We start from the raw sequence: 144,179 nt of genomic DNA, 5'->3' as shown, positions 1-144,179 counted from the left end.
CTCCTCCTCCATGCATCACGGTGGGAACCACACATGCGGAGATCATCCATTCACCTACTCTGCTTCTCACAAAGACATGACGGTTGTAAGCAAAAATCTCAAATTTGGACTCATTAGACCAAAGGATAGATTTTCACCAGTCTAATGTCCATTGCTTGTGCTTCTTGGCCCAAGCAAGTCTCTTCTTATTATTGGTGTCCTTTAGTAGTAGTTTCTTTGCAGCAATTCGACCATGAAGGCCTGATTACGCAGTCTCCTCTGAACGGTTGATGTTGAGATGTGTCTGTTACTTGAACTCTGTGAAGCATTTATTTGGGCTGCAAATGCTGAGGCTGGTAACTCTAATGAACTTATCCTCTGCAGCAGAGGAAACTCTGGGTCTTCCATTCCTGTGTCGGTCCTCATGAGAGCCAGTTTCATCATAGCGCTTGATGGTTTTTGCAATTGCACTTTTCCGTATTGACTGACCTTCATGTCTTAAAGTAATGATGGACTGTCGTTTTTCTTTGCTTATTTGATCTGTTCTTGCCATAATATGGACTTGGTCTTTTACCAAATAGAGCTATCTTCTGTATATCACCCCTACCTTGTCAAAACACAACTGACTGGCTCAAATGCATTAAGAAGGAAATAAATTCCACAAATTAACTTTTAACAAGGCACACCTGTTAATTGAAATGCATTGATGAAGCTGGTTGAGAGAATTCCAAGAGTGTGCAAAGCTGTCATCAAGGCAAAGTGTGGCTACTTTGAAGAATCTCAAATCTCAAATATATTTTGATATATTTAATACTTTTTTGGTTACTACATGATTCCATATGTGTTATTTCATAGTTTTGATGTCTTCACTATTATTCTGCAATGTAGAAAATAGTACAAATAAAGAAAAACCCTGGAATGAGTAGGTGTGTCCAAACTTTTGACTGGTACTGTATGCCTGTGTGATTATTTACAGCCATTGTGTAAAAACTACAAACCATATAACTGTTGAATGTTGTAAAAGTGTGTGTGTGTGTGTGTGTTTGTGTGTTTGTGTGTGTAAAAAGGTCTAAGGGGGGTCAATTTGAGTTTCAAAGCACCTGCTTGTTCATCCATATTTCACACCATGGTGACATCTTAAAGCCTAGACATGCCTGGTTGTTTCTCCATCTCTTTCACTTTCTGGGGTAAAAAGGGGAATAGTGAGATGGGGGGTGTTGAAATATATGCAAATAGACCCCAGAGGGGATACGAATTTTATGGGTCTAGAATTTAATTCAGCCAACCTGAATAATCAAATGTGGGAACAAAACACTACCCCCCCCCCTCTCTACCTCTAGCTCCCACCCCCACCTCAGGCCCCCACTCTCTTCCCTCCTGCCAAGTTCCTCACATATGAGGAGCTCAGTACGTCCAAACTCTCATTAGGATCTCCTTACTGGCCAGAAAGAGGGAAGGGAAGGGAGGCACGGGCGGGGAGGAGAGGAGGAGAGGAGGAGAGGAGGAGAGAGGGAAAGAGGGAGAGAGGGAGAGAAAGGGGTGGGGGCTGGCGTACCGGATCAGGCAGAACATGCGGCTCCTGATTACGACACCATTTTCTCAGCAGGCCGCCCAGCTTCATCCTAGGCCTGTGAATATGGAGTGGAGGCCCAGCCAATCGCCTCAGTGCTGCCTCTCGTTGCCGCTCGCCTAATGGCAGAATTAGGGCCGTTTAAAGTGATTTTGGCAGCCTTCGTGGTTTTTCTTTCGAAAAGAAGATATTTTTCTCCTTCTTCCAAATAGCTGTATTGTAGTGTGGGGGGTCTGGCGTGCATGGGGAGTGAGTGAAAAGTTCTACATGACTGAACATTACAACAGGTGGGGAGTAGACAGAGAGAAACGCTGCATATGATGAGCAAAGGGAATATCATGACTTGATATGATTTACATGTGTTTAAGTTGTGAGGCTGAACTCCAAACAAAGGGTTCAAGATAATACAATAATGTACAGTATATGAATAATGTGATTAATTAAACCACTGGGTTACACTGTGAAAATCTGCTAAGAAATAAGGAATGTTTCAGTACTATAACGTCCCCTGTCCTACAAACCTGTCCTACCTACAGTACATATCTGATAAAGTTACCATATTATTAGCTATAACCTAAACAGACCTGAGCTGCAACACCAGATTTGATAGAGGACAGGCATGTTTAGGGTTAATTGGTTGTTAGTATTGACACCAACCCATTAAGGTTACTTTATGGGACAGCTATGAAGACCTGCCATACAAATCCTCTAAACTCCTTCCCTCTCTGTCAAACTACATTACATATAGTCTAAACAATGTGATATTACACTGGCCCATATCAAAAGGCAGCAGTTAGAAATGTGCTGCTTTTGTCTTCCCCATGCTGTTTGATGGTGTCCCCCTCCAACCCTCAGAAGACCCCAATCCTTCAGCTCTATGGCCTGGACACAAGTGCTGCAGGTGCAGAGGGTTGAGGGAAGAGGAGAAAGGAGAAAGAGAGGGGTGAAGGGTGGGAAACAGAATGAGGGGAAGAGGGGAGATGAGAGGAGAGGGAGCCCACCCCTACACCCCTTCCCTCTTCCTTTACCCTCTCCCTTTAACCCCCCTCCCTCCATACCTCCCTACTGCCACACGTGAGAGAGTGTGAACTGTGAGTGGTGCCGCCTGCCGCTACCAACCCTTCCTGGGCGCAGGGCGGGCGGGCGGGCGGGCATGGACAGGCATGGACAGGCATGGACAGGGGGAGGGAAGCCAATGCTGCAAGGAGCCCCTTTCTTCCTAGCCACCAGAGGAGCAGTAATGACAGTGTGGCTGCAGCTGTGTTGACTAAGGTCTGCGTTGGCCTCTTCACCTCAACACACTCCCAACACTAACTCCCCTACCCCTGGTCCTGCCTCATACACACCACTCAACAATCGTGAGCTCCCCTAGCCCCAGACCACCATGATAGGATCATTGTGTCATCAGAGTTGGGGTCAATTCCATTGGAAATTGAATTTCTTCATAGGAGAGTAAGTCCATTTCTGAATTGGCAGGAATTTAGATGGACTTGACCGTAGCTATGGTATGGGAGTGAGAAACAGAAGTCCACCAGAGCCCATGTCAGAGCCTGAGTGGGCCTCTAAACCCACCTGTCAGGTAGTAGGGTACTCCAGGGTTACTGCTGACCTGGAGAGGGTTTCTCTGGGTTGGGTGGAGGATTTCCCATGATTATCTTCAAACATTCATCTCCAATGGGGTTGGCATGGCTACCTGTGAAGAGATTACACAATATCCTGTCGTTTTTGTAATAAACACAACGTTTCATTAAAAAAGGTTGTATGCACAAAGGCTAGACATCATTGCCTTGTCCACAACCTCAAAAGCATACTAGGCTGAGGTAGACAGAAACTCCGCAGTTCATATGTGACTGAAGTCTTACAGGACAGTATCTATCCTCTGCTAGCTTCCCTCATCAAAGCCTCCTCTGCAGCGCGATTTATAAACTGATATGGTGTTGTGGTTTTGATGAGTCAAATAATTAAGGAAGGCTTTTGCCTCTGGGGGAAGGAAAGCTGTGTGAGTCACAAATGCTTAGACAGTAGGGAGCCACAGAGGAGGGAGCAGTAACTAGAAAGGGTAAAAAATATATATTTAGCAGTGAGGTTTTGGTAAAGGATTCAATAATTTCATCCAAACTGATCGCGCGCGTCAATGAGCGTCTACGTAGCCAGGCGCTAAAATAGAACATGGTTCTAATTTTGACGATTGACGCGCTGTAAGTCAAATCAAATCAAATCAAATTGTATTTGCCACATGCGCCGAATACAACAGGTGTAGAACTTGCTTACAAGCCCTTAACCAACAATGCAGTTTTAAGAACAATAAGTGTTAAGTAAAAAATAGATAAGTAAAAAATAGCAGCAGTAAAATAAAATAACAGTAGGGAGGCTATATACAGGGGGTACTGGTACAGAGTCTATGTATGGGGGCACAGGCCTCTCCCATCTCCTCATTGGTTTTTAGGAGCATATACCCACGTGGGTGATTGAAAGATGAAATGAGGTCCATACTCCAGTCCAGTTGGTGGTGGTAATGCACCTTAAAGGGGTTGCCAACCGCCATATAAAGTCCACAGAAGAAGAAGAAGAAGAAGAAGAAGAAGAAGACTGAATGAGGAGAGATTACTAGAAACTAACTAGGTTTCCCCTTTTATCTGTGGATTAATTGTCGGAGTAGAGAACACACGATTTTGTGTGACTCAAAATGGGTCTAAATTCTACAAAGATCCAGAAAAAAAAGACCTTGTGCATTTCAGGTAAAAAAACAACCCAATGTTTATTGGCGGCAGGTAGCTTAGTGGGTAAGAGCATTGTGCCAGTAACCGAAAGGTCGCTGGTTCTAATCCCCGAGCCGACTAGGTGAAAAATATGTCGATGTGCCCTTAAGCAAGGCACTTAACCCTAATTGCTCTGGATAAGAGTGTCTGCTAAATGATGTAAATGTAAATGTTTATATCCCAGGACAAATTAGCTGGCAACAGCAAGCTAGCTAACTAAATGTCCATTAATGTGTTTTGACCTGTTCCCAAATTAATATAGTTGGTTCAGAGTTTGTTTTGATATTTCAACCTGCATGTCTTGATCGCGTCTGGTGTGGATGGACAAAATCAACATGCGCACGATGGCGCACGCGCGTACCCGGTGTAGTCAGCATGTTAGTTACATCTGCAACTCAGGAACTCTTTCAGAAAATGTTTTATTAGTCACCTGTATTAACCGTTACAACATAACACACACACACACACACCTGTCCTATGTCACTGGAGCTTCTCCCAGTGCAGAGGAGAGGAGAACACACCCAGGGGGACAGGAATAACAGGCCACTGCAGTTGCGACACATTGGACACGAGACACGGTGGCACCACACAGAGCAGATAAGTGTTAAAAGGCCCTAACTAACATCTTATCTCCATCTCTAATCTCCTCCCATTTCACCACCATCACCTTCTCCTCCTCCACAGCTACTGTTTACAGGCCTGACAAGTCGGGAGGGAATGGCGGCTGGACTGGCGAAAGTGGACTTTTTCTTCTAAGGAAAGTCCTCGGCTGAACACAGAGGAGTTATGCAAGCAAGGAGGAAAGCGAGGAGAGAGGGATTCTAATTTACATGACAATTTAGGAAAAATGCTTTTTTATTACTCATTCAGCCCCTAAATCACTCTGCTCCCCCACTCTTTCCATTCTTTAGCCTGGGTTATTAAATCACCATCTTGACCCCTGACCTGGGGTCTAGGTCATAAAGAGCCCCCCGCGGGTCGTAGGCCTGATTGTAGCATTTGAATATGAAATAGCTGGCCTCCGTTGGGCATGGAAACAGCCCCATGCTCTGAGACTACTGAGACATGGGCTGAACCCCCAGGAGAGAGGGGCTCGCACAGATCAGATCAGCTCAGCAGCCCCGGGGCACAGTCGCTCTCCCTCTCTCTCTGTCTCCCTCTCTCTATCTCTATCTCTCTCTCTCTCTCTCAGTAGGGGATTTACTTGGACTTGAGAGAGAGCGAGGGAGAGCGGGAGTGAAGGATGAAGAGAAGGGTGGATAGTGGGGCGAGAGTGCGGAAGAGGAGAAAGGGAGGGGGCATTTGAATAAGAAACAAGAGGCGATTGGTGTTAGCATGACAAAGGAGCCCGCCATCTCCCCTGATTGGTGTCACAGCTCAGGCACTAAAGCCATGCAGGCCCCCTGGGAGGCCCCCTGGGTGGGGTTAGATGGGGAGCACTGGCATGTTTATGCATCCGAGGGGTGATTTTGGGGAGGACAGGGGGGCAGGGTAGGACCTGTCGTCAAGTTTCACGTTAAACTTGATGAACTGTGCACAGCTCCTAAATAGAGAGAAAAGTGAGCATTTCTTGAAGAACCAAAAAGTTAAATACAGACCGCCCAAGATTTTAAAGAAAGAAAAAACATCCTCCTACTTAACAGATTTCCCCCATTACTTTTTTCCTAAAATGGAAATAAAGCAGACTACACTTCATCGCTTTGACAGGTGAGGCCTCCAGGCCAAGCCCACATTAACGCACGCATTGCAGCCTTGAAGAAAGAGGAGCCAAGGAAGGCGATAGGAAGATCTAATGCACTATAAACACTCCAGAGTGGCTGAACTGTGCTTTAGCTTTCCTTATCTTCTATCTTCTGCTCTCCATTTTCCTTCATGTCCCAAGTCTCCTGCTCCCCACCTGTGGGCCCTCGGCCCTGGCTGTCCATAACAGGCCTCCCTTCAGGCCCCTGCTGCATGCTAATGGCCTCTGAGGTGTGAAGTGCAGATTGGCCCTTGGTGGATGATGGCCTCTAGGCTCCAACCGGGCTGTCAGCTACTGCAGGTGGAACCCCGACACTACAGGGACCCTCTCCTCCAGAATGGGTCTATGATACCTTTGTCTCAGACCTCATGACCAGGGACAGGAGTTTTTCCTGATCTCAAATGACCTTGCCTGGTAGAAAAAAAACTCTGGACCCTAGTCATTGCCTAAAGCTATGGCCCAGAGTTTTTCTGGTTATGTCGCATAGTCAAGAAAAACTAATGGACCCACTAATGACCATAACAAGGACAGTACAGAGATAACTCATGGCCCCACTTATGACCATATCAAGGACAGTACAGAGATAACTCATGGCCCCACTTATGACCATATCAAGGACAGTACAGAGATAAGTGAAGAGGGATCATGCAAGATAGCAACCCTGTGGTGCAGGGGGATTTCACAGCTCAATAACTTGAGACTATTTACTTACAATCCATATTATCATCCGTCCCCATGAGACTGGCTGTATGCATATTGTAACCAAGATGGAGGAGATGGATAGGGCTCTAGTGCAGATTAACTGAACCAGCCTCGGGAGAGACACTCGCCTAATGACACGGTCCTAGAAACAAGGGAGAGAAGACAAAAGGGAGAAGGTAGAGAGAGTGAGACAGGTCACAGCCCCATCCAGACAAAGCCTGGGCAGGCTGAGGCTCATCTGGGCAGCCCTGGCGGACTCTCGAGGACACATCTCCGGCCGGTAGGGAGAGAGCACTGACTAACTCACCATGGCAACTAATCAATAGGTGACAGACTCAGTCAGAACTGAGCCGCGGCTGAGCGTGTCCCACCTCCCCCCACGTTCCCAGGGTAACCAACACTCCCCTGCTCGGCAGGACAGGGCAGGAGGAGACCCCCATAAACCCCTCACAGATCAGGGAGGGAACTTTATCCCCAACTGCACAGGAGTTAGTGTGGTGGTGGGGTGTTTGTGGAGGGGGTCTATGTGGGATGCACGTGTGTATATGTGTGTGGGGGGGGGCTTTGCATGTGTATGGGTTGTGTGTGGGGGATTTGAGTGTGTGTTTGCACACGTGTGTGTGGGAGGGTGTTGAATGGAGGGGGGGGGCATTGATATTGACTTTGAGACAGGTTACAGCCAGGAGCTTAATGAACACAGATCCTGACAATAGGAATACGATCAGGAGCCATCTGATGGGGCTAAGGCGCAGCGCGGCCATTGTGTGTCTGTCAATCTGTGTTCCTTCTCACTGTCCCCCAACCACCACTAATCAATATCTGTGGCCTAGATGAGAGGCCTAATCTGCCCCCTACGTCGCCCCCCTACCTCCATCAACCCCTGCACCCCAATCGCTGCATTGTAACTGTATCGTCCCTATAGAATCCCGTAATCAGATCGCTGTCACTGGACATATGACATATGTACCTTGGGCCTAACTCACACACACACTTGGCCCCATTTTCTAGGCTCTCAAGAAGGGTCAACTAGAGTCAGAGGAAATACTACTGCTCTTTGCGAATTAGGTGAAACCATGCTACATGCTCCAGTGTTCGTAGACAAAGTGAAATAGGACATATTAGGTCACGCACAATAGGTCTAGTCAAAAAGAGTATGACATTGTTGCCGCCCATAGCATTGAATGCAAGGGAAGCCAGGGAGCATTTGGCCTCCCTTGATAAAAAAATAATAATAATAGCCAATCAGCGTTGAGCTTAACTGAGTGAGCTCAACTGTGAATGGTCCTGGCGTACCAAAACAAAGTGTCAAGGGAAGCAGTTTGGATTTGGAATCACACAATCACATCAAAAGACAAACGTCATTGACAGAAAAAACTTGAATTGTTGCATCTCGTTGTGTTGTGGCTAGCTAACTAGCTAAAATTGGCCCTTTCCTAAATTAGCCATGGATGGACATAGGGATTTGGACTTGTGGTTTTACTTAATTCTCCTTACTGGCCACACTGTAGTGGAGCAGGTTGAGAGCTTCAAGTTCCTTGGTGTCCACATCAACAACAAACTGACATGGTCCAAGCACACCAAGAGGGCACGACAAAACCTATTCCCCCTAAGGACACTGAAAAGATTCGGCATGGGTCCTCAGATCCTCAAAAGGTTCTACAGCTGCACCATCGAGAGCATCCTGACTGGTTGCATCCCTGCCTGGTATGGCAACTGCTCGGCCTCTGACCACAAGGCACTACAGAGGGTAGTGTGTACGGCCCAGTACATCACTGGGGCCAATCTTCCTTCCATCCAGGACCTCTATACCAGGCGATGTCAGAGGAAGGCCCTAAAAATTGTCAAAGACTCCAGCCACCCTAGTCATAGACTGTTCTCTCTGCTACCACATGGCAAGCGGTACTGGAGTGTCAAGTCTAGGTCCAAGAGGCTTCTAAACAGCTTCTACCCCCAAGCCATAAGACTTCTGAACATCTAATCAAATGGCTACCCAGACTATTTGCATTGCCCCCACCCCCACTCCCCCGCCTCAATTACCTCGACTAACCGGTGCCTCCGCACATTGACTCGGTACCAGTACCCCCTGTATATAGCCTCGCTATTGTTATTTTACTGCTGCTCTTCAATTATTTGTTACTTTTATTTATTTCCTTTTTTTAGGTATTCTTTCTTAAAACTGCATTGTTGGTTAAGGGCTTGTAAGTAAGCATTTCACTGTAAGGTCTACACGTGTTGTATTCAGCGCATGTGACAAATTCAATTTTATTTTATTCGATTATAATGGAGATTCTGATCCAACCATTAAATTAATACATTGTGCCCCTGGCCTGAGAGGATGGAAGTTCAATATGTAGCTAGATGTAGTAGGCTAACGTTAACAAGCTGGCTCATCCTTGCCCAAGAAAAAAAATGCTAGCGAGCAAGCATTTTAGCCAGGTAGCCTAGGACAACAAAAACTAAAAGCGTGTACTATATGACAGAGTCATAGACCGTTTCATCAACATGGAAGAGAGGTGGATGGCATTGGTGTTTTTCTACAAGTAGGGTGAGTCAACATGTTTTTTTTCTACATTTACGCACACACAAACACACACACACAGAAATCAGTACCATGGAGAGCCAAATTATATTTAGTATACGTTGATTGGACTAAATTGTTTTTGGAATCTTTTAGTTGTCACTGTATTAGACTAAGCATTGGTGATTTGATGACGTTAAAATGTTGAAGTTGAAATGGTGCTGGAATAGTGGAGGCAGCTGCTGTTTTCTTTGCAATTTACGGTAACTCTCCAGTGTTCTAAATCAATAGTTGTTTAGTAGTCCGAAAATGTCTGAAACATTAACTTGATTGACCATGTCGTAGGTCATGTAACGGTTTGTTACATGCAATATGCTTTCTGGACTCCACCGGACAGATGTTGCTTTCCGGTTTTGTGGTGAAACAAAGGTGAGGTTGAATTTATTCTGCCAGTGTCTTCTTATTGTCTCGGCCTGAGGCCTATATATCACAGTGGCAAGGCATATGAACTAATAGGTTATAGAACAAACAACGCAATTATCACAATACATAGGTTGTAATATGACTTTTTTTTCCTGGCTTGGTTTCCCCAGTGATTTTACCCACTCACCGCTACTGTATGTTATTTGATTTCCGAATATAGGTTATGATGGAGGTACACAAAAGTATGTGGACACCTGCTCATCGATCATCTCATTCCAAAATCATGGGCATTAATATGGAGTTGGTCCCCCCTTTGCTGCTATAACAGCCTCCACTCTTCTGGGAAGGCTTTCCACTAGATGTTGGAACATTGCTGCGGGGACTCGCTTCCTTTCAGCCACAGGAGCATTAGTGAGGTCGGGCACTGATGTTGGGCGATTAGGTCTGGCTCGCAGTCGGCGTTCCAATTCATCCCAAAGGTGTTTGATGGGGTTGAGGTCAGGGCTCTGTGCAGGCCAGTCAAGTTCTTCCACACCGATCTCAACAAACCATTTCTGTATGGACTTCGCTTTGTGCACGGGGGCATTGTCATGCTGAAACAGGAAAGGGCCTTCCCCAAACTGTTGCCACAAAGTTGGAAGCGCAGAATCGTCTAGAATGTCATTGTATGCTGTAGCGTTAAGATTTCCCTTCTAAGGGGCCTAGCCCGAACCATGAAAACCAGCCCCAGACCATTATTCCTCCTCCCCCAAACTTTACAGTTGGCACTATGCATTGGGGCAGGTAGCATTCTCCTGGCATCCGCCAAACCCAGATTCATCCGTCGGACTGCCAGATAGTGAAGTGTGATTAATCGCTCTAGAGAACGTGTTTCAACAGCTCCAGAGTCCAATGGCGGTGAGCTTTACACCACTCCAGCCGACACTTGGCATTGCGCATGGTGATCTTAGGCTTGTGAGCAGCTGCTCAGTCATAAAAATCAATTTCATGAAGCTCCCGATGAACAGTTCTTGTGCTGAAGTTGCTTCCAAGGGCAGTTTGGAACTCGGTAGTGAGTGTTGCAACCAAGGACAGATGATTTTTACACACTACAGCACTTGGTGGTCCCATTCTGTGAGCTTGTGTGGCCTACCATTTTGCGGCTGAGCCGTTGTTGCTCCTAGAAGTTTCCACTTCACATTAACAGCACTTATAGTTGACAGGGGCAGCTCTAACAGGGCAGACATTGTGTGCTCGATTTTATACACCTTTCAGCAACGGATTTGGCTGAAATAGCCAAATCCACTCATTTGAAGGGGTGTCCACATATTTTTGTATATATAGTGTATGTAGGCTAACGTAGCTTCCTAACCCTGTTTCCCAATCGGCTGTTTGTGTGTGTCATCCACCAATTACATACAGTCATCCTCCCAAACAAGTTCAAGTGAATGTCAACATCAGGACTTTCTGGGACACAAACCAAAAAATCCCTGTAGGGAGAACACTTTAAAAATATGACCTCGCTATACTAACAACCACCACCACCAGCCAATTCTACCTTCCCAGCCCTGGGTGTGATTTGTGTTTGTTTTCTTTGGGGACAAAGGGACTGTCAATTCTGTCTCGTATTTGATGAGTCTCATATTCACACACACCTGCCGTGCAAAAACAAACAGGGCTGGGGATTCAGACACCTTAAAGGAGAATTTCATTATTTAGGAACCTAATCTGTATTTTTTTATGTAAATAGAATGTTATAGAAGGGTCCAAACATTTGTTTTGGCAATTTCACTTGGTTTTGAGAAACTTACCCCACCAGCGATTCACTTCCTGAGCCTCATTCTGGAGTTCCCGGGCATCAAAAAACTTGAACAAAGACTCCAAAAACACCCAAATATTTAATATATTTTAGAATAAGGCTGTAACTTAACAAAATGTGGAAAAAGTCGAGGGGTCTGAATACTTTCCGAACGCACTGTATATCCACCCAGGAAGGGTAGGACTAAAATTCTAAATGAAGGTGATAAAATAAAATCTGAGGAGAAGAGAGAGAGAGAACAGAGAAAATGTCCAATTTCATTTTCTGTCTATTGACTGAGGGCTGTCTATCAGTCAATTAGGGCCATTGTGAGTAAGTGAGTGTCAGTGGAGGAAGCTTGAGAGGATGGAAGCCTGGCTGTACAGGAGAGGAGAGGAGAGAGGGATGGATGGATGGATGGATGGATGGCTCTCAGAGGGTCAGCCCCAAAGCCCTGACCCCAGGAGGATTTGATGCCATTTTCCCACGCAGGGAGCCGACCTGAGAGGAGCTTGTTAACAACATCTGCCCCAGTTCAGGGAGATTAACCCCCACCACATCCCCCACAACCCCCGCACCTCCACACACACACATACACACACAAACACACCCCTCTACTGGCTGTCAGTCAGTCACCACTCCGGACAGGCCTGCCCCAAGCTGGACATACAGGGCGCTCCAGGCCAGGCCAGCTGAGCTCAGAGGGAAGGGCCTCCTGGAGATCCCAGCCACAGCAGATCAATACCAATACAGCCAAAGCCTGCTTCTGGACTGGAATGCAGCCTGACAGACTAAGTTTAACATCTAATCTGAGTTTCTGTCTCACTGCAACTGTCACCTACAGTATATGGCACAAATCGGTTTTAACCCATTGTCCATGTTGGATGACGCACACAATGACTGTTTGAAGAGTAAGAGCTTGATTTTTCTACGTATGTAAAAGTGTGTTTATTTTTGTAAAGAGGTGTGTCCTGATATAGACTTGCTGAGCAGGTTCCGGCCACATAGTAGGCGTGTGATGTCACCAACGTCAGTCAGTCGGTCTGTCACAGACTTTAAGAATTACTTTTCCATTTATGACGTTGATGTAGACGGAACCCTCTAAAACAACCACTCATGTTCCCTCACACCACCTAGTTCACATACTAGGACACCCATGTAAATGTGTAATGACATGTCATAACTGAATGAAAAGACACCAGGAAAAACTGATAGCAATTCAAATATGACACTGAAGCTCTGTAATACAAGAATGTAATACATGTACGGAAGTGGAAGAGAATAAACAACTGCCAGAAAGAAACTGATATCAAGCATGACAACACACACACACAGTTAGACACGCATTCACACAAACCAGCACAAGCACCACACAGCAGCATATAGAATTCTCTGGGAATCTGCTGAATCCGTGTTCTACAGGGGTGTAATTAGGTTCGTTTTTGGAGAGGGGGGTTAAACAAACAGGCCCAATGAGGTCATAAGCAGATGGAAGTGGGGATATGCCCGCACTTGCTGAGTGTGCACAGTGCTCGACATGACAGGCCCTGAGAGAGGCCCTGTGGGCGCTCAGTGAGAGGGGGGGGGCTGATGGTGGCCAACAGCACACCACCGATGTTCTCACTACCAGAACATTCACACCAATCAATAGATGAGGGTTTGGCTACATGTACTGTATATGGTTTTCCAATAACTCATTTCAGAACTAAATCAGGATTAGCCATGTTATAAGTGTCATCAGGAGAAGCAATACAGATCATAGAAAGTGTGATCTAGAAAGTTACACCTATATGGGAAAACAAAGCATTACACCCAAATGCAGCAGTAAAACATTAATAACTCTTGCATCATATTTCCTGTAGGGCCTTGCTATCCTAATGGAAAAGTACCACAGAACTGAACCCTCCCTGGTTATCAAACAAAATATGAGGGCTGGAGGCCGCTCCGCTCGGTGATCACATACCAACTGACTGATCTAGCACATTTTGACAGATGGCACAGAACCACCATTCTCTCTGACTCCGGCGCAGTGCAAACACCTCTGACATGGCCGACCGGGGAGGGAAAAGCTGCTTAATTGCAAAAAAATTACTTGGACAGGGTGATTAGCTGACGGGCGGCCGCTTGCGCGCTAGAGTGATTCAAGACCCTTTCAGTGAATGCAGGGAGGTCTGGATAATCTTTTGCTCCACAAAGGTGCGTGGTGCTAATCCAAGCCGCTGTGCTGAGCTGTGGATCAAATCCTACAGGGAGTGTGGGAAGGCCAGCGGGACAGCCAATGCTCAGGCCCTCTTGGTGGCTGGGGTGGCCTATCGCAGGGTGCTTTGCACCAGTATAGGCCTGCCTGCTTGCTCCATAGCTCTGCTGTAAGGGTGTTGGACAGAGGGAGTGTGCTGGGATGCCAAGAAGCAGGGTCTCAAACAAACTCATAATTGAACTGACTGGAATGGTTTTGTATAATAGATTGTAGTGTGTGTGTGTGTGTGTGTGTGTGTGTTATAGGGAGTAAGGAATTTCATCCAAATGGACTCAATCCCTTCTTTCTATCTCTTACCTCCTAATAGCAGCAAAAACTAAGCAGAAACCTGAAGGAAACCTTTTCTGTGTATGTGTATGAGTTGGTTTCATATCCAAGTGTTTTATTCAGTTTGTCAAGTCACATTCAAAACAAGGATATGACTAATTCAAGTATATAATATTTTTATTCTTTAATTTAATCTAATACTTTTCTGCTTTTGAATATTCTGACCCCCAAAAAAACATTATAAAGATAATTGTGTCTGGAAATGAATGATTTCAAAAAGCTTAATGAAGCTTATATTTTGTCAATAAAATGTGTAGAAGTATGAATTCCTAAATAAATTGTACCTCTTGTTTGTTAATTAATTAGTTCACAATGTATTGACTAATATATGCCTATTCACACTCATTATCCAACCAATTGAACATGTTGGCGATAAACCGTGTGCAATAAAGGACTGGATTTACAGGTATAGACCTATATTCACATTAGCATCTGATATGATTGAAGGGGAGAGTGGGTTAAGTGGAGCATTAGGGGTAAATTGAGCCACTGTTGTTTCTAGGAAACTATACACAAAGTTAATCATATGACCAAATATTTAGGAAGAAGTCATCATTTTATGGAGTCTGAAGGAAGAAACCACATGGAAAAAGCTGTAAGCAAGTTAGGTCCAACAAACGTGATTTTCACCAAGTCAAATGAATTTAGTGTTAGAGGTTTCATTATGCTTGTATATGAACCAAAGGAGATACTTTAAAGATGTTTCTATACATCAGCTGGGGTCTCTATAAGCTTTAATATGAGGTCCTAAACCAGGCATGAAAGTGCATCCTTGTAGCTGTGTGTGCTAATCAAAATGTTTGCCTTGGGGTAAATTGAGCAAATGGCCATGGGGTAAGTTGAGCCAATGGCAAATTGAGTTTTCTTCCCAGACGTAATGCAAGAAATTATCGTTGGGATATGCGGTAACAACAGGGCCTATGTTAAAAGTGTTTTAAAAAGTAAAAACTGTTTGTTAGGTGTTAAGCCTGTGTTAAAAGATGCTTAAACTTCTTAAAAGACAAAAACAGATATTATGATTGTGTTGGATTGTGTTTGGGAAATAAAGATTGACATGGTTTTAGAAAGGTAGTGGTAATATTTCATTTAGTACAGAAATTCTAAGGCGGCTTAACTTACCCCAGACCCGGGGTAAATTGTGCCAAGAGACCAGTTTTTAAAACTGTAATGTTTACATGAATTCTGATTATTTACAGGAATACACAACATATACATAACATATACATATACATAACATTAAATATATGTAGATATCTCTGCCTTGACAGAGTAATGCTGAATCTAAAAAATGGCTCAACTTACCCCACTCTCCACTATAATATGTATGAATGTAAAATGTTGATATACATTCATTCAAAGTCAATATTGGAAAGACTTCAGAATGACTTTGCTGAATTCCAAGATGTAAAAAGGAGCGGGATAAACAATTACATTATAAAAAAAAGTCTACACAACTTTTATAGTTCACCTGCTGGGCGGCTGTCACCTTAACTTATCTGACAGAACCATTCAGAGACACATTCCATAGAATCAACGACAGACCACAGTAAATATAGCTTATCAACAAACATTCCATTTCGAAATGAAAACTATATTGAGTAGCCTGCGCTATACTGCATGGTTTGGTAAGAAACTAAAGTTAGGCTATTGATTAAAGCGGCCCAATAGCCCTAGAAGCAAATCAATAACAAGTTACATTCAGGACAGAGTAAATGAAACAATTTCCCTTCTCTGATAAATGTGGAAAAATGTCAGCAATAACTTGAAATGGTTAGGCATACACTTTTTATAGGCCCATTATCTTTTACATTGAGATATTAAAAAGGTGCCGCCATGTTTTCCTATGTCCCAGCAAAATTGTACAAGTGAGTAGGCTAATCATTGATACCCCTTACTTAGTAATAGGCCTACATATTCATGGTGAAAAAATAATGTACTCTGCAACCAAAGTAAAAATTTAAATAGGCCTATATTTCGATAATTGGAAGATATTAGGCTAGTCATTACATTTAAACAGAATTATCCAAAATATTGGGCTACACGCTACTTTACATCTAGATTAATTTACATGTTGTTTACAGTAGGCCTATTTGAGGAAAACTTTAGTTATACAAGACAGTGTTCATCCAGCATGTTTGGGTTTATTAGTCACACTTCGTTACACCCATCCTCTAAAATAATCACTTTGCTTTTCAATGTTACGCTCATTTCATTCTGTGAGGAGGCATCTCCAATGATACCTGACAGATTTCACCCATCAAACTCACGTCATATCCCATATAGACAAGTACAACACAGGTGGCTCATACCCCACACAATCACCCAAAAACATAGGAGTCAGTAATCTTGTTTCGTACAAATTTATTCATCATTTAAGAATAGAGGATGGTCTTAAAATAAGTAGAAACGTCAGTTTTAAATAAAACATCTTGGCCCATGATACGGGTTAACCTGACACCGTCAAAACATCACAGAAAGGAAAATTGTCACAAAACAAAAAATGGAACATTATAACATGACGTATAAACTTGCTATAAATAAACTTGCGCTTTCGACCCGCAGTCTTGTATTTCATTAAAACCTAGGTCATGAAGAAAAATACTACAGATTTGGACACAGCCGACACAAACTGACATTCTACAAATGAAGTGTAAACATTTATGAACCAACTCTCCATCCAGCTTTTCTGAAATACAATGGCCTCTTCATGAGGCCACGTGCCTTTTTCATAGAGAAAAAATGATGGCATTAAAATATAGAAGTCCATTTCTTCTACAAAATTGGATTGCTTATACTCATGATAAAAGACTCTTTGCAATGCAATTTACTCTGGTGGGCTCAACATTCAACTTCAGTCCAGGGTATGTAGTTTTAAAAATGCTTTTAACATGGACAACTCATTGAGATAAAAAATACACTTTCATTGTTTTAAACAAAACTACTGAACGTCGACTCTTTTAGCAATCAAAATGTTCAAGTATCCGAAGTACTTAAGTTTAGTCATTTTTTCAAATGTGAGTTAGGGGTAGCGTTCCGTTCACGCCAGTCCCCGCGGTCTGATAGTGCGGATGAACACTGTGTAACCGACTGGTCTGCAGGGAAGAGTGATCCGCGCCGTCTCCACCGGGAGGCAGGTACATGCTGATCATATCCCTCAGATCCCCCAAACACGCTCTCTGGGAGTGGGAGGTAATCGCCGGTGGAGGGGAGCTCGGCTCGGACTTGCACACGGAGGCCATGGAGCCCAAGCCCATGGCATTGGAGGTCTGCTGCGTGTATGCTGGGGACATGCTGTACGTGGACGCTGCGTTCATGTAGGTCTGCGCCGAGGACATCATGGGGTACTGGAGCCCTGCCATCTCATACCGGTGCATCTGCTGGATCTGGGGGCTGTTCATGCTGTGATGCGGAGGGTAGGCCAACTGGTCCTGCATGAGAGAGTATGCACTGTTTGTCCAGCCATTCATGTGAGCATAACTGTCCATCCGCTGTCCCACCGAGACGCCGTTGTTGACAGCGTTGGCACCTGGCGCCAGAAGTCCTCCAGGTAAAGAATACTTGTCTTTCTTGAGCAGGGTCTTGGTCTTCCTGCGGGGACGGTATTTGTAATCCGGATGCTCCTTCATGTGCATGGCGCGCAGACGCTTGGCCTCGTCGATGAAGGGTCTCTTCTCCGCGTCGGTCAAAAGTTTCCAGTCTGCACCGAGCCGCTTGCTGATCTCAGAGTTGTGCATTTTAGGGTTCTCTTGTGCCATCTTTCTCCGCTGTCCACGGGACCACACCATGAAAGCGTTCATAGGCCGCTTCACCCGGTCCTGGTCGTTGGCACTGTTGTTCTTGTTGCCCGCAGCTGAGCCCGAATTGGATTGCGGGAGCGGGCTCTTGATCTCGGTTTCCATCATGTTATACATTTAAACGGCTTTGAAATGTTCAGTCTCAGGCGCGGAAAAGGTATAACAAAATACCCTCAAAGACTTAAAGAGGGGTAGAAATAGTACTGACCACCAGTCTCATGTGAGGAAAAAGTTGTCAAAAGAAGCTTAGGTGATGTTATTTTGCCAGGTGCTTCCAATTTCTCAGTGCTCGTCAGCAAGCTCTGTTCACCACCGCTCTAAAACAGAACTCTGCAAACTTGTCCCCCAACCTCAACTGTTATTAGTGCCCGGGCCATGTGATTTGGATTGACAGCGTAACAATGAGTGGCTCTCGACCAATCACAGCGCTCTGTTTTGGGTTGACGTTGTAGAAGGAAAGAGATTCAACTTTAAACAAAAAGAACACGTTATAAGGCAGTTACATTATTGTTCATCTAAGTAATTCAAACGTACTCTAAATGTATATCTGTATATTGAGATGTTCAAATGTAGGTTACATGCATGAAACTTTTTAGAATATGTATGAAACCGGACTGAAACAAACAGAATCATAGCCTGTAGCGTTTTAAAATAAAACGAATACATTTGATGGAACGGATCACGTCGACAATTCAAGTGGATCATCAAATATATTAGCCTAATAGTTAAATATATAGGTTAGAGTTTGTAAGTGCTATAGACTTGTAAGTGCTATACACTTTTACACGTAAAACTTGCGTAAAAACGTAATTATAAATTAATTCTGAAAAACCATGTCCATATATAGAGCAAGTGCGCCAGGCGTAATTTCTTAATTCGTAAACGGTCTTGGTAAAGAAAAAGGTGGAAATCAAATAATCCCATTCAAGTGGTGACATGGAGGCGGGGTTCCAAAAGGCCTAAATGAGTGCAAGGCAAATATCGAGGCAGAAAAGTGGTATTATTCTCTCCCTTCATTCATGAATTCTCTCACTTCCTTAAATATCAAGATAATACTATTGTGTTGGACTGGCATCTATAGAATTTGAGGTTAGCGTGTTCACTCAAACGGAAGGGTTTGTGTCAATATCAATTTCAATTGCAGCCAATTTCAGACGCCAATCTGTTAAAACAGGCCTATTGAAAATTAGTCTGATTATCATTTTCAAAATGGGGATTTGTCATGGATTGAATTAGAGTTTATTTATTAAATTGACATTTTATTGACAAATTCTGATTAATCAAAAAAGCATCAACATGAACATTTTGGAAATGTACATGTGGGTTACTTGGAATAAACTACACAGTAAGTGTGCGTAATTGGCACAATAGACTGGATTAAAATGTCAGTTTACCGTGTCCGTTCATATTTGCAAGTGCGACTTCACTTGCTATATCTCAACTCGTTTTGGTTTATCTCAGTAGCCTATTCTAAAAACAACCAACATTGGGACTGGCACAACGGCGAAAGACAAAACCTTGATACATCAACGACCTCTTGTGGAGAGAGGACTGCTTACAGCTCGAACAAAGTACCTTCTCGAAAAGTTTGTTTTGAAGAGTTGATGGTACTCTGAGAAAATCTATACTCCGATTTACCTCGTCGTAAAATTCGACAGCTCTTGTGCGTAAAACGGTTTCGCTCTGTAGTGCTAATGGTTATTAAAATGATCACCGCGGAGAGTCACTGATTTACATGTGTTGCTTTACAAATGACCCGAAACGCCGCTCCTGTTTAGCAGTTTAAATTCGAAGTGACATTCTCTCGCAGCCCTCGGGCAAACTTTACACCTGCTAACGACTACAAGCCTTCGCCAGTCGAAAACGTCCTCAATTAACACCTCCGCCACTCAATATTGAGCACCACAGATCTGTGAGCAATCTAGGGTTTAAAATATTCACGAAAATAAATTCTCCACACTAATAACTTCACTATTTCATCTAAAGAAGTTAAAAAATCTAAATTTTCATCTAACATATTGGAGTTATGTGTAGGCATATTTTTGCATTTGAATTGGATTTCAAAATCGAAATGTTAAATGATTCGATATCAAAACATTAAATATTGTAACCTTTTTTCAACAGAATAACAGAACAACATTTTACAACAAAATAAATATCAAGGCTTGAAAATACACAGGCCTGACGTGAAATGATGTATCCATTGTCCATATAGGCCTACCACATAATAACAATCTGATGTAATACATCTGACGATGTTGAACATTGAAAATGTGTCTATAGGGGATATTGAATGGAATCCACATTCAAAACATGTCCGTCAGAGAAAGAGTACATTTAATTTAGTTGAAGACAAAGTATTAACCCTAATGTAAATTAATAGCCATAGAAACGCAGTTCTACACTTGCTATCCAGCTCATAGAACAAAATATTGATTTACCTCGACGTTAATCAATTGAGAGGAGGCATCACCCCGCGCATTTCAGTGAAAAGCTGTGTTGATTGGTCTGCCATCAACAGAGCACAGGACTTGTCGCTAAACCTCTGTGCTTGGGTTAACCCATCTAATTCTCAGAAACCAGTCATTTGTTTATCTGGGGAGATTCAAAAACTGATCCGCTTGTAATCTTCTTATGGAAATCGACCAGACAGCGGGAAAAGGAAAACTCGCGGCTCAGTAAGGAGGACCTATGATGTGCACCTAATTTCCTAATTAAGGACAGCGGAGGGCGAGGACCACCAGCAAAGCCTGCCAGTGTTCCGCCTCAGCGTGCTCAATGCCCTTCGGGCCCCAGAGCCTGCAGCGTCACGGCTTGCAGAATCACACTGTTGAAAGTGTTTGGAAGAAATTTGTGAATGTTCAAGTATGCAGAGTAATGTGCAACGCGCATGCAAACAATAGTAGCCATATCTGATATTAGTTTATTTCTGAACAGGACCTTCATTTTAATTTGATTAACTTGTCATGCATCACCAATAGATGCAGCAATTGAGTGGCAAATTAAAAATACTATATTGAAGACATTTTTATAAAAGGCTATCATCCAAGACACACACATATATTTTATATGAAATATCCAACTAAAGCCTCGTTCGATGACCTGCACCAGCACCCAAAGAAGGCCTCTCAGCAACAATTGGCCAAGCGCGCCCATTCATTGACAAAACTGGCTTGGGCAACCCTTCAAGTATTTAAAAAAAAATAGTCCAATGTATACAAAACCATTTTTAATCAAATGTATTGGGTAAAAGCATATTTCCCAGATGTTGAATTCAGGATAAAACACTATAGCCTACACTAATACATTTGCAACCCATCATGTTGTATAATCTCTATTTCAGTCATTATCTGAATCTGGTTAATGAGCAGTAAATAAACAATATCGAAATTGCAGAAAGGCCGGCTATCGCATATCGGCACAATATGATAAGGGAATAGATATACTAAACAGTATATAATGAACAACGATATTTGCGCAGGGCTTTAGGCTAATTAAAATTCATTCTACTTCGGTCTAATTGACACAAAAACTGCATTAATTCCACCATTGAAAGGGAACGCAGTTTCCTATGCAAGCTTGGCGTATCTGACTGAATAAGGCTTTTTGTCAGAGAAATTAAACTCAGGACGGACAATGTGGTGGAGCAGTGCTGCAAGGCGCATGAAAAACATAATATTCCCGCTGAAATAAATATATTAGACGTTGCCGTTTATGCGTTTATCATTTTTAAATAAAGACTTTTGGCTGATTTAAACCCCCCAATTTGAATAGAGAGGGGTATCTGTGGTATTTACTAGCCTTATCAGTAGGCTGATTAATAAATCATTGTGGTGGTCAGTTGCTGGCTATAGGGATTTGTTGCTTGGCATACAATAAAAGATAAAATAAATGTGTTATAAATGTGAAACTGATCCGCCAGTTCTCTATTTAATCCATAAGGGAAAACTTTACTTTTGGCCAGGGAAAATATGGATATCCTCTCAAACGGACTATAAACCATTGCATTAGATGTCCATTTAAACCCCACGGCCTCTGGAATCAATAACTTTTTTGTTTCAGCTCAGTGACTGCGGACAAGGCCTTTGAGAAACAGTAATTAACAAAGAATGGGTCTTCAATTACAACCACAATAGAGACTGTCTCATTAAGATTTGCATGATTTTTGGACCAGGAATGCAAATGAAGATGCAATTTACGTACGGTCTGCTGCGCCCATTGTGCCAGTGTGAACGGTTGCGTCCTAAAATAATATGCATGGGTCACTTCAAGGAAGGGCAGTACAGTGGGATTATTACCCTCGTTTATTGTAAAAGTCATAACATTTGAACGAAGTCATGCTCCTGTAGATGTTTAATGTTATCAACCGCGTGCGTTGCTGCATATAGGCTATATTTTAATGTGTTTAATGTCTGGATGTAATGCAGGGGCATTACTGACTGTTGAATCATTTTAGCTTCTAATCACATTTCACCAGAGATGACATAATGTACTAATTGTATTGACAAAATGACCACAACTTTGAATCAGGCAAATTAAAGATTTTTGCTAAATTAAATAACCAGGATACACACTCCGTATGTCTATTAATAAAACTAAAGGGAATACATTATTGTTAATTCATTTATAAATTAATGTTCAGTTACATTTAGCCGGGTCAGTATTCTTATTTCTATATTTTTGTACAGTATATTGTCAGTCTGCTGTCTATAGACCCTTTATAACGGGCATAATGTGCCAAGCATAATAATCGATGGAACACCAAAAGTTATCACAAACTGTGTGCCAGTGTCAGACAATATCCCTCAATTGTGCGTTTTTTTTTTTTTTTACTAACGAGCAACAGCATCAATGCAGCAGACGGGAATTACTGACTGTTTATTAATCCTAACGATTTCACACCAGTTTGCATCATGTGCGCGGCAACTTTTACGTCACTGTGGTAGCCAAGCATATCAAGTAGTAGCGGACAGTGAGCGGTAAACATTACATTTACATTTAAATTAATTAATTTGTGCACGGTTCATTTAGCTGGCGTCTTTAAGCATTTATCTGTCACATTAGCACATTTCCAAAAACTATCTATGTCAAGGATTGTATGACATCTATAAATACATATTTGGGAAATATGTGTGGGTCAATTTGCAAAAGAAAACAAAAGACTGTGTGTTCTCTCATATGCTCTCTCTCTCTCTCTCTCTCTCTCTCTCTCTCTCTCTCTCTCTCTCTCTCTCTCTCTCTCTCTCTCTCTCTCAGAGAACAGACAGATCTAACAACTCCTCAACATTTGGTCATTCCATAGGCTAATGGTGCAAGAGAGGCCTGTATGTATAGCATCACTGCTCCCATAGTGGGTGTAAAGGAGGGCTGGGGGAAGTGGGTTTCATGACTAAACAAGCTGTGTGATTGTGAACCAGAGGATGAGAGGCAGTGTGTGACTGTTAGAGCATCATGTCTTTGAAAGCCATGTCCGTGACTCAGTCAGTCATTAGATGGAGGGACTGTCCTTCACAACTTCAAAAATAACCAAAACCAACACTCGGAATATAACTAATTTCCCTTTTTCACAGGCGGCCAACGACCTTTAGTGGTGTGTCATATTTCTGTTGGAGCTAATGGAGAGAGGTGCATTCTATCCACTGCTGCAGAAGAGTTACTTGTTGTGTTTTCATTGCACCGGTGAGGCTCAGCTCAGCTCAGCTCTGAGGCATTATATTATGTCCACACTCACCACCACTACCCATATGGCACGTTGTTGGGCCCTATGGAATGTAACCATCTCAATTGAGCTGGGACGCAAAGACAACATGCAACATGCTATGTCCCTCCTGTAGCTGCTTGTGAGGAATGCCTGAAACTGAGGCTTCTTTTTTTCCCAGCAGCCCAAGCATGTGGTTGCTCATTATGTTCCAGTCTGAGCAGGGCCGGGCCACGGCTACTGACACACACAGAACCTGGTGTAATCTTTTTAACCCACCACAGTCATCAGCAGACAAGGCGTGACCACCCAGCACTCTCTCTGCTCCATCTCAATTAGCCAAGGGAGTGTCCTGAGGCTAGCCACTTCTGGGTTTATGTGTCTTGCTTGGTGTCGTATTCGTGGCCGCATTCATAAACACATTTTTTCAAGCACACCCATAGACTCGCTTACTCACCTATACACATGTGACACGCACGCACACATGCACAGAGGAGACAGCATTCACCTTACAGACACAAGATACAGTCACCTTTGAGATACAACTCTCAGGCCTAAATGGACTGTAGCAATAGCTTCTTCCTCTCCGGCAAAGATTATTTCAAATGAATATCCTGAACACTAAAGCGTAATGGGTTGTTTACTTGTGTTTTAGAATAAATAACACACTTAATGTGTGACTATGTTGAATAGACTGAGTTTAGGCAATCATTTAGTGACTCCTGAAGGACTCCTTAAAGGTCCAATGCAGCTGTTTTTATCTCAATATCATTTCTGGGTGACAATTAAGTACCTTACTGTGATTATTTTAAATTAAAATGGTCAAAAATAAACTATAATGGCCTCTTAGCAAAGGGACATTTCTCAAGCAAGAATTTTGCAAGGACTGTCTGGGAGTGGTTTGAGTGGGGAGAGGAAAACTGAAAATTATCTGTTATTGGCAGAGAGGTTTGGAACTCTCCTTCTTATTGGTCTGTTAACTGATTTACCGCATGGTGATGTCACCATGGAAGGCAAAACTCCATCCCACCAAAACAGGCTGAAATTTCAGGCAGTCTTTTCATACAGCTCTTACACTAAAAGGACATTATCATAATTTTCACAATTTCACAGCATTATTCCAACCTCATAGTGTGGAATATATATAAAACACAGGAAAATCACGTTTTTGACTGCACTGGGCCTTTAAGCAAAATTTGCATTTTATATAAGGGTTATTAACCAATGAAACTATAAGCTATAATGAAAATATGTCACACAAAAAGGGCATTAGAGAATCAGTACATGAAATGAACATACCATTTCTATTTGCTACCCGGAGCACATTTTAAAATAATTATCCCTTACTTTTAGTATGGATGATTAAAAAAACATCCATAACAACCCATTTGGTATATGGTGTGTTAAATTAAGAATTACCCTGCATTATAAAATCATGACCATTGAAAGCTAATTTCGATTCAGCTTTAATTAAGCAGAACATTTCTATAAATATGCTCATTGCTTCTGAGCTAGTGAGTCAAGCTGGGTGTTCTAACAACCAATTGTTTTAGAATGAGGACATAACATGACTACTTCTATGTTTTTTCAGAGTAGATTCTGTAGCTGACAATTTCCTCAATTGAAAAAACCCTTTAGATGATAATCTGTTGTAATCTCTGTCATCTCAACTGACCCTATGGGCAAATCCCATCCATCTATCTCCTCTCTGGATGAACTGTAGACCTGTCTCTGTGGTGGTCTATTAGACTTGTGGATTCCTTCACTATATGTGTAATGTGACGAATACTATGCAGTCAACACCAAAGATGTGTGCTGAGATGGAGGGGTTAGTACAGTCAGAGCCATAGAGTGAATATGACTCTGGGTACAGTATGCTTAATGTCATTGTTCTAACCCTGGCTGCTGAGGTTATAACACAATACAGTGTCTGTCTGTTTAGTGATGTTGCCGCCTGTAAATCACATTCTATGAACCACCTCTGTCTACTCTGTATTATCATTTGAAAGCCTCTTATTGCCTGCTTCATGGTTAATTACAGCACACATTATTTCCCATGTATCTTTTGAATCATTGGCATGTTCTACAGTTCCTCCAAAACAATAGACATTTTCTCATTTTTTGTTTGGGAGAAAGTGCTGAATCGTCACTTTCTTGCTTCGTGTCATGCCCCAGCACGTGGCTGCTTTTTGTTTTAGCCATAATTGAGATCCCACTAATCTAGCCCCTTTTAAAAAATGAAACAGTCTCTTTGTCAAGCCTTCATTAGTTCAAGATAATATTGTGAGAATGCAAAATTAATTTGCAGACTGTATCTTTAATTAATTAAATACACCCAATGTTGTAATATGATTAATACCATGAAGTTGCTATCTGTATTTTCCCCCAAAATAAATGTGTAATAGGAATACCTTGTGTATTAATTGCAGAAACGGAGGCTTTTACAGTAGCCAAAGCTGTCTGAGGTAATTACAAAAGGTAATTTATTAAATCTTTAAGAGAGAAACAAACAAGTATAAATTGATATATTAATCATTAGCGTCATTATGCCTAATCTGTGCATAATTTGGGTGAAAATGACAAATCTCTGTTGCACGCCAAGCACTTGATAATGGAGATAGTGACCATACATTTTGTCTCAGTCACGGTCTCATTAAAAAAGGGCATAATTTAATTAAGAGTTAGCCATCGCCCTCCAAATACATTAATTACCTTGAGCATGACGAGATGATTTTGGGGGATTACTGATGATTTCATTACATGTTCTGAGCTGAACCCAAAGTAAGGTGGGGAAGTGGGTGTGTTGACAGGATAATGGATGGGCTGGCCTGAGAGGAGGGTGCTGCTGGTGGTCACCTTGTCTGAGGTAACGAGGGGTGAGCTGAGCTCGATTTGAGAGGTGAGACAAAGGATTGTGCTCCCAGCTGGACCTCCAGAGGTAGCAACACATCAACTTACTGCTTAACCAGGGTCTATTTAAGCAATAAGGCCAGAGTGCCTGGATACAGCCCTTAGCCGTGGTATATTGGCCATACACCACAACCCCCCGATGTGCCTTATTGCTATTATAAACTGCTTACCAACATAATTAGAACAGTAAACAAGTAATTTTGCGTCATACCCAAGGTGTATTTAAGTAATAAGGCTCAAGGGGGTGTGGTATATGGCCAATATACCACGGCTAAGGGCTGTTCTTATGCACACCATGGTATATTGGCCATATATAACAAACCCAGAGGTTTTAGCCTAATTGCCTTATTGCTATTATAAACTGTTTACCAATGTAATTAGAACAGTAAAAATATTTTTTGGTCATTCTCGTGGTATACGGTCTGATATTCCACGGCTGTCAGCCAGTTAGCATTCAGGGCTCGAACCACCCAGTTGATCATGTCTGATATACCACAGCTTTCAGCCAATAAGCATCCAGGACCCAAACTACCCAGTTTATAAAAACATATGGTAGCCTGTACAATACAAGCAATAGCACATGAACATGTGCATAGTCTACAATACAGGAGGTTGGTGCCACCTTAATTGGGGAGAATGGGATCATGGTAATGGCTGGAGTGGAATAGTGGAATGGTATCAAATACATCAAACACATGGTTTCCATGTGTTTGATGCCATTCCATTTGTGCCGTTCCAGACATTATTATGAGCTGTGCTCCACTCTGCAGCCTCCTGTGGTCTAAATATTCAGTCAAGATAATCTGGAATGAAGACAAATGTTTTGGAGGGGTTTAACATGGAACATACAGTATATTAGAAAATACAGCTAACCCTCTCAAAAAGATACTTCCCACCACACGATCATTAAATCAGAACTGACACCATTCTGGAAAATAAACAGACAGTATGACATCACACTTACAGGACATTAGGTTCTGAACATTACTGACCGAGGGTAATATGCTTTTAGCAGTCCTAACAATATAGGAATAGGGTTAATAACATATCTATGGTCCAGTCATGGAAGCTTTAATACTGATGGTTTGTCATGGTGCAGTTTGTGGCCTGTGTATACACTACGTTCAGAGAGCCAGTGTGTTCCACTAGTACAAGGGATTCAATTCATATGATCTCAGTCAGAATGACACATACTTTGTGGATACGACGGTGCTGACTTGAATCGTAACGCCCGCACGCAAGAGTCCCACAACAGGGGTGAGATGAGTGCAGCCGAAAAGGACAGCTCAATGCCCCGGAGACTGACGTGTCAATGGCAGATACAAGCTGCTGCTGCAGTGGAGAGGAGATGAGATGTCTCACAGACTCACTGCACTCCTCACTGACAGCAACACAAGGACACTAAGCTACCACCAACTGGAGCTCTCTCACTTTTATATTTTCTTCCTTTCTTTCACTCACTCACTCACTCACTCACTCACTCACTCACTCACTCACTCACTCACTTATGCAAACACGGACGCATGTGCTTGTACAACACATGATCAGCAGCATAAACACATGGAGGTATTCAGGCGTATGAAGGAAGTAGTGAATCATGCCTTGCATAACATAAACTGTTAGGAGTGTTGTCTTTGAAGTTTGATTTAGAGTCCTCTAAAAGTGGTACCGATTGAATCCATGTGCACTAGGCTAATGTCATTTGTGTATGAATACAGTGCAGTACATTACAGTCAGCAAGCTGTATTGTGTCTGTCAAACCTTTGTATTAATTTGGAATACCACCAACTTGCCATTAGTTTGAGCTCTGATCTAAAGCAACACACCTGCTCTGAAAGCCACACCTATCACATTACCTCTTCTATTGGCTGTATTAACCTTGTGACTTTAATTTTTGCCCTACAATTTTTACTAACTTTGTCGCTCAATAGACACACAGTACACAATGATGGCATCCGGACCAACAGGTGATACATTTACAGAGAATTAGATATCTGTATCATCTGATATTTTCGCCAGACAGGACATGACAATGTTTCCATGATTTTATCGTACAATAAATGCATTCCTACTCGATTCATTTGTATATAAAAACACTGTGAATCATGAAGGCCAAAAACGTGTTGCCCTTAGCTTTTCTGCTGTCTCGGAACTGCATAGAGCTATAGAGAACAGAACTCAGAGAAGAGAACGGAGCGACACACCACCCTCACACTTCCCTCCCTCACAACTCCCAACCACCACTATCTCACACACAGACACTCACCCAGCTCTGACTGGCCCCTGGGGCTCCTGCTTTCCGATCCCTGTGTGAGGTGTCACACCTTCGGGGGCTCCCAGACGACAGGGCCAGAGGCAGGGGGACGGGAACCTGGGATGAGGATGGGCTTGCGGCTTTCCCAGCCCCCATGCAGATGCCAGCGGCTGGGCTGAGACAGGGACCAGAGGGACGGCTGCTCCTGCCTCCCTGATCCCGCCTGCAGCAGAGAAAGAGAGAGGGAGAGCCAGGCGGGTGCCGGTGGTGTCGCGGTGCATGCCGCAGCCAAGCCCTCCCTGCTCTGGGACCCATCTCATTCAGACAAGATTGCTTCATACAAACGTTGACAATACACCAGTGAAAGCCATTGTTGATATTCAACATTTTTTAAATAGCTGAGCAGAATAGACAACATGGCAGGCCGTAAAACTTGGCAAGGGAAACTGACCTGGAGCTTCCTGGTTTGAAAAGGGCTGCCTTGGAGCAGGAGAAAGGAGAGGGTTTCTGTGGGAAAAGGGAGTGCTGGTGTGAAAAGAGCACAAAAACAAAACGTCTCCTATCCCAGGAGAATGGACTACAATGCTCGTTGTGTGGCCGTGAATGGACAATACCCTCACTGGGTCAAAAGGATATTAGTATTCAACTGATCATATTAAGAAAAATAGAACAATGCAATCCAGTGCTATTAGATCCACTGTAATACGGGATATTGCATTTCTGGATATCTAAGACATCCTCATGTCATCTGAGCAGGTTAACTAAGTACAAACACAGTGATAATTTGAGTTAAAACTATAAAACCATTTGGGGTCAGAAACAGTATTTACAGCAATGCCATTAGAGGCTGATCTAGCCCTAATGTCCATAGAGACAGTGACAGTGAGGGCCATCCATCCATTTCTGGGATGTTGTTCTGATGATCCTCTGTGACACGTGCTGACAGCTAATGGTGTTCTGTGTCCAGTCTTTGTCACCATGACAACCCTGCAGATTGATATAGACATTTAAAAAGCCTTTAACCTCCCATCTGTCAGAGCATGATCACCCAATGAGGCTCTAGACTAACATGCTAGCAAGGGAGGCAGCAATCGATAAGGCAATCAGTGTAATGCTCGATTGTGTGTGTGTGTGTGTGTGTGTGTGTGTGTGTGTGTGTGTGTGTGTGTGTGTGTGTGTGCGTGCGTGCGTGGAGAGAGGTAGGCTATGTGTGTGTGTTGGGGGTGAGGGAGCCAGGTCCCGGTGGTTCAGTTTCATCTTCCCTGTATCTCTAGCTTGGAGTGGAGTGCGAGAGGAGGACACTCAAAGCTCCCAGTCTACCTGTGATTAATGAAGATTACATTGACCCCAAATGAAACCACTTTACTCCCTGTGACCCCTCCCTGCCACTGTGTGCTTTATACAGCCAGCACAACACAAACCTACTACATGGCCACAATTAGGGGATTCGGCTATTTCAGCCACACCCGTTGCTGACAGGTGTATAAAATCAAGCACACAGCCATGCAATCTCCATAGACAAACATTGGCAGTAGAATGGCCTTACTGAAAAGCTCAGAAACGTTCAATGTGGCACGTCAGTTCGTCAAATTTCTGCCCTGCTAGAGCTGCCCCGGTCAGCTGGAAGGGCTGTTATTGTGCAAAGCTGTCATCAAGGCAAAGGGTGGCTACTTTGAAGAATCTCAAATATAAAATATATTTTGATTTGTTTAACACTTTTTTGTTTACTACATGATTCCATATGTGTTATTTCATAATTTTGATGTCTTCACTATTATACTACAATGTAGAAAATAGTAAAAATAAAGAAAAACCCTTGAATGAGTAGGTGTGTCCAAACTTTTTACTGGTAGTATATATATATATATATATATATATATATATATATATATGTGTGTGTGTGTGTGTGTGTGTGTGTGTGTGTGTGTGTGTGTGTACTGAGTGGGCCAGGACCAGTCGACCAGTCGTGGCCCATTGACATTAGAGAGGGTGATGTGGAGATGTGTAATTATATTGATCAGGGAGAAATTACAGCTCTTAGAGCAGAGGCTGGGCCCATATAATCTTACAGGTGTGTCAGCGCCCAGCCGGGGGAGAGAGAGAGATAGAGAGAGAGAGAGCGAGCAAGGCCAACAACCTGCGGTGTCTTTCTTGGAAGTTCCACGTCAGTGACACCATCACATACTATTAGATGCCATAAAGCGCTCATTTTACTCTAGCATTACACCCCTTCCCTGCCTCCCCGCTGCCCCCGTCCCCACTGCCCCCCTCCCTCTCCTGCTGCGCTGGATGGCGAAGCCTGGTGGGAAAAAGACATTCAATCCGCCGCCGCCTCATTCAGACCAAATTGGCAAATGACAGCTCTCCGCCTCTCGGATTTAGGGAAGTGAAAGGTACCACCGCCACCGTCCGCCTGAGCCATGGGGAACAGGGGAGCGGCCGAGGGGTGAGGGTGAGGGGGGGCTGGGGTAAAACTCTCCTCTCTCTTCCCTATGTCTGTTCCCTAGTTCTGGTGTGCAGGTAGAGAGGAACAAAAAGGGGACCAGAATGGCTGCTCATCAGATCAAAGGAGCTTCCCTGTGACCGGAGGTAAAAACCTTACACACCAAACAGCCCCACTATCTGAGCTTTAGACACTGCTGATAGCAAAGCCCTTGCCCTTACAGCAGACCAGAGCAGGGAGAGGGCAGAGAGAGTTCATCTTAAAATAAACACACGCTTACACAGTACAGACCTGTGTGGCCAGCTTTTCTTAAGGAGGGCAAAAACGACCCCCTTCATGGCTGTAGTTTGGAGGGGATATGTGTTCTTGGGTATTCAAAACTACATCTTATCCCTCAGCTCAGCTAACCATGAAGGCAAGAAGACAGGCGTATGCAAGCAGGCGTAGCATACATGCACTTTGCACACACTCACCAAACACACATGCACTAACAAAAGGAGGCCTTTTCCTTCACATTGGAGCATTTTGCCGTGACACACTGAGAGACAGAGCCAGAACATATTGTGTTGGACACTAACTGGCCCCTGTCTGAATGGTTCTCTTACTGCTAATTAAGTGCTAATGGCAGTCCCCCTGCAGAGAAGACGAATTAATGCTCCATTCTTCTCTGGAGGATGGAGTATGTACTCCACTACTCCACCACGGCTTAATGAGCAGAGCCAGGAGGCAGGTTTGTCTTCACCCTGGCCCGGGTGGGTAAAGAAGGGGGTCCATGTTGGGGTTTGGGAGTGCTGGGTAAAGAGGGGGGTGTTTCCTGTCCCCCTTGCTCCTAACAGAACCCCCCAAAGAACTGGAGAGGACTGTAGGTGTCGAGAGGACCAGCACAGTGGAGCCTCAGTCAACAACATGGATATATAATGATGACGCTGCTGCTATATTTGATGGGAAAATATAGGACAAGGCCGGTCTTTAGATAATGAACGCAACAACATACAGCTCTGTAGCTCTGGAATGACACAAACACTTCCAACTCATACAAGATACTAACATGCTTACTGGCAGTAAATCGCTACACTTCACCTATTACAATATTGCTTTTCTCAAGGACATTTGGATTTGTGAAGGTCCAAAACATTTTCCTTATGCGTTAAATAAAAGCATGCACAACCTTATCACCTCGTAAACAAATACCTTGTCGCCTTGTAAACAAACTGAAAATGTGTGCATATTTGAACAATGTTCATGCACCTTCAAAATAAATAAATATTGATATTGTGCATTGCATTTATTCTAAACCAATGAAATTGCTTCTTGGAAATGACTGAGTGTGATATAGTTTCTACCTTGCTAAGCATATGCACATCAGGGAAAAATAAATAAATACATAACGTATTTGGCAGACAGCGTGTAGGGGAATCAGATTCAAAGTGTTAAAGAATGAGTGAGTGCGCAAGTGTGTGAGTGTGTGTAAACATAGATTGGGGAAGGTATTGGAATTACCTGAGTGAGATAATGGCAGTGCATTAAATTAACTTCCATTCCTTAAATGCAACACATTTAGGTAATCTTGTCCCCCAAAAACACGCCTATGGTGTGAAAGGCCTCCCTCTCGCTATCGGGAGCCTCTGGTCCCCCACACCGATGCAGCTGGGAAGGCGCTACCGTCGACTGTCAAAACACAGCGCCAGATCTAGTTATAAAATAATTGAATTTTCATATCAGAGGGGACCAGAGTCCCAGCAGACAATAGGAGTGCTGAGTCCGCTCTGATATTGGCTCAGGCCCTTTGCCACGCACATGAAATCAGTATGTTAATGTTCCCGGGGGTTTCTTTTTTTAAGGGCACTTGTGCTCTCCGCAATGTACTACCGATGCGGTTTCAAAAAATTGCAACTATTGATAAGTAGGCTGCCAGAAACCCCTGGACGCCACCCCACGTGTACTCCCCCACCTCCTCCCAACCAAGCAAGACTCCAGACGTCCTCGTACCCCCATCCTACACCATTATGAAAATTGTAATTTATTTTTCTAAATCAGAATGACAGCTTGCTTTCTTTTCTCTGCAGCAGGCGGTGAATCATGGAGCTTTAATTACTTTCGTAACTTTGCTGACCCTGTGAGAGCGCAGCTCCAGTGGAGAAAATTGGCCCTCCAACAAAGGCCTTCCACAGCCATAGACGCCTATGTTCATTTAAAATGCAAGAATTTATCAAACTCTGGATTTTATACAATTTTGTTAACATTTCACCTCCTACCTTTCTTACAATCCTTATAACTTCCCTCCTTGTAGCTGCCCTGTGACCCCAATCTTATGACCCATCTCTTGAAGGGAATGGGTGCACACAGGAGAACTAAATAAACTCACTGCGATAGTGTGTGTGTGTGTGTGTGTGTGTGTGTGTGTGTGTGTGTGTGTGTGTGTGTGTGAGTGAGTGAGTGAGTGAGTGAGTGGTGAGTGAGTGGAGTGAGTGAGTGAGTGAGTGAGTGAGGTGGGAGTGAGTGAGTGAGTGAGTGAGTGGTGAGTGGTGAGTGAGTGAGTGAGTGAGTGAGTGAGTGAGTGAGTGAGTGAGTGAGTGAGTGAGAGTGAGTGAGTGAGAGAGAGAGAGAGAGAGAGAGAGAGAGAGAGAGAGAGAGAGAGAGAGAGAGAGAGAGAGAGAGAGAGAGAGAGAGAGAGAGAGAGAATGCACGTGTGTGCGTGCGTGTGTGTTTCCCCTCTTGTGTGTTTAAGTGCATGCCTGTGTGGGTAAAGGCAACAGAGTCCATCCAGAGGCCAGGAGCTGGCCAGAGGTCATCCTAGTGGTAGCCCCTTAGTAGCCCCCTCATATCCAGGCCACGAGCCCAACAGCAGGCAGACAGACAGAGCAGGATCCCACAGCAGGCTGACAGACAGAGCAGGATCCAGGCCCCCAAAGAGATCAACAGGGATGAATGCTGCACTTGATCTCTTCAAAAACCTTTGGTCCACAGGGACCAGTTTCAGGCTGTAGACGGAGGAAGCAATTAGGAGTCGTATCTATCAGCTTCCACTTCTGACCAGGGGTCAAGCCAGGATCTGACTTACTTTGGTAATTCTAAAGCTGACTGTAAAGCTGTCTCAAAAACAATACACTGCCCAATGCCAAAGAAGACATTGATCGTCTCTATCGCTGAGTTTCAAGATTAACACAAAAAAATACTTTGTTTTAAGCTACGGCACTTTATCATTTCATACAGGGCTCTTTGTTGATTCCAGTAGTGGTTCTTCTTGTTTGCCGACAGAGTCAGACCCCTATTGGTTCACATGCTGCCTGCCACCTGTATAATTAAAGTTGCTAATATGGTGTAATCCCTACTATCTCTCTCCCCTTCTCACTGGTGCATCTCTGTTTTGGCTCCAGCGCTGGTGAGAACCCAGGGTAGGCAGGCGGGATTGGTCTTTGGCTGATAATTGAATGAGCGATTATCCCTCCCATTAATAGACAATGATACAGATAGCGCTACCATATGTCCGAAATATTAATACGTGGCTGCAGCGGCCCAGATAAGACGAGGTGCCATAGCGTTGCTGTGACAGGGGTTAAAACTATTTGCCAGGAGTGCCACAGCCCCCTGTCGTCCACTCAGCAAGCAAGCAAGCCCGCCATCGGCTCCCCTGCCTGTCTGCCTGCCTCTTGCTATGCTAATCCCTGGTCCCCACTAACTAGGCCTCACTATCTCCCCCCGCCCAAACCATACCAAGTAAAGAACATTTAAAACCGATATCACCCTTGGTTTATAAATTTCTGCTCAAATTCAATATCCACACGAATGCATGCACTGCCACTCACTTGCCTTTTCCAGTGAGTTTAGTGTGTCTAGTCTGTGTTTTTCCCTACCAAATGACATGTTATGATCAGTGAGAGAGAGTTATCAGGGGCAGTGTAGGCCCTCAGTGCCTCACAGAGCCATCATGGATAACCTCCGAGCCACTCATGTCAAAACTCCCCATTTCCCAAAAGGCTGGAGAGCAGGTGAAACATTTAGGGTACAGCTCTACATTAATCACCATGCCAATCAATATCTAAATTCTATTAGCATTTGAAAAGCATTGTTTCCTCTTTTTACCTTGCAACATTTGTGCTTAATGCTGTGAAGTACCTTATCATAGGTCTGACAGCAAAAGAAAGGCCAGTTCCCATGGAGACTGTGAAAGCCATTGGTTTCCTTTTCAGCTGGATAATGAACTTCTCTCCTCTTTATGTCACTCTTCCCCTCAGCTCTCAGCTTCTGCAGTTAAATTCAAATCTGTGCATCCTTGAAATCTTGAATTTCTTCCAAATAATTATTCCAAACAAGAACACAGACAGAGAGAGAGAAAGAGAGAGAGAGAGAGAAAGAGAGACAGCGAGAGAGAGAGACAGAGAGATAGAGAGACAGAGAGAGAGAGAGAGCGAGACAGAGAGAGACAGAGAGACAGAGAGACAGAGACAGAGAGAGAGAGAGAGAGAGAGAGAGAGAGAGAGAGAGAGAGAGAGAGAGAGACGAGAGAGAGACATTAGAAGCTCCACAAATGATTATATAGGATATTGATCAAAACTTTAGAAAGCTAAACATAAGCTCAAGTTAATTTATTTAATACTAATACTCAAAACTATTTTTGGTTAGAAAATACATTAAATAAAGCTAAAAAAGGGTAGATAGCCTCCAATGTTCATGCTTTCTAGTGCTTCCGTCTCCTGAGTGGCGCAGTGGTCTAAGGCACTGCATCGCAGTGTTAACTGTGCCACTAGAGATCCTGGTTCGAATCCAGGCTCTGTCGCAGCCGGCCGCGACCGGGAGACTCATGGGCGGCGCACAATTGGCCCAGCGTCGTCCAGGGTAGGGGAGGGAATGGCCGGCAGGGATATAGCTCAGTTGATAGAGCATGGCGTTTGCAACGCCAGGGTTGTGGGTTTGATTCCCACGGGGGGCCAGTATAAAAAAAAGATCTATTCACTAACTGTAAGTTGCTCTGGATAAGAGCGTCTGCTAAATGACTAAAATGTAAATGTAGTAGGCTAACAAATAGCCATATTAGGCAAAACACTGACCTCCAATACTGAACTCTGTTTAGCAATGCATCAGTTTTCTTATCTTCTCCAACACTCTTGGCTTGTGTAATTTCTCTGCCAAACTCGCCCTGGACCAAATTATAAGAACATTGGTAGTAATTGATCAACATTAAACATTTATAATTCCAAAAGTATTAAGCAAAACAAAAGTCAATAGTGAAATGATTGAACAATTGATGTCAACGATTTGGGTGAGAGGACTTGGAGGGCATTTGCTGTTTTGGCGCGTTTTTTCTCTCCAGGAGGCCTCCTGAACTGCCCGTCTCATAGGAGATGAATTAAGATAGGCTTAACTGTACATTCTAATTTCTAGAGCACAGACATGATATTCGCCACTTGCTAATTTAAATATTTTCTTAGGCCTGCCGCCTCTTTCTTGATACCGTGCCTGTAAGACAACGTTTTTTTCTGACCATTCGAACCATATTTAAATAGCAACTGAACCAAAAACAAACAACTTCTCTAGTCGAAAACGGCCTGTGACATCGACATGAGTCATAAACATTTATTCTAGTGTCAAAATTAACTACAAATTGTAAATATGATCATTTTGGTCATAAAGTCAGTATCGATTTGCGAGAATCTAGAGTAAGTAACAGTTTTCATTGGTTTGGGTTTATTTCAATCCTGCCCACATAGCCAACATTGTATCAACGAACGAGGCGGCTCAGAGAATATTGAAACGTTTTGTATCAACTAGACTGCTCCGAGAGTATTAATATTGCAACATAGTAGCCAACGCGGAGGCGGCCCGCGAACGTTTTTCCCCGGGACAGCATGGCTATGTCTGATATCATTGTGTTGCCTACGCTGTATCTGGGTGCTCATTAAATACAACAAAACAGCCTTACATCCACACTATAGCTAAATAACTTAGCAATATTTAAAGACGTTTTGCCAGCAAGATTGATCTGTTAGAATATCTCATTTTAATTCAAGAAGATGGACAAGCAAGACTGATAGAGTGAGAGGTGGACATGCATTATACCAGAGGCAGGTAAGCTACAGGTAGAGATGCAGGCAGAGGATGAAGATGTAGTCCTACATCAAGAAGTTACAAAAGTTAGCCCAACTAGGTAATCATTAATTATTTGCATTCTCAATTATCGTTATGCACATATGTTATAGTCTACAATTGTTGTATTTGAAGCCAAAAACAAGATGTATTTTTGGGAAATGCTCTAAATAGCAAGTTGTTCAGTTGTTTATTTTCATACCAATAGGCCTATATGAAACCAAAATTGCACTAGGCTACTGGGCAAATAAATGAAAATAAAAATTAGGCTTACAGCTGTCACAACCTATATTTTAATAGCAATAAAATAGCAACAAGGAGGGTTCCCCACCTCCCAATCAAATTAACCCCTGGCTATCAGATTACAACAAGGTTTTAAAGGCCAAGTTCAAATGCCGACTTCAAATTCAAAGCAATTGGTGCACAGCCTAAACAGCTGACTGGCAAAGCAAATGGCCCTGTCTCTGCCCTCTACTTTTTAAAAGTGACAGAAAAGGTGCACAGGCTGGCAGCTGCTCTCGGAGCAATTCTCCGCATGGTCCTAAAGCCATCCATAACGGTAAACAGCCATTGCATTTTAATCGGGATCGGGGGGCTTTGTCGTGGATTTTTATTTTTGATAGCTATATCGAACTGCTAACACAGGACTGGTAAAGGCCCAGTGCACTACTTTTGCGGAAAAATATCCCCCCCCCAAAAAAAAAAATAAAAAAAATTATATATATTTTATTCCGATTTTTCAGGGGGTGCTGCAGCACCCTCAGCACCCCTACTTCCCGTGGCTGTATCTGCCCACATGCCCACAGCTGGCAGCACCCAATAAATCAATTAGGAGTGCAGCTCCAGGCATCCAGATCATAATAACCAACACCTGGGTGCTTAATGCACCTTGGTACATTTGGTTTGACTTTGGATATCCTATGGGGCTAGTTAGGGACCATCAGTAAATTACACAATGTACATGGGACAATTTTTTTTATTTTTAACATTTCAATAGCTCCAAATTTCAATGACTTAAAAGCCTTAAACCAACTATAAATTGTAGAAATTTATATGGGGTCTACAAATATTGAAAGCATTTAATGAGAAAACTAAAAGGTGTGCAACATCAAAATATTGTCTAATTTACATTGTGTAATTTATTGACTGTCCCTAACTAGCCCCACCATCCAAAGTCAAACCAACATTGCAAATTGGCAAAGGAGTTGGCTAGTTTGCTAGCTAGCCTAGGCTACTTCCAAACCCAAGACCTGGTTAGACTGTTTAAAGTTATTTAACTGTGTACTGTTTTGGCAGACAATGTACAAACGCTTCCCACATGTAAACACAAACACACATAATGACACCCATCACACCTCCAAGACCCAAATCTCTTTCTCAGTCACATTTCCTAATAAGGTTTGAAACGAAAGCTAAATCAGTCAGTTCAGACCTCCTTTAATTTGGATGCTACCACTGTCATTGAGGGTGGAGTTCGATGGATAGCCTATGGTAGGTTCCCTTGAGGCACAACTTAATTATTTTATAGCCTCCATAGGCCTAAAATGTGAACCTGTTATTAGTAATATATTCTTATTTAAATAAAAAACATGCACCTTTCTATTGAAATAGGCCTATACCTTCCCACTTCTTCTGTGGGCCTATCAACTGTTGGTCTCATATGCCAAACTCCTTCCAGGCAATTGATCAATTGCATGGGTCAGGGATGGGCAACTCCAGGTCTTGGGGGCCGGAGTGGTGTCACACTTTTTCCCCAATCCTAGCAAACACAGCTGATTAAACTAATTGCATTCTAAACTGAAGATCATGATTACTTGATTATTGGAGTCAGGTGTGTTAGCTGGAGCTGGGGCAAATGTGTGACACTATTCAGGCCCCCGAGGACGGGAGTTTCCCACCCCTGATGTAGGTCGTGAGAGGTTATAATCTCACGCGAAGAGAGTGGGAGAGACTCCACAAACGTTGGGTAACAATATTACATTGTTCCTGGAGAATATCATTCGCTTCGCCTGGAGAACTCAGTTCAGTGCAGAATGCGTCTCTTTCCTTTTACACTTGATATAATACACTACTGTAGAAATGTAACTGCAAGAAATGATTAGAAACGTATTATGCGTTAGGTATTTTTTACATAGTCGGGTGTCTACAATATTGTGACCCTGAGCATTCAACACAGATTTTCCTCACCTGCGCAGGGCCATGTCCTTGAAGCAGCGGCGCCTTTCATGAGGCGAGCGCGATGTGGATCGACGGAGAGAGGCAGGAGGGGGGTGCACGTCCGTCTCCTTTTCTAATGGTGTAATTAATAAGTGTATGAAGAATAATAAATAGACTACCGTACAATATAGAGTTAAATACAGCGGTATATTCCATGCATTACTTTGAAACACTGCATGCATGATACAAAATAACTATTATGATTAACCCAAAAAATGAGGGGGAAAATGAAAACATTCAGAAAAAAACAGACAATTTGTAATCTTTCTTGTGTTTATTTGAGGAATATACATTTTCTATTAAATCAGTACAATTTCAACGTATTTATGTATTTTGTGGAAAATATATGAAAAAGGCTGCTGATAAGTTAGTATTTATGGAACTCATCAAGCTTATACAATTTATAACCCCATATCCTGAAAAATAGCCGAGATGTTTAGGGATGATTATAAACATTCAATAACTTAATTCATTTTTTATTACTCTATTAAAATATGTTTACCTTAATAATCTGAAAGTTGTAGGCGTTCAATGCATAGTTTCCATATGCATGTGGTATGATAAATATAATATTTACATAAGACTTATTTACATCTATAAAAATATGCAATTCGCAAATTACAAAGGTTATTTTATAAGTCCATTGCAGCATTCATAAATGTAGAAAAAAAATATCAGAGAACTTATGTCGTTAATAAATGTTCTCATTAATGAGGTCTGAAAGGAACCACAATATCTTACCCAACTGTTACCCTATATCAAGAGACAATAAGTTCCCATATATTTACAGAATAGAGGTTTCAAAAAATAATGTTTGTATTTTGCTTAATTTTATACCAAGTTCTAGCATAAAAATCTTGTCTGTGGTAAATGAATTGCAGATACTAGGCTACATAAACTTGCTTTATGATAAACATGATGATTTTATTAAACCTTCTGCAGTGAGCTATACAGAGCTTTTTTACTTGCCTGTTTATACTATACCAATGAATAAATGTATACATTCATCATGTTTAGCTATTATAGGAAATATTGAGACCCTTAATATAGTAAATGTCTATAACAATTACAGTTGCTTGGTACTGACTTCACTGAAAAAATATATAGTCGAAGACACTCTTTGCCGAACTTCCCCTCTTTTATTTTGGGTTAAGATTATTATCAACTCAACATCACTCGTAACAATCTCAGCATATATCTCAATAAGCCGATAAGCCCATAGGTAATTAACTGATATGGTTTCACATGATGCTCATGCTTTAGTAAAGAAACCGATGGGGCCACCTACTGACCAAGATGAGAACATCCTACATGAGACAACTGAATCTTCTGTAAAGAGGTGCAGTCGTACAGTTGGGGAAAAAAGTATTTAGTCAGCCACCAATTGTGCAAGTTCTCCCACTTAAAAAGATGAGAGAGGCCTGTAATTTTCATCATAGGTACATGTCAACTATGAAAGACAAATTGAGAAAAAAAAATCCAGAAAATCACATTGTAGGATTTTTAATGAATTTATTTGCAAATTATGGTGGAAAATAAGTATTTGGTCACCTACAAACAAGCAAGATTTCTGGCTCTCACAGACCTGTAACTTCTTCTTTAAGAGGCTCCTCTGTCCTCCACTCGTTACCTGTATTAATGGCACCTGTTTGAACTTGTTATCAGTATAAAATACACCTGTCCACAACCTCAAACAGTCACACTCCAAACTCCACTATGGCCAAGACTAAAGAGCTGTCAAAGGACACCAGAAACAAAATTGTAGACCTGCACCAGGCTGGGAAGACTGAATCTGCAATAGGTAAGCAGCTTGGTTTGAAGAAATCAACTGTGGGAGCAATTATTAGGAAATGGAAGACATACAAGACCACTGATAATCTCCCTCGATCTGGGGCTCCACGCAAGATCTCACCCCGTGGGGTCAAAATGATCACAAGAACGGTGAGCAAAAATCCCAGAACCACACGGGGGACCTAGTGAATGACCTGCAGAGAGCTGGGACCAAAGTAACAAAGCATACCATCAGTAACACACTACGCCGCCAGGGACTCAAATCCTGCAGTGCCAGACGTGTCCCCCTGCTTAAGCCAGTACATGTCCAGGCCCGTCTGAAGTTTGCTAGAGTGCATTTGGATGATCCAGAAGAGGATTGGGAGAATGTCATATGGTCAGATGAAACCAAAATATAACTTTTTGGTAAAAACTAAACTCGTCGTGTTTGGAGGACAAAGAATGCTGAGTTGCATCCAAAGAACACCATTACTGTGAAGCATGGGGGTGGAAACATCATGCTTTGGGGCTGTTTTTCTGCAAAGGGACCAGGACGACTGATCCGTGTAAAGGAAAGAATGAATGGGGCCATTGTCACGATCGTCTAATGAGGGAGACCAAGGCGCAGCGTTGCGAGTGAACATATTCTATTTATTAAATGCTCACACGAGCAAAACAATAAACAACGAATGCGTGACGTCTATGGTACAACACGAACACACACGAACAAAATCCCACAACCCAAAAGAAAAACAGACAGATTAAATATGGCTCCCAATCAGAGACAACCAGCCGACAGCTGACACTCGTTGCCTCTGATTGGGGAGTCACACCGGCAAACATAGAAAATAGACAACCTAGAACACCCACCAAAGAAACAGAAAACATAGAATGAACACACCCTGGCCCAACATAATGAGTCCCCGAGCCAGGGTGTGACAGTACCCCTAAAGGCGCGGACTGCGACCGCGACTAAATACGAGCAAAAACAGGGGAGGGCTGGGTGGGCATTCCTCCTCGGCGGCGGCTCCGGCTCGGGCTTGATCCCCACTTCCTCTCCAACCCCCCAAAGTACCCCTGGTCCTGTCTAGCCCCGCTGGCCGGAGCCGGACTGACGACACGCGCCCCTGGCTTGGTGCGTGGAACAGGAACGGACCGGACCGGGCTTACGATACACACCCCTGGCTTGGTGCGTGGAGCAGGAATGGACCGGAATGGGCTGGCGACGTGCACCACAGACTTGGTGCGAAGAGCAGGAACGAGCCGGACAGGGCTGACGAAACGCACCACAGACTTGGTGCGGGGAGCAGGAACAGGCCGGGCCGGGCTGGCGACGCGCACCACAGGCTTGGTGCGGGGAGCAGGAACAGGCCGGGCCGGGCTGGCGACGCGCACCACCGACTTGGTGCGGAGAGCAGGAACGGGCCGGACCGGGCTGGCGACGCGCACCACAGGTTTGGTGCGGGGAGCAGGAACAGGCCGGGCCGGGCCGGCGACGCGCACCACAGACTTGGTGCGGAGAGCAGGAACGGGCCGGACCGGGCTGGCGACGCGCACCACAGGTTTGGTGCGGGGAGCAGGAACAGGCCGGGCCGGGCTGGCGACGCGCACCACAGACTTGGTGCGGAGAGCGGGAACAGGCCGGGCCGGGCTGACGACACGCACCACAGGCTCGATGCGAGGAACAGGAACAGGCCGGACCGTACTGGAGACACACACCACTGGCCCTACGCAGGGATCAGGAACGGGCCGGACCGGACTGGTAACACACCCCAGTACCTCTCGCCGTGCCTCCACACTTTCCCTCTCCTCTGTGACCAGTGGCCCCCTTAACCTGGCGGCCTCCTCTTCACACCCGCTGGACCGCTCCCTCGCGGCCTCCTGCTGCCCCGTCGTCCACGTCGTGAGCCCCCCCCTAAAAATGTTCTGGGGTTCTCTCCTCCCCGTGGACCAGGCCTCCCTAGCTCTCACCAGACTCTCACTCTTCTGCTTCCAACTCCCGCTATTCAGCTCCTCAATTGGCTTGACCCAGTCGAAACTCTTGATCCATTGCTCCATAGACCAGCCTCTCTTCTCTTCACTTAGCGGGGCCCAGCCGAAACTCCTACTCCACTGATCCCAGGTCCTTCCTCTCTCCTCCTCACGCTGCTTGGTCTGGTTTAGGTGGGATTTTCTGTCACGATCGTCTAATGAGGGAGACCAAGGCGCAGCGTTGCGAGTGAACATATTCTATTTATTAAATGCTCACACGAGCAAAACAATAAACAACGAATGCGTGACGTCTATGGTACAACACGAACACACACGAACAAAATCCCACAACCCGAAAGAAAAACAGACAGATTAAATATGGCTCCCAATCAGAGACAACCAGCCGACAGCTGACACTCGTTGCCTCTGATTGGGAGTCACACCGGCAAACATAGAAAATAGACAACCTAGAACACCCACCAAAGAAACAGAAAACATAGAATGAACACACCCTGGCCCAACATAATGAGTCCCCGAGCCAGGGTGTGACAGCCATGTATCGTGAGATTTTGAGTGAAAACCTCCTTCCATCAGCAAGGGCATTGAAGATTAAACGTGGCTGGGTCTTTCAGCATGACAATGATCCCAAACACACCGCCCGGCCAACGAAGGAGTGGTTTCGTAAGAAGCATTTCAAGGTCCTGGAGTGGCCGAGCCAGTCTCCGGATCTCAACCCCATAGAAAATCTTTGGAGGGAGTTGAAAGTCTGTGTTGCCCAGCGACAGCCCCAAAACATCACTGCTCTAGAGGAGATCTGCATGGAGGAATGGGCCAAAATACCAGCAACAGTGTGTGAAAACCTTGTGAAGACTTACAGTAAACGTTTGACCTGTGTCATTGCCAACAAAGGGTATATAACAAAGTATTGAGAAACTTTTGTTATTGACCAAATACTTATTTTCCACCATAATTTGCAAATAAATTCATAAAAAATCCTACAATGTGATTTTCTGGATTTTATTTTCTCATTTTGTCTGTCATAGTTGACGTGTACCTATGATGAAAATTACAGGCCTCTCTCATCTTTTTAAGTGGGAGAACTTGCACAATTGGTGGCTGACTAAATACTTTTTTCCCCCACTGTACATACTATTGGTAATTATATTTTATGTGGTTGGTTTATACAATGTTATATATCCTAACAACGGAGTTGATTTCTTTGTTAGGCCTAACACTTATCTGACAAATTATTTATATATATATTTTTTATTGATTTACTGATATCAGTACTCAACACCTACATTTAGGCCAAGATATAATTTGTATTCCATTGTTCCATTTCTATTCCGTTTTAGATACTTGGAGGCACCAATGCACACCACTAATCAGTTAGTTCACAGTCAGCCCACAGAGAGGCGCTAGTGCTCATGGCATTCCAAATCTGACCAGACTACAAATCTTCAGATAAATATCCATGTAAATCATATTCTTCCTGGGGCTTGCTATTACATCAGTGGACGACTGTAGCAACTAGATGGTCTCTTTGAGCAAAACATATGTATTTAAATATCCCCTTTAAAGCACCCTTATTGGAAAGGAGAGCCAATGTATGAAGGTAGAAGGGCATACAAGACAACTAAATCATTGTAAAACACTGAATTGCACACAATTAGTCTAACATTAGTTTGACTAGTTAATGACAATGCACAACAAACAACTGAAGGCGTACAACAAACAATTGTATCTTTGTCATCCTTGGCAACAACTAACAATGCTCAACAGAAAGACGGAGAATACACCTGTTGTGTACTGTGAAGAACATAACATCATCTGTTGCTTTTTGGATAGCTGGTCTTCCCCACTTTCAGATCTCAATATCAGATAATTTATGGATAATTACGATTGACAATCAATACAGAGCCTTGGCTGGAAAGTGGAAGCACAATATATTTTCCATGGGGTGTTGGTTGGGCCAGCTTGGTTTTCTTGGCACGGCCCAGGGAAGGAAAGACCCAAACAGTCTAGTACCATGACCAGCTCACTTCCTGCTCCTGTTTCTCCATCCGTCCCGTCCTCCTGCTTGCTCAGGTCTCCTCGCTTTCTCCCCTGTCTGATTCATGGAGGACATACGCCTGGTAACGCCTCATGTTTGGGTGAGACACGCAACCGACCATCACTTTCCCACACACTCCCTCTATCATAACCCCATTCAAGTCTGCAAGGCACTGCAGCATGAAAGAGTTCAATTTGATACACGCACACAACTAAGATTTTGGTTAATCAACCAATGTCATGGATAAATATTGACAAATATTGACATAACACATAGCACATAACAAAATACAATTATAACCAAATGACAGTAAGCAAATGTGGATATATACACATAGATTTAATGACATTATATTGTCTTCCTATCATACCTTGAACCTAGGTTATAATGTCCTTTATAAACATGACCAGTAGATGTAACATGAAATACAGCAGTATAGTACTTAAAATACCCTTAGGAATGGACCTCTGACCTGCAATCTGCTTTACAGAGACATCTGCTTTCACATGGAAAGTCAGGCATTCTTTCTGAGAGCAACAACAACAACAATAACAACAACCAAAATTGGTGCTGAAAAAGACCATGTTCGGTTAAGCAATGAGTCCAAATTGGGTAATGCAGGAAAATCCCCCCTTTATCCAAAATGTGGGTTGTTGGATGGAGTTGATACTCTAGCCTTCACACCCATTCAGTCCCTCTAGTCCCTCACTCCACCCCTCCCCTGGTTTCCTCACAGCAGAGACAGACAGATGGACAGCTGTGGAGGCTCTGCGCTGAAGGACAAAAACAGCTGGGAGAGGACTAGTGCTATAGCTACCACACATTTTTGGATAACACACACTGTTTCAGATTGCCTCAACCTCTGAGCTTTTTGCTAATTGTGATGTCACCTCCGCTCTGAATGGAAGACATTTTTACCAGCCAAACTCCTTCGATCATATTTTTAAAAATTATATAAAAGGAACAGATTATTTTGATGATCACAATAACTCACTGATAATCCATAATAATCCATTCGGTCATATCCATTCACAGAGCCTCTCTCTGAGTACATGCTACCATAACAACACAAATCTGAATGAACAGATTACAGATTATATATATTTCCTGCTCTTCAGAGTACTGTAGCTACTGTACATTACAGGCTGTACATAACAGTCTGTGGTAATAGTAGGAGACTACAGTCCCTGGTTGAAAGGATTTGAACTCTGTCTTATAAACACTGCAACCGCCAGAATGAAATTAATAGACAAGTATTCAGAGTAGGAACTAGAGACTGTACAGTACATCTATAAAACCGACTTTTACATTTTCACAGACACTCTTATCCGGAGCGACTTATAGGAGCAATTAGGGTTAAGTGCTTTGCTCGACAGATTTTTCACCTAGTTGGCTCTGGGATTTAAGCCAGCAACCTTTCAGTTACTGGCCCAACGCTCTTAACCGCTAGCCTACCTGCCATAGCTTCTTACTAACAAGGGGGAATGTAGATGTGTCGCGGTACTACATACTTACAACACTGTTTTAAAGTGTTAGCGGTGATAAGGGGACTGTTTTCCAGTGGTGTAAAGTACTTAAGTAAAAATACTTTAAAGTACTACTTAAGTAGTTTTTTGGGGTATCTGTACTTTACTATTTATATTTTTGACAACTTTTACTTTTACTTCACTACATTCCTAAAGAAAAAAATGTACTTTTTACTCCATACATTTTCCCTGACACCCAAATGTACTCGTTACATTTTGAATGCTTAGCAGGACAGGAAAATGGTCCAATTCACGCACTTATCAAGATAACGTCCCTGGTCATCCCTACTGCCTCTGATCTGGTGGACTCACTAAACACACATAAATAAAAAAGCAAGAAAAAGGTGCCGTCTGGTTTGCTTAATATAAGGAATTAAAGTAATTTATACTTTTACTTTTACTTTGATACTTAAGTATATTTGAGCAATTACATTTACTTTTGATACTTAAATATATTTAAAACCAAATGCTTTTAGACTTTTACTCTAGTATTTTACTGGGTGACTTTCATTTTTACTTGAGTCATTTTCTATTAAGTTATCTTTACTTTTACTCAAGTATGACAATTAGGTACTTTTTCCACCACTGCTGTTTTCTGAACTCAACCGTACTCCCACTTCTTCATTCTCTTTAACATGCCATTATCTGCGTTGACCTAACAACCTTATAGGAACTGAACTTCTCATTCAGATCTGAGCTCTGTCAAGAGGCCCCTTTGATCAGCCTGGACAGTAGTCATCCTGTGTCCGAAATGACAGAACCGCATCCAAAGAAAGTGCAGCTGTGTAGTGGCCAGCCCAGGACTGTTAACTGTTTCCTCCCTGTTTATATCACAGAGGTTAGGCATATCTATATGATGCCCCATAGTTGTACATATGTTTAACGCACTCTCTCAGGTTCAGTGCTGGCTTTAGGCTCTGGGTTCTTATAGACCAGGGTGATCTTATGGTTCTTATTGGGGCGCTTTTTCAGGTAGGCAGCAGAGCGGCTGGTGGTTGTCTGTCTCTTTCCAGTGAGAGCTTTGACCAGCTTAGAGCGGTATTGATCCCCAGCCAGGAAATACAGGAGGGGATCAATACAACTGTTCACACTGGCCAGGGGCCTGGTGATCTTATAGGCAAAGTTGACGATGTTCAGGAGTTCACATTTGGCATCCAGCACGCGGTAGGCGTAGTAAAGGGTGCGTGTGATGTGGAAGGGTACAAAACACACGGCGAACACCACCAGCACCACCACAATCAGCTTGATGGATTTGGTGCGTGAGGGTGAGTTCTGCTGGCTTGGCGAGAGCCCCCGTCTGGGCCGACACAGAGCCATTGCCATCAGACAGTAACAGATCATGATGACTATGAAGGGGACGCCGAACAGCAGGACCATGACCGCAGAGCTGTAGTCCACATACTCCTCAAACTGCTCCGGATTGGTCGTATCGTGACACATCGTGTCGTTGTCCCTCTGGCTGGTGGTGACAAAGATGAGGTTGGGCACCAGACACGCCGTGACGGCAGCCCACACCATGCCACACGCGGCATGGGCATGGCGCGGCTTCACCATGGTCAGGGCCTTGATGGGGTGGCAGATGCCCAGGTAGCGGTGGACGCTGATGCAGGTGAGGAAGAGGATGCTGCAGTAGAGGTTGGCGTAGAACAAGAAGCGGACAATCTTGCAGGCGGCCACACCGAAGGGCCAGTGGCTGCGGTTAGCGTAGTAGTAGATGAGGGTGGGCAGGGAGAGAACATACAGGAAGTCTGAGAGGGCCAAGTGGAACATGTAGACAGTGCTGGTGTTCCACGGTCGCATCTTGGTCAGGAACATCCACAGAGCCACAGAGTTCAGCACCAGACCCAGAACACACACCAGGCTATAGGAAACAGGCAGTAGGATGTACTTAAACTCCTCATCGAAGCGACAGGTCTCGTTGGAATACCCAGCACTCGAAAGAATGGACTGGTTCCGCACAAGGTGGCTGTTAATGGCTGAGTCCATCTTCTGTCTCTTCAGCAGAGAGCTAAGTCTTGTATATCTGTGGAGACATCAAATACATTTGGAATCCACATGGCATCACTCTGAAAATGACAGTTTCACTCAAAAAATATATATTTAGTATTCATTTTAATTTTGACGCAGTCCCCGATTAAAGTTTTCAAAAAAAATATTAACAGCATGTTGTGTTAGAAATACAACTGTCTTGTTGACATCTTTGATGAATGAACTGAAGTTCAACATGCCCATAAAAGTTTACTGCACTGCATTTAGCCAGGGCCGGTTTCAGGCATAAACGACATAAGCAATAACCTTTTTTTAGGGACTCAGTCGGGGTCTCAACTGACTGTTGAGAGTTAGAATAGTAGAATACACAAGATGCAAGTTCGAAAATTGGTTGTTTATCAGCAGTTTGTCTCTTGTTTTGTCAGTCACTGACAGTCACTCAATTAGCCATGTCAGCTAAGAATTTTTATATTGGTATGTTAGTCTGCCAGTTATCTAAACTTGTAGTAATCATGGCTGAATACTGACCGGGCACAGGGCACGTGCCCAGAGGGCCCCCATTGATTTTGTTAGTCACTCTCACTCAGAAATCATTAACATGACATAAGTCATGGCAAAATGTTTAGAATTGCAGGAAATTAGCTTTAAAACTGCAAAAACAATTCACTCCACCCCATGGCAAAATGGGTAGAATTGCAAGAATTTAGCTTTAAAACTGCAAAAATGTATCTCTGCCCCATGGCAAAATGAGTGGAATTGCATGAATTAAAAGATAAAATGGCAACATTTTATCTCCGCCCCATGGCAAAATGTGTAGAACTGCAGGAAATTAACTTTAAAATGTAAATCTTTCTCTCAGCTGTCAAGAGGGCTCCACTAAAATATTAGTCTTGCTTGGTGCGGGACCCCCAACCGAATCTTGTTTAGGGCCCCCAAAAGGCTAGAGCCTGCTCTGCTTATAGCCTAACCAAAACAATAGTTAGAATTTCCCTCAAATCCTAAAATGAACCCCAAGTCCCGAGCTATAACCATAAACTGAGAACACTGGTGTTGTATCTAAATCTGTAATCCAAATGGTTCGGCGGTAGGTTACAGAGAAATGCGCGCATAGTTTATTTCGTTCCAAGGGAAAACACTTTTAGAAAACCTGGTAACCCAATGTGACTCATCATAATAATAGTACTATAGATAATAAACCTGACATAAGGGATATATAACTTCAAAGTTGAACTTAAGTCCAAGATAAAGATGTACAACTTACCCAGTTTAGATACAAAATTGACTTGCCGAGACAGACTTGACTTGTGACCGCTGCTCTCAGTGTAGTGAGTGCACTACGTCTGCAAACGGCTTGGATAGAAATAGGATATGCGCCTGACTGACCGTCCGGTCTACAGGAAATATACCCCCTTCTTCTCATCCGTCCCGCTGAAATCCAACACCGATATAACTGAGGCAAGTTATTCGTTTCAAACCCGATATTCAATCAATGTTTTAGCATGATAATAACACTGATTTCAAATAGTGTTCAATATCAACTTTTTGATTACTTATATTTTTCTGTAAATTTGCCTTTTGAAGAGATGTAGCATAATTCTCACAAAAATGCCTCATGTACACTGAGTGTACAAAACATTAAGAACAATTCCATGACATAGACTGACCAGGTGAATCCAGTTGAAATATATGATCCCTTATTGATGTACCTTGTTAAACCCACTTCAGTAAGTGTAGATGAAGGGGAGGAGACAGGTTAAAGAAGGTTTTTTAAACCTTGAGACAATTGAGACATGGATTGTGTATGTGTGCCATTAAGAGGGTGAATGGGCAAGACAAAAGATTTAAGTGCCTTTGAACAGGTATGGTATTAGAGGCTCACCGGTTTGTGTCAAGAACTGCAACGCTGCTCGGTTTTTCACACTCAACAGTCTCTCGTGTGTATCGAGAATGGTCCACCACCCAAAGGATATCCAGCCAACTTAACACAACTGTGGGAAGCATTGGAGTCAACATGGGTCAGCATTCCTGTGGAACGATTTCAACACCTTGTAGAGTGCATGCCCCAACGAATTGAGGCTGTTCTGAGGGCAAAAAAGGGGGGGTGCAACTCAATATTAGGAAAGTGTCATTAATGTTTTGTACACTGTGATTTCTCAGAAAATTATTCACAAATAACCGCAACCACAAGTTAATCCACTGCCTGAAAATTACACAAATATCATATAAACCAGATAAATACAAACGTATGGCACATGGAGTTGTGTCGGGGACCAAACTGGGAAGTAGAATTGATGACATGTGATGACCCATGCCTGACCTCCTAAGTCTGCAACTTCCTTTCAATAGAAGAGGAATTAACCCTAACAATTTTACGAGAACTGGCACATAACCAAAAGCACCAAAATCTTATGACTTAACACCGTGGGTGAGCCAATGTGTATTTAATCGAATACAAACTGTAATAAATCAAAGTGGAAATAACATGAACTGCAATTACAGTGCCTTGCAAAAGTATTCATCCCCCTTGGCGTTTTTCCTATTTTGTTGCATTACAACCTGTAATTTAAATTGATTTTTATTTGGATTTCATGTAATGTACATACACAAAATAGTCCAAATTGGTGAAGTGAAATGAAAAAAAGAACTTGTTTCAAATTATTCTAAAAAATAAATAATGGAAAAGTGGTGCGTGCATATGTATTCACCCCATTTGCTATGAAGCCCCTAAATAAGATCTGGTGCAACCAATTACCTTCAGAAGTCACATAATTAGTTAAATAAAGTCCACATGTGTGCAATCTAAGTGTCACATGATCTGTCACATGATCTCAGTATATGTACACCTGTTCTGAAAGGCCCCAGAGTCTGCAACACCACTAAGCAAGGGGCACCACCAAGCAAGCGGCACCATGAAGACCAAGGAGCTCTCCAAACAGGTCAGGGACAAAGTTGTGGAGAAGTACAGATCAGGGTTGGGTTATAAAAAACTATCAGAAACTTTGAACATCCCATGGAGCACCATTTAAATCCATTATTAAAAAATTGAAAGAATATGGCACCACAACAAACCTGTAAAGAGAGGGCCGCCCACCAAAACTCACGGACCAGGCAAGGAGGGCATTAATCAGAGAGGCAACAAAGAGACCAAAGATAACCCTGAAGGAGCTGCAAAGCTCCACAGCGGAGATTGGAGTGTCTGTCCATAGGACCACTTTAAGCCATACACTCCACAGAGCTTGGCTTTACGGAAGAGTGGCCAGAAAAAAGCCAATGCTTAAAGAAAGAAATAAGCAAACACGTTTGGTGTTCGCCAAAAGGCATGTGGGAGACTCCCCAAACATATGGAAGAAGGTACTCTGATCAGATGAGACTAAAATTGAGCTTTTTACCCATCAAGGAAAACGTTATGTCTGGCGCAAACCCTACACCTCTCATCACCCGAGAACACCATCCCCACAGGGAAGCATGGTGGTGGCAGCATCATGCTGTGGGGATGTTTTTCATCGGCAGGGACTGGGAAACTGGTCAGAATTGAAGGAATGATGGATGGCGCATAATACAGGGAAATTCTTCAGGGAAACCTGTTTCAGTCTTCCAGAGATTTGAGACTGGGACAGAGGTTCGCCTTCCAGCAGGACAATGACACTAAGCATACTGCTAAAGCAACACTCAAGTGGTTCAAGGGTAAACATTTAAATGTCTTGGAATGGCCTAGTCAAAGCCCAGACCTCAATCCAATTGAGAATCTGTGGTATGACTTAAAGATTGCTGTACACCAGCGGAACCCATCCAACTTGAAGGAGCTGGAGCAGTTTTGCCTTGAAGAATGGGAAAAAATCCCAGTGGCTAGATGTGCCAAGCTTATAGAGACATACCCCAAGAGACTTGCAGCTCAAGTTATGCACGTTCAAGTTTTCTGTTTTTTTGTCTTATTTCTTGTTTGTTTCACAAGAAAAAATATGTTGCATCTTCAAAGTGGTAGGCATGTTGTGTAAATCAAATGATACAAACCCCCAAAAAATCCATTTAAATTCCAGGTTGTAAGGCAACAAAATAGGAAAAATGCCAAGGGGGGTGAATACTTTCTAAGTGACAAAAATGTGGTTATGTATTTGATTTTCCAAATGAGTGTTAAGGTTAATATACTGTGAAAGTGATTAATCAGACTGTGTATTCAACCAGAAAGTATGCTACTGTGTCTCTTCAACTCTGTCCTGCTTGTCATCATTCTACTGCCAGGCAAGCCTTATATTGGTGGGTCATTGCTACAGCTTTAAGGTTAATATTTAGACAGTTCTGTAAATGGTTGTCGCAAAGTAGCACATTTACACAGGGGTTGATCCTGGCGTGACAGGAGAAATTTACTATTGTCTCTGGCCACCTTTCCACATCATCGTCAGAATTTGCCGGAAATGTGAGTGATAAAATGATAAAACAGGATTTTTACATTTACGTCATTTAGCAGACGCTCTTATCCAGAGCGACTTACAGTTAGTGAATACATTTTTTTTTTTTTTATACTGGCCCCCCGTGGGAATCGAACCCACAATCCTGGCGTTGCAAACGCCATGCTCTATCAACTGAGCTACATCCCTGCCGGCCATTCCCTCCCCTACCCTGGACGACGCTGGGCCAATTGTGCGCCGCCCATGAGTCTCCCAGTCACGGCCGGCTGCGACAGAGCCTGGATATGATCATAAAGAAATAAATGTGGGCAGGATGAGCATTAACCTGGTTTTGGCAGAGACGCATAGTCCTGGTGTTATCTAGCTGGGAATGTCAGTTTTCACATGACTCCAAACAGGACGGTCAGAAACTACAATATTTATGCTTCTAGTTTCATATAGCATGCATCAGATCTGGGTCCGTATTCACAAAGCATCTCAGAGTAGGAATGCTGATCTATGATCAGCTTAGCCTTTTAGATCACAATGAGCGCACATTCTGCTGAATTCCTGTACTGTACAGTAGCTGTTGGTATGTAGACTGTGTGTGTACAAGCCCATGGGTGTGGCCCTGTTGGGAAATGTAGATTTGATTATCGATTGTTCAAACGCATCATACTGTGACACTTTCTGTATTTTGACAGTTCTATATCTTGAAAACTTGATTGCTGACATGTAAAACATTTTGGGACTGTATCAACAGTGGACTAATTAAACAAATACCAAAAGATAGTTTTTGAATGGAATTTGCCTTTAACTCAAGATTTCTACCCTTGCAGATGCCCTTGTAAAAACAACATCACTTTCACGTGTGAACGATTGCTATTGAGGATTTATACTGTAAATTACTATTTAGGATAAATGTGCTTGTTTGGTTCTTCAAACAAATTAGTCTCATTGCAGTGTCATGGTGCTATACATTCTTTCTGTGGGTCCGGCAGTGCTCCTGCTTATATCCTGGGGTCAGTGCAGCCCCTCCTCTTCCTTCCCCTTTAAAGCCTGACCCATGGAGAAGTCAGAAACCCACTCAGTACCAATTAAGGGACAGGCTGACTTGCTTTATATAGCATTCACAGACAGAAAGTCAGTGTATTGTATTTTCTCTTTTGTTCAAATCCAATACCATGTGTAGTAGACTGCCAAGGTAATGAGTTAGCATCAGGTGAGCACTCATACAGATAATATCAATAATATTCCTCTGCTGATGTACCCAGCTATATGTGAAACCAGTGGAGGCTCCTTAGAGGAGGAAGGGGAGGACCATCCTCCTCAGTGAATTTCATAAAAATAGTGAAATATTAAAAAAGTGATCATTTTTAGATAAAACTGTACTAAATATATTCAGTCTTTCCAGCTTCAGTTTGAAGTTATTGTGTTAGCTGTGTTGTTGGCTAGCTCCTCTGAACAACAGTGTCCTGATGAGTGAGCACATTTTCTATGCCAGGCAAAATCGAGCCTCATTAGCTCATTGTTATGGATGTATCCAAATAAATGTCACTAGAAAACACCTTAAACAAATGCAAATGCATCTACTTTGCTGTTATTCTGGCGTGACTGTAAGTTAGCCGTAGTTGGCTAGCTAGCAAGCAAGGGATAAGAATGTTGCCAGCCAGTATGGCAATGGAACATTTACAATTAACGACTGGGTCGCATCCATAGATACAGAACTAAAAGACTGAATGACTGGGTCGCGTCTCTAGCAACCGAACCGATAGAACAAATGACCAGCCGGCTTGGGTAGCAACCCTAGATTTGTTTCGGGACCATATCTTGTGGAAGGATGAAATAGTATGAATTAATTCATCAAAATAACATTTTTAATGAAAATATGTCAATCATTATTTGAATATGTTGGTAACCTGTTGTATAAAAGTGATAATGCCCTTGAAGCCGGTGTTTGGAGGATATATTGGCACGGTTTGCCGCCCCTTGACTTCGTCTCGGGCCTAACAGCACCCGTGCCAATATATCCTCCAAACACCGGCTTCTCGGGCATTATCACTTAAATAGAAATAAGGCCATGCTCGTAAAAAATAAACAATCCTCCCTCATCTTAAACGGCACTGACCGTCACTGGTGAAAACTGCCCCAAGTCTCTCTGCTGCCTGTGCTCATCTGAACACCTACCTTAAGGAGATAAAGGCTTGGATGAAGCAAAACTTCCTTCAATTTAACAGCAGCAAAACCGAGGCTCTACTTGTTGACACCCCTCACCAGGTCCAGATCCATTGTATCATTTCAAATCCAAAGTGCTGGAGTACTGAGCCAGAACAAGAAAATATGTGACCCTGTCCCAATACTTTTGGAGCTCACTGTAGATGTGTTCCTTGTTGTGTTTGTCCCTTTGTTCTTTGTGTCAGTGACCCTGTCTAGTTGTGTCCTTATTTTGTCTTTACATTTTATTTTATTTTAACGTACTTACTGCACATAAAAAATGTAATGTATTATTATTACAGAGTGGCTGCGGCTTTTCCCTGACCTTTTCTTTCTAATGTTAAAGGTCCCCATGTTTATTCTCTACAGTCTCTGCTCTACTTTTAGAGAACTCTGGTGAATGGTGCTTGTTTTATAAAGTTAGATGAAAGCTGAATCAATGTCTGCAAGATCACATTATGATAGTATTCTACATAAAATAAACGAATATAATAGCATTGCGTTACTGTAAGACAAAAACACCACCATATTTTTCTCTCATGTGGCCAAATCTCAACAGCACGTGCCACTAGGACCATCTGCTCTAGAATTTGCTTACTGTACATAATTCAAAACAACACTGTAGGCTACTTCGAAACAACACTGTATAACTCAAGAAGATCTAAATGCATATCCCAATGAAACTGATTGAGATCAAATGGTTGGTATGCAGATGCTGCATGGATTATCATTCACGACTGACAGCGAGAAATGTGAAGGGAAGGAGACCAGAAAAATATATGCGTAATGTAGAGGTAAAGAATCACATGCGCTCGGAAAATAAGGTCAGGGAAAAGTCGGCTCCAGCCACAGCCTTATTATTAGTAGTAGTAGCAGTTGGATTAGAATGATTTGAATCACAGCCACACTATCACCTTGTTCCTGGCTTAGTGGACAAAGGCTGTTGGGTTTATAGAGGAGCAGACAGGATCACTGTGTTGACATTCTGCCAAAAGTCCCAGAATCCCCTGAGGATGTCCTGTGATGACATGATGAGAGTTCCAGCAGAGCCAGTCTGACCAGGGGTCTTATCACCCTGGCCATCACCCCACGGTGTCTGAGTCCAGGAGAGGAGACCAGTACACATTTGCCTCTACGGTCAGCCAGGAGGTCACTGACACATACCTGCTGTCAGGGGACACAGAGGGATGTGTTGGCTCATTTTTGAATGACTAACTTGTCCGTATGCACCACCACAGAAGGCTGCAAACACACAGACCGATAATATCAACAGATTTTTCAGAATCTCACAAGGACACACGTCCTCCACTCTTGCCTGTTGCCTGTGTTAAAATGAGTAGAACTTACATGGCCAGCGCAGACAGGATATGGTTCTGGGTTCCGAAGTTAGATCGGACATACTTACAGCTTGTAGTTGCAGAACATTTGCTGTAAGGACAAATACGTATTTGTCGCTCCATGGGTACACTTTACATTGTAATTTACATAAGAGAGAAAGTATTTATCCTGTTCAAACATGCAGGCCTTGATAACATCCATTGAGCTATCATGTGTGGTACTGACATTGTCATGTCATTGGAAAGGGTAAGTGCAGCACAGAGACAGAGTAGTGTGGTTTTTGTGGGTGTAACTGAACATATAATGTGAAACCAGACACAGGTCTGGTGGGGAAGATGTCTAACAAAGAAAGGCTTCAAGAAAAATAACAATTAGCAAAGATAATAACTAAACCTGTTATAATATTGCAATTTAAGCAAATGCTGATAGCCATTCAATTGTATTTCTGTCATTTCTATAAAGATTGCAATATAGTTGTGTTTATATACTGTATCTAGGTATACCATTGTAGGTTGATTATATCAAGGCATGGTCGATTTGTTTTGCCGTCATTGTATTTCTGTGCCAGCAAGGCCTGTATCATAAAGAGAGGAAATACCCACTTTGTGTGGATAGTTTTATAGTTTTATATGAAGACAAAACAAACATAATTCCATAGTACAGTCTGGGATATGGAACCTCCCCATGCTCAATTTCCTTTGTATTACATGGTCCCAAATGTCCTAATAAATATATATTAATATCATAATGTTGTCATAACATTGTTTTATTCACGTCGTGCCCCATTTGGTTGAATAAATGTAATATAGCCTACATGTAATACTAATTTCCTTAATTCAACAACCTTCAGAAAATAAAGTAGTAAACTTCCAAGATCCACAGTTAAATGTATATCTAAAGTTCAGATGATGAGCAAAGTAGCGCCACTTGCAAAGAACCACAGGAAAAGAACCACAGGCGTCAAGTACAGGTTTTATGCCATCGATCTTCACACAGTAGCAGTGTCTAAGAACCCACATATGTCAACAGTTAGTTTTATACAATTCCGTTTTTAAAAGGCAGTAAAAAAAAATAAAAAAAGTTCACAGAAGCATTGATTAAGTGACTGTGATGTTCATGTTAAATGGGTGGGTGCCTCTTTATTATCTTGTGAGCACACACGAGTTATTAGCTAAGGGAGAGAAAATTGAATAGAGAAACAAGATCTACAATGTAAGAGTAAGAATGTAAATAAACGAGCCCAGAGTTCACATATTCCTCCCACTGGATTCCCCTCTTATCACTAACAACAGCTACACCACAGTGACAACATAACAATACCATCAGACAGTAAACAGAAAGCGAGACCTTATCTTATTAACTTTCCAGGCCATGTTAAAATGTGTACTGGTAAATATGTACAGCTATACATTTCATCCTCCATGGCCCTTATTGATTGATTTTACAAGCTCTGTGCTGTTCTTTATAACGGTAAAGCAGTGGAAAGGGCAGGGGAGGAGGTGATGCGTGTGATTGCTCAGTAAACACTCTCGTCGGTGACTGCTGGGGAGACACATAATCAATATTTAGCTATGTGGATCTAAATTGGATATAACAAATGTTTGACCATGGCTTGAATCCACATCTCTCATTTTAAGGTATGGAAACGGATATGAGATGAGGATTTCATGGGACATGCACCATGTCTGTGTGTTTGCTTACTAGAAAGTCATTTTTACTGTAAATAAAAGGGCGGTGAGTGGAAGAGATAGTGAGTAGTCCATTAGGGCAGGCATCTGTCCCTGACGTCCATTGGGTTCAGTTTGAGAACTCAAACAAAGTGAGTAGGTCTATAGTGAATCCCAGATCTTGGGTAGGTTCTCCAGGATCCTCCGGCGATGCGACGGGTTCGACACTCCGGCTGCACGCAGGTCCTCCTCTGTGATGCCACTGTGGAGAGGGCAAAGGTCATTTAGCTATCCCTGACTGACTTAGACCACCGAGACCAAACGAATCAGGTTCCATCCACCATCATTCCTCCTCTCACCTGAAGTAGTCCAGGTCATCCCAGCCATTGAGGCTGAGTCCCAGAGTGTACTTCTGCAGACCCAGGGTGCTAAGTAGTTCTCGCACCGTCTCTGGAGCTCCATGGAGGACCTGTATCAAACACCAAAACAAATGTCTCATAAAAAAATGAATGATAAAGGTCTACCTGTCCATTGCCATAGTACATTTGACATTTTATTCATTTAGCAGATGCTCTTATCCAGAGCGACTTACAGTTAGTGAGTGCATACATTTTTCATACTGGCCCCCCGTGGGAATCAAACCCACAATCCTGGCATTGCAAGCACTATGCTCTACCAACTGAGCTACAGGAGGCCCCCTGTATTAGGGCTATGACTCATTTTTCCTGATAACGTGACCTGACCTAGAAAACCTGAAGAAGACCTGGGCCCATTACTAGGCTCTACGTATTACATCTACCCACCTCTTTCTCCCAGCAGTAGCCTCTTTCTGCAGCCATGGCTAGGTCCTTCCTCTGGGCCGGTCTCTGGCATGGGGTAAATGGAGCCTTAAGGTCCACAGGGAAGAAGTCCACCTCGCTGAGTGACTTGGCAATCTGCAGGGCTGTGAGGGAGTGGTCCCCAAGGGGCCCAACTGGCTGCTCCACCACCCAGGGGGCTGAGGCCTGGGTGTGGGGCACACAGGTGGACACATAGGGGTAGAAGGCTGGGAGTTTGCTGCTCCGTACAGGGTGTTGGTGCACCCTAGGCTGTTCTCTCCTGGGGGTCTCTCTGATGATGGCGGAGTGGTTCATGTACATGTTCCTCAGGTTCTTGGCAGGCAGGATGGAGTCCTGGACAACATTGTTCTTGCTTGGTCGTGGTTGTATGGGTTGTTCATGATAGTGAGAGGTGGTGGTGGGGCTTGGGGCAGGGGGGATTGGCGATGGGTCCTTTGATGGGAAGAGCTGATAGGAGGAGTTGGTCTGGGGTGGATGATGGTGATTGGTGGAAGGGTAGTGCGGCAGGATGCCTGGAATCTCGATTTCAGTGAAGTCGGACCTGCGAGGGGACTTCCTGTCATAGCCATGCCCCCCAAAGAGTTTGGGTAACTGCAGCACGGAGTCGCCGGCCCAGACCACCTGAGGGTCCCTGCGAGGGGGTGGAGATTCCTCTACCCTGCCCAGGACAGACACACCTTCAAATATGAAGTAGGCAGGGTTTGTGTAACTGCTAGGGGCCGGCTTGGGCGGAGGCGGTGAGGATCTGAAATGGGTGGACAGATAATAATGAAAGTAGGCTAAATGACAAACCACACTGCATACTCCCATCACTAATCATATCTCGGAATCATATGCTGACAATGTATGTTGGTTGGTTTTACAATGAGTGACTTGAAAAACACCAAAAAGATCCTCACCGGCTGATAGGTGCTCGAGTGGACGGAAGAGACAAGCGTCCTCTCACCAGACCCTTCTCATCCTTCTCAAAGCAGAACCACTCTGAAAAAGACAAAATAGATGTTTACTGGACACCATCTAACTCATGTCTTTTCCATATGTTCTGTGTTGTCTGGGGTAAAGGCTGCCCCTGGCGTGTGGTGGTAGTGTGTATGCGTGTTGTCATGGCAATGCATAATGCCTGACCTATAGGGCAAATGGCACCCACTCACACTGTGTGTCCTTTGAATGTCTCAGGATGCATCTGGTCAGGATCAGTCAGCGAGGAGCCAAAAGAGGAAGCCAGGGCAGAGACCACAGAGAGAGAATGCAAAGCCTTGGATCAATCAGGAACCAAATAGAGGAAGCACTGAGAGATACACAGGAGAACCAAAGAGCATGTGGACTGTCGCAACAGAAGCCCAGCGGGAAGTGATAGTACAAGCAGAGGAAGGAGAGGAGAGCAGCGAGGAGGTTGGCGGGAGTGCAGGCAGGCGAACCCACCGTAGATCTTCTCCCGTGTTCGTCGCCGGTCCTTGGGCACGTGGACCCTGACCCGCCCACGTATGGAGCCCATCTCCTCACCCCGGTGGGTCAGAAATGTCTCAAACTGCTCTGCTGTGCCGATGAGGGAGCGCAGCGCCACACAGCACTCACCTACAGGGTCAACGGTAGGGTCAACATTGGAGTGGGATGAAGCTGTCCCAGCCCAGACACTGATCTCTGGTCAGTTTAGCTTTTTTCTCCCCTAATAGTTCAGATTTGAAGACTGTACGCTGGTCCTTGATCTGTGCCTAAAATACACTTCAAAACATCTCAATGACTAGGGTCAAAGGGCGTTGATTTACTTTTTGCTAAGTGACTGATGAGAGGGGAAATAGTGAATGGTGGCGGTTACGAACACGAAGGGAAGGAGTAATGACCAACCGTATGACTCAAACCCGTCACATGACTTGACAGACAGCAGGAGGTGCTGATCCTGAAGGTACTCCATGTCTGAGACGATCGGGAGAAGCTATGATATGTAGACACACACAGGTTAGCAATGCGTCTTTGGTATGAGTTTGTCATCTAGCTCCAGGTTGATGTATTTACCTTGGGTAGCTGCTTGGGGGACCAGCCCAGTTTGAGGAAACCAGGCACGTCACAGCTCTGCAAGTCATTCTCTATGGAACGGCGGATCTCTGCTCAAAACAGATATCAACTTAAATCATTAATCACATAAGTCACAGAGTTTATTATAGAACTTTAGATGAACTAGCTGAGAAAAGATTATTAAGGACAAAGCACCTTCAAGGCAGGATGAATGAAACTCAATGAAGAACTTGGCTTTGCTGGCTGTCTTCACAATGGCCTCAACACCTTCCAACTCTATCCAGGCCCTCTCCATGCTCGAGCTTGGGTCTGTTTGTAGTACAAGGCAATAGAGGCTCACAAGCAAGCATAAAGGTTATATTATATGACGTATATTCATAGAAATTCTTATGTCAAAATAACCACAATCACCTGTTTTGGAGATGAACTGTGATGTCACCCCTACATGGAATGTGGCAAAAACAGGCGAGTGGTCGCTGGTGAAGATGTCATCTGTACAACCTGGAGACAGACAGAGATATCTCAGTCATAATGATACAGCCCTGTCCACTATCGTTATGCTATTAACTGTACCATCATATAAGCATTCTTATGTCACTGATGATCACTTCAGCACTGTATGTTGTTCGACCTTATCATCAAAACCTGTGGCATAGACAAAACTAATTATCCTTTAATGGCTATGATGGAGTATGGTGTATGGGGAGTTTTGCTGAGGGAGGTCAAAAGCAGTGCCCTGGAGTCAGAGCTGCGGTGAGGAACTGACTGTTTGTCTGAGGACCACAGACCAGAGGACGTAGGAGTTGCCAATCATACCTTAACAGCGCCTCTTGCATTTTACAGGAAAACAATGAAAGAAATGGCCACAAAATGTCTAATTTAGGAACGCCTTGAGAAATAATAGTATGATATCCAATTTGCTGTGTCTGAATGTTAAACCACAACGCTGTTACAGTATGTCTGAGGATAATGTTATGAGCCCCCCAAAAATATGTCCTAAACCAGGGATGGGCAACTAGCGACCCAATAATAATAATTTTAAAAATACAATGTATTAAACAAATAAACCTACTCATTCCATTTTTTTTTTTTTTACTATTTTCTACATTCTAGAATAATAGTGAAGACATCAAAACTATGAAATAACACATATGGAATCATGTAGTACCAAAAAAGTGTTAAATAAATCAACATATATTTTATATTTGAGATTCTTCAAAGTAGCCACCCTTTGCCTTGATGGCAGCTTTGCACACACTTGGCATTCTCTCAACCAGCTTCATGAGGTAGTCACCTGGAATGCATTTCAATTAATAGTTGTGCCTTGTTAAAAGTTAATTTGTGGAATTGCTTTCCTTCTTAATGCGTTTGAGCAGTTGTCATGACTTGCCATCATGGGCTGAGGATCAAAGATTCCTGCTAGGCAAAGGTTTGAACACCCCCTTTCCTGGGGGCCAGTTTTATGACCGGTCGTAAATTCCTTGCAGAAACTTTATTTTCCGTGCCATGCAGTATTGGGAAAGGGAATTTCCCTGTGAGACAAAGGAAGTCTTCCTGCCAAGACTCCAACATCCAAAAGTGGATAGTGAAAAAATATTTCTACTTAAAAGAATGTGGGAAATGATTGGTGGGGACTTTATTTTTTAATTTAATTTTACTAGGCAAGTCAGTTAAGAACAAATTCTTATTTACAATGACGGCCTACACCGGCCAAACCCAGACGGCGCTGGGCCAATTGTGTGCCGCCCTATGGGACTCCCAATCATGGCCGGTTGTGATACAGCCTGGAATCGAATCAGGGGGTCTGTAGTGACGCCTCAAGCACTGAGATGCAGTGCCTTAGACCGCTGCGCCACTCGGGAGCCCAACTTAAAGAACAATCATGTCAAATTCGTTACTATGTTGTGATGTCATTAAAGACGGTGGAACAAAATAACTATATCTCTGGGGGTGTACACTTCCCAGTTATGGGGTTTGCATCTAATGGTTGTATAAAACGAATGATTAAGTATAATAATACTTTTGTGAAGATAACAATGTGATTTTAGCATTCTAGATGAGATGATTGTTTTCCATATTGATTTGTTCTCAGTCAGTGGCCACGCCCAGATGAGCACAAACATGATGGAATGCCCCTTTTACCCCGAGTGCATAAAAAGCCTCGTAACGAAATTCACCTCAGACCAGCAGACGTGAAGCGTGAGCTAAACGTTGCAAATGGTTGAAACGCTACAGACGTGAAGTGTGAGCCAAACGTTGCAAATGGTTGAATTTCTACCAGACCAGTAAGCCCCACGGCTTAAAATGGTTGACACTCTACAAGACCAAGAAGCGTGACGCTGAAGCTACACGTTACAAAATGGTTAGACTAGAAAGACCAGAAAACGTGAGAGGTTAGTCCACACGTTTGAAATGGAGAAACTCTGAAACTCTCAACCTCTACACGAGGTGAAGAAGAAGACAATGCACTAGACCTTATCATCTCAGTCTGCAGCTGGCATGTATAGTCGTCTAGAGAACTTTCACTAAAGACACGAGTTGGAAAGGACAATTCCTCTCCGACAACCGCTGGTACATCTGAAGTATCCATTCTGACCACCACTACGACCAGAAATTCTACCAAGTACATTGGAATCTCTGGTGGGCAAACCAGAGTCCTACATCATCAATTGAACTATCGAGGACAGCTACACATATTGCATTTCTAATCAGAATGAGCGTTTAGTGTGGTTTTAAGCATTTATATTTCCGTGTAGCGTAGTTTCCAAAGTAACCACGATAGTTTGACTCTCTGTCTCTCCCTTCCATTCTGACCCCTCCACCACCCAAGCATTCATGCTAATGTTAGTCCAGTCCACTAGGTACCTGTTTTAATTGTATTACGTTAGTAATCAATAACCTATGTGTGTTTGTATTGTGTTATTATTTAGTTAGTAAATAAATAAGCCAATTTGTGTATTGCTGATTCATCAATAAGGTTAGGGTTCTTGCAGGTTCAAGGATTATGCGACATTCAGAATGAGACTGATAAGAGGTATTTATTTAATAAGTGACTGTTATCAATATATTTAACATACAGTGAGGGAAAAAATGCTGATTTTGTACGTTTGCCCACTGACAAAGAAATTATCGGTCTATAATTTTAATGGTAGGTTTATTTCAGCAGTGAGAGACAGAATAACAACAAAAAAATCCAGAAAAACGCATGTAAAAAATGTTAGAAATTGATTTGCATTTTAATGAGGGAAATAAGTATTTGACCCCTCTGCAAAACATGACTTAGTACTTGGTGGCAAAACCCTTGTTGGCAATCACAGAGGTCAGACATTTCTTGTAGTTGGCCACCAGGTTTGCACACATCTCAGGAGGGATTTTGTCCCACTCCTCTTTCCAGATCTTCTCCAAGTCATTAAGGTTTCGAGGCTGACATTTGGCAACTCAAACCTTCAGCTCCCTCCACATATTTTCTATGGGATTAAGGTCTGGCTAGGCTACTCCAGGACCTTAATGTGCTTCTTCTTGAGCCACTCCTTTGTTGCCTTGGCCGTGTGTTTTGGGTCATTGTCATGCTGGAATACCCATCCACGACCCATTTTCAATGAAACTGGCTCTCATGAGGACCGCCACAGCAAAGGAAGACCCAGAGTTACCTCTGCTGCAGAGGATAAATTAATTAGAGTTAACTGCACCTCAGATTGCAGCCCAAATAAATGCTTCACAGAGTTCAAGTAACAGACACATCTCAACATCAACTGTTCATGTGTGAATCAGGCCTTCATGGTCAAATTGCTGCACAGAAACCACTACTAAAGGACCCCAATAAGAAGAAGAGACTTGCTTGGACCAAGAAACACAAGCAATGGACATTAGACCGGTGTAAATCTGTCCTTTGGTCTGATGAGTCAAAATTTGAGATTTCTGGTTCCAACTGCCGTGTCTTTGTGAGACGCAGAGTAGGTGAACGGATGATCTCTGCATGTGTGGTTCCCACCATGAAGCATGGAGGAGGAGGTGTGATGTGTGGGGGTGCTTTGCTGGTGACACTGTCAGTAATTTATTTAGAATTCAAGGCACACTTAATAATCATGGCTACCACAGTATTCTGCAGCGATACGCCATCCCATCTGGTTTGCGCTTAGTGGGACTATCATTTGTTTTTGAACAGGACAATGACCCAACACACCTCCAGGCTGTGTAAGGGCTATTTGACCAAGAAGGAGAGTGATGTTGTGCTTCCCATAGGGCGGCGCACAATTGGCCCAGGGTCGTCCGGGTTTGGCCGGTGTAGGCCGTCATTGTAAATAATAATTTGTTCTTAACTGACTTGCCTAGTTAAATAAAGGTAAAATAAAAATAAATAAAAATTCATCAGTTGAGGCCTCCACAATCACCCGACATCAACCCAATTGAGATGGTTTGGGATGATTTGGACCGCAGAGTGAAGGAAAAGCAGCCAACAAGTGCTCAGCATATGTGGGAACTCCTTCAAGACTGATGGAAAAGCATTTCAGGTGAAGCTGGTTGAGAGAATGCCAAGAGTGTGCAAAGCTGTCATCAAGGCAAAGGGTGGCTACTTTGAAGAATCTAAAATCTAAAATAAATGTTGATTTGTTTAACACTTTTTTGGTTACTACATGATTCCATATGTGTTATTTCATTGTTTTGATGTTTTCACTATTTTTCTACAATGTAGAAAATAATACAAATAAAGAAAAACCCTTGAATGTGTTGGTGTGTCCAAACTTTTGACTGGTACTGTATATATTTGGGGGGTTTTTGGAACTCAGTCGGGATCTCAACTTACTGTTGAGAGTTAGAATAATAGAAAACACAAGGTTCAATTTCGAAATGTGGGTGTGCATCAGCAGTCACTCAATTGGTATACGGTATATGCCATTTAGCAGACGCTTTTATCCAAAGCGACTTACAGTCATGCGTGCATACATTTTTGTGTATGGGTGGTCCCGGGGATCAAACCCACTACCTTGGCGTTACAAGCGCCGTGCTCTACCAGCTGAGCTACAGAGGACCACACATTTAGCCCATGTCAGCTAAATTATTTTCGATTGGTAAGTTAGTCTAGCGGCCAGCTATCTAAACTTATAGTAAGCATGGTCGAATTACTGACCGGGGTGGGGCCCATTGATAATCAGTTATCATATAAAAAACTGCAAACATTTGCCTTCACCCTATGGCAAAATGTGTGGAATTGTAGGAAATTAGCTTCAAAATTGCTAATGTTTTTCTCCGCCCCATGGCAAAATGAGTAGAATTGCAGCAAATTTGCTTTAAAACTGCTACATTTTTCGCCTCCCCAAGGCAAAATGTGCAGAAATGCAGGAGATTAACCATAAAACGTACATTTCTGTCATCGTTGTCATGAGGGGGGCCGCTAAAATGTTTTCTCGCAAGGGGGGGCACGCAGAGCCATGAGACACTGCAGCCCCTTATGATGAGTTTTTTTGTGGCCCCCACCCCCATCAAAGTTGCCCATCCCCGTCCTAAACCTAAACCCACCATAGGAGTTGCAGGTGATATGTGTCTCTGAGTAGGACTTCCACAGAATCCGGTCACACCATGATGGCACATTGACACGCACCTGTAGACACAGAATAGAATAATTACTATATGTATTGTGTGTTTGTGTGTGATTGATGCGGACGTATTGAACATAGAATTGATTAGAAAAATTATATTATATAATGTAGGGAACACTGCACTCCAATCATACCAGCCATTTCAGCCTGTGAGGTAGTTTTAGTAGCCATGATGACAGCTGCCGTCAAAGCACCCACCCCCTGTAACCCCAATACAGACTGATTGTTTTACAAATAAATTAAGTCCAGTAGTGAGCTATACTTCTTTGTGTAAAATGTTTAGTGGGGCAGGTTACACTAGTTGCAATAGCGAAGCTTCCCAACCTAGCATTATGCAATATCCTTATTTGCTGACTGCTTCACAAGGCTCACAAGTGATGCTTTGTGTGGATTATTCAGCATTTTTGGATTGACTGTAATTCAGACAACACCCTGATTTGGACATAATGTACCTTTGAGAGGTTGTCAGATAGTGCCACAGGGAGGTAGACTCACGCCAGAGGTCTTGTACTTCTGCCACAGGTAGCTGTCCCTGGACCCCCTCTCGTACCGATAGGTGGGAGGAAACGCAATCTTCTCTTCCTCTTAACCAGGACAAAGAGAGAGAAATGGAGCGAGAATAGGAGAGAGAGGGGGTAGATTCAGAAATTATTGACAAGAATCAATAACACAGGTATTTTCACCCGCACATAAACATACAGTTTGACATGATGCCAGTAGGATGCTACTCACTGAAATTGAGGAAGGCCTTCCTCTTGTGTCGTTCTCGCGTTAGCTGGTCAGCACACATGAGCTCATCAAACTCCCGCTTGGACACATGTTTCAGAATGTCCTGTAAAACAATAGAGATTCAGTATGAGAGAATTCAAGGTAAGGCTCTGGGTCTATGGAGATTCTTGTTTTCGGGTTACACTACATTTTATCTATTTGCTGGGGAACAATGAAACCGAAAGTGTAGAGGAGACAGGTTTTGTCTGACCTGTACGTCTAGGTCTAGTCTGTAGTTGAGGTCTCCACACCAGAAGAGATGTGTGAAGCGCAGGCTGACGTCAAAGGCACTGAGCTGCCGGTCACCCAGCGACAACAGCCTGAGGATGTCCGCATAGTTCTGGTTCCTCCTGACAGGACCACAAGCACAGGGAGAGACATTGAAGGACAACATCAACTCACATTTAACGTCATTTAGCAGACGCTCTTATCCAGAGCGACTTACAGTTAGTGAATACATATATTTTTTTATACTGGCCCCCTGTGGGAATCGAACCCACAACCCTGGCGTTGCAAACGCCATGCTCTATCAACTGAGCTACATCCCTGCCGGCCATTCCCTCCCCTACCCTGGGCCAATTGTGCGCCGCCCATGAGTCTCCCGGTCACGGCCGCGACAGAGCCTGGATTCGAACCAGGATCTCTAGTGGCACAGTTAGCACTGCGATGCAGTGCCTTAGACCACTGCGCCACTCAGGAGAATACACATAGAAACTCACACACATAGACATGCTGCATACATACAGTAGAAACATACACACTGTACAGCCCTGGCATGTCCTTATATTAAAAGGAAACACTGTACATCAATCTGATGATATTTGTGTTGAACATCACCCTAATGTTCTATCAGTCAACCAACACCCCCAAATTATATACTAAACAGCTGAACATTGGAAATGGGTATGTATACAGTTGTGTATACCACAGGAGGTTGGTGGTACCTTAATTGAGGAGGACGGGCTCGTGGTCATGGCTGGAGCTGAATTAGTGGAATAGTATCAAATACATCAAACACATGGTTTGATCCCATTCCATTCGCTCCGTTCCAGCCATTATGAGCCGTTCACCCCTCAGCAACCTCCACTGGTGCATACAATATGTACAGACCTGACTATTTTCTCACTGCCAGAGGTCAGATGGCAGTTAACAAATCCAAAAGATGTACTGTTGAAGAGGAAGGAGACGCCAACAGCACCCTTATTTCCTGGAAACAAACAGATTTTACAGATTGACATTTAAAGGTTAACCTCAGTTAATTAAACACAACATCTCATTCCTGTTAATCATGCTCTGATGTCATTGATCAGGGGTGTCAAACTCATTCCATGGAGGGCCGAGTGTCTGCAGGATTTTGGTTTTTCCTTCCAATTAAGACCTAGACAACCACGTGAGGGGAGTTCTTGACTAAGTAGTGACCTTAATTAATCAATCAAGTACAAGGGAGGAGTAAAAACCTGCAGACACTCAGCCCTCCGTGGAATGAGTTTGACATGTGTCTTTGGCTGTAGGCCATGCCAAATGTACAGTATGTGTCAGTGGAGGCTGCTGACGGGAGGACAGCTCATAATAATGCCTGGAATAAAGTCAATGGAATGGTATCAAACATGTGGTTTCCATGACATTCCATTGACTCCATTCCATCCATTACTATGAGCCGCCCTCCCCTCAGCAGCTTCCACTGGTATGTGTATGTGTATACTATGCATTCTTTTCTGAGAGGAGGAGGAGGATGTGGTGTTATGTGTAGCCAACCCATAGACGACCTAAGTAGGGGCCTGGCATCATACCCAGTGTGTTCCCCAGGCCAGTCTTCACACTGGCTGTGTTTACATGGCTGATGCGACTCTCGTGCTCTGGCTTCACAAACACTGCCAGCCTCATGTTCCACAGGGACTGTACTGCCACCTGCAGGACATATCACCACAGTACACTATAACAGAGCAATCAAGACATAGGCCTTGATTTTTCATGGGGGTATAGTAATCATAGACATAAGCAATCGTTTTTAGACATTTTATTGCTAGGCTAACTCCAGTAAGTATCTGGTAAATGAATGAGTAAAAAACCTTAAGATGCTCTAGATTTCCAGTTTATACCAATTATTTTTATATACACTAGATGACTAACAGGGGAAGCGGTTTTGAAACCACCGCGCCCCCATATTGGCACTCCTCCACCGTTGTAAAAAAATATTTTGGAAGCTATAGAAATGCATTTATTAATGTCTACATTTGTTTTTGCCACATGTATTATATTACAGACACCTTAATGCATACATTGAAATTATATTATGTGAGCTAAACATTATTTTATTTTTTAATATATAAAATCATTTTCCTTAAAGCATACTTTTTGAAAGTTCTAATGTTACTGTCCCCACTACAACAACAAAATACTTAAATCCATGTCATTTTGTCCTTAAAACATTTCTTTGAAATACTGTATAATTCCATTCATTCCAATGGCAAACTTCCTCTTCTAGGGAGTGCCAATATGGCCCACTGGTGGCTTCAAATCCTCTCATTGGCCAATACATAGCATCCGCAATCCAGGGTTTATATACATTATTGGTTTATACACCCTGTTCTATGTACCTCTTGTTGACAAAGTGCAAATACAAAGAGCATGTAAAGGAACTGTCACAGAGAGATAAACACCAATCAGTGTTTCAGGATGAATGGGTAAAATAAAAAGTACATCAAACAGATATCCTATAAGGTGAGCAAGGGCATAATGACATAATGCAAACGTATGTCAATCAGAGAGACTGAAAGCTGGGAGAAAGGGACAATAAGGTATAGGGACAGAACGAAAGAGACAGAGATGGAAAGATGGCAAAAGAGCAGCACATACAGTAGAGATGGAGAAAAAGAAGCAGGGAGAGATGGAGAAAGAGGACGGGACTACAGATAGAAATTAGCTGCTTGCTAAATATGGTGCAACGTTTCCTTTCTCAGTGTTCTAAAACATTTGTTTTCATTGTACATTGTCTGTGTCAAAAAAACTATAAACTAAAAATAAGAGAGAGAGAGAGGGAAAATGGAGATAAATGGAGAACAATAGAGGAAAAGCTGACGCTCACCTGTTTGTACTCCATGTGAGTGTAGCTGTGTAGAGTAGCCTTGATGTGCTCGGTCCACTCCTTCTCCCCCTGAGAGTTCTCCTGGGTACCCAGGGCGTAGATGTCATGAGGCAGCAGAGCTGTGGACTCGTCTGGGGTTCGACCCAGACCACAGCACGTCACCCAGGACTGCAGACTGCGAGGGGGAGGGGAGCCACCTGGACACACAGCCATTAAGATCATTAGTGAGGGTCCAACTCAGAATAGACCAACATCTAGTGCTTACAATAAAACAATTGTCTTTCTAATAAGAAAATGGTGACTTTCCAGTGTAATAACCCTGTAATAACTTGCCATAACCATACCAGTAAAAGTACTGATGCCAGACAGTAAAATTCACTCTAGGACAGTGAGGTGTCATTGGTGTCTTAGTTACCCATATTCCAGCTGCCCACAAACACTGAGATGACATCAGGTTCACTCAGTTGGGAGTGTCTGGTCTTCATCAGCTGTAGCAGTTGGCAGAACGCCTCCTGTTTCTGGAGGGAAGAGAGAGTGTTCTCAGTCAATATAAACTACAATGGAATCCAATGGGTAGCAACACACACAGATGAATGTAGACCTGTATGTACCCTTGCACTCTCAAACGTGAGCTCTCGTGGGGTGTTGTGATGACTGTCCACTACCATGCGCAGCTTGGCTGGACTGCTCTGGAACTTGACCAGCTGCAGAACTGACACATGCACGTTGAAGGAAAAGAGGTGAATCATTAGGATCATTGAACGCTTCTTTATCAAACTCGGTCAAGTAATGTTAGATGTTGATGTTATTCTCTTACTCCGGTCGTGTGAGACTGTCTCCACTCCAAATGACCCGGCCTTCCTGTCAAACAGCAGCACTCCTGTGTCCACGTCCACTGACACTGTCTGTCTGCCGTAACGCACCATCTTAATCTAGACGCACACACACACACACACACACACACACACACACACAAAGATGATGCAAGATATACAATACTGTACCTCAAAGATGATCAAAATATGATTAAACAGCTGGTATGCCCCCCTAAAGGTATGAAGAGACCTTTGTCTCTCTCTCTCACCTGGAAAGAGTGGACAGGTATGGGCCTGGCATGGTTCTTGGCTACAGGGACTAGTGATGAAGCAGGGACTGGGGCTGGAGCAGGGACTGGGGCTGGAGCAGGGGATGGAGCAGGGGATGGAGCAGGGACTGGGGCTGGAGCAGAGACTGGGGCTGGCGCAGGAGCTGGGGCAGGAGCAGGGGCTGGAGCTGAGACAGGGGCGGGCACAGGGGGAGGGGCAGGCTGCACAGCCAAGTTGTGATTGGTCACAGCATCTTGAAGAGCTTTCAGCACCTGCACAGTAAGAGCATAGAGAGCTTTAGACTGTGTAGACAATGAATATCAGACTGATTTGCATTGGGTGGTAGTGTGTGTGTATATGTCGGTACATACCCTCTTCTCCAGGGAGGAGAGCAGGCTGACCAGGGCAGAGATCTTACCCAGCAGGCTGTCCAACTCCATGTCTGGACCTCTACCCATATTCTAAAAGGAGGAACAGTAATATACTGTATTAAGTAGCTGTGTGCTATGTGCATGCAATACAGATATAAATATGTAATTGTACCCCATGAATGGAACATATTTAGAGATGAGTGATTCAGACAGTGATGCTCTGTGAAAGTTATTTTTCTCAATTAGTGCACTAGAGGGCGTAGCAAAGCAGATTTCCATTAGTTTTCTGTCTTCTTAGTTTGTGGGTCCCTCGTGGACCACAGTAGAGTAGACAGGGTAGGACAGACAGGGTAGGTCAGAGAGGGTAGGACAGACAGGGTATATCACAGATGGGATGTACCTGTGACTTGGCGGAGGTTAAAGGGCAGGTGGGATGGTCAAACACTTTGGCCAGAGTCTCCAAACTGGACATGGTCAGGTCAATCTCACTGTGGATCAGACAATCAGTTTCATTTTCTCCCTGTGATAACCAACAAATCCATCACGTCACAAATACTAAATGACATACAACACTTTAACTGTAATAGCAGTAGTAACATGCTGAAACCCACCTGTTGAGTCCCTGGCATGCAGTGCCCAGGGTTTGGTGTAGATGGCGTAGGCCTTTTGCTCCTCTACGTAGACCCTCAACATCCAGAGGCAGCTCACTGCACAGATACTCACTGAGCAGCCCAACCACCTCACCTGCCATGCTGTGAAACCACAGTATAAAATCTATATTTTACGTGGTTTATCCATTATTTTACCAGAAAGAGTAGCTAAAAACGAACGGAATGGAATGTTTGTGTTAAAAAAACGTTCAACACACTCTGTTGAAAACAAACAAAGTTTGCCGTGAGCGTTCACAAACGTAAGCGTTGTTGAACGCACCACTCAGGCATGTTGAAGAGGAAGGGAAAGGGAATACCTAGATGCCACAGGGAAGTGGTTCAGTGCTAAAGTGCTAATGTACTTTCATCGCTAAATAACCCCAGACCAATATTGCACATTGTTCCCTATTTATGTGTGGAACTGGAAGTATGTCTGCATTCTCCTGATGTGTGATTGGTGTTAGGGAGTGTGTACCTGGGTGTGTTGAGCTCCTGCAGCCTGTGGAGGAAGAGGAGGTGTGGGGGCAGGTTGACTGGGGGTCCTGCGGGGGGAGCTGTACAGACCGAGACTGGGGTTGGGCTGGGACTCCACACCAGCCCTGGCTTCTCATCATCACCTGAGCTCTCGTCACCAGGCTCCGTGTCCCTCCCCACAGGGTACAGCAGGGGGGTGACCAGACCCTTATGGGGGTGCTGGTACCCCAACACCAGGTCCCCCAGTGTACGGAAACAGTTCACCTGCACCCCCTGAGACGTCTGTGGGGAAACACACATACAGTATAGACAGAACTATAATATAAATAGACATTCACAGACATATAGCGATTTGCTCAAACATATAAGAATGAACATACATGGGCTGTGGTTACCCAGAAAGGTCAAAAATACCATAAACACATTATATATATAGAACCTACACAACACAGGTGATCTTCATGAGGGTTTCCTTTAGGTACAGGACAGATGAACAAATTCCCTGAACTGATGCCACAATGAGCTGCAACCCGTCCATCAAGATACTGTTTCTAAACTGTTTCTCTAAAGTTCCTAAAGCTTGGAAGACCGTACAAATGTCTCAAATCCATATGAACCTGTTCAGGATACGCTTGTGTTGTTCTAACATTGTCCACCAAAACAAAATGGTGGTGGATTTTTTCAATGTGACTGCAAGTCTCCTGAGCTCTGGCAGTCAACCGACCTGGATATACTCAGGAGGATCCCTTGGAGTAGAGGTGCTAGTCTCTTAGGCCCTGGAGGTGCCAAACAGAAGCCACAACCACTCACCTCTGTTTGCATGGCCAGAACAAGAACCACATCAAACACTCACTGCCCAGCAGGCTGCAGAAACCCCTGCTATCCCCACAGGACAGGAGATGATGTCACAACCAGCCACCCACATTCTGGTCACTGCCAAGGTTGGCTGCCATGAGTCACAGTGTTCCAGCAGTTTACTAGCCGACCTCTGTGTTCTGAGCCAGTCTACCGTACAAACGCTGCCCGCTGTAAACAACACTCCAACAGCCAGCTGCCTCAGATATGTACAGTAAACATGGAGGGGGAAATACACATTCAACAGCCATGGATAAACACATTAAGTGCCAGTCACACACACACACACACTGCGGGTATAGACATATTAGACGCCACAGACACACTCTCAGACACAGGGCCAATAGGGCACACACAGCAACACCGCAAACTAAAAGCCCCTTTCCTGTACGACTTATTTTAGAAAGTTTGTTTTCATTGTGTGGTTTGAAAAAAAAAATTTGGCAGACGTTACCCGCCCCAGTTGCCAGGGACTCTTCTAATGGTTGATGCATTTTTTCGAGGAGCTCTTGAAAAGTGATTACAAAGAAAATACAGACTAAACGACACAGGGAGACAAAAACGGCCTGTCTTTTTGCTCAAAATATCCCCTCTATAAAATAGCCTCCTCAGAAAAACAAGAAAGCAACCACGTAATCCCTACGTGGTAATGTTTTTTTTATAACAAAGCCAGTGAGACTTTACTGACTTCAGTGGAAAACAAGCGAAGCAGCGATACAGTAATTGGAGCACAGCCCTCATCTGAAAATAACGTTTATATGGTGTTTTCAAATCAAAGACTCATTAAATGACTGTCTCTATGAGACAATTGTTATTGAGCTGTTGTTTTTGCACCAGATATGGTAAAGGAATGCACAGGCTGGTTTGTGGGCTGCCTCTAATATTTTTTGTTACTGTATTTTTTTCTCCGTCCTGATAATTAGGACCAGGCGCTTTGGCTCTTGAAAGGAGTCGTCCCCTATAGTCACTAACTAAAACACATCCATACAATCACCACACACAAACTAATTCAAAGCATCCCTATCCCCTGTCCAACTATCTCTCAACACACACATCCTTGTCCACGACACAAAGCACCGACAGACCCATCCCCCTTAGAGCACTGGTCAATGAGTGGGTAGGTCAGGAATCTGGAAGACACACAATTTCTCCTCTGTGGAGCTGAGGTCATTCTCCAAGCATGCAGCTGCATGGCAGAGATACCATTCAAACAAAAAGGCCTGTAGCAGAATGAGCCTAGTATATTAACACAAGACACTTCCTGTTTCCCTTACGACAGACAATAACACAACTCTGTTGTAACGATAACAACAACTACAGTATTGTATTGTCCATTCTTTCTCGAAAGTGGTTGCTACAAGAGGATACTATCATGCATGCACATGTAGGCTACAGTATATGCTACAGTATTCGCCTAGTTACTGTCAGGATTAGGTCATGTGTGTAAGTGAGGGGGGGTTTGGAAAGTTGAACTGATGATGGTCACTCACCTGAACAGCCAACAGGCCGTCTGCGTCAGGAAGAATACGATAAGTGTGAACGTGCCGTTGGAACCTGAAAAGGGGAAAATAACATTTATAAATGTACTATATACTCCAAGACAGCACTACATAGAACTATACCACTGTCATGGGCCAGAAATAAACAATCAAAGGCAAAACAGCTTTAAAGTAACAATAAAATAAGGACGAGCAGATGTGCTGCCCTTGTTAAAGATAAACAAGACGCTCATTTGTTGATGGTGTGACTCAGTTAGATGGTTGTTGTAGCAACTTCATGGTCCACTGCGTAGTGTGGGACTATATGACTACTACCGGGCAATTCCACGCTAACGGAACTGCGCTGAGACTAAGATTTTTCACTTAAAATGTATGCCAAACAAAAACCTTTGATTTCAAAGTTTAACCATACAACTCTATGCACAATAACTACTTTGAACAATTTACAAAAACACATTTACTGGAAGAACTGTGCAGATGAAAAGTTTGGTAAAAGGATTTCGATAAAATCTCCTTCAGATTAAGATTAAAAGATGTCTGCCGAAAGAATGGGTGCCAGCTATGAAATGACACCTTATTTTGGTTATTGAGCCACAGTAAGTGAAGTGGAATTGCGTTAACAGAATTTTATCATGGGTCCCTGAACTGTACTACACAGAAATGCATAATTATGGATATGAATGTCATTATCTTCATGTAAATGTATCTTAAATAGGTACACAATGGTAGAAATATACAATATCATCCTTTGTCTATTTGGTTATTATTCTACACGTTCATTTTAATGAGCTCCTCCACTAAACAAGACCAAATCTATGTTTCACAAGTTTGGACATCAAAGTACAGCACAGTAGAGCTCAGTAGAGTACAGTACAGTATAGTTCAGTACAGTACATTATAGTGTACTCAACTCGTGTGCTCTACTGTGTACTGTACTGTACTGAACTCTACTCCACTCTACTCTACTGTACAGGACTGTACTGTACTGAGATATTGTTTACTCAACCTTTTTTTGTACTTTACTGTACTGTACTCTCCTGAGCTCTACTGTACTGTACTGTACTGTGCTCTCCAAACTTGTGAAACATAGACATCTATGTTTGGTTCATTTCTTGTCTGGTCCGGACCAAATCTGAACCAATCATAGATGTTTGTTTGGGTCAAATCATGGCCGGTCCAGACCCGACCAACAATCAACATCTGTGGACATTGAAATTAAAGCCTGTCTAGGTGTAACAAAAAACAACATCTGTGGACCTTGAAATCAAGGCAAGGGTGGACTGACCAAATTTCAACTACTTTTAAAGTCCATGAATGTTCTGGGTTGGTCATGTTCTGTGTTGCCTTCCCACTCGCCAAGTGCCCTTTTGGGTGGTGGTATAGATATTATTTTAGTATAAAGTTTTGTTGTTGTTGTTCTGAACCCATTGTCTGCAAGTCCTCATGAGGTCTTCAAGTTAGCCATCCCCCACCCCCACCCCGTCCGTTGGTTGCGCCTGTTGGTCTGCCCTGTACGGAGCTCACGCGCGCCAGTTTGCACCTTTTTCCCCATTCTGCCCTGTACTGGTATCCAAACATGCATGGCTTGAGATGGACACCTATCGAGTGTGTGTAGCTAGCTACCTAGTTTTAATATCAACAGTACTGCCGCAGCAGCATAACATTTGATTAACACTTGATAACACTTGATTTACATCATCAATATTCTGTCTGGTTGGCGCAGCCAACGCCATCAATAAACGAGGGATATTGGCCAAATGAGCCACAAAATAACGTGTCCTTATAAATATAATAATAAATTACAAAAACACTATTCCTTGTGTTTCAATTTGTAGCATATGCAAACTTTTATAGCCAATAAACAAAAGTGACTGCTGTTGAAGATTTGAACACTAAATGCATCAGGGCATTGCATGCTTAGGCCTAGAAACTAAGGTGTCCACTGCATAATATTAATAAAAATAAATTTTTAAAAGCCTATATTAAGGAAGAGTCTCCTCTGAACAGTTGATGTTGAGATGTGTCTTTTACTTGAACTCTGTGAAGCATTTATTTGGGCTGCAATTTCTGAGGCTGGTAACTCTAACGAACTTATCTTCTGCAGCAGAGGTAACTCTGGGTCTTCCTTTCCTGTGGCGGTCCTCATGAGAGCCAGTTTCATCATAGCGCTTGATGGTTTTTGCGACTGCACTTGAAGAAACTTTCAAAGTTGTTGAAATTTTCCGGATTGACTGACCTTCATGTCTTAATGTAATGATGGATTGTCATTTCTCTTTGCTTATTTGAGCTGTTCTTGCTATAATATGGACTTGGTCTTTTACCAAATAGGGCTATCTTCTGTATACCAACCCTACCTTGTCACAACACAACTGATTGGCTCAAATGCATTAAGAAGGAAAGAAATTCCACAAATTAACTTTTAACAAGGTTTTCCTCTAGGATCTTGCCTGCACTTAGCTTCTTTTCATACAAAAAAATTCCTAGTCCTTGCTGATGACAAGCATACCCATAACATGATGCATACACCACCATGCTTGAAAATAGGAAGAGTGGTACTCAGTGATGTGTTGTGTTGAATTTGGCCCAAACATAACGCTTTGCATTCAGGACTTAAAGTTCAATTCATTGCCAGTTTTAGTTTAGTGTCTTGTTTCAAACAGCATACAGGTTTGGGAATATTTGTGTTCTATACAGGCTTCCTTCTTTTCACTCTGTCAATTAGGTTAGTATTGTGGAGTAACTACAATGTTGTTGATCCATCCTCAGTTTTCTCCTATCACAGCCATTAAACTCTGTAACCGTTTTAGTCACCATTGGCCTCATGGTGAAATCCCTGAGTGGTTTCCTTCCTCTCCGGCAACCGAGTTAGGAAGGACGCCTGTATCTTTGTAGTGACTGATCCAAAGTGTAATCAATAATTTCACCATGCTCAAAGGGATATTCAATGTCTGTTTTTTTTACCCATCTACCAATAGGTGCCTTTCTTTATGAGGCATTGGAAAAATTCCTGGTCTCTGTGGTTGAATCTGTTTTTGAAATTCACTGCTCAACTGAGGGACCTTACAGATAATTGTATGTGTGTGGTACACAGATGAGGTAGTCATTCAAAAATCAAACACTATTATTGCACACAGAGTCAGTCCATGCAACTTATTATGTGACTTGTTAAGCACATTTTTAATCGTGAACTTATTTAGGCTTGCCATAACAAAGGGGTTGAATACTTATTGACTCAAGACATTTCAGCTTTTCATTTTTTATTAATTTCAAAAAAATTCTAAAAACATAATTCCACTTTGACACTATGGGTTATTGTGTGTAGTCCAGTGACACAAAATCTCAATTTAATCCATTTTAAATTCAGGCTGTAACACCACAAAATGTGGAAAAAGTAAAGGGGTGTGAATACTTTCTTAAGGCACTATATATTTTGGATGAACGTGCGCATGCCTAAAGGAGACTTTTTAAGTAGCCTAATCAGATAAAAACATTGTGACTGGTTGTGTTTATGCCATATATAAAAGGTAATACATTTAAAAAGCAAAATTATAAATATTTAGGCTATATTGAAGCGTTGGGTTCTAGGTGCACAAGGAATAGCCGCTCGGATTGGAGAGGAGGCAGAGCATGTGTTAAGTTTTCCTGAATAACTGGGCCTGCCGTGAGCATATGTAGCCACATTATTATAGAACGACTTGGGAGAATGATGTTCTGCAACAGACAGCACATTCAGTATCAGAAGTAAACATATAGCCAGACTGGCCTGTCGAGAGTAGACCCACAGCTGATCCAAATCAAATCAAACATTCAAATCACAGGGCTTTTGTGCCGTTATTCTAATTACATTTTCACTGCAGCCCAGAGTAGGCTAGAATGTTGTACTCATTTGAAAACGATAATGCAATTATTCATTGCATTGCGATGTTGTAGGCTAGTATAGGTAGGATAATTGTATTGTTCCTAAACAAGACCAATAGGGGAGATTTTTGAGCTGCGTGTGTCATTTCTTCACTGTTCTTTCATGTGTAATGATGCACCTGGCCTCTCCTCTGCCTATCAGCTATTCCTATTTGTTCTTGTAGATTCGTATTCAAAATTGATGCAGCTTTGAATGTTTTTATATGTGGTATATATGCTAGTTAGCCTGTTGCAGATCTGTACAAACGATCCACCTCCCACTATTGTCACTTTGCATGGTGGATAGAGGCCAGGATAGACAGTTAGACTAGTAGAATATACTGACCTGTGGTATAGTAAAAGTTAGCGGCAGAAAGGCGTAGTGCATAAGGGAAGTACCAAAACACCTTGTTAAAGGGGAGGGAAAAAAAACGTACTACCCTCCCCAAAGCAAAATAAAAGTTTGACAACCCTCCCCTATTTTGGACCACCCCTCCCCCCAGTAAATTGCGATCTGTCCCTAACTATCAGATTTACATTTACATTTACATCATTTAGCAGACGCTCTTATCCAGAGCGACTTACAAATTGGACTTACATCAATCATCATCAATGATCAGCTGATAACACACCCTCTTTAAATCACTTAATAATTCATTAACATAATTGATATCAGTAAAAACATTATAACTAATTGATAGGTCTACCTTTACTTGTCAACTTTTATTATTCTCCATCCTCATGAAAATATCTTACAAATATGTGGGTTTTTGGTAACAGAATTTCAAGGCACAAGGCAATGTTTCTTAAACTTACAGAAAGCAGAATTTTTTTTCCTAAACTAAATATAAATGTTGATATTAGTTGGCAGGGGTCTTTACCTCAACATTATTGTGTTTCGATTTTTTTCTAATACCTTTAAATACTTTTTCTGGTAGATGTTTTCTAAGACTCCTTTTCCATGTGTTTGACAAGAAACAACCTACACAAACTAGCCTGATGGGTGTCATTCATCTGGACCGCATGTGGGCTTCATGTTCGATAATAATCACTTGGTAGCAAAATCATACCACTAGTCTGTGTCAAGGATCCAATAGATGGCTAACTTTTATCTCTACTACCTCTCACAACCTTGAAACACAGTACAGTAAATGCCTATAAAACCCCCTGTTGAAAGCTTGGCCTTGTGATGCCCGGTAGAAAATCACATGTATCATTCATCTAGAAGGAATCCATATTTCCCTGTAATGAAGTTAGAGAATAATGTCAAGACACAGTAGACCTGTATTGATGTGGAGATTAGATTAGTGTACAGTAGACCGACATACAACATAGAGAGGAGGAATAGGTACAGAGACAGAGGGACAGGAAAAACACAGAATAGAATACAACAGCAAAAGAGAGAGAAAAGGGAATGAGGAAAGAGAGAATGAGACAGCTAAGAGAGAGGGGGGGGCAGCATGATCAGCAGTGGGGCTCAGCTTTCAGGAATGTGTCTGGCTCGGGGCTGCTGTGCACAGAGAGCCGTGTGGTCACTGCAGCTCCCGCCCTCTTCCAGGGGCCCCAGGGAAGACTGAAGGGAGGGGGTGGATGGGGGGGGCCTAAGCCAGGGTTACACACGCACACTGTCCAGGCTTGGTTGGGCTGTATCGAGACAGGGCAGCCTGAATGTTCAGGAGATATAGACTTCCAGCAGCCCTGTGAGCCACAGCCTTCTCCCTGCCCGCTGGCCCAGCTCAGAGTGACACTGATGGAGATGACAGCGAGACAGGCTGCTAACTCCATTTACAATACAGACATTGAGGCACTCTATAGCACTTGTGAATATGAGGTTAGTTCCCCTTCCACTGACTGTGAGCATCACTGAGTTGATAATGAACATACACACTCAGAGATGGAAAGGAATGTTGTGTTTGTGTGTGTGTGCGTGTGCGTGTGCGGTGTGTGTGTGTGTGTGTGTGTGTGTGTGTGTGTGTGTGTGTGTGTGTGTGGTGGTAGGCTACTCACAGCAGACAGAGGGCGTAGGCTCCAGGCACAGACTCACTGTCCCTGACCAGGAAGCTGCCGTCCCTCCCAGCCCGGGCTAGCAAGTCCTCCGCATGCACACGGCTGATGTCACGGTGGTACCACGCCGCCATCGCCATGACAATGACGCTGTTGTTGTCCACCGGTCAGTCAGTGGAGTGTCTGTCTGTCCAACAAGGTAATCCAACAGCAAGGTGTAAGGTCAGAGATGACACACACACAGTCTGTCTCAGACACCTGTGTCATGGCACCATGAGACCCTCCAGTCACCAGCTCTCGTTGTTCAATCCTCTTGAGTGTTCACAGCTTCTCAAGCATCCTGGTCCTCATTAGTAAGGTCGAGACAGGACCACAACAGCAGCCCTCCTCATTTAAGACAGGCACGCCTTCCAGGGTCCTACTGGGTTACACATCCTGTTGCATTTGAGGATTGCTGCCGTTGTAGAGTCAGAGTGAATAGCCCTCCCACAGATTTCTCTATGTGTCCAGATTCCAGAACTACAGTTGCTTCCACTTGATGAACTCTGGCCCACCTTGCTGTTAGTTACCCCGCAGAGAGCGACTGTCTCAGTGTCTGTGTGCAGGTTGCTGCCAGCCGGATGTTCCTCTCAGACAGAGAGACAGCCGGATGTTTCCCTCAGGCAGACAGACAGAGATAGAGAGAGAGAGAAAGAGAGAGAGAGGGGGGGGAGCAACGATGCGTTTAGCCAACCACCCTGGGGGCAGTGCCTGCAGCCTCACCACAAACACCGGCGATGCTCCTGCCTGCTGTCCCCTCAATAAGAGCCCCGCATGCAAACAACACAGGAAAGAAGAACCAAGAGAAGTCAGTCAGCCACACAAACAAACCCTGCTGCACAGCCTGCTGTGGTGGATAGAAGTCAGACAAATTCAAATGATTTCCCAGTTGTTTTGCCATATAAGGGAAAGGGCAAACACCCTACAGAAAGTTCAGCTGATGGTTGCAGTTCTCTCCAGATTCCACAGTCTCTCTCTTCCTCTCTGTTGTCAGACGTAGATTCCAGAGGGTGGGTCGGAGGTGTTGGTGGTGGGTGTCCAGGGTCCCTGGTCGGTCCCGTGCTGAGAGTGTGTTTGGAGCGTCCTGCCCCCCTGGCGTGGTGTGTTCCGTATCTCCCTGGAGTGTCGTCAGAGGAGGAGGAGAAGGGGGGGAGTAGAGGATGAAAGGACTAGCCCTGTTAGAGCACAACACAACGCGGGCAGCACAGACAGAGGAAGTGACTCCCAGCTCCAGATGTGAGTAAGAAAGAAAAGAGAGGGGAGAGAAAAAAACTGACGCAGCAGCAGAAAGAATTCCTGTGAGGGGCTTCACTTCATCACTGGTGTGTGAAACCAACGCTGCCAGTAGACTCTTCCTTTCTCTGGCCCACCCCTCGCTCCATCCTCCCCCCTCCTTCTTCTCCTCCTTTTCCCTGAAATCCCAAACACAAAACACAGCCGTGCGGTGCACACTCAGGTGGGAGGCTTGGCACAGCCTCTGTCTGTCTCACTCCTGCGTTCTTGTCCTCTTTTCCAGCCTTTTTCCACTGTGCTGGCTAGCTTATTCCCGTCTCTCTTTCTACGTCCCTCGCCCTTCTCCTTTGTTACTCTCCCTAACTTTCCTTTCTCTCCCTCCTTTCTCTCCCTCCTTTCTCTCCCTCCTTTCTCTCCCTCCTTTCTCTCCCTCCTTTCTCTCCCTCCTTTCTCTCCCCCCTTTCTCTCCCTCCTTTCTCTCCCTCCTTTCTCTCCCAGCAGAAAAGCAGCCTCCAAATGGATATGGAAGATTATTTTTGGCATCCAAACAACACCCCTCTTCCTCCTCCTCTTCCTCCTCCTCTTCCCCTCCTCTCTTCACCCAGTGGGTGTAACTGTGTTTGTGGGCAGCTGTTTGGCTCCAGCTTTGCTGTGCTGCCTCTTACAACTCAGCAGAAATCCATTGCCCACCACCCCCACCACACAACCCCATAACACACACACAAACAAGCTGACGTCAGTACAAGCCCATTCCATTACCCGCCCTCTCAACTCCTCTGTTTATTACAGGCCCAATCCCATCTCACCACTTTCCAAAGGCCACAAACCAGTCATTGTTGTTGCTCCCTGTAGCTCTTTCTTATAGGAGGTCAGTGACTGCTGAGCCCCGTACCACTCTATCCCACCCATCCCAACCCCTCACCCACCCCTAAATCTAAAACCTTACTGCTGTCCCTGAGGTGGTCTGTTCTTCCAGCTCTGTTGTGCTTCTCAACAGATGTAGGTGGGTCAGAGGAGGGTACCCAGTAAACATGGCGCCATTTGGGTATTTGGTGGGCAGGGTAGATAGGGGCTAGCCCACAGCAACCCCACATCAGCCCAACACAGGTTAGCCCACAACAAGCCTACACCAGCCCAACACAGGCTTGCCTACAACAAGCCCAACACAGGCTAGCCCACACCAAGCCCACACCAGCCCAGTGTCGTTCCAGTTCTGTCGTGTGATGTCAACATAAAAGTTTATATTGGACAAAGTCTGTAAAAAGGCATAGATGTGGGCAGCCTACATGGTTCAGTGTTTTAACCCTCATTGGGCCCACATCGTGCCAATGTGGGCAGCCTACATGGTTCAGTGTTTTAACCCTCATTGGGCCCACATCGTGCCAATGTGGGCAGCCTACATGGGTCCAGGGTTTTAACCCGCATTGGGCCCACCTGATGCAAATGTTTGCTGGGTAGTGATTTAGTACACAGACCCCCTATTGTCCCCATGGCCCTTGCAGACTCTATACTGCCTCCTACTGGCAGGTATAGTGAGAGATATTTCCCTATAATCATATGGGGATACTGTATAATGTTGTATAATACTGATTGATCATACAGTTTAAATTTGGGACAAGCCAGGTTTTGTTGTGTGCTAATTTTTGTGAACAATTTCACTCACATTTGGAGTTGGGTTCAGCACATAATTAGCATTTTGTATGTGGTAATTTCAATTGGTGTAAAAAATAAAAGGTTAATTCCTGAACACACAGACAGCATGCTCTGCTCCTGTCTGACCCTGTCTTGTTATAAACCTGGGCTCATCCCATTACTGTAGCTGTCCATTCAATTACCAGGGCTGCTATGTTTATGCAAGCACTGAATTATACAGGAATCTCTGACAGCAATCCTGCCCTTTCTGGTAACTTAGTTATCTACTTTCACTTTCTCTGCTGTCTCTCAGTTCTACACTGATGGAGGAAGCCTAGCTATCTCATGGCACCTGTCTACATAATACAATAGGGGCATCAGACTTTTTTTGCCCTGTCACTTCTCCAAGCCTAGTGTTCTTCATCTTTAATCTGACCATTTAGCGACACTGTATAGCACATAGCTAATACCTGCCTGCCCATAGAAATATGAATGAATTCAAGTCAATGATTGCATAATGGGTGGACTGGCAGCCATTTGAGTGTAAATTATTTATATGTGCCTGCCCATCACCACTGAGAAACCATGGGAGGACACAAACATATGAACATCATGGCTAATTAAGTTATTTACTTTAGTTGGGCGTGTGACTATACAGTGTATCAATATAGTGTATAGCTCATTATAAACTTGGTGGGTCGAGCCCTGAATGCTGATTGGCTGACAGCAGTGGTATATCAGACCATATACCACGGGTATGACAAAACATTTATTTTTACTGCTCTAATTACGTTGGTAACCAGTTTATAATAGCAATAAGGCACCTCGGGGGTTTGTGATATATGACCAATATACCATGGCTAAGGGCTGTGTCCAGACGCATTGTGTCGTGCAAAGAACAGCCTTTAGCCATGGTATATTGACCATATACCACACCTCCTCTGGCATTATTGCTTAAATATACAGTCAACACAGAGTCCTGCACCACAACTGTTTGAACTGGTCATTTTTTATATTATAATATTTTCTAAAATCACATATTTTTGTTTTAGCCATACACGTTAGTCTCCTTTCATATCGATGTCCATCTCTGCTCAGTGTCCCTGACTCTCCATGTCACTTGTGACTTTTATAACCCTGCATGGTGTGGTAATGGTGTATTATAACTGGTACCGGTCTCGTCACTGTTCTGGGACATTGATTAAGTTATTTACTGTATATCTAAATATAGTTTCAGCAACATGGGGGCTAAATGGGAGAGAGCTTAGCTGTAAGAGGATTAGATGAAGACATAGGCTATTTTGTGATCTCGTCCTTCAGCTGAAACTGTCAGACGAACACCCAGGAAAGTAATTAAATATCAAAGGAAGAGAACTGGAAATAGATGTAATTAATTAACCCTGGACAAAGCTTATATCTGTTTTACCTTAATCACTCTACATCCATCTTTTATCACCAGCTAAAAATAGGAGATACATATGAAATACATATTGATTGAATTGATTGTTGTAATGCATGCTTACAATGCAAAGTGTGGACCATACAGTACCAAAACCACATCGTGATTGCATCCCAGTCCACCCATTGATTGTTCTTTAATTCACAGTGTCTAAAAGCAGGACTAAGCCCAGTTAAACCCAGTGTGAATGTGTGAAGAGAAGTGATTTGCTACACACTTATCGCAACTTAGGCTTTCCTTGAGGAGTGGAGAATCAGTGCCAGAAGTGCAAGGCATAAGAGGCTTATCGATAAGACGCATCCAATGACTGCACACAAACACCGCTCTACTGGCATCTCATGTCCTTATGAGTCCAAACATCGATAAAGAAGTCATACATACTGGATATGATATCAATATCTGGAATTGCCTATCTTGCTTTATTGTCATGGGATGGAAGGAACGTTTGTGTTAACCTTTCATTACAGATATCATTCATCAAGGGTCTTTAGAACTGACACGAGGCACGGAGTATAATTTTAAAAACTATTGTAGAATGGGGAGGATTTCACCAACTTCTTTGAATGGACAGAATGTGTGATGTGCCCATTTAAAATATATTAATCTGTCACCTGTATAGTGCTCGCCAGCGTGTAGTCCTTAAAAAACAGAAATGAATTACCTCTGGTTCGTTCAGCCATTCCTATGGGGAAAATGAATGGGGAAAGAATAGGGTTTTGGAATAAACGCCAGAAATAAGGGCTGAGGTTAACACAGGCTTAGGAGATCTTGTACATTTAACTAGCACTGGAGTAATATGATCAAATTTTTGGGGTTCTAGTCAAGATTCTAGCAGCCGTGTTTAGCACTAACTGAAGTTCATTTAGTCCTTTATCCGGGTAGCCGGAGAGTAGAGCATTGCAGTAGTCTAATCTAGAAGTGACAAAAGCATGGATTAGCTTTTCTGCATCATTTTTGGACAAAACGTTTTTGCAATGTTACGAAGATGGAAAAAAGCTGTCCTTGAAATATTCTTGATATGTTCATCAAAAGAGAGATCAGGGTCCAGAGTAACGCCGAGGTCCTTCACAGTTTTTAGATGACTGTACACCAATCAAGATTAATTGTCAGATCCAACAGAAGATCTCTTTGTTTCTTGGGACCTTGAACTAGCATCTCTGTTTTGTCAGAGTTTAAAAGTAAAAAATGTGCCGCCATCCACTTCCTTATGTCTGAAATACATGCTTCTAGGGTAGGCAATTTTGGGGCTTCACCATGTTTCATTGAAATGTAGAGCTGTGTGTCGTCTGCATAGCAATGAAAGTTAACATTGTGTTTCTGAATGACATCACCAAGAGGTAAAATATAAAGTGAAAACAATAGTGGTCCTAAAACGGAACCTTGAGGAACACTGAAACTTACAATTGATTTGTCAGAGGACAAACCATCCACAGAGACAAACTGATATCTTTCCGACAGATAAGATCTAAACCAGAAAAGAACTTGTCCGTGTAGACCAATTAAGGTTTCCAATCTCTCCAAAAGAATGTGGTGATCGATGATGTCAAAAGCAGCACTAAGGTCTAGGAGCACGAGGACAGATGCAGAGCCTTGGTCTGACGCCATTCAAAGGTAATTTACCACCTTCACGAGTGTGGTCTCAGTGCTATGATGGGGTCTAAAACCAGACTGAAGTGTTTCCTATAGATTTTTGGTCTTCAGGAAAATTTGAGAGGAATGGGAGATTTGATATACAGTTGAAGTCGGAAGTTTACATACACCTTAGCCAAATACATTTAAACTCAGTTTTTCACAATTCCTGACATTTAATCCTAGTAGAAATGCACTGTCTTAGGTCAGTTAGGATCACCACTTTATTTTAAGAATGTGAAATGTCAGAATAATAGTAGAGAGAATTATTTATTTCAGCTTTTATTTCTTTCATCACATTCCCAGTGGGTCTGAAGTTTACATACACTCAATTAGTATTTGGTAGCATTGCCTTTAAATTGTTTAACTTGGGACAAACGTTTCGGGTAGCCTCCCACAAGCTTCCCACAATAAGTTGGGTGAATTTTGGCCCAATCCTCCTGACAGAGCTGGTGTAACTGAGTCAGGTTTGTAGGCCTCCTTGCTCACACACGCTTTTTCAGTTCTGCCCACAAATGTTCTATAGGATTGAGGTCAGGGCTTATTGATGGCCACTCCAATACCTTGACTTTGTTGTCCTTAAGCCATTTTGCCACAACTTTGGAAGTATGCTTGGGGTCATTGTCCATTTGGAAGACCCATTTGCGACCCAGCTTTAACTTCCTGACTGATGTCTTGAAATGTTGCTTCAATATATCCACATAATTTTCCTTCCTCATGATGCCATCTGTTTTGCGAAGTGCACCAGTCCCTCCTGCAGCAAAGCACCCCCACAGCATGATGCTGCCACCCCCGTGCTTCACGGTTGGGATGGTGTTCTTCGGCTTGCAAGCCTACCCCTTTTTCCTCCAAAGATAACTATGGTCATTATGGCCAAACAGTTCTATGTTTGTTTCATCAGACCAGAGGACATTTCTCCAAAAAGTACGATATTTGTCCCCATGTGCAGTTGCAAACCGTAGTCTGGCTTTTTTATTGCGGTTTTGGAGCAGTGGCTTCTTCCTTGCTGAGCGGCCTTGCAGGTTATGTCGATATAGGACTCGTTTTACTGTGGATATAGATACTTTTGTACCTGTTTCCTCCAGCATCTTCACAAGGTCCTTTGCTGTTGTTCTGGGATTGATTTGCACTTTACGCACCAAAGTACGTTCATCTCTAGGAGACAGAACGCGTCTCCTTCCTGAGCGGTATGATGGCTGCGTGGTCCCATGGTGTTTATACTTGCGTACTATTTTTTGTACAGATGAATGTGGTACCTTCAGGCATTTGGAAATTGCTCCCAAGGATGAACCAGACTTGTGGAGGTCTACCATTTTTTTTCTGAGGTCTTGGCTGATTTCTTTTGATTTTCACATGATGTCAAGCAAAGAGGCACTGAGTTTGAAGGTAGGCCTTGAAATACATCCACAGGTACACCTCCAATTGACTCAAATGATGTCAATTAGCCTATCAGATGCTTCTAAAGCCATGACATAATTTTCTGGAATTTTCCAAGCTGTTTAAAGGCACAGTCAACTTAGTGTATGTAAACTTCTGACCCACTGGAATTGTGATACAGTGAATTATAAATGAAATAATCTGTCTGTAAACAATTGTTGGAAAAATGACTTGTGTCATGCACAAAGTAGATGTCCTAACCGACTTGCCAAAACTATAGTTTGTTAACAAGACATTTGTGGAGTGGTTGAAAAACAAGTTTTAATGACTCCAACCTAAGTGTATGTAAACTTCCGACTTCAACTGTATGCCTATAGTTTTTTACATTTTCTGGGTCAAGGTTTTGCTTTTTCAAGAGAGGCTTTATTACTGCCACTTTTAGTGAGTTTGGTACACATCCAGTGGATAGGGAGCCATTTATTGTGGTCAACATAGGAGGGCCAACCACAGGAAGTAGCTCTTTCAGTAGTTTAGTTGGAATAGGGTCCAGTATGCAGCTTGAAGGTTTAGAGGCCATGACTATTTTCATGAATGTGTCTAGAGATACAGGATTAAAAAACTTGAGTGTCTCCATTGATCCTAGGTCCTGGCAGTTTTGTGCAGACTCAGGACAGCTGAGCTTTGGAGAAATATGCAGATTCAAAGAGGAGTCCGTAATTTGCTTTCTAATGATCATGATCTTTTCATCGAAGAAGTTCAAGAATTCATCACCGCTGCTTTTTAGTTAGCTTTGCGACAGTATCAAATAGACATTTTGGATTGTTCTTATTCTGCTCAATTAGGTTGGGAAAATAGGATGATCGAGCAGCAGTGAGGGCTCTTCGATATTGCTCTGTACTTTCTTTCCAAGCTAGTAGGAAGACTTCCAGTTTGGTGGAGCGCCATTTCTGTTCCAATTTTCTGGAGGCTTGCTTCAGGGCTCGGGTATTTTCTGTATACCAGGGGGCTAGTTTCTTGTGACCAATGTTTTGTGTTTTTAGGGGTGCGACTGCATCTAGGGTATTATGCAAGGTTACATTTAGATCCTCAGTTAGGTCGTTAACTGATTTATGTACTCTGACGTCCTTGAGTAAGTGGAGGGAGTCTGGAAGGGCCTCTAGGAATCTTTGGGTTGTCAGAGAATTTATAGCATGGCTTTTGATGGTTGGGGTCTGAGCAGATGATTTGTTGCGATTGCAAACGTAATAAGATGGTGATCCGGGGTTATGAGGAAAAACATTTAGATCCACAATATTTATTCCACGGGACAAAACTAGATCCAGGGTATGACTGTGGCAATGAGTTGGTCCGGAGACATGTTGGACAAAACCCACTGAGTTGATGATGGCTCCGAAAGCCTTTTTGGAGTGGGCCTGTGGACTTTTCCATGTGAATATTAAAGTCACCAAAAATGTGAATATTATCTGCCATGACTACAAGGTCCGATAGGATTTCAGGGAACTCAGTGAGGAACTCTGTATACGGCCCAGGAGGCCTGTAAACAGTAGCTATAAAAAGTGATAGAGTAGGCTGCATAGATTTCATGACTAGAAGCTCAAAAGACGAAAACGCAGTCATTTTGGGGGGGGGGGGGGGTGGTAAATTGACATTTGCTATCGTAAATGTTAGCAACACCTCCACCTTTGCGGGATGCGCGGGGGATATGGTCACTAGTGTAACCAGGAGGAGAGGCCTCATTTAACACAGTAAATTTATCAGGCTTAAGCCATGTTTCAGTCAGGCCAATCACATCAAGATTATGATCAGTGATTAGTTCATTGACCATAACTGCCTTGGAAGTGAGGGATCTAACATTAAGTAACCCTATTTTGAGATTTGAGATATCACAATCTCTTTCAATAATGACAGGAATGGAGGAGGTCTTTATTCCAGTGAGATTGCTAAGGCAAACACCGCCATTTAGTTTTGCTCAACCTAGATCGAGGCACAGACACGGTCTCAATGGGGATAGCTGAGCTGACTACACTGACTGTGCTAGTGGCAGACTCCACTAAGCTGGCAGGCTGGCTAAAAGCCTGCTGCCTGGCCTGCACCCTGTCTCATTGTGGAGCTAGAGGAGTTAGAGCCCTGTCTATGTTGGTAGATAAGATGAGAGCACCCCTCCAGCTAGGATGGAGTCCATCACTCCTCAGCAGGCCAGGCTTGGTCCTGTTTGTGGGTGAGTCCCAGAGAGAGGGCCAATTATCTACAAATTCTATCTTTTGGGAGGGGCAGAACACCGTTTTTAACCAGCAATTGAGTTCTGAGACTCTGCTGTAGAGCTCATCACTCGCCCTAACTGGGAGGGGGCCAGAGACAATTACTCGATGCCGACACATCTTTCTAGCTAATTTACATGCTGAAGCTATGTTGTTCTTGGTGACCTCTGACTGTTTCATCCTACTGGTTTAGATGTATACACTGCTTTAGATGTATACACTGATTTAGATTTATACACTGGTTTAGATTTATGTTATGGTATCAATATTAGTCAAATAAATATTTATCACGGCTCAGGCTAAGACCCAGATGCAGACACAGGAGGCAGATAGTACGAGTCTCATTGTTTACTATAGTTCAAGGGGCAGGCAAAAAGGTAAGTCAAGGCAGGCAAAGGGTCGTAATCCAAATCAGAGTCAGGCAGGTACAGGACGGCAGGCAATCGGTAGGTCAAGACAGCAAAAGGGTCAGAACTGGGAAGACTAAGAAACACAAACTAGAGCACAGGAAACACAGGCTGGTAGGACTTGACGGGACAAGACAAACTGGCAACAGACAAACAGAAAACACAGGTATAAAAATACACAGGGGATAATGAGGGGAGATGGGAGACACCTGGTGGAAACAAGCACAAAGACAAGTGAAACAGATCAGGGAGTGACAATAATTCCTAAAACACACTTTAACACAGACCTGACCAATAGACACTGAGATACAGGAATGAGGAAGTGTTGGTTCCTTTTAGGTAGTGTACAGAGAGCAGATGTTCACTGTTCTGCATCATTATATTTACATTTGACATTTTAGTCATTTAGCATCTTTGATCGGTAGAGCAGTACGGTGTACTACCAGAATGACTGTAAGGCAGATGTTACAATAAGATAGCATCACCCTTGTATGGATGGCCATATAAGATATACTAGAGTCATACTCAAATCAATGGAGAAAATAACCTAATCATGCTCACTGCAGGCCCAGTGGAACCCAAAATGATTTTTTTTTAGAGAAATAAGCTTTATTTTTTGTGTTGTGTAAACTGAAAACCAGATTGAAACTAAAGTTGTGCCTGCTGCTTTCTCTGCTGCAGTGCTGCAATGTGCCGCAGCATCTTTCCTGGAGTGCCAGGTGTCTTTCAAGGAGCTGTATAGTACATATAAATAGAATCATTCTATTTTTATGCTACAGTGATATGTATAGTAGCAGAAGAGGTAGTGAGGCCACTGAGGAGACAGGTATTAACGTGTTTACAGGTATTACCAGTTGCCTTTGGTTAATCCTCGGTTGGCCTGCTCATGACCATCTCATGATCCGGCGATGTAATCTGGGTACGCTTAAGGAGATCCCAGCCTTTCTGGCGCATGAATGGCAGCAGGCAGGGCTGTGCCACGGTGCCAGCAGAGGGATCGCTCAAGATCCACTGCAAAATTAGACGTTCGTTCAGGTAAGCAGGACGTCAAAGCGGCCACTAGGGGCAACGGTGAGCGCTATTAACATTAAATTGGGCTTGGGTTTTACTAGGACGTTGTGGAAATGAATGGTGAATGTGTGTAAGCCACAAGCTCCGGCTCCAAGGGTCGCGTGTTCAATCCCAGTGCTAGGCGTTCGTTTTCTTTTAACCCTATCCCAAATCTGAAACCTTACCATGGAGTTGTTTTTGTTTTAAACCTATCCCAATCTTTAACCATTAGGATTTAATGCCTAAATTCAACCTTCGAAATTTGACGTTTAGGGACAAGGGTTTGGACGTTTGACTCTGCAGAGAGACTGTGAGAGCTTGTTGGGGCCGGACATCATTCAATCTAGCTACCTGAGTGTCACCATCTGCCTTGTGTGTTTTGGACAGAGATTGCTATTACCGACTGTGCATTTAAGTGGAAATGACAACCAATACAAGGAAAGATCATAAAAATAGGGGTCTCCACATAATAGTGGAAAGGATATCAGTACTGCTTTAATCCCTATCTGACAACCATTGTATCACTGATGTCAACCATTATATCAATGGTGTCAAACATGTAAGAACACAATAGAGATACCTTTCACTTGTTGACCTCATGTTGACCTACCTACACCATCAAGAGTCAAAGGGAAACTTTGGAGAGACCCCATAATCTCCTTATTACGTTGAGTGCCGCACCATTTGAGTCAACAGATCAATTCACATTTCGCTATGCCAGCCATCTGCACAAGGCTTGGCTGAACAACCATCTGTCGTCCTGGCAACAACACGACCCAAAACCCAGCCCTAATACCACTTTACACCATGTCTAACCCAGGCAAGAGGGACATTTTTATTTATTATTACTGTCTTAATAAACAAACACATTAACGTAACATATCATACATCTGCCCACATTCTTGATGCATTGATACGTTTTTATATGATAATACATTTTCAAAGCTTTACTTCTATCAGGTTAAACAAAACCAGACTGAACAAAATTCAACCTTTTAGTGGAGTAAACAGAACATTCACTTGAGAGAACATTGTTCCTGGTTGGCTTTACCAGCCAATCAGAAATAGCAATCCAGACCGTGCTGTTCCTTAGTTCCCCTTTAAAATGCTGGTGAGCCATTTGTATGTGGAGACAGGACTGTGCATAATGAAAGAGTTAAGTAACATAACCACATCAAAGAGTCAGTAACATAACCACATGAAAGAGTTAAGTAACATAACCACATGAAAGAGTTAAGTAACATAACCACATGAAATAGTTAAGTAACATAACCACATGAAATAGTTTTAGTGACATAACCACATGAAATAGTTTTAGTGACATAACCACATAAAAGAGTTAAGTAACATAACCACATTAAATAGTTAAGTAACATAACCACATCAAAGAGTCAGTAACATAACCACATGAAAGAGTTTGTGACATATCCACATTAAAGAGTTAAGTAACATAACCACATGAAAGAGTTAAGTAACATAACCACATGAAAGAGTTAAGTAACATAACCACATCAAAGAGTCAGTAACATAACCACATGAAAGAGTTAAGTAACATAACCACATGAAAGAGTTAAGTAACATAACCACATCAAAGAGTCAGTAACATAACCACATGAAAGAGTTAAGTAACATAACCACATCAAAGAGTCAGTAACATAACCACATGAAAGAGTTAAGTAACATAACCACATGAAAGAGTTAAGTAACATAACCACATGAAAGAGTTAAGTAACATAACCACATCAAAGAGTCAGTAACATAACCACATGAAAGAGTTTGTGACATATCCACATTAAAGAGTTAAGTAACATAACCACATGAAAGAGTTTGTGACATATCCACATTAAAGAGTTAAGTAACATAACCACATGAAAGAGTTAAGTAACATAACCACATGAAAGAGTTTTAGTGACATAACCACATGAAATAGATAAGTAACATAACCACATAAAAGAGTTAAGTAACATAACCACATGAAAGAGTTTTAGTGACATAACCACATTAAAGAGTTTTTGTGACATAACCACATGAAAGAGTTAAGGAACATAACCACATGAAAAAGTTAAAGAAGAAAACCACCATTTGACATATGCATGTCTACTTAATGGTTCATGATGAGATCTTAAACAGACACACAGACAGATACAGACAGACAGACACAGATAGACAGACAGGAAGACACAGACAGAAAGACAGACACATGGCCTGTATGCCACACATACACACACTAGGGGGAAAGAGCGGTGCCCTTTTGGGCGGTGGCATCACCAATGGTGTTTTTATGCTTCTCTTCTGACTCATAGTGCAAGCCAAGGCACCACAGAGAATACAAGCCCAAAATGGACCCAGACAGGATAACTCTCCCACAGAGGTGTAGACTGACAAAGGGCAAGACCCTTGTTATATTTTAATATTTCCTGTAATCCAACCAAATGTCCTCTACTCTTCATACCCACCCATTCAACAACACACAACACACTACTCAAGGACATAATCCTTTTAAGTCACCTACTCTGCTTATTTTTAACCCTGTTGTAGCCAAAAAAAATAGCAACCAGCTAATGAATTAATTAATAGGATTGGGCCTAAAAGTAGTGTCCTATAACGTGCCAGGAAAGCTGAGGGGAGGGTGGCGAGGTTGAGAGGTCGAGTTATAAGGCCGGAGGATGGGAGGTGAAGGACGCTCACAAACGTTCAGACAAAAGAGAGAGTCAGGACACAGAGGAGGTGAGTACACTGCAAGCCTCGGCTGACCCTGCTTTACATCCACAGCATAGCCTAATGGGGAAAGATTACATCGTGCATGGAGGATTATATCGTGCATGACACCATAGCTTGTCAACATCTCAGAGAACTGTATCTGCATTTAACCTATATCTTAAGTGATAACTATCATACTGATTTTAGGAATGACTGATTATAAGATATAGATGGGTGTGCAATGTAGCCTTCACTGCAAGGATGGAAAATGTGTTTCAGTGTGAGCAAGCTTTTGTTCTAACCCTGCTCAGGTTAGGGATGCATTGGAACAATAACCTACACTCACTGAGGCTGCCCAGGGCTGGGATTGCCCACCTTGCTTTACTGTCATGGGATGGAATATTCTTTTTTGCCTTAATCTTTCATTGCAGATATAATTTATCTATCTAATGTTTTTAGAACTGACACTAGGCACGGAGTATAATCAAAAAACGAGTGTAGAATAGGAAAGATTTGATCAACATCTACCACCTATGAATGGACAGGGCATGTGATGTGCCCATTTGAAATATATTCATCCGTCACCTGTATTGGCAATAATTGTAGTATGTTTACATTGGCAGCCTCAGACAGGCTTAGACAGTGGACAGAGTTAAATCGGAGCAGCTTTAATACTTGCCGCTAGGTTACGGCCACTAATGGAGAACTTCAGACAAACCGGGAGGGTTAGCATCTTGAACAGTGTGTCTATGAAGTTGTCTTGAATTTGTTACAACAGCCATTTGGGGGATTAATCTGACCTCAACTCAGATTAGGGGACCAGTGCATCGTTATGTTAATCTCCACTCCTAGTGATTAGCTACACTGGTTTAGACAAATCCAAGACTAATTAGTTTATTTTCTACTCCCATTGTCCAGCTTCACCATATAACTTATTTGCGACCAGGGAGGACTCTTATTTAGGAAAGTGTTACAGTGTCTTTTCTGTTGTGTTGAGCTGTACTGTACTTGTTATTGTATTGTAATGCTGTCCCCTATTGGTTTTTAACCATTGTTTTCTACCTCTACAGACAACCTCATCCAATTCACCACAGACATGGCAAAGTGAGTATCTTTTAAATTTACCCATCAACTAACGACAATGGCTAATTTATAATAATTTGGTGGGTGCTTATATTTGTCCTATTTCACACATTTACAAGTGTGTATTAATATGCATACGGGAATTGGAAATTGTTTTTTTTGCATATCCCAACCCTGAGACACCCAACCTATAGCACATTGCCTAAGGCTATAAGGGCTGTGTGACACCTCTGGGGCTTTAGGTTAAGAGGATCTAGATAAATCCTGATTAGGATGGATCATCTCTGGATTAGATCCGGAATAGAGCAGTTTAGAATTAACAGCCCAGAGCCTAGCATACACAAGCAAAGACACAAGTAAATAGGCAAGCGATGCATTTACATTTACATTTTAGTCATTTAGCAGACGCTCTTATCCAGAGCGACTTACAGTTAGTGAGTGCATACATTTTTCATACTGGCCCCCCGTGGGAATCGAACCCACAACCCTGGCGTTGCAAGCGCCATGCTCTACCAACTGAGCTACAGATTAGGAATATTGAATTGATAGGATTATATTATGAGATACCGTATGAAAAAACCATTTATGAGAAAATTAGTATGCAAACCAAGTAATTGTCAACCACTCCTCAGTAGTGTTTCTGTTGTAACCAGATCAAAGCATACTGTAGGTCAGGTTCCCCTTCAGACAGACCTATGTGTTATGTGAAGTTAGCTGGCTGTACCAGTCATGCCAGCAGCTCCCATGCCACCCTGGGTCCTAATCCATCCAGAGCCTCAGTGGGAGGAGGGAGGGGGAGTATAGGCCTCATCCTTTAACTGGAGCTGACAGCAGGCCAGTTAGGGTAGGTCACTATACATTAAGCAACGTACTGGGATGGCTCAGTAAGGAAATCAGTGAGTTTTCAGACCGTAATGCCCATTGACACTAGGGACGATAACTAATACCACCAAGTGGAATTAGACTGAGGGCATATGGGGCCAGGCTGTGGAGGAATGGTGACGGGTTTAGATTGTTGAATCCAATCTAGAATCTAAACTCCTGACTCTTCCTATCACCCTCTCTCTGTAGAGTCTACAAGAAGACCAGCGGCAACGAATCGGTAAGAACCCCCTCTGACATCATCACTGCAGGACACACTGGTGCTCTGATGCACTTATCGCATAACAAAGCAGGAATCCATAGGCTTCCTCTAACAGAGCCAACCTATATGTATACAGCACAGCGATTCTTCAGGCTCCATCAAGATAACTTAGATTATGGCTTATCCATACCATGTTGATGTCAGGCAGGAAGTAACCTCTCGCTCTCCCGTTCCCTTTTTCCTAGATTGCTCTCTACCTGGGGAAGAGAGACTTTGTGGACCATGTGGAGAGTGTTGACATCGTCGGTGTGTTATAAAGTTCTCTGAATGTCTTTACAGAGTAGTGTAAATGTGTGTGTGTTATATCTACATCAGTTTTTCTTATATCTTCTCTTGCAGATGGGGTGATCAAGGTGGACCCCACTGAACTTGAAGGCAGGAAAGGTAACATTCAGTTGATTTCATTGTATCTATTGAACCCTGAAAACATGCATGAAGTCATATTCAACCAATCGAGGTTCAGTTTAAATACCGAAGCCCTATCTTTCTGCAGTATGGGTGTATCTGGCATGCGCCTTCCGTTATGGTAGTGACGACCTGGATGTGATCGGGCTGTCATTCAGAAAAGACATCTGGGTACAAAGGATGCAGATCTACCCTGTTGTTGGCACCAAACCAGCCAACACCCCCATGCAGGAGGCCCTCCTGAAGAAATGTGGGGACCAAGGCCATCCCTTCACTTTCACTGTGAGTCTTACTTTGTGGCATTCCATCTCATCCTTCCACTCTCTTAGATGGTGTTGGAAACCACATCAGAGGCTTTTGTCACCATGGACATTCCCATTCAGGGAAATGGACATACTAGCCTGTTGGTTTGTATTTATTCACACCTCATCACTTCTTCCTTCCTGTCCATTTCAGATTGATACCAACCTGCCATGCTCAGTCGGCCTTCAGCCTGCACCAGAGGATGCTGGCAAGGTACGTTAGTATCTCTCTTTCTCTCTCAAATGTTCTCTCTATTTCTTCTCTCTCTCTTTCACTCTCTCGTTTTAATCCTTTCATCAAAGACAAATGTTTTCTACCCCTGCAGTCTTGTGGTGTCGACTATGAGGTGAAAGCATACATTGCCAAGGAGGCAGACGACCCTGATGAGAAAATTAGCAAGAAGTATGTATTAGTGGAATGCCATGAATTTCACACAACTGTACATGCCATTTGCTGTTGCTAGGAATCAGATTATTGTGTATTCTGATGGTTTCCTCCCTCTCTTCCTCTCTCCTGTCAGGGACACTTGCCGTCTGATTATTCGTAAGATCCAGTTTGCCCCAGGCATAGTGGGTGCTGGACCAAAGGCTGACATCAGCAAGAACTTCATGATGTCGGACAAGCCAGTCCACCTGGAGGCCTCCATAGAGAAGGAGGTAGGCCTGTAGATTTTTATTCTGTAAGCCTAGGAGAACATTGATTACTGTGCTAGTTTGCTATTGATAGGGCATTCTGTATGATACCTTTTGATTTGAACATGTTTGCTTCCATTTGGTGACCTTCAGCTCTATTTCCATGGAGACTCAATCCCTGTAAAAGTCAAAATCAACAATGAAACCACCAAAGTGGTGAAGAAAATAAAGATTACAGGTGAGTCAAAGTGGTTGTGACCCGAGTTCGCTGTCTTCATTGCGTGTGTACGTGTTTCAAATCTTGATTATGACTGAAACATCTCTTTCTGACCAGTTGACCAGACAACAGAAGTGTTGCTTTACCAATCTGATAAATATTCCAAGACGGTTCTTACTGAGGAATTTGCGTAAGTCAAGAACACACTCATTCCATTACTACTGCAATCTAGAATTACTAAGCCTTATGTCTACCTATACCCCAATACTCAACTCAAACACAACTTCCTGTTTGTGTGGTCATCCTGTGCAGGGAGGAAGTAAAAGGTGAATCCACCATGGAGAAGACATTCATGGTGATCCCTCTGCTGTCCAACAACAAAGAGAAGCGTGGTCTAGCCGTGGACGGCAGACTAAAGGATGAGGATACCAACCTGGCTTCCACCACAATGTGAGTCAATGAGTTCCCCAAGACATACAGTTGAAGTCAGAAGTATACATACACTTAGGTTGGAGTCATTAAAACTTGTTTTTCAACCACTCCACAAATGTCTTTGTCACGATCGTCTGAGGAAACGGACCAATACGCAGCGGGTTGAGCGAACATCGTAGACTTTATTAATAAAGAAACCACGATAAAACAACAAACCAAAAATGACGAAAGTGAAGTCCAATACTGACAATGACTAAACCGGAACAAAAACCCACAAACACACAGTGAAACCACAACAGTTTAAATATGGCTCCCAATCAGAGATAACGAGCCGACAGCTGTCACTCGTTACCTCCGATTGGGAGTCACATGAATAATCAAGAACCACCACAACATAGAAATGCACAACTAGAAATCCCAACATAGAAATACACCCAAATGAAAATGAACAACCCTGGCTCCATAAATCAGAGTCCCTGGAGCCAGAGTGTCACAGTACCCCCCTAAAGGTGCGAACTCCGGGCGCACCAGCATACAGTCTAGGGGAGGGTCTGGGTGGGCGTCTGTCCATGGTGGCGGCTCTGGCACTGGTCGTGGTCCCCACCCCACCATAGTCACTACCCGCTTACGTAGCCTCCTCCAAATGACCACCCTCCAATATAACCCCACTGGATTAAGGGGCAGCACCGGACTAAGAGGCAGCACCGGACTAAGGGGCAACACCGGACTAAGGGACAGCACCAGGAGAAGGGGCAGCACCAGGATAAGGGGCAGCACCAGACTAAGGGGCAGCACCGGACTAAGGGGCAGCACCAGGATAAGGGGCAGCACCAGGATAAGGGGCAGCACCAGGATAAGGGGCAGCACCAGGATAAGGGGCAGCACCAGGATAAGGGACAGCACAGGGCTAAGGGGCAGTACCGGACTAAATGGCGGATCCTGGCTGGCTGGCTCTGGCAGATCCTGGCTGGCTGGCGGATCCTGGCTGGACGGCTCTGGCGGATCCTGGCTGGACGGCTCTGGCGGATCCTGGCTGGACGGCTCTGGCGGATCCTGGCTGGACGGCTCTGGCGGATCCTGGCTGGGACGGCTCTGGCGGATCCTGGCTGGACTGCTCTGGCGGATCCTGGCTGGACAGCTCTGGCGGATCCTGGCTGGACGGCTCATGGCTGGCTGACGGATCTGGCTGCTCATGGCTGGCTGACGGATCTGGCTGCTCATGGCTGGCTGACGGATCTGGCTGCTCATGGCTGGCGGAAGGCTCTGGCTGCTCATGGCTGGCTGACGGATCTGGCTGCTCATAGCTGGCGGAAGGCTCTGGCTGATCCTGTCTGGCGGAAGGCTCTGGCTGATCCTGTCTGGCGGAAGGCTCTGGCTGATCCTGTCTGGCAGACGGCTCTGGCTGATCCTGTCTGGCGGAAGGCTCTAGCGGCTCCTGTCTGGCGGAAGGCTCTAGCGGCTCCGATCTGGCGGACGGCTCTGAAGGCTCATGGCAGACGGGGCGGCTTTGCAGGCTCAGTACAGACGGGCGGCTTTAGCGCCGTAGGGCAGACGGGTAGTTCAAGCGCCGTTGGGCAGACGGGGCAGTTCAGGCACCCGTTGGGCAGGACGGGCAGTTCAGGCGCCGTTGGGCAGACGGGCAGTTCAGGCCCGTTGGGCAGACGGCAGATTCTGGCCGTCTGAGGCGCACCGTAGGCCTGGTGCGTGGTGCCGGAACTGGAGGTACCGGGCTGAGGACACGCATCTCAGGGCTAGTGCGGGGAGAAGGAACAGGGCATGCTGGGCCCTGGGGGACGCACCGTAGGCCTGATGCGTGGTGCCGGAACTGGTGGTCCCAGGCTGAGGACACGCATCTCAGGGCTTTTTATGGTGCGTGGAGCAGGAACAGGCCGGGCTGGGCTGGCGACGCGCACCGTATCCCTGGTGCGAGTGGCCGGAACAGGCCGGGCCGGGCTGGCGAAGCGCACCGTATCCCTGGTGCGTGGAGCAGGAACAGGCCGGGCTGGGCTGGCGACGCGCACCGTATCCCTGGTGCGAGTGGCCGGAACAGGCCGGGCCGGGCTGGCGAAGCGCACCATATCCCTGGTGCGTGGAGCAGGAACAGGCCGGGCTGGGCTGGCGACGAGCACCGTATCCCTGGTGCGAGTGGCCGGAACAGGCCGGGCCGGGCTGGCGAAGCGCACCATATCCCTGGTACGTGGAGCAGGAACCGGCCGGGCTGGGCTGGCGACGCACACCGTAGGTTCTGTGCGTGGAGCAGGAACAGGCCGGGCTGGGCTGGCGACGCACACCGTAGGTTCTGTGCGTGGAGCAGGAACAGGCCGGGCTGGGCTGGCGACGCACACCGTAGGTTCTGTGCGTGGAGCAGGAACAGGCCGGGCTGGGCTGGCGACGCACACCGTAGGTTCTGTGCGTGGAGCAGGAACAGGCCGGGCTGGACTGGCGACGCACACCGTGGGCTTGATGCGTGGAGTAGGAACAGGCCGGTCCGTACTGGGAACACACACCACTGGCTTTAACTGGGGATCAGGAACGGGCCGGACCGGACTGGTAACACACATCAGTCTCTCACGCCGTGCCGCAACAACTTCCCTTCCTCTACTCGCCAATGGCTCCCGTAATCCGATAGCCTTCTCTCCACGTCTCCCTGTGGCAGCCTCCTGCTGCCCAGCCGCCCAAGCCATGTGCCCCCCCCAAAAAACTTTTTTGGGGTTGCTCCTCGTCCTTCCAACGATGACCCTGCTGACGCCGCTGCTCCTCTCTCGCCAGGGCCTTGATCTTCCCCCAAGGTCCCTTGCCCCCGAGCATGTCCTCCCAGGACCACGATTTGCCCACCTGGGCCATCGCCAGCCTCTCGATCTCCTTACCAGGCGCCTCCTCCCATGTCCAGTCTCTTTGCTCCTGGACACGCTGCTTGGTCCTTTTATGGTGGGTTTTTCTGTCACGATCGTCTGAGGAAACGGACCAATACGCAGCGGGTTGAGCGAACATCGTAGACTTTATTAATAAAGAAACCACGATAAAACAACAAACCAAAAATGACGAAAGTGAAGTCCAATACTGACAATGACTAAACCGGAACAAAAACCCACAAACACACAGTGAAACCACAACAGTTTAAATATGGCTCCCAATCAGAGATAACGAGCCGACAGCTGTCACTCGTTACCTCCGATTGGGAGTCACATGAATAATCAAGAACCACCACAACATAGAAATGCACAACTAGAAATCCCAACATAGAAATACACCCAAATGAAAATGAACAACCCTGGCTCCATAAATCAGAGTCCCTGGAGCCAGAGTGTCACAGTCTTGTTAACAAACTATAGTTTTGGCAAGTCGGTTAGGACATCTACTTTGTGCATGACACAAGTACTTTTTCCAACAATTGTTCACAGACAGATTATTTCACTTATAATTCACTGTATCACAATTCCAGTGGGTCAGAAGTTTACATACACTAAGTTGACTGTGCCTTTAAACAGCTTGGAAAATTCCAGAAAATTATGTCATGGCTTTAGAAGCATCTGAGAGGCTAATTGACATAATTTGAGTCAATTGGAGGTGTACCTGTGGATGTATTTCAAGGCCTACCTTCAAACTCAGTGCCTCTTTGCTTGACATCATGGGAAAATCAAAAGAAAAGACCTCAGAAAAAGATGTGTAGACCTCCACAAGTCTGGTTCATCCTTGGGAGCAATTTCCAAACACCTGAAAGTACCACGTTCATCTGTACAAACAATAGTACGCAAGTATAAACACCATGGGACCACGCAGCCGTCATACCGCTCAGGAAGGAGATGCGTTCTGCCTCCTAGAGATTAACGTACTTTGGTGCGAAAAGTGCAAATCAATCCCAGAACAACGGCAAAGGACCTTGTGAAGATGCTGGAGGAAACAGGTACAAAAGTATCTATATCCACAGTAAAACGAGTCCTATATCGACATAACCTGAAAGGCCACTCAGCAAGGAAGAAGCCACTGCTCCAAAACCACCATAAAAAAGCCAGACTACGGTTTGCAACTGCACATGGGGACAAATATCGTACTTTTTGGAGAAATCTCCTCTGGTCTGATGAAACAAACATAGAACTGTTTGGCCATAATGACCATAGTTATGTTTGGAGGAAAAAGGGGTAGGCTTGCAAGCCGTAGAACACCATCCCAACCGTGAAGCACGGGGGTGGCAGCATCATGCTGTGGGAGTGCTTTGCGGCAGGAGGGACTGGTGCACTTCACAAAATAGATGGCATCATGAGGAAGGAAAATTATGTGGATATATTGAAGCAACATTTCAAGACATCAGTCAGGAAGTTAAAGCTGGGTCGCAAATGGGTCTTCCAAATGGACCAAGCATACTTCCAAAGTTGTGGCAAAATGGCTTAAGGACAACAAAGTCAAGGTATTGGAGTGGCCATCAATAAGCCCTGACCTCAATCCTATAGAACATTTGTGGGCAGAACTGAAAAAGCGTGTGTGAGCAAGGAGGCCTACAAACCTGACTCAGTTACACCAGCTCTGTCTGGAGGAATGGGCCGAAATTCACCCAACTTATTGTGGGAAGCTTGTGGAAGGCTACCCGAAACGTTTGATCCAAGTTAAACAATTTGAAGGCAATGCTACCAAATACTAATTGAGTGTATGTAAGCTTCTGACCCACTGGGAATGTGATGAAAGAAATAAAAGCTGAAAGAAATCATTCTCTCTACTATTATTCTGACATTTCACATTCTTAAAATAAAGTGGTGATCCTAACTGACCTAAGACAGGGCATTTCTGCTAGGATTAAATGTCAGGAATTGTGAAAAACTGAGTTTAAATGTATTTGGCTAAGGTGTATGTAAACTTCCGACTTCAACTGTAGCTCTACCACACCTTCCTCTCCTTCTGTAGATGACGATAAAACACATTTAGTGCATTTAAATGCCTGAGGTAACACATCCCTGTCCTGTCCTCCCCTCTCCTAGCATTCGCCCTGGCATGGATAAAGGAATGCAGGGAATCATGGTCTCTTACAAAATCAAGGTGAACCTCTTGGTCTCCAGCGGAGGCCTCTTGGGAGGCCTAACAGCCAGGTAAGAACTGGAGTTGATATATGACATACATGTATATACTGAACACAAATATAAACGCAACATGTAAAGTGTTGGTCCCGTTTCATGAGCTGAAATAAAAGATCCCAGAAAATTAACCATATGCATAAAAACCTTATTTCTCTCAAATCATGTGCACAAATTTGTTTACATCCCTATTCCCTGTAAGTGAGCATTTCTCCTTTGCCAAGATAATCCATCCACCTGACAGATGTGGCATATCAAGACGCTGATTAAACAGCATGATCATTACACAGGTGCATGTTGTGCTGAGGACAATAAAAGCCACTCTAAATGGTGCAGTTTTGTCACACAAGACAATTTTGTTTTGAGGGAGAGTGCAGTTGGCATGCTGAATGCAGGAATGTCCACCAGAGCTGTTGCCAGATAATTGAATGTTCATTTCTCTACCATAAGCTGCCTCCAACATTGTTTTAGAGAATTTGGCAGTACATCCAACCGGCCTAACAACCACAGACCACATGTAATCACGCCAGCCCAGGACCTCCACATCCGATTTCTTCACCTGCGGGATTGTCTGAGACCAGCCACCCGGACAGCTGATGAAACTGTGGGTTTGCACAACCGAATAATTTCTGCAACAAACTGTCAGAAACAGTCTCAGGGAAGCTCATCTACATGCTCGTCGTCCTCACCAGGGTCTTGACCTGACTGGAGTTCGGCGTAATTCGGCATAATTCCTGGATGCTGTAAATGTCCCAGTTCTTTCATGGCCTGCATACACATCAGATATGTCACCCATTGAGCATGTTTGGGATGCTCTGGATCGACATGTACGGCAGCGTGTTCCAGTTCCCGCCAATGTCCAGCAGCTTCGCTCAGCCATTGAAGAGGAGTGGGACAACGTTGTACAGGCCACAATCAACAGCCTGATCAACTCTATGTGAAGGAGATGTGTCGTGCTGCATTAGGCAAATAGTGGTCACAAAAGATACTGACTGGTTTTCTGATCCACGTCCCTATCCTACCTTTTTCTTAAGGTATCTGTGACCAACAGATGCATATCTTTATTCCCAGTCATGTGAAATCCATAGATTAGGGCCAAATTTATTTTTCAATTGACTGATTTCCTTGTTGGAATTGTAATTCAGTAAAATCTTTGAAATTGTTGCATGTTGCGTTTATATTTTTCTTCAGTGCATAATACTGTATGTCAGTGAGGCATTGTTGGACAGACATGATTATGTTGCCCACTGATAATGTACATTTTTGTTTCGCCACAGTGATGTCGGAGTAGAAATCCCCTTGATACTGATGTCCCCCAAACCCGCAGATGTGTAAGTACAACTCTACTACCTTGTTTATAAGTGTGACATGGCTGATTAATGTGTGATGATATTCTGGCATGCGGGACTATTTCAGTATTCCAATGATTCAATATTTTGCAATTTTTTCCCATAAGAATGCTGATCTTATGTGTTTGTGCATTTCTTGAACTACAGCCCAGTGGAGTAAATGCCTCTGTAGTGCAGGTGAGGTCACTCCCAATGTAACATGTTTTAGGCCCGATGTTCACTTCTTGAAGGGGTACAAAAGCTATATTTGGCAATAATGGGAAAGGGTTGAAATTGTTGCATGGGAAAGAAACGTTTTGCATTGTTTCTCATAGGAGATACAATCAAGGTATAGAATTACACCAGCCTTAGCTCTTAACTAAAGAAGTGCACAATGTCGACACAATGTATCCTCTTGATATGCTTATGTATTGTTTTGCAAAATGACCACATACTTAGATAAATATGCCAATTAAAGATTATACTGCAGCACAGTGCACAAGATATCACGGTTTGATAGTGGACTCAAAAGAAAGAAAAACTATTGAACAGAACAACCACATATTCAAGCAATTCCTTGTCAGATAGCTGATGTGATTTTGTGTTTCTCCCCCTCTAGAACGGATATCAAATTTGAGTAGATTCCTAAACAGAAGATGCAGAAGGACGACAAGGAAGAGAAACCGCGACAGACAGCAGACTCAGACACGCTTAAAGACCAACTGACGCCAGAGAAACTAAACACCAATAGGAAACACAGCAAACACCCAAGACTATCACAAACATATACATTTCCCACTGATTGACTCTTCCCACTGAACACACACTAGTTGAATTAACGTTGTTTCCATGTCATTTCAACAAAATTACGTTGAACCAATGTGAAATAGACGTTCAATTGACATTAAATTGACGTTTGTGCCCAGACCTTTCTTCAACATTACCCCTATTGATAAGGGCACATGCATTCTACACCAATCACACACACTGGGATGTCATCATATCCCAGTTAGAAGAGGGATCTCAGAATCCCCTTTAACGAAAGACAGATAACACAATTCATTACTAGCCACTATAGGTCAACATGTAATTTCTATAGTTTCAAATGTTTGCCTTTTTCAAGTGAACTCTGCAATCAAGAATATATAATAGCTTTTAATTTTTTTGCACATGTTATCTCAAAAGGAACTCAAACTTGCTCTAGTAGCGTTTAAGTGTTAATAAATGAATGGATGGATAGGCAGTGGTAGGTGGGGACAAGACTGTGGAGGAACCCTGATTGGTGCACTCTTGTGACAACAGAAACATATTAAAAGATGTTCACCTCCTACTTCCTGTGTCAAGTCTTTATGTGTATCTGCACACTGTATTCTTCTGTTGGTTCACCTCTTCTTTCCTCTGATGATGATAAGCAATGCCCCACAGCCATCAAAGTCTCTCCAAACCTTTCAAAGCAATAAGCTCTTGGATTTTGTCAACCTCAAAATCACCAAAGACCGATAAAGATAAACCAACATTCAACCACACCCCAAAAAATTATCAAGACAGCATGGTTCTCAAATGGCTCTGAAACAAATGACCAGTGCAGCAACACCGCACAGCCAATACACGCAGAGGACATTCAGGTACAAACTGAAACCAGGTACAAACAGGACTGGGGTGCTTTTACATCTTTTACATACTCACGACTAATTAGGGTCCCCTGGGAAACATGAACCAAAACTATGGTTACTACCGTGTCACACATGGACAATGGCTAATGCAGTCACATAGGCATTTAAACCATCACATATTACATTTTACAACATAATATATTGCTTGCAACAAAGCAAATTGTAAGTCTACAATCATGATGTGGCCCCAACGCTTTCTTTTAAAAAATAGCGCTATCACCTGTCCATTACACACTCTTAGAAATAAGGGTACGGTATTGTTCCCTAAGGTACAAAAATATCAAAATACACATAATGTACCTTCAGAGGTACACATATGATCTCACATAGTACTGATGTGCAGATAATGTAGTATAATGGTACTTTTTTGTACCCAATATTTTGAATATAAAGGTACAATCATCACACTTTCACTCTCAATGTAAGGAGAAGGTACATTTCTGTTTCCCAGGGTACAAACACATTTTGTGTACCCTCAACTCTTGATGGTACTGATCTGTACCTTGAAGAAAGGTACTTATTTGTACCCACCATAAGGTACAATGATGAATTTTTGCCACCTAAAATGAACGGCTTTGTCACTACTCTAAAAAGGCAAATTTGTACCATAATAATTATCATTATCATATTTTCCAGCATGCTCTACTATATGTTGATTTTTAAAAATAGTTTTTAATATCTGTGGTTTTGCATGTACATTGATTGATTGATTTATTGATTGATTGATCAATCTTATGCTACACAAAGCTAAATAACATATCGTTTTCTAAACTAATCCAATCAGTTAGTTAGATTTTTTGCACCTGTTAATGAAATGGCTGTTCCAGTTTTTAAATGGCTTAGGTAGTCTCCTCACAATGTTCCTAACCCTGGCAGTCATTCTAAATGCAGGTTGCGGGTGAATAGTAATGCCAACTGTTGGATATCCTAACTCTGGCTGGATTCCAATAGGAATCACTTTGCAAGCCAGCATAATGTGACTTGCAGGTAAGCTTGAAAATTAATGTAACTTTCCCAGGTTTTCCAGAAATCCCGTTTGGAAAATTCCTGGAAGTGGGAGGGAATAAGCAGGAAATCCAGAATCCTTCAACCAGGATTTCAAGGAATTTGGGAATAGTTACCGGAATTTTGTAACCCTACTTGCAGGCCTGATGTGGCATGTAAATCATGAGGTTCCGGCCACTGAATTAGGTAAAAATTAGGCCTCAAAATAAGGCCTTCTGAGATGTGTAATGTATTGTCATAAAGAGATTCATTTTAATGATAACATACGCCTAGGAACTCACTTGGTGAAGGCCACAGGACTGAACATGTATGAATTCAACAACCATGTCTCTGTCACTAACAAATACAGTCATGGGTGGTAACTCTACAATTCCCTCGAAAAGGCAAGGCACACGGGGAAATTATACAGGAGGCGTGGCTTAGTGGGGCCGCGGTTTTCAGTTAGTTATTTTTGGCCACCCTAGAGTAGAAGTGTTGTACCAGTTTAAGTGATCTATGGTAGAGGTACATTTTTGCTACTTTCAATTAACAAATGGCTTTGTCACTGTGGTGGTTCCCAATAAAGGCAAAATGCACTTTTTCTTAAAGCACACTTTTGTACCTGTGGAGTATACTGTATGTAAGAAAGGTACTATCTGAGGTATTATGCACCTGTAACTAAAGGTACAAATGATGTACCTTACAGAGTACCACCCCAGTGACAAGCTATTGTACCCCTTTAGGAACAAATCTAAACTTTATTTTCTAAGAGTGCAGCTAACACTTTTGGGTTTGTAGTCTGTCCGCCAGGGCACATCGGCTCTCTCATCACAATTTAACATGACAGACCTAGCAGGAGTACGGTATGGGGGAGAATGACACGAGGCAGAAATAATGGTGCTAAGTGCAAACCTTCATCTCCCGAATACAAGCCTACTAATTTCATGTATGAACCAACTACGGGAGTGATGGTTACATGCTCCCTTTCCTAAAAACCTTGAGATGGAATCGATTAGAAAAGCTCAGAAATCGAACCTGACGAAAGTGTGAAGATACCTGCGTTGTCAGGTGTGGTGAAGACTTCCGAGCTGCACCCCAATGAGCAGGAAATTCCTCAGATAACTCTGGCCCAGTGGGTGTAAGATTCTTGGACAAAGGAGATATTTTGGCAGACCCATATGTGGTATCAGGCTGGGTGGAGAATGAGCTGGGTACTGTTAACTCAGTCAAACTATCCAGAGGTGGACTGGTGTTGATTTTCTGTGTGTCCGCATCACACGCCTCGGGACGAAATCTCTCTTGCTTTGCTCTCCGGAGCAGAGCGCCACTGATAGGAGTGATAACTGGAGTGGCATTGAGTTTCGAGGTGTATCAACTGAAGATGAGGATCCCGCCGTTTGGTGCGAAGCAGACCGGTGGCGAGCACAGGACTGAGGAGACCCTGTCTGTCCTTTTTAATTTTGATGCAGAGTTTTTGCCTGATAATGTCATGTAAAGTATGTCAGTTATCCAGTGAGAGCTTTTATTCCAAAACCACCCACTACGGTGTTCTAAGTGTCAAGTGCATGGTCATGTTGCAGCAGTGTGTAGGAGGGAGATTCTGAGATTTGAGAAGTGTGCAGGAGGGCATGGGACAAAGGAGTGTATAGTTTCGGTGGAAAAAAACTGTGTGTCAATTGTGGTGGTGTCCATGTTGCTGGGGATCAGACGTGTCCGGTGCAAGAGAGACATGTTGAGGTTGCCATGGTTTGAGCAGAGCAGAAAGTGTCATATGCTGAAACAGTGAGGAAAGTAGAGGATGATGGGCAAAAGGTGAGGGAGCCTGAGAGGGCCAGTAGTAAGTGACCCGAATAGTTTGTGTTTTAGTAAGGTTGGCTTCTTGGCGTTCATTGCTATGGTCATTAGTTGTACTGCTCAGATGGAACGGAAATCTCAGAAGATTGATTTGTTAGTAGCAGCAGCAAGTACATTTTTGGGTGTCAGAGAGTTTAGTGCAGAAGAACTACAGGGGGTTTTGAGAGAAGGGGTTCCATCCTTCCAGGCCGACGACCTGATGTAGGATCTGCAAGTAGTGGGAAGGGGTGGTGGGTTTGTTGGGGATAGTGTTGTATATGTAGGGTTAGATGGTGGTGCAATATATTTTATCCCATTCCCCTTTTCCCAACAAAGCATCTAGTCTGGCGGAAAACCACATGAAGAAGCACCCAGCTAACAACAAACGTTCCCACAACTTTAGCGAACGTTCTCTTAAGAGTCTCAATAGGTAATTAACTAACATTTTCATAGGAATGTTCCCGTGATGTGTAAGGAATGTTTCCAAGAGACCATTGCCTTAATGTCAAATAGAACTTACCCAGATAGTATTTAAGATATTATTGATCTAGACACGTTAAATGAGAATGTTGCAAGAACATTAATGTGTCCCAGTTTTCTATGGGTTAGGAGAATATTCCATCAACGTCCCACCAAACATACACAGAACATGGTTGCCATGTTCTCAGAATATAAGTTACAGTATGAATGTTCTAGACACGTTTCATGGGAACGTTGAAAGACCATTAATGTGTCCAGTTTTCTGTGGGTTAGGAGAATATTGCATCAACGTCCCACCAAACTTGACACATGAATGTTCTTGCAACGTCCCATAAAACACACCTAGAACATTAATGTTGTATATTCTGAGAACATTGAACCATGCTCTAGATAAGTTCTGCTTGACATTAAGGGAATGAGAACATTTGAATCATTTTGAATGCAGCAGAACGCTTTTTGGGACTCAGTGAGTTTACACTGTCAAAGAATGCCCCTGAGCCTGTGCAAGGGATTTGACTTGAATTGTAATGTGACTGAAGGAGTGGGATGGGTTTTTTAATGCGTCTATTTTTGTATTTTGTATGATGTCGCTTTTTTCCCTTTTCCTACAATGGATATTTTCTTCTATAGTTTACCACCTGTACCATAGGAGGCAGCATGCACCTCTAACGATTGTTTTATGGACTGCCATACCATAATACATTTAACATTTACATTTTAGTCATTTAGCAGACGCTCTTATCCAGAGCGACTTACAGTTAGTGAGTGCATACATTTTTCATACTGGCCCCCCGTGGGAATCGAACCCACAACACTGGCGTTGCAAACGCCATGCTCTACCAACTGAGCTACACAGGGCCTTCTAATACCATAGAAGAAGAAGAAGAAGAAGAAGAAGAAGAAGAAGAAGAAGAAGAAGAAGAAGAAGAAGAAGAAGAAGAAGAAGAAGAAGAAGAAGAAGAAGAAGAAGAAGAAGAAGAAGAAGAAGAAGAAGAAGAAGAAGAAGAAGAAGAAGAAGAAGAAGAAGAAGAAGAAGAAGAACAACAACAACAACAACAACAACAACAACAACAACAACAACAACAACGATACACAGAACGCAACAAAAGCTTGGCTAGCGTTACCAAAGATGGTGGCTAAATAAGATAGTTTACTCTGGCCGTTTACCTTTTTATTTTTTATTGTCACGGTTCCTGTGTAAGTGGCCATTTCCTCTTTTGCGTGAGAATGCTTTTCCCCCATGAGCATGATTTTTTCCCTGCGTGAGCTCATGGTTCCTCCATAATATCTGGCATGCTCACGCGAGAGAGAGGACAGCTGGCTCTGGTCTACTTATTGTCCACTCCTGCTCGCCCTGCTCGCCCCACCCGCCCCGACCAGAAAAAATTTGCCAGTGAGATGTTTCACCCTGGGGCACCCCCTCCGCGGGACGGGGGCAATAAGTAGACCAAAGTGGGCCAGCCCCAATCAGAAAAAATGAAGGGAGTGGGGTGCAGATATTGAAACAGTGAGTAATGGAGTGAGAGGATTAATAGTAGGGGCAGTAAGCCAGGTGATACCCATGGGTACAGGGGGGAGAACTACCAGCACCTGATACAGTATAAACAAGCACAAGCAGTAATAAGGAGGACTATTAGGACAGCTAAGAGGGAGTATTGGTGTCAGTTCTGTGGAAACAAAGACAGGACTACTCCTGTGGGAGAGGTATGGGGGATGATTAAAACCCCATAGTCTAAGCCCTGTCTAAGTCGGGGAAGGGGGGGGGGGGTTCTACTAAGCTATATGGAATTGTTTTAAGAAGGTCATACCAAGGATCATTTAGCTATTTGATTTTGAATTTTAAGACCCCTTGAAGTATAAAAAATATATATACAAAAAATATTTGATGCAAACGCATTGAATAACAGATTCACTACATCACACAGATAGTCCCAAAAAAAATCAAAAGGAAATTTGTTCTGAAGTGTCTTTAACCCCTTATTTTTGCCACTAAACAGTCTCCACATATACTGTTCTTCCATTCATGTTTTCAACTGGTACCAGGGGACCTTCAGATGAGTCTCATCTTTCCATAGAGTGGTCATAATAAACTCAGCAAAAAAAGAAACGTCAATTTTTCAGGACCCTGTTTTTCAAAGATAATTCATAAAAATCCAAATAACTTCACAGATCTTCATTGTAAATGGTTTAAACACTGTTTCCCATGCTTGTTCAGTGAACCATAAACAATTAATGAACATGCACCTGTGGAATGGTGATTAAGACACTAACAGCTTACAGACGGTAGGCAATTAAGGTCACAGTTATGAAAACTTAGGACACTAAAGAGGCCTTTCTACTGACTCTAAAAAACACCAAAAGAAAGATGCCCAGGGTCCCTGCTCATCTGCGTGAACGTGCCTTAGGCATGCTGCAAGGAGGCATGAGGACTGCAGATGTGGCCAGGGCAATAAATTGCAATGTCCGTACTGTGAGACGCCTAAGACAGCACTACAGGGAGACAGGACGGACAGCTTATCGTCCTCGCAGTGGCAGACCACGTGTAACAACACCTGCACAGGATCGGTATATCCGAACATCACACCTGCGGCAAAAAGTGCTCTTCACTGACGAGTCGTGGTTTTGTCTCACCAGAGGTGATGGTCGGATTCGTGTTTATCATCGAAGGAATGAGCGTTACACCGAGGCCTGTACTCTGGAGCGGGATTGATTTGGAGGTGGAGGGTCTGTCATGGTCTGGGGCGGTGTGTCACAGCATCATCGGACTGAGCTTGTTGTCATTGCAGGCAATCTCAACGCTGTGCATTACAGGGAAGACATCCTCCTCCCTCATGTGGTACTCTTCTTGCAGGCTCATCCTGACATGACCCTCCAGCATGACAATGCCACCAGCCATACTGCTCGTTCTGTGCGTGATTTCCTGCAAGACAGGAATGTCAGTGTTCTGCCATGGCCAGCGAAGAGCCCGGATCTCAATCCCATTGAGCACATCTGGGACCTGTTGGATCGGAGGGTGAGGGGCTAGGGCCATTTCCCCCAGAAATGTCCGGGAACTTGCAGGTGCCTTGGTGGAAGAGTGGGGTAACATCTCATAGCAAGAACTGGCAAATCTGGTGCAGTCCATGAGGAGGAGATGCACTGCAGTACTTAATGCAGCTGGTGGCCACACCAGATACTGACTGTTACTTTTGATTTTGACCCCCCCTTTGTTCAGGGACACATTAATAAATTTCTGTTAGTCACATGTCTGTGGAACTTGTTCAGTGTATGTCTCAGTTGTTGAATCTTGTTAGGTTCATACAAATATTTACACATGTTAAGTTTGCTGAACATTTTAGAGGACGTTTCTTTTTTTGCTGAGTTTTATTTTGAAGGCCAAACCGTTCGTACAGACGATTTTGCGAGAATAACGATTTTCGGGATGTCTCATGGTCTGACAAACACCGCTCTAGCTCTGTCACCTTTCACTGCAGATGCAGAAGTGTTAAATAGGCGGATGCGATGGATTGAGATGCATCCAAGGCAAAAAAAACAGACATCTCTAGTTTAAACTGACAGATTTTTATGGGGATTTTTTTATTATGCTAATTAGATTTGAAAGGTGGGGACACTGTTGCAGTGAGAGTCATTGAAAAGGCAGAGATGTTAACCCAGGCATTTGTGAAGGTGCAGTGTGGGAGAGAGAGTGTCAAAGGAGCACATCCGGGGGTCCCCTTTTTACATTGGCTGAGATGAAGAGAGTGAAGGCTAAAGCTGGGGTAACATCTCCTGGGAAGGATGAGATGTGTTACAGCATGATGGCTCATCTCAGTGACACTGCAATGGGAAAAGTATTGGGCCTTTACAATAAGGTGTGGCATGAAGGGAAACTGCCTGACAGTTGGAAGCAGGCTGTAGTGGTGCCGATATGGAAACCAGGGAAATGCCCTACTAATCCTTCCATCAAGCTATAGGCTGATAGCGTTGACATCTCATGTATGTAATCTTATGGAAAGGATGATAACATAAAGGCTGACTTACTTCCTGGAGAGCAGAGGCCTAATGTCACCAGATCAAAGTGGGTTCAGGAAAGGCAGGGGAACGATGGATCCTGTACTGTGCCTTGAGTCAGTCATACGGAAGGCACAGGCAAATAAGGAGGTGGTGATAGCCATTTTCTTCGATATAGAGAAGGCCTATGATATGATATGGAAGGAATCAAGGCTTACTTATCAAACTGAATATCATGGGGTAGGAGGAAGGGTTTTTTACTGGATAAAGGATCTTATTTTGGGGCAATTAATACAAGTGAGGGTGGGGAGCTCTATGTCAGAAAGTTATGAGGTAGATAACGGTACCCCCCAGGGAAGTGTCATTAGTCCTTTGTTGTTCTCCATTATGATTGACGACGTATTCTTCCAGGTGAGACCACATATTGGGAGGTCATTGTTTGCGGTTGACGGGGCGCTGTGAAGGAGAGGGATACATATTCCCCATACAGCCGGGAGAGTTCATGACGTGATCAGTGAAGTGGAGCAGTGGTCCCTCAGGTGGGGCATCAAGTTCTCAGTTGAGAAAACACAGACTGTGTTTTTTACTAGGAGGAAATATGCCTAAAGCTATACGGAAGGAATCTGGAGAGGGTGGGAGTTTTCAGTTTCCTGGGGGTCTGGTTTGACACTCGAACGACATGGGCGGAGCATATTAACAGAGTAGTTGTCAAAGGAGAGAAAATATTGAATGTAATTCAGTGATTGCAGGGGATTGCAGGTGGTGAGGCCAGACAGGGTAGTCATCTACTCTGACTCCTTAAATGCATTTGTGTCTCAGAGCAGACAAGATGTATTGTATGAGATTTTGCAGCGCTTGTATAGGGTGAGACAGATGGGGGAATTTGGGATGTTCCTCTGAAGCTATATGGAAGGAATCTGGAGAGGGTGGGAGTTTTCAGGTTCCTGGGGGTCTGGTTTGACACTCGAATGACATGGGCGGAGCATATTAACAGAGTAGTTGTCAAAGGAAAGAAAATATTGAATGTAATGCATTGCCTGTCAGGAATGGAGTGGGTGGGGGCAGATAGAATGGCATTTAAAATGCTATGTATAGCGCTGTCAAGGTCATCACTGGGCTATGGAAGATTAGCATATGGATCAGCAGTTCAGACATCTTTGAAAAAGCTACAGTAGATGTAATCCAGGCTCAAGCCCCAAGAATATGTTGTGGTGCAGTCAGGACCTCCCCGGTGGCAACGCTGCAGGTAGAGTTGGGAGAGATGCCGTTAACCTCTACGGGATCGGTGTCCCTATACCAGGATGGTTGTTGCTTAATATGCAATATGTGACTAGAATGGCGTTGTAAACAACGGCAACTTTTCTGGACATAGACATGTCTTATATGGGCAGAAAGTTTAAATTCTTGTTAATCTAACTGCAGTGTCCAATTTACAGTAGGTATTACAGCAACAAAAAAAGACCATGCTATTGTTTGAGGATAGTGCACCACAACAAAACACTTTTGTCATGGCAACTGGTTTGATACATTCACCTCTGAAGGTAAATCATGTACTTACATTCAGTAATCTTGCTCTGATTTGTCATCCTGAGGGTCCCAGAAATAAAATGTAGCATAGTTTTGTTTGATAAAATCAATTTTTATATTGAAATGTAGGAACTGGGTTCTACAGTTTGAACCCCTGCTGTCTCTGGCTCCACACTCACCCTGCCCAGCCATCTAGATGTGTGAAAGTTAGTGCATAAGCTAATGATCCATCATGTATGACATTCCTTGGAGTGTGTAAACTAAACAAAATGTATTACCATAGCATTTTTGTATGTTCTCTATAGTTATGTACTTGAAAATGTATAAATTGACCAATTCTGAAAATGTGGGAAAACTCCTGGCAGACTTGATACAAAATATTGTGTAGTAATGTAATTCTTCACTGGAACAGTCTGAAACTTTGCACACAATGCTTCCATCTTGTGGACAGAATCTAAATTACACTTAGAGTCCTACATCACTGTCTGGCCTTTCTCTTGCATTTCAAAGATGATGCAACAACAACAGAAATAGAAAACGCATGTTTCTTTGTTTGTATTATCTTTTACCAGATCTAATGTGTTTCCACAAATGTGTAAGTGTTTCCTTTCAAATGGCACCAAGAATATGCATATCCTTGCTTCAGGTCCTGAGCTACAGGCAGTTAGATTTGGGTATGTCATTTTACGTGAAAATTGAAAAAAAGGGTACGATCATTAAGAGGTTTTAAAGTTGAGAAGACAACAACTAACATGACATATTGGGTAAATCTTCAAGGACATAGGGTTACACATCCTACAAAAAAGGGGCTCCTAGAATACTGAAAACATTTTGGGTGGATAGGTAATGGCAGTACGAGAGAGATAGGGCTGTTGGGAAGGAGTTCAGCCCTTCTGTGGTTCTTCCTGCTATCCCATCTTGGTTGCTCCCTCAGCCAATGATAGACCTAGGGTTGCTTGAGAGGGTAAGAGCTGGGGAGGAAGGAGTAGTTCCAGTAAATATTGTAAGTTAACATTAAGAACACAGTACTATGCTTTCTTGAATATATTCGCAGATGGATCTAAGGACCCTAAAACAGGGAGGATAGGTGCAGCTTTTAATGTTCTTGAGTTTAAGGTGGCAGTGAATAAAAAAGCAATGGATCATTTACTGTATCTGTTTACACAATGTAGTTGCTGGCAATACTCTTGGCTGCAGAGTGATTGCAGGTGGTGAGGCCAGACAGGGTAGTCATCTACTCTGACTCCTTAAATTAATTTGTGTCTCAGAGCAGACAAGATGTATTGTATGAGATTTTGCAGCGCTTGTATAGGGTGAGACAGATGGGGGAATTTGGGATGTTCCTCTGAAGCTATATGGAAGGAATCTGGAGAGGGTGGGAGTTTTCAGGTTCCTGGGGGTCTGGTTTGACACTCGAACGACATGGGCGGAGCATATTAACAGAGTAGTTGTCAAAGGAAAGAAAATATTGAATGTAATGCATTGCCTGTCAGGAATGGAGTGGGTGGGGGCAGATAGAATGGCATTTAAAATGCTATGTATAGCGCTGTCAAGGTCATCACTGGGCTATGGAAGATTAGCATATGGATCAGCAGTTCAGACATCTTTGAAAAAGGTGGTGAGGCCAGACAGGGTAGTCATCTACTCTGACTCCTTAAATTAATTTGTGTCTCGGAGCAGACAAGATGTATTGTATGAGATTTTGCAGTGCTTGTATAGGGTGTGACAGATGGGGGAATTTGGGATGTTCCTCTGGGTACCAGCTCATGTGGGAGTAGAGGAGGTCCTCAGGTCGAGAGAGAAGGGAGGAAAGTGTAATCATAAGGCTGAGACATGGACACACAAGGCTCAACAGTATATTGAAATTAGTAAGAAAACATCAGACTGGGAGGTGTGATCACTGTCAGGAGGAGATGGAGACAGTGGAACACGTTCTATTTCAGTGCCAGCAATATGGGAGAGAAAGGGAGAGATTATTATTAAATGTATGGAGTAATGTTGTTGAAGAGCCAAGCTTAAATGAACTGCTGAGAAAATCTTCAGGGGATGTAGTATTTAATTATGTATTTCATTTCTTAGGGAGATGAGAATAACGGGTAGGATTTAGACCTTCCCTGTCTCTGGTTCACACTCCAGTCCAGTTGGTGGCGGTAATGGACTTTAAAGTTGGTTGCCAACCGCCATATAAAATTAACAGAAGAAGAAGAAAAAAGTGGTAGTTCTAATGCTCCAATAACGTTGGATGCTGAAGAAGGTGGTTGTAATGCACCAATAACATTGGATGCCGATCTGGAAAGGAAGGGGGAACTGCGATGACGTGAAGGCGAAACAATAGCGCTAACTACAGACCTATGTCCCCTGAATACTTTTTTTTTTTATATACTTATAAATATACTTTATCGCTTGATCATCTTGAGGATGTTGGATCCCATCGGTCTGATAGCTCTCTTGAGAATCATGAGATGGAGTCAGGCAGCTGTAATGATTACTCTGTAATTTAGCCTAACCAGGATGAAGGCCTACCTGTGGCGACAGGTGTGGTGGTAGAGATTTCCAAAGTTTGCCCTGAGAATTCTACCAGAGATGATTTTGAAAAGGTAGGAGTAAGGTTTTTGGAAATAGTGGATCCATGCTTTTTGGCCGACCGATATGTTGTTTCAAGTTGGGTAAAGGACTAACTGGGAACTGTTACATTCGCCAAAGTTTTGAGAAGTGGAATTGTTTAGATGTTTCGTGTATCCTCCACCCAGAGGCAGCAGGCGCTTCACGTCACACGTCTCGGGCTCGGCCTGTGTCATGCTTTGCTCTCTGGAGCAGGGCACCGCTCAAAGGAGTGATCAGTGGCGTTGAGTGTAGAGGTGGATAAGATGAGAAAGAATATTTCTGGTGTTTGTGGCGCCCACCGTTTGGTGAGTCGCAGACCCAGTGGAAATTGTGAAACGGAGGATACACTGTCTGTCTTGTTGAGCTTTGATATGGAGTTCTACCTTTATAAGGTCAGGCTAGGGTATATGTGACCCGTTTCAAGAAGTTAGGCATATGTCGCACGTCACTACTTAACAGGAGAGGCATTTGAACTTTTTTTAAAATCAAAATGCGTTTTTTGGCAGAAATGCCTTCTGGAACATGTGAACTTTCATGTGCCTTAAAAACAAACTTGTATGCCATCTGTAAATACGAATAAAATGGTTAAATTACAAGCCTAGTTGGTTTAGCCACAGAAAAAGACAGGAACCTTCCCGCTAGCCATGATTGGCTGAGATATCCTCGCGACTAGCTCTTAGGAAACTTTGCAGTATTTTTTTTTTTATGTATTATAATTTTTTACATTATTAGCTCAGAAAGTGTTTTGCATCATTACATACAGCCGGGAAAAACTATTGGATATCAGAGTGGCGGTAACTCACCAGCATTACGACCAGGAATACGACTTTCCCAAAGCAGATCCTTTGTTTGCTCTCCCCAGGGCAATTGAACTGATTCCAGCGGCTGACCCAAAACATCGCCGGCGGAGGAGAGGCACTCGGAGCGGCCTGCTGGTTCGACTTAGGAGGCGCGCATACCACCCACTGCTTCCAAGTATACTACTCGCTAATGTTCGGTCTCTGGTTAACAAGCTTGACGAGCTCTGGGCAAGGATTTCTTTCCAGAGAGACATCAAGGCCTGTAACATACTTTGTTTCACGGAAACATGGCTCTCTGGAGATATTCTGTCGAAATCGGTCCAGCCAGATGGGTTCTCAGTTCATCGCGCAGACAGGAATAAATATCTCTCCGGGAAGCGAAGGTGTGTGTTTCATGATTAACGACTCATGGTGTAATTGTAGTAACATACAGGAACTCAAGTCCTTTTGTTCGCCCGACCTAGAATACCTCACAATCAAATGCCGACCGTATTATCTCCCAATAGAATTTTCTTCGGTTATAGTCACGGCCGTGTATATCCCCCCTCAAGCCGATACCACGACGGCCCTCAAAGAACTTCACTGGACTTTATGTAAACTGGAAACCACATATCCTGAGGCTGCATTTATTGTAGCCGGGGATTTTAACAAAGCAAATTTGAGGACTAGGCTGCCGAAGTTCTATCAACATATCGACTGTTGTACTTGCGCTGCTAAAATCCTCGACCATTGCTATTCGAACTTCTGGGATGGTTATAAGGCCCTCCCCCGCCCTCCTTTCGGCAAATCTGACCATGATTCCATTTTGCTCCTCCCTTCCTATAGGCAGAAACTCAAACAGGAAGTACCCGTGCTAAGGACTATTCAACGCCGGTCTGACCAATCGGAATCCACGCTTCAAGATTGTTTTGATCACGCGGACTGGGATATGTTCCGGGTAGCTTGCGAAAATAATTTAGACGAATACACTGAAACGGTGACTGAGTTTATCAGGAAGTGTCACGACTTCCAACGAGGCTGCCTCCCCTCCTTGTTCGGGCAGGCTTCGGCGTTCGTTGTCACCGGCTTACTAGCCACTGCCGCTCCATATATCATCATTCCATTTGTCTTGTCTTGTCATTTACACACACCTGGTTCTTATCCCCTCATTAGTCTGTGTATGAGTGTTCCCTCTGCCCCCCTTGTCCTTGTGGGTGATGGTTATTTGTGAGAGTAGTGTAGCTCAGTGGAGCTACTCGCACTTTGTATTGCCGGGGTAGATATTTCCCCTGTGCCTGTATATTGTTGGAGTATCCTGTACTGTGTATTGCCAGGGTAGATATTTTCCCCTGTGCCTGTTTTCATGTGTCGCTATCCAGCGCAATTGTGTACAACAGAATAAACTCTGTATTCAGTGATTTACCCTCCTGCGCCTGACTCCTTCTATCACACTCATCACAGGAAGTGTATAGGTGATGTTGTGCCCACTGTAACTATTAAAACCTACCCTAACCAGAAACCGTGGATAGATGGCAGCATTTGCGCAAAACTGAAAGCGCGAACCACCGCATTTAACCATGGCAAGGTGACTGAGAATATGGCAGAATACAAACAGTGTAGCTACTCACTCCGCAAGGCAATTAAACTGGCAAAACATCAGTATAGAGACAAAGTGGAGTCTCAATTCAATGGCTCAGACACGAGACGTATGTGGCAGGGTCTACAGACAATCACGGACTTCAAAAGGAAAACCAGCCACGTCGCCGACACCGACGTCTCGCTTCCAGACAAGCTAAACACCTTCTTCGCCCGCTTTGAGCATAATACAGTGCCACCGACGAGGCCCACTACCAAGGACTGTGGCCTCTCCTTATCTGTGGCCAACGTGAGTAAGACATTTAAGCATGTTAACCCCCGCAAGGCTGCCGGCCCAGACGGCATCCCTAGCCGCGTCCTCAGAGCATGCGCAGACCAGCTGGCTGGTGTGTTTACGGACATATTCAATCTCTCCCTTTCCCAGTCTGCTGTTCCCACATCCCAAATGGCCACCATTGTTCCTGTACCAAAGAAAGCAAAGGTAACTGAACTAAATGACTATCGCCCCGTAGCACTCACCTCTGTCATCATGAAGTGCTTTGAGAGACTAGTCAAGGATCATATCACCTCTACTTTACCTGTCACCCTAGACCCACTTCAATTTGCTTACCGCCCCAATAGATCCACAGACGATGCAATCGCCATCACACTGCACACTGCCCTATCCCATCTGGACAAGAGGAATACCTATGTAAGAATGCTGTTCCTTGACTATAGCTCAGCATTCAACACCATAGTTCCCTCCAAGCTCATCATTACGCTTGAGGCCCTGGGTCTGAAACCCGCCCTGTGCAACTGGGTCCTGGACTTCCTGACGGGCCGCCCCCAGGTGGTGAAGGAAGGAAACAACATCTCCACTTCGCTGATCCTCAACACTGGGGCCCCACAAGGGTGCGTGCTCAGCGCCCTCCTGTACTCCCTGTTCACCGATGACTGTGTGGCCAAGCACGCCTCCAACTCAATCATCAAGTTTGCAGACGACACAACAGTAGTAGGCTTAATTACCAACAATGACAAGACCGCCTACAGGGAGGAGGTGAGGGCTCTGGGAGTGTGGTGCCAGGAAAATAACCTCTCACTCAAAGTCAACAAAACAAAGGAGATGATCGTGGACTTCAGGAAACAGCAGAGGGTGCACCCCCCTATCCACATTGACGGGACCGCAGTGGAGAAGGTGGAAAGCTTCAAGTTCCTTGGCGTACACATCACTGACAAACTGAAATGGTCCACTCACGCAGACAGTGTGGTGAAGAAGGCGCAACAGAGCCTCTTCAACCTCAGGAGGCTGAAGAAATTTGGCTTGGCATTAAAACCCTCACAAACTTTTACAGATGCACAATTGAGAGCATCCTGTCGGTCTGTATCACCACCTGGTATGGCAACTGCACCGCCCGCAACCGCAGGGCTCTCCAGAGGGTGGTTAAGTCTGCCGAACGCATTACCGGGGGCAAACAACCCGCCCTCCAAGACACCTACAGCACCCGATGTCACAGGAAGGCCAAAAAGATCATCAAGGTCATCAACCACCCGAGCCACTGCCTGTTCACCCCACTATCATCCAGAAGGCGAGGTCAGTACAGGTGCATCAAAGCTGGGACCGAGAGACTGAAAAACAGCTTCTATCTCAACGCCACCAAACTGTTAAATAGCCTTCACTAGCACATTAGAGGCTGCTGCTGCCTATTGAAATCACTGGAACACTAGTCACTTTAATAATGTTTACATATCTTGCACTACTCATCTCATTTGTATAAACTGTATTCTATTCTATAATATTCTACTGTATCTTAGTCCATGCCGCTTTGCCATTGCTTGTCCATATATGTATATATTCTTAAATTCCATTCCTTGCTAGATTTGTGTGTATTGGGTATATGTTGTGAAATTGTTAGATATTACTTGTTAGATATTACTGCACTGTCGGAGCTAGAAGCACAAGCATTTCGCTACACCCGCAATAACATCTGCTAAACACGTGTATGTGACAAATACAATTTGATTTGATTTGATTTAATGGATGGGCTGAACATGCCGAGAGATTAGTTCAGATTGGTCTGCAATGAGGCACGCTTCTGTCTGTAACATGAGCTGGTCAGTATGTGTAGATAATCCTTGCTACAGCAGCTTTTTTGAAAGATATAACATTAGCCATGGAGAACTGCAAAAGTGTTGCTTCTGCTCTCAACAACATTGCTGCTCTAAATTTAGCAGGCGCTATCAACAAAATCAGTGGGAAAAAGTTGTGATGAACTACTTCCTGCACACATTCATTGTGAACATGAGTGACTTGACACAACAACGGACCAAACAAGCTGTAGCTAGCTACAAACCAAACGGAAAAGACACTGCCATGAAGCCTTCATGTGGTCCTCTGTAGCTCAGCTGGTAGAGCACGGCGCTTGTAATGCCAGGGTAGTGGGTTCGATCCCCGAACCACCCATACACAAAAATGTACGCACGCATGACTGTAAGTTGCTTTGGATAAAAGCTTCTGCTAAATGGCATATTATTATTATTATTCATGTATACGGGTAAGAGGCTAGCTACAATTTCTGATATTATAAGTTTCTAATTTAGTCAGAAAGTCGTTTTCATTGCAAGTTAAAGTGTACTGTTAGCTAGCTAGTGAATGTTAGCTTGCTGGCTCGCTAGCTAACGTTACGTGTATGATCTGTGTAGTAATATTATTAGTATCTCAGAAATACATTTGCATTGCTAGTTATAGCCTAATGTTAGCTAGCTAGCTAACGTTGAACCTAGTTAGTTAGCTTTAGCTGCCTGCAGATTCATAATCCAGCATTTCATGCAAGGTGGCTAGCTATGACAATCCGTTTGTACTGTAGCTTTGGGTTGGGATTATGGTTAATTGTTTAGCTAGCTAAACAAAAGACTCCACTTCGCCAGATGTTTACTTGACCCATCAAATTAGCCAGATGTGTCTGGGGGTGATTACAGCCATCTATTGTATTTCATGAATATGTGTACATGTCTAGACAATAGTGACCCATCCACTTAGCTAGATGTGGCTGGAGGGTGGTTATAGCATTTCTTTCACATGACCCATCATCAATTTAGACAAGTGTGTCTGGGTAAGCATCATCTAATAATGATATAATATTTATACAATATTTGTATCTGGACACTTTCAAAGTCAGATTAGGATATAGGCCAAGGACTAGATAAAGTGTATTTTTACCTGGAGTTTTTCCTTATTGTAGGCTACTACTTTCACCACTTTTAGTCTGGAAATCTTTGATTGTTTATTACACTACTTTACTCACTCTGTTTAGTACATGCCTCACATGAATCCTTAAAGAGATGGGTGGGGCTAAAGCTTAAGAGGGTGTGAACGATGCTGAATAGGTGTAGACAAAGAAGGGCTCTCCAGTAGGTGTACCAAAACATTCAAGGGCCATTTTCTCAAAAGTGAGATTACAAGTTTATCAACTTTCAAATCAACTACAGTGTATGATATACCATTTTGTAGCTCTGAGTCTCTACTTTGATCTAATGTAAAAAATAAAAATAAACAAAAATAAACATTTTCACATTTTTATACATAAGACCGTATCGATGCAGTCGGTCACATATTAGCTATTCTGTGAGGGCATTGTTCTTAACCCGCTACGATGCTTTAGGTGCCAAGGGGATGCCCATGCAGCTGGGGATCCGAAGTGCCCTGTACAAATGAGGCATGTTGAGATTGCCGGAGTTCGAGTGGGGAATAAGGTTTCATATGCTGAGGCAGTAAGGAGAGTAGAGGATAACCCAATAATGAGGGTTTAGACTGGGACCCCCCTGTGAGTAGGCCTGAAGAGAGAGATCAAGAGGATGAGTTTCAGTAAGGTTCGATTTCTTGTGTTTATAGCCATGGTGATCAACTGCACTGCACTGATGGAGTAGAAATCACAGAAGATAGGTGAGGTAGTTGCAGCAGCAGATAAATATTTTGGTGTGAGAGATTTTAGTGCAGAAGATGTACAGGGTTTCGAGAGAAGGGGTTCCATCCTCCCAGGCCAACAGCCTCGTGTAGGATCGTTTAGGGACAAAGTAGTGGGATGGGGTGTAGGGTTTTGGGGATAGTATATAGGTAAGGTGCAGGGCCTAGATGGTGGTGCAATTTAAAAATGTCCCCTTCACCTTTTAACTTTTGTTTTGTGATCAAAATGTGCAAGCCGCACTCCGACCTGCGAAAGGCAGCAATAAGCAACACAGCTTCTAGTCTGCCGGAAATTCACACGAAGAAAAACATTGGATGAACCCCAACGAAGAAGAGGGAGTGGGTGTCTCGCTTTCTCTACTGTCTCTGGCGTTACAACCCTGCGCCTCTTCCCCATCGAGACAACATAGGAAACTAGCCATATAGCTAGCTGTTGTTTATCTTTTGATAAAGATGTCAACCACGACCGGCGGCGGAGAGTTTGGCAACCCCTTGCGGAAATTTAAGCTCGTATTCTTAGGCGAGCAAAGTGGTAAGTGGAGGTGTATTCAAGGCATGTTATGTGGTTATTTGTTTTCTGGCGTTTTGGTTAGAGTACCGCCAGCTGGCATTAGCCTAGCTGTTACAGTAGGTAGGTAGCTAGCTAGCCAGGCCGAGGCAGAACGATGAGGCTTTAAACAACTCAGACGATGCCTTGTTAGGTTAACTATATTTTAGCCAAGGCATCTAACACGCAAATGGAACTTGCTGGCTAGATATTCCATTGAATCAGGAAAATGTGTTGCTTGAGACGTTGCCCAAGAAGATGCCAACGTATATAGCAAGCAAGCCAAGTCATGCATATCTCGTAACTAAGTTGGCTAGCTACAGTACATTACTGAATTGTCGGTGTCATTCACTAACGTTAGTTGAAGTTACACATGCTTCTGCTGGGTAGTTAGACTTATTTAGTTAGCTAACTAACTTATGTGAATGTTTTTATGTTTACTTGCCAGCTTCAGCTTGTGTGGAGTCATGTAGCTAACTTTAACAGTTGGATAGCTAGCTAACGTTAACTTTACTAAGCCACGTCTGTTAGCAAAGGGAGCCTAGTAACGTTAGCTTGGCTTCAAACGCACTGGGCCGCTTATTCAACCGTGACCATTTCCAGTGACGTCAACATTCAGATAAATAAAACAGACATAAGGAATATTATTTCCTCAAACGAATCTTAATTTAGTCCCAAAACCGTGTATCGATTTTCCTGTCCATTTTTGCTAGCTATCTCTTCCATTCGTGGCTCCACCCTTGCCAGCTCAGCGCCGTGGGTTCAGTAGTCCATCGGTCCAGCGATTCGTTTTTAGATATTTTATCATACAAATAAACGATATAATCATATATAGGATCACTTAACGCATGGTCACTGTCAGTATTGTCAATGGTTTTAAGTAGCTAAATGCTCATAATAAAATAATTAGGCCTAGGCTAAGTTTATTACTGTTCCTCTCAAATTGCAGTTCCACAGAGGATCGTGCATAATTTAGTAAATGGACAATTCTATGGTAACTGCATAATTTAGCAAATGGGCAATAACATGGTAACAGAATGATGCTGAGACTCAGATTTTCCCCTTTAAAATGTATGCCAAACAAAAACCAATTATTGTAAATTAAATAAACCATACAACTGTATGCACAAGGACGGCTTTTAACCATTTCCACTGAAAATTAAGGGTCAGACACAGAGAAATATGACTGCTGATAACGTTAGGTACTTAGAATCTCTGCCCAGAGTGTAAGCAGTTAACATTTTGTTGTTCACATAGAACAGTTTTACCAAAGACAGTACAGTATGAAGATAAGCAAAAACTGCTTCTCCAATAGAATTCTTGATCACACTTGTAGGAGATGTCATGGCAACGTTGGCTAACTGCGCAGAAATAGGTAATCGGGTCTAACGGTCTTCTCGCGCGGAACTGCTCTTATGCAGGACGTCAAATTAAAGACACTCTTCGATATAAAGTAGTTTTTGACGAAACTGAAAACGTGTCAGTTTGTAATTTTCACGAGATTGGAGTAATAACATGTTCATCTACTTAAGACATTGGGTCGAATCTAGGTTTAACTCTACCCACATGTACAAATTACCTAGACTAACTGGTGCCCGACTCACATTGACTCTGTACCGGTACCCCCTGTATATAGCCTCCCTACTGTTATTTTATTTGACTGCTGCTCTTTAATTATTTAATTTTTTTACTTGTACACTTTTTATTTAACACTTATTTTTCTTAAAACGGCATTGTTCGTTAAGGGTTTGTAAGTAAGCATTTCACTGTAAGGTCTACATCTGTTGTATTCAGAGCATGTGGCAAATACAATTTGATTTGAGGTTGTGCCTTTAGGTTTAAAGAAAATTAACACCTAAGGAAAGAAATGTCACTTCTATAACCCCAGCCTGGTCTGTTTTCACAAGCATTCCCGGAAGTCACGCAATGTTGCGCCTCTGGGTTTAAAAAAGCTTTGGTTTTACCTCCGATTTGCGTTGTTGAAATACTCCAGGCCACAAGGTGGCAGTAGCTTGTTTGGCTTGTGCCTGCTGTAGCTAATGTAAGCTAACTAGCCAGCAGCGCTAATGTTGTTGCTAGTTGGCTAGCTAGAATTTGTAGTAAGCCCTTGTTGATACTTACCAGATGGCCACAACTAGATAACTAGAGTAACTAGCAACATTATAATAAAATAAAAATGTAGTTGTTTTTTAATGAAGCAGCTGCCTGTTAGCTGTCAAGAGTCAGAGTAGATGGCTTGCTATGTTGTAGGGCAGTTGTGACCAACCTTTTCTGAGTCAGGATCACTTTTGGAGTCAAAAAGCAAGCTGAGATCTACTGCTCAGATTTTGTTTTAAACATGACTTAAAAAATGTAAGCCTATGCAACCTTAACCTAATAAAAACAGTTCTGTAGGAATGAGGTTTGTGTTAAGTAATATTAAGTCACTTCAACCAAACTGGCAATGCACAGTCTGGAGTGTGTTAATTCAATTATAAAACGGATCCCAACATTTTGTTTGTGTGAATTTTTTATTTTTTTTTATTTTTTTACTATTGGCTATGCTTGGCCTGCCAATAGTGTTTTTCTCAGACCTTGTTATATTTCAAAAAACATTTTATCAGTTGTATCCCTTATGAGGCTCAGCATAAATGGAAATAATTTGCTAATAATTAGCGTTTTTATTTTACTGCACTGATTGTATACCTGCATCTGATGGTCAGTCTCAGCGGAGGGAGGGAGAGAGCAGCAGAGGATCCGCCTTTCACTGTCCCTGCTCTCTCCCTCCCTCCGGTGAGACTGACCAGAGAGAGGGGACAGTCTTCCACCTGATGGCGACACTCGAGTCGCATTGCATTATTTCTGCCTCATGCACAGATTTATGTTGTTCCTATGACCAGAGTAAGTGAAATGTTCCTCAATATTAAAATAGACATGACGAGCTGCTAATAATAAACTGCAGGCCTATCGATACACTTGGCTACTAATTAATTGCAGCTGCAGTGCTGGTTGTAGTGCGAGTGGAAGTAGGTAGAAGCCTTTTTATGCTTTGTAAAAGTGTTGAATAAAAGTGTTTTCTGTATTCTTTGACAGTCTCTCAATGTTCATGGTTTTAAAATTAATGAAATCTCACATAGGCTAGTATGAAACTTTGGTTTGGGGTCGTGGATGCTTTAGGCATGGTGATTTGAGCTATCCGATTGTCCAGCGCAGTAGGCACATTTGATTTAGCTCTACTGGTCCCCCGGGTAGTCAGTTTATCCCTGAATGAATGAAAACTTTCCAAATGGGAACACTTTGCCTACCTGGTGCGCAGGGCTTGTGAATCAAGTGCACCTACCGCCAACAGTGCAAGACGAATACATTTTTTAAAAATAGGACCGCAAGGCTTTATCATTGGCTTTTCTACAGAAATGTTTGGTGATCGACTAGGTTGGTGACCACTGTTGTACTCTTTCATTCAAGGTTTATAGAATTGTTTATTCAATAGAGAATTGCATCAGAAAAACAATAGCCCAAACCCATGTCTCTACCATATATGGGTCAGATGTTTGACGATTTACTCTGATACTTTAGCATGATTAGCGTGAATCGCTTGTCACGGCCATGGTCAAAAAGTGGTCACTGCTCAATAGAACTGTCATGCTCCGCGGGCAGAACGGAGCAAACTTCGAACACCAACTGACAAGCTAGTTAGTGGCTGGAGGTTAGGTTGATAACATGGGCTTTCTCTAAATGAAATCTGTGGAATACAAAACAAAATTGGGCATATATACTGTACTAAAATATAAACGCAACATGCAACAATTTCAAAGATTTTACTGAGTTACAGTTCATATAAGGAAATCAGTCAATTGAAATAAATAAATTAGGCCCTAATCTATGGATTTCACATGACTGGGAATACAGATATGCATCTGTTGGTCACAGATACCTTAAAAAAAGGTAGGGGCATGGATCAGAAAACCAGTCATTATCTGGTGTGACTGCCATTTGCTTCATGTTGTCCCACTCCCCTTCAATAGCTGTGCGAAGTTGCTGGATATTGGCGGGAACTGGAACACGCTGTCGTACACGTCGATCCAGAGTATTCCTAACATGCCCAATGGTTGACATGTCTGAGTATGCAGGCCATGGAAGAACTGGGACAGTTTCAGCTTCCAGGAATTGTGTACAGATCCTTGCGACATGGGACCGTGCATTATCGTGCTGAAACATGAGGTGATGGCGGCGGATCAATGGCACGACAATGGGCCTCAGATCTCGTCACAGTATCTCTGTGCATTCAAATTCCCATCGATAAAATGCAGTTGTGTTTGTTGTCCGTAGCTTATGCCTGCCCGTGCCATAAGCCCACCGCCACCATGGGGCACTCTGTTCACAATGTTGACATCAGCAAACCGCTCGCCCACATGACGCCATACACGTGGTCTGCGGTTGTGAGGCCGGTTGGACGTACTGCCAAATTCTCTACAACGACGTTGGAGGCAGCTTATGGTAGAGAAATTAACATTCAGTTATCTGGCAACAGCTCTGGTGGACATTCCTACACTCCGCATGCCATTTGCGTGCTCCCTCAAAACTTGAGACATCTGTGGCATTGTGTTGTGACAAAACGGCACATTTTAGTGGCCTTTTAGTGTCCCCAGCACAAGGTGCACCTGTGTAAGGATCATGCTTCTTGATATGCCAAACCTGTCAAGTGGATGGGTTATCTTGGCGAAGGATAAATGCTCATCGACAGGGATGTAAACACATTTGTGCACAAAATCTGAGAGAAATAAGTTTTTTGTGCGTATGGAAAATGTATGGGATCTTTTATTTCAGCTCATGAAACATGGGACCAACATTTAACATGTTGCGTTTATATTTTTGTTCAGTGTGTGTGTATATATATATATACACTGCTCAAAAAAATAAAGGGAACACTTAAACAACACATCCTAGATCTGAATGAATGAAATAATCTTATTAAATACTTTTTTCTTTACATAGTTGAATGTGCTGACAACAAAATCCCACAAAAATTATCAATGGAAATCAAATGTATCAACCCATGGAGGTCTGGATTTGGAGTCACCCTCAAAATTAAAGTGGAAAACCACACCACAGGCTGATCCAACTTTGATGTAATGTCCTTAAAACAAGTCAAAATGAGGCTCAGTAGTGTGTGTGGCCTCCACGTGCCTGTATGACCTCCCTACAACACCTGGGCATGCTCCTGATGAGGTGGCGGATGGTCTCCTGAGGGATCTCCTCCCAGACCTGGACTAAAGCATCCGCCAACTCCTGGACAGTCTGTGGTGCAACGTGGCGTTGGTGGATGGAGCGAGACATGATGTCCCAGATGTGCTCAATTGGATTCAGGTCTGGGGAACGGACGGGCCAGTCCATAGCATCAATGCCTTCCTCTTGCAGGAACTGCTGACACACTCCAGCCGCAGCGTGAAAAGCATATGTTTATTGCAACGATAAACACACGAACAAAAACAACAAAACGTGAAGTCCGAAGTCTAAACACAATACAAGCCTCTAACATGGAACAAGATCCCACAACTAATGAGTGCCAACAGGCTACTTAAGTATGATCCCCAATCAGAGACAATGAGCGACAGCTGCCTCTGATTGGGAATCACACCCGGCCAAACATAGAAATACACAACCTAGAATGCAACAGAAATACTAACATAGATATCCACACCCTGACTCAACATACAAGAGTTCCATAAGTCAGGGCGTGACAGTACCCCCCTACATAACAGGGTAGGGTCCGGGTCCCGGCGGATCCGGCTCCGGGCGTGACGACCACATTCTCTCAGCCTCCCCGTTGCGCCTCTGGTCTGGACCTCGGCGCGCTTCCCCTCTCCTTCCTCCCACGATGTACCAAGCCCTGTCTGGACCCTGGTGTGGGAGACCCCGAACCTGGAGAGGGGCTGACGTCATGGTATGGACTGGAGCCGCTGACCGGAGCTAGACTGGGCACCGGTGGAGCGGGCACGGGCCGTGCCGGTCTGGACACACGCACCACAGGTCTGGTGCGAGGAGCAGGCACGGGCCGGACCGGACTAGGAACACACACCACTGGCTTGGTGCGAGGAGCAGGAACGGGCCGGGCCGGACTGGCGACACGCACCACTGGCTTGTGCGGGGAGCAGGCACGGGCCGTACCGGACTGGGAACACGGTGCGAGGAACGGGCCGGGCCGGACTAAAAGAAACACCGACCGGACAAGTAGATGCGTAATGGAATATGGTCATTGTAGTTAGTTTAGCGCATAAAACGTGGTAATTATGTAGAATATTGGCATGTTGGGAAACTACAACTCCCTACCACATAGCACAGTTCAGGCTGGCTCTGATTTGTCTCTAGAGAAACTGCTATGTGCGCATTGAGCTCACCAAAAAAATTCAATGCAAATAATTGAACAGATGTTGGTAAATTAGTTGTTAAAAACAAACAAACGCCAGAACTGACATTTTGGTGAATCGCTCAGCACTACTGGTAGGGCTTTGTTTGACTTTCTTTCCTTGATTACTCTCATCATATCTCCGCAACTAGTGGAGGAGAAGGTACAAGGTACCTGACCTTCTTCTCCAATGGGTTTAGAGAATGAGAGGAGTCGAGGAAGGATGAACTAAGACAGAGGCTAGCAGTCACCTGTCAACTAGCTCACGTGCTTCACACTCACCCCTCTGCTACACTTACTGCCCTCCTCTTTCTCCGCATCAACCTCCGCAGCCAGCAGAGCAGACTGTGAACTGAGTCAATCTAGCACCCACATAATTCATTTTGTCGGTATTTAATTCTGCTACATTGACTCAGATCACACAAATACACGTTTTAAAATGTATACCAATCAATTGGACAAGTATCGGTCGACTAAGATTTTTTTTTACTCTGGGAGAGTCTTAGTAGCTCCCTCTTGAATTGACTTGGTTTTTCCCTACATTCTAGAGCAGTGCGTGAACGCCCTATATGTTGCGATGCTAACTGTTAAGCTAATGTTAGCTAGCAAGCGAACTGGTATTGACTGTATGGGATAATGGAGAGTGAATTAATAATTTCTTCATCTTGCTAGATGGCTAGCTTGGTCAAGCATTTAGTGTTGTGTGCATTGTGCTGCATATACCACCACATTCGTTTCATATAAAGTGTGTGTGACTGCCTGGCTCAGTTTGCAAGCTAACGCTAACTAATGAGCAGGTATACATTATCAAACTGAACCTAACAAAAAAATCCTTCAAGCACAAAACTAATTAGCTAGATGTAAAGACTTGCTCTAGAAAAAATGACTATAAAGTAAACTATTATGCAGCGTTATTATTTTAGTTACAACAATTCTGATGAAAAGGCGATGGATTACTTCTGTCGGCTCCCCCATGTAGAGGTGTGTGCTCTCTGATTGGCCCAAAGTGAAGTTCTCGGCCACTGACGAGCATTGCGATTCTACAAGTAGATACGGCAGGGTCATCGGTACACACCAGGGGCATCTTTTGTTCTAGCAAGAAAAGGAATGGCCTCCTACTTTGCTAAGTACCTATCGGCAGTCAGATTTCTATGTGTGTCTGCACCATTACAAAGAACAGTGCCGATGCAAAGTTTGGTAAGAGAATGACAGCACGAACAGCACAAACGGTCATTCTGTTACCAAACTTTGCATCTGCACTGTTTTTCAAGTAAACATGTTTTTGTAAAATCTTTAGTGGAAAGTAATAATAATAATAATAATATGCCATTTAGCAGACGCTTTTATCCAAAGCGACTTACAGTCATGCGTGCATAATTTTTTTTGTTGTTGTTGTGTATGGGTGGTCCCAGGGATCGAACCCACTACCTTGGCGTTACAAGCGCCGTGCTCTACCAGCTGAGCTACAGAGGACCACAGAATAGTCATTGTGCATAGGGTTGTATGGTTTATTTAACTTTGCAATCATTGGTTTTTGTTTGACGTACATTTTTAAAGTGAAAAACTACTGTGGAATTGCCCAAATGTTAACTAAATGCTCTTTGCTCTGCCTGTCTGTCTTTACAGTGGGGAAGACATCGCTTATCACAAGGTTTATGTATGACAGCTTTGACAACACCTATCAGGTACATTACCTTATCTCAAGTACAGTACTGGTAATTCATTGCATGTAAACTAACACATAACATGAGTAATATTAGTTGGCATGCACACCATTCTAAGCTGTTTGGGTTCTTTTGCTTGGGGGGAAATGTTTGCCTTTGAGAGCCGTGTTCTGTTTTTAGAACCTGGTAGTAGCTTGCATAAAATCTGCTACAAAGCTGAATAAGGACACAAGGCCATCCCTCTTCTGCTTTTTCTTGAATGTAGTACAGCCATGTGATGTCTGAGGAGAATGTTTTTTGTCTTGCAGGCAACAATTGGCATAGACTTTTTATCAAAAACGATGTACCTGGAAGATCGTACGGTAGGTACCACTTTGTTTCAATATCATTGCATCACTTGGAGCCTTTCATTTGAAACCATTTCACATGTCCCTTGAGTTTGTTCCCCTGCATAAACATTGTATGTCGCTCTACATGCCACTGTCAAAAAGGGGCTTAGGTAGTCTGTGTTTTACCCCATCCCAACTAGACTGCTTGTTTAGTATGGACGTAGAATAACTATCATTTGCAGTTTCACTATCAGTTTTCATGAAGCCCATCAAGTTTTCTTTCCTGCCATGATTCTGTTTTTAGTTCCATCATCATTATACGTTTTTTTTTCTCTGTCCACCCCTCCCCTCCATCCCCATGGCTGGGTTTCGAACTGTGTCCGCTCCTCGGTTTGTTGCGCGGTTGGCCACAGATTCGGCTCCAGCTGTGGGATACGGCCGGGCAGGAGCGGTTCCGCAGCCTCATCCCCAGCTACATCAGAGACTCAGCCGCTGCTGTGGTGGTTTATGACATAGCAAGTAGGTATCACGTCCCTGTCCTTCTCTCAGTGGACGGAAGGGGAGAACAGGGCAAACAGCATTTCCACAGCTTGGCAACGTCACTGGACTGTAGCAATGAGTTGAACCAGACTTGCTTGTGGTCAGTGAGGAATCGGATCAGGAAATAGATTATTGGCGCTTCAGGGCTTCCATTCCCTGCAAATTCTTTGCAACTCTAAAGTGAGTAGATGTTGTAGATTGCTTTGTTAGTGCAATGTTTCCTCTACGTTTCTCCCAATAGGTGCAAATAGGCCTATAGAGGGGGGTGATGGAACTCTCAAGCTCAGTACATCCAGTGGTGCTTGTGGAAATGTTGTCCCTAAAGGGGCTTTTCTAAGGAATGAGGGAAATGCTAGCAGAGGTTACCAGCAACATTTGGTTGACTTTAATTGCACCAAAAGCATTGATTTGGAACATTTGCCATCCGTAATAGGTCACTAAAAAGCGTCAACATTGGGAACAGGTCATCTGCTAGCTAAATGGGAAACCTTTTCCTATTCCAGGATGCATGATCATTTTCACCTCTGCTGCCTCGCTGTTCTCTTGCAACTCTTTTATGTCAATCCTCTTCTCCATTTTCCCCGTTGCGTCTGTCCCCTGTTTCTCCTCCTCCTCCTCCGTCCCAATCCCCAGGTCCGACTCCAGCTCTGGGACACTGCTGGACAGGAGCGTTTCCGTAGCCTCATTCCCAGCTACATCCGCGACTCCACCATCGCTGTGGTGGTTTATGACATCACCAGTGAGTCAGAGCCTCCAGGCCTAGTTAAAGCTGTGCTCTCATCACTGTAGTGGGGGTGGGCAACTGGGACATTACATTGGGATGGAGGTTGTTGTCTTCTATAACACAGTAGCAAACCTCAACAGCTTTTAATGTATGAGTAATGTTGCTATTATTGGAGGCAGTTAGTGTCACAATGCCATGTAGGGACTTAAATGATGCAACTTCATGGGGTTTAGGGAGTTTTTCCTTGAATTAACAGTGGCGTGGGGACTACTATTCCTTTCTGTGCTTAAACTTAACTTACTGTTTACTTTTGCTTACTAACACCTGGCTACTCTGCTGAAATCAACTGTACTTTCAATGAAGAGCAACGACTGTTCTGATTTGCAAATATATCTCACGTTATTAATAACCCCTTCACTCTTGAGTTCATACCTCCATACGATATTTTAAGTGATCATGCTCATTCTATACGCGTTCTAAATTGCTACGTGTCTTCCCCTCAGATCTCAACTCATTCCAGCAAACCTCAAAGTGGATTGATGACGTCAGAACAGAGAGAGGAAGTGATGTCATTATCATGCTTGTGGGAAACAAAACAGACTTGGCTGATAAAAGGTACATGGTGGTGTGTGTGTGTGTGTGTGTGTGTGTGTGGCGAGAGTAGTTGGTGTGGTGTTAAACAGGTTGGTGTGGTGGTAAACAGCAATGTGGTCCCTGAACTAAATGTCGACCTGTTTGACAACAGTTGTATGTATGAAGCCTTTGTCAAAGCCTGGTTCCTCCCTCCTCCCTTGAATGTATTTGGCATCCCATCTTATTTTTGATTTTACTGAGTATATTGCACAACATAATACATTTTCATGTGTTTTATGATTTTGATCTATTGAACTTCAAACATTACTCCATGCTGACCCTGGTTACTATTTGGTGAAAGGAAAATTCCACCCCAAAACATATCTTGAAAACATGAGCGCTGACAAGCAAACATTTTGGGACTATTTCAACTAATGAAACGAATACTAAAAGCTAGTTTTTGGGTTGAGTTTTCCTTTAAGCCTTTTAGTTTCAGTCAAATTTTTGTTTTTATTTTTTTGTTCCCTCTCCCCGGTGTCTCCCCATGTCACTTTGATTTGGTGTCCACTCCCAACCCACTGCCACCACCCTCCCCTCCTGTCCCTCCCCCTGGGACCATGGCAGACAAGTGTCTGTTGAGGCTGCAGAGAGGAAAGCTCGTGAACTCAATGTGATGTACATAGAGACCAGCGCCAAGGCTGGCTATAACGTCAAACAGGTGGGTGTCCAGCTACCACCAGCAGGTGTACAGAACAGCTCATTATGATCCTCTTAGGAAGAATCATTTGTGATGTACAACGTGGATTAGAGGACCGAGTGACTGTACTGTGAGTGACTTGGGATTGTTTCTCTATATCGTGTCAAACTGTTCCATCTTCTCAGCAAAGCTGCTCCCTCTCCTATCCCTTTGTTTCTCAGAGATATGACCAAACTAACCCTCTCTCTTTCTAACCAAAAACTGGAATCTCTGAGCTCTTTTTTCTCTCTCTCCATCTCTCCCTTCCCCCTCGGCCTGTCCTCTTTCATGTCTGTCTATCTCTCCGCCTCTCGGCTGTGGCCTGAGCAGACAGATCACCACGGAAGAGGGCGAGCAGAGAGCTAAGGAACTGAATGTCATGTTCATTGAAACCAGCGCAAAGACTGGCTACAATGTCAAACAGGTAGAGCTTCTGTTCACTCAGGATCGTCCAGCCCAATCTGCCCTCCTAGCGTCAGCTGCCTCTTTCACAACTTCTAGTTTTCCCTCTTCTCTCTCTTTTCACTTGGCTCCTCATGGCGTGTCCCCCTCCTTTCTGCATTGTGATTCCCCTCAGTGCTCAGGTGTTGTTGTCATTCACGTCCACTGCTTTAGAACGCTTCAGCGTCAATTGTACTGCACTGTCTAGCTCCATGTTGTTGTTGTTGGGTTTTTCTCTTATTTTACCTCGTTCCACAAAATGTCTGCTCACAGTTTCCAAGATTTTTTCATGTGTAATAAATACCCAAATCAGTTTTGTCCGATGCATGTAGCCCTATGTACAAATATATACTGTATGTTTATTTTTTTTAAATGGAAATATTGACTTTCCAGTAGATGATACCATCTACACTGAGTGTACAAAACATTAAGAACACCTGCTCTTTCCATGACAGACTGACCAGGTGAATCCAGGTGAAAGCTATGATCCCTTATTGATGTCACTTGTTAAATCAGTGTAGATGAAGGGAAGGAGACAGGTTTTAAAGAAGGATTTGTAAGCCTTGAGACAATTGAGACATGGATTGTGTGTGTGTGCCATTCAGAGGGAGAATGGCCAAGACAAAATACTTGAGTGCCTTTGAACGGGGTATGATAGTAGGTGCCAGGAGCACCGGTTTGTGTCAAGAACTGCAACACTGCAGGGTTTTTCACGCTCAACAGTTTCCCGTCTGTATCAACAATGGTCCACCACCCAAAGGACATCCAGCCAACTTGACACAACTGTAGGAAGCATTGGAATCAACACGGGCCAGCATCCCTGTGGAACGCCTCCAACAACTCAATATTAGGAAGGTGTTCCTAATGTTTGGTATACTGTGTGTAGTTCTTCACTGTTATGTGGCCAACTTTACATTATTGATGCATTGTGTGGAAGGGCTGTTTTTGCTCCACTGATTATTTTCTTGTGGTTCCACAGCTGTTTCGTCGTGTCGCTGCAGCCCTTCCGGGGATGGATAGCACACCAGAGAAGAGCAAAGAGGACAGTATCCTTTCACAAAGCCCCGAGGCAGAATGGTTTGGAACATGTTTGAGCTCAACATCTAATCAACACTTCAGAAATGCTTCAGTAGTTAGGTTTCTATCCAATTAACAGATTGTCATGCGAATATTGAAAAATCTCCAGAGATGTTTCCATCAAATGTACTTGTTGTGGATAAAAGGCTGTGCGTGATGACTTAGTGCACATAAAAATAGCTTTTGCCGTTAAATTCCCATGTACCGTTAAAATATAAATAATAAAGGGTTTACATCGCATTCTCAACTCTACTAATGGTTTTGTCACAAAAAATGTTGCGTTTATATAGTGAATGTGCCCTCTCTGGTCTTAGCCCGTGCACTCTAGCCAACAGATCGCAGATACAGTGCGGGTATAGCTTACATGATGAGATTATTATGGACAAAAGAGCGAGATTATTTTTATGTCAAACGGCAGGCAAGCGTCGATCATGTTACCAGAATAAGACCCTCAATATTTATTGGAAAGGAGCATCAAGCTCATCACCTTGCACTTTCACCACCCTGTGAAGGTCATCATTTATTTCATCTGTAGCCTAATAACTGCATGCTTTCCCGAGTCGTAGTGGGAAGACCACACAACATATCGTCACGTGACTCCAAGTTTACTTCAATATGATGGTTATTATATCAATATTTGCGCATTAAAGCGTTTCCGCCGCCATTCATTTATTTTACAAAGATCCCACCTTCTCTAGCGTATTTTGTTTTGTAGACATTTAGAAAGTTTATAGACAAATTTGCTGTTTCCATCAGGCCTGTCTTGCCATTTTTGTACTTTACTTACATGAAACGTTGGATGGAAACCTGGGTGTCTGTTGTAATCTATTGCATATGGATTTAATTTTGTTAAATTTGCGGATAATATTTGAGTCAAAAAAAAAAATGATACATGAAATGACAGTCATGAATAATATTCCTTAACCATCTCCTCTCTCAGTGATCGATATCAAACTGGAGAAGCCACCAGAGATGGCGGTGACGGAGAGCAGCTGCTCCTGCTAGTAAACACCTCACCCCCCCACCTGACCTGCCTCCTCCCCACCAACAGCTTGTCTCTCAGTGGCCACTCTCCCCACCCATGGTTCACTGCCATCGACTGGAGAACCTGTTTTTCCCCCCTTTCGACTCAGTGACTTTTCGGAGTAACCGTGTGGATGTGCTATTACTCTGTATTTAAACAGATAATATAAAAAACTATAAAGGTTAAAAGTCAAACACAGAATATGTTGAATGCTGAATATGTTCCGATTTTCATCCAACTGCATGACATTATATAGGATTGCAGACTGACATAGCTAACTGCTCTTGGGTTATTGCATTGTTGTAAAGTGATATTGTTTTAGATTATTTAAGTGAATATGAAAGGGTCAAGGTCTCAGTCCCTTGGTTATTTGCTTTTATTTCCAATGGAGAGTCTGGAGTGGGTAAACTAGAGTATTCTACGTATGTGATAAACAAAGTGTCTGTTACTGATACCCATTATTTTTATGTACTTTGTTCCAAAAAGATTCCCCTCTAAACTATTAATATTATTTTATCTCCTTGTTGGCTCAAATCAAAGCTATTAATTTAGGCCTAATGGTTTATAGGACCATGAATAAGGGACATTATTATCAGGACATTCTCAAGGCATGAACAGCCAAAGAACTTCACTTAGGATTACTGTAGTTAATCGACTGACGATTTGAATGGAGACTTGTTTGTTATTTTGGCAGGTCTCCCAAAGAGAATGCTGCAGGAAGGATGTATAGCCAATCACGAAGGAAACAAGGAGATGCATTTTTTTTTTAAAGGGACATTATCCCGAATTCATTGTAGTGGAAAATACTAACCTAAATCTATTGATATACACTTCGAAACTATAGCAAATTTGTCACAGCAATTTACATCAATTAGCCGCACACATACTAACACATCTCCTTGTGTCTGAGGAGAAGAGGTGTTTAAAGTCCATATATGAGCATATGGAGTGAGCAGGTGTCAAACCTTATTACACACTAAATGGAAACATGCATTGGGCCCATACGATGTGTTCCTATTCACACTCCAATTGATGTATATTGTCTTGTTTTCATCACACTATTGCAAGAACTGCTTGCTCGTCATGCAGGATTCATAGACGGTTAAGAAAAACCGATGCCTTGCTTGTTTGTTTACCAACATTGTACACTGACTCAAGCCCCAATATTGTAAAGCTGGAGAGGCCTGCTGACAGTAGTTGTTTTGTAGGGCAGGTAGCTAGAGTTGGTCCTCAGATACAGCTAACGCTTCCTAACACCCTTGCTGTGAAAATAAGTGCAGTGAAGTAAGTTAATCTTTAGCGCTATTGCCTGTAGGACTGTTGGCTTTGTGTTTGTGTTTATTTTGTTACAAGCAACTGCAAAATTGCATTGTACACTTGACCAAAATTAGTTGCTCCGCCCCGTCCCTTATCATGTTCTCACACACACACAGTGACACACAAACACCTTGAAACACACTAACTAACCACACAGCCATAAATGTCCCATCTTCACCACCACACACCAATACATTCGCTGTAGCTTGTTAGATTTTTTTTTACATTTTTACAAAAAAAATGTAGATTAGTATTTAATTACATCGAACGACCGTCTTTACCTTAACAGCTGTTCTATTACCCCTCACTGAGTACTCAACTGAACTGTGTGCTATTCTGAAGTGTCTGTCCATTTGAAATGTCTAGTGTTTAGCAACGTTTGTGTGAATAATGTACTATCTGCTGTATAAAAAAAGGAGCATTAAAGAACACCGAAATGTATCACATGAAATAAAGATATTTCACCAAAGTTGTTCCAAGCGTCTTTCAAATTATTTTAATCAATATTATTGATTTATATTATTTGGATAGGACTACTTTTACGTACATGTTATTTTCAAAATTGTCATTTGAAACTGTTCCTACTAGTGAAGAATGTCAGATTGTTATTGATCAGCATGGTTTTGTTTCAAATACATCAGTCAATATATAAACTCAGCCAAAAAATAAACGTCCTCTCACTGTCAACTGCGTTTATTTTCAGCAAACTTAACGTGTAAATATTTGTATGAACATAAGATTCAACAACTGAGACAAACTGAACAAGTTCCACAGACATGTGACTAACAGAAATGGAATAATATGTCCCTGAATAAAGAGTGGGTCTAAATCAAAAGTAACAGTCAGTATCTGGTGTGGCCACCAGCTGCATTAAGTACTGCAGTGCATCTCCTCATGGACTGCACCAGATTTGCCAGTTCTTGCTGTGAGATGTTACCCCACTCTTCCCTAAGGCACCTGCAAGTTCCCGGACATTTCTGGGGGGAATGGCCCTAGCCCTCACCCTCCGATCCAACAGGTCCCAGACATGCTAAATGTGATTGAGATCCGGGCTCTTCGCTGGCCATGGCAGAACACTGACATTCCTGTCTTGCAGGAAATCATGCACAGAACGAGCAGTATGGCTGGTGGCATTGTCATGCTGGAGGGTCATGTCAGGATGAGCCTGCAGGAAGGGTACCACATGAGGGAGCCTGCAATGACAACAAGCTCAGTCCGATGATGCTGTGACACACCGCCCCAGACCATGACGGACCCTCCACCTCCAAATCGATCCCGCTCCAGAGTACAGGCCTCGGTGTAACGCTCATTCCTTTGACGATAAACGTGAATCTGACCATCACCCCTGGTGAGACAAAACCGCGACTCGTAAGTGAAGAGCACTTTTTGCCAGTCCTGTCTGGTCCAGCGATGGTGGATTTGTGCCCATAGGCGACGTTGTTGCCGGTGATGTCTGGTGAGGACCTGCCTTACAACAGGCCTACAAGCCCTCAGTCCAGCCTCTCTCAGCCTATTGCGGACAGTCTGAGCACTGATGGAGGGATTGTGCGTTCCTGGTGTAACTCGGGCAGTTGTTGTTGCCATCCTGTACCTGTCCCGCAGGTGTGATGTTTGGATGCAGGTGTTATTACACGTGGTCTGCCACTGCGAGGACGATCAGCTGTCCGTCATGTCTCCCTGTAGCGCTGTCTTAGGCGTCTCACAGTACAGACATTGCAATTGATTGCCCTGGCCACATCAGCACTCCTCTTGCCTCCTTGCAGCATGCCTAAGGCACGTTCACGCAGATGAGCAGGGACCCTGGGCATCTTTCTTTTGGTGTTTTTCAGAGTCAGTAGAAAGGCCTCTTTAGTGTCCTACGTTTTCGTGGTCCTCTGTAGCTCAATTGTTAAAGCATGGCGCTTGTAACGCCAGGGTAGTGGGTTCGATCCCCGGGACCAGCCATATGTAAAAATGTATGCACGCATGACTGTAAGTCGCATTGGATAAAAGCGTCTGCTAAATGGCATATTATACACTGCTCAAAAAAAGGGAACACTTAAACAACACAATGTAACTCCAAGTCAATCACACTTCTGTGAAATCAAACTGTCCACTTAGGAAGCAACACTGATTGACAATAAATTTCACATGCTGTTGTGCAAATGGAATAGACAACAGGTGGAAATTATAGGCAATTAGCAAGACACCCCCAATAAAGAAGTGGTTCTGCAGGTGGTGACCACAGACCACTTCTCAGTTCCTATGCTTCCTGGCTGATGTTTTGGTCACTTTTGAATGCTGGCGGTGCTTTCACTCTAGTGGTAGCATGAGACGGAGTCTACAACCCACACAAGTGGCTCAGCTAGTGCAGCTCATCCAGGATGGCACATCAATGCGAGCTGTGGCAAGAAGGTTTGCTGTGTCTGTCAGCGTAGTGTCCAGAGCATGGAGGCGCTACCAGGAGACAGGCCAGTACATCAGGAGACGTGGAGGAGGCCGTAGGAGGGCAACAACCCAGCAGCAGGACCGCTACCTCCGCCTTTGTGCAAGGAGGAGCAGGAGGAGCACTGCCAGAGCCCTGCAAAATGACCTCCAGCAGGCCACAAATGTGCATGTGTCTGCTCAAACGGTCAGAAACAGACTCCATGAGGGTGGTATGAGGGCCCGACATCCACAGATGGGGGTTGTGCTTACAGCCAACACCGTGCAGGACGTTTGGCATTTGCCAGAGAACACCAAGATTGGCAAATTCTCCACTGGCGCCCTGTGCTCTTCACAGATGAAAGCAGGTTCACACTGAGCACATGTGACAGACGTGACAGAGTCTGGAGACGCCGTGGAGAATGTTCTGCTGCCTGCAACATCCTCCAGCATGACCGGTTTGGCGGTGGGTCAGTCATGGTGTGGGGTGGCATTTCTTTGGGGGGCCGCACAGCCCTCCATGTGCTCGCCAGAGGTAGCCTGACTGCCATTAGGTACCGAGATGAGATCCTCAGACCCCTTGTGAGACCATATGCTGGTGCGGTTGGCCCTGGGTTCCTCCTAATGCAAGACAATGCTAGACCTCATGTGGCTGGAGTGTGTCAGCAGTTCCTGCAAGAGGAAGGCATTGATGCTATGGACTGGCCCGCCCGTTCCCCAGACCTGAATCCAATTGAGCACATCTGGGACATCATGTCTCGCTCCATCCACCAACACCAAGTTGCACCACAGACTGTCCAGGAGTTGGCGGATGCTTTAGTCCAGGTCTCTGGAGGAGATCTCTCAGGAGACCATCCGCCACCTCATCAGGAGCATGCCCAGGCGTTGTAGGAAGGTCATACAGGCACGTGGAGGCCACACACTACTGAGCCTCATTTTGACTTGTTTTAAGGACATTACATCAAAGTTGGATCAGCCTGTAGTGTGGTTTTCCACTTTAATTTTGAGGGTGACTCCAAATCCAGACCTCCATGGGTTGATACATTTGATTTCCATTGATAATTTTTGTGTGATTTTGTTGTCAGCACATTCAACTATGTAAAGAAAAAAGTATTTAAT

General features: G+C 43.6%; 5 protein-coding genes across 9 annotated transcripts; 2 read left to right on the top strand and 3 right to left on the bottom strand.

Moving 5' to 3' along the window:
• Positions 1 to 16,397: 16,397 nt before the first annotated feature.
• Positions 16,398 to 18,202, bottom strand: LOC121543023 (transcription factor Sox-3-like). The gene has a single exon (XM_041852700.1). The coding sequence runs from the start codon at positions 17,962 to 17,964 to the stop codon at positions 17,062 to 17,064; it is 903 nt and encodes a 300-aa protein (XP_041708634.1). The 5' UTR covers positions 17,965 to 18,202; the 3' UTR covers positions 16,398 to 17,061.
• A 29,088-nt stretch (positions 18,203 to 47,290) lies between these two features.
• On the bottom strand, positions 47,291 to 50,551 carry LOC121543011 (P2Y purinoceptor 4). Its single transcript, XM_041852687.1, has 2 exons — positions 50,024 to 50,551; positions 47,291 to 48,796 (listed from the first exon to the last, which is right to left on the bottom strand). Exon 2 carries the CDS (start codon positions 48,757 to 48,759, stop codon positions 47,653 to 47,655), a length of 1,107 nt encoding a protein of 368 aa, XP_041708621.1. The 5' UTR covers positions 48,760 to 48,796; positions 50,024 to 50,551; the 3' UTR covers positions 47,291 to 47,652.
• A 7,100-nt stretch (positions 50,552 to 57,651) lies between these two features.
• On the bottom strand, positions 57,652 to 82,874 carry LOC121543002 (phosphatidylinositol 3,4,5-trisphosphate 5-phosphatase 2B). The gene is made up of 26 exons (XM_041852677.2): positions 81,507 to 82,874; positions 75,594 to 75,657; positions 73,250 to 73,530; positions 72,736 to 72,876; positions 72,525 to 72,612; positions 72,125 to 72,214; positions 71,753 to 72,025; positions 71,486 to 71,600; positions 71,280 to 71,380; positions 71,084 to 71,186; positions 70,669 to 70,865; positions 69,374 to 69,491; positions 68,694 to 68,790; positions 67,795 to 67,933; positions 67,548 to 67,647; positions 67,311 to 67,399; positions 66,736 to 66,817; positions 61,630 to 61,719; positions 61,414 to 61,527; positions 61,219 to 61,307; positions 61,051 to 61,138; positions 60,628 to 60,780; positions 60,105 to 60,186; positions 59,170 to 59,950; positions 58,726 to 58,835; positions 57,652 to 58,628 (listed from the first exon to the last, which is right to left on the bottom strand). Exons 1-26 carry the CDS (start codon positions 81,641 to 81,643, stop codon positions 58,529 to 58,531), a joined length of 3,822 nt encoding a protein of 1,273 aa, XP_041708611.2. The 5' UTR covers positions 81,644 to 82,874; the 3' UTR covers positions 57,652 to 58,528.
• Positions 82,875 to 95,219: 12,345 nt separating this feature from the next.
• LOC121542986 (arrestin-C-like) lies at positions 95,220 to 107,224 on the top strand. Of its 2 annotated transcripts, XM_041852666.1 has the most exons (16): positions 95,220 to 95,314; positions 96,358 to 96,391; positions 97,442 to 97,472; positions 97,700 to 97,760; positions 97,854 to 97,898; positions 98,008 to 98,201; positions 98,376 to 98,435; positions 98,548 to 98,624; positions 98,743 to 98,878; positions 99,008 to 99,092; positions 99,189 to 99,261; positions 99,384 to 99,521; positions 104,474 to 104,581; positions 105,844 to 105,897; positions 106,063 to 106,092; positions 106,514 to 107,224. In XM_041852666.1, exons 1-15 carry the CDS (start codon positions 95,254 to 95,256, stop codon positions 106,073 to 106,075), a joined length of 1,170 nt encoding a protein of 389 aa, XP_041708600.1. In that variant the 5' UTR covers positions 95,220 to 95,253; the 3' UTR covers positions 106,076 to 106,092; positions 106,514 to 107,224. The 2 variants fall into 2 exon arrangements, with proteins under 2 accessions (XP_041708600.1, XP_041708592.1); XM_041852658.1 differs by lacking the exon at positions 106,063 to 106,092.
• An 18,321-nt stretch (positions 107,225 to 125,545) lies between these two features.
• Positions 125,546 to 141,130, top strand: rab41 (RAB41, member RAS oncogene family). 4 transcript variants are annotated; one of them, XR_005995975.2, is made up of 8 exons: positions 125,546 to 125,832; positions 133,859 to 133,917; positions 134,205 to 134,258; positions 134,639 to 134,744; positions 135,993 to 136,104; positions 136,687 to 136,780; positions 137,129 to 137,222; positions 138,219 to 138,285. XR_005995975.2 is itself a non-coding variant. In XM_041852644.2 (8 exons), the coding sequence occupies exons 1-8, from the start codon at positions 125,754 to 125,756 to the stop codon at positions 139,319 to 139,321; spliced, it is 636 nt and encodes a 211-aa protein (XP_041708578.1). In that variant the 5' UTR covers positions 125,574 to 125,753; the 3' UTR covers positions 139,322 to 141,130. The 4 variants fall into 4 exon arrangements, 3 of the variants coding, with proteins under 3 accessions (XP_041708578.1, XP_041708570.1, XP_041708563.1); XM_041852644.2 differs by lacking the exons at positions 134,639 to 134,744; positions 137,129 to 137,222 and adding exons at positions 135,399 to 135,504; positions 139,257 to 141,130 and having other exon boundaries at positions 125,574 to 125,832; XM_041852636.2 differs by lacking the exon at positions 137,129 to 137,222 and adding an exon at positions 139,257 to 141,130 and having other exon boundaries at positions 125,574 to 125,832.
• Positions 141,131 to 144,179: the final 3,049 nt, after the last annotated feature.

This window comes from Coregonus clupeaformis, chromosome 3, assembly GCF_020615455.1.
Source record: "Coregonus clupeaformis isolate EN_2021a chromosome 3, ASM2061545v1, whole genome shotgun sequence".
In the NCBI taxonomy this organism is placed as follows: Eukaryota; Metazoa; Chordata; class Actinopteri; order Salmoniformes; family Salmonidae; genus Coregonus; species Coregonus clupeaformis.
This window is presented reverse-complemented; position numbering and strand designations above follow the sequence as displayed.

Bases quoted from the DNA above. Each gene is read 5' to 3' on its own strand.
- LOC121543011 (XM_041852687.1), bottom strand. From the start codon at position 48,759: ATGGACTCAGCCATTAACAGCCACCTTGTGCGGAACCAGTCCATTCTT.
- rab41 (XM_041852644.2), top strand. From the start codon at position 125,754: ATGTCAACCACGACCGGCGGCGGAGAGTTTGGCAACCCCTTGCGGAAA. The intron at 134,259-135,398 runs GTAGGTACCACT...CCCAATCCCCAG, and splicing joins TGTACCTGGAAGATCGTACG to GTCCGACTCCAGCTCTGGGA. The intron at 135,505-135,992 runs GTGAGTCAGAGC...TCTTCCCCTCAG, and splicing joins GGTGGTTTATGACATCACCA to ATCTCAACTCATTCCAGCAA.
- LOC121543002 (XM_041852677.2), bottom strand. From the start codon at position 81,643: ATGGCGATGGCGGCGTGGTACCACCGTGACATCAGCCGTGTGCATGCG. The intron at 71,381-71,485 runs GTAAGAGAATAA...TGCATGTGTCAG, and splicing joins GACAGTCTCACACGACCGGA to TTCTGCAGCTGGTCAAGTTC. The intron at 61,528-61,629 runs GTGATTGTGGTT...TACTACAAACAG, and splicing joins ACAGTTCATCTCCAAAACAG to ACCCAAGCTCGAGCATGGAG.
- LOC121542986 (XM_041852658.1), top strand. From the start codon at position 95,254: ATGGGAGGTGAAGGACGCTCACAAACGTTCAGACAAAAGAGAGAGTCA. The intron at 98,436-98,547 runs GTACGTTAGTAT...CTACCCCTGCAG, and splicing joins CACCAGAGGATGCTGGCAAG to TCTTGTGGTGTCGACTATGA. The intron at 99,262-99,383 runs GTAAGTCAAGAA...CATCCTGTGCAG, and splicing joins GTTCTTACTGAGGAATTTGC to GGAGGAAGTAAAAGGTGAAT.
- LOC121543023 (XM_041852700.1), bottom strand. From the start codon at position 17,964: ATGTATAACATGATGGAAACCGAGATCAAGAGCCCGCTCCCGCAATCC.